A 144,179-nucleotide genomic window follows, 5' to 3' on the forward strand; every position below is an offset into this window, starting at 1 on the left:
TTATGATGGATTGATGGGTGAGTACCATCTACCATGAAATATGTATGCAAAATGCATTAGAGTACGTGACTATTAGTCAGGCTCCATTTGTTCCAACTTTGAAAATTTGGATTTAGACCCAAAATGATTAAGCAGTGATTAAATAATGTAACACATTATTTAACACAAATGGATAGTCCAAACCACAATTTTCAATTATCAAATCTAAAAATAATAATAATAAAAGCTATAAATTCAACGTATAGATTTTGGTGACGTAGTGAAAATCAAGTAAGTCTTTCCAAATAAAAAACAACCATGGGGATCCAAACCCACTTAAAATCCACTAAGAGAAGAAATAATTATAATCACTTATAATTACAAAACATTTTTTTGCAGTCCTAAAATATGTAAGCTCAATAAATGGACTTCTCTTACCAACCCAATGACTCGAGAACAAATGGATTCTTGTAAATGAACTTTCTCCCTGAACAAAGCTCATTCACAATGATCCTAGAACTTCGACACACCAAATAACTCTCTAGGTGTTTTCTATCAATGGACTTTCTAACAGAGGTTTAGAGTTTGAACGGTTTGGATGAACATTTACAATATTTTAATATCAGCTTAAGGCGAGAAAATCTCAGAGGAATTCTAAAAAATATCTCACAAGGAGCAACACTCAGAGGAGAAGAATTGAGAGATCTCTTTGGCTCAAGGGGATTTGGCTATTAGATCTACTCTTGTATGCGGCCTCTTATCGTCACTCTGTAGCAAGGATTTGTTCTCTATAGAGAACAGTATGTTGAAATTGAATAGCCATGGCTATTCAACAAATTGGTTTACAATTCATGTGATTTCAGTCAAGCAAATTGTGATTCAATCCATTGAAATTTCAGAGACTACAAAGTTGTACCAACTTCAAATGGACACATCTCACTCATTTCAATTAATTACAGATTGGGTTAAATTTCTATTTATTTTGAAAGCCCAAATATCTCTTTTTTGACAAAACAAGTTCATTTATAAATTTAATATAGTCTAAAAGATATGAACAAAATATTATTAACTCAAAACCTTGTCGCCTTTTAGTAGCTTATCCAAACACAATATTTTCAATATAGCCTAATTTTGACAAATTTTGGTACTACAATTTTCCTATAAACCTTAACCCATCCAAGGCTGTTTTCAAACAAATTATCCTCTAGTTTTAATGTATCAGTCGTATCACCTCGTTAAGATATGGTCTTTACGACATGAATTGGGTCAAACCACAGCCCTCTACGGCTGGTGAGTGGGTGGGCTAGGTATTTCATACCGATACGCATGGGCATCATATGACTTTTTTTTTTTTCCTGGTTTCTACCGGCCCAAGTGCAGAACATAAGCCCAATCTGATTGTTTTATTAATTAAAAGTTTTTAAAATGAGTGAATTTGACAGAGACGAGAACTTGCAAGTATGTTTGGTGACGCGTTATCAAACCGTACTTTTTTCAAGTACTACCTCTTAAATTTCAATTTTTTTTCCCTAAGTATTACTTTTTATACAATCCCATATTTAAAAATCTGAAAAATAAGTTGTACTAAACAAATCCTATACCTTGGTGTTTAACACTTTTGATTAATACCACTTCTACATAAAGTCATTATATTGGTATAAAATTCAAGGTACTACTCTTTCTTTGCCATTTTTTTTTTAATAAAAAATTTGCAATCTTTTATATATATTTGTCACATTTAGGGGTGTGCATGGATCGGGTTGGGTTGGGTTGAAGAGATTTTTTGACCCAACCCACTATGGTGGGTCAAAAAAAAATTCAACCCAACCTAACCCATCACATAAGTCCAACCCAACCCAACCCACATAGTCAGGTTGGGTTAGGTTAAACCTATGGGTTGGACAATTTTTTTTTTATTTTTTTTTAAATTGAGTAGAAAAAATATAAATATAAATATATTAAAAAACTCAAAGATTAGTATTAATGTAACTCCTTAAAGGCAAACAACACTAATGACTAAACAATAATAGTAATTTACTAGGGTTTGTGTGAACTAATTGGCTTTTATATAGGATAGAAATGATTAGTTATTTTGAAAATTTTATTAATTATATATATATATATATATATATATATATTAAATATATGGGTGGGTTGGGTTGGGTCTGGCGGATTTGAAATTTTATGACCCAAACCTAACCCAACCCGCTATCAAAATTTTTTTTGTAACCCAACCCAATCCACCAAGGCCTAAAAACCGACCCAACCCGGCGGGTTGGGTTAGATTGGATCGGTTTTATCGGATTGACGGGTTGACTGCACATGCCTAGTCACATTATTTTTTTAGGGTAAAATATCATTTTCATCCTTAAACTTTCATAAAGTTCAATTTTTATTCTTGAACTTTCAAAAATTCATTTTTCATCCTTAAACTTTTCAAAATGTTTTATTTTTCGTCCTTCCATATATGTTTATATGTGTTATTGTTAGTAATGGGGACAAGATATAGATATAGATTTTTATTTTGAATGCAGCTTCAGGACCAATATGTCCTGCTTGTGTATGTTGCACACCTGCATCACCTGGATCTTGTTGTCAGTGTTGCGCAACTCCTGTTGAAATTCAGTCTGAGAATGGGTCTCCATGAAACTATTTACATAAAAGTTGTTTATACAATGGTGACCAAGTTTCAATGTTTTATAATTTTACTACCAGATATATCAACGTTTTAATTATGAATTTCTGCAATTGAATATTGTTTATAAGTATTGTTCGTTTATTTGGGCTAGAAGAGATGGTTCTGTTGTGTCCATGCTCATGCAAAGTTTGCTACTGTGATTATGTCTAGTTCGTGTTGTAATAGATTCTCCCTCCGTCCTTTTTTGCAGGTGTGGTGGGGTTGAATGTTTCCTGTGTTTCTGTTTAATGAAGTTATGCTATATAAGAAAAAAAAGTGTCACCGTTTTATTTTGGTATAATTTCATAATTTGCTGCCAAATGTATCAATTTTTGTGAGACATTTCTTGTATTCTATTATGTATTTCACAAGTAGCTGAGAGCAAATTTTCAATAATAATAGGAACCGAATTAGGACTTGGAGTTAGGTGGGGTGGGTCTTCTATTAGTTGCGTGCGGTAGATTCAGCTTTTGGTTCTAATACTTAACCGACAAAGGTTTTTTTTATTATTAATTTTTTTGGTAAAATTCTTTTATTATTATTATTTTTATGTATGTGTAGAGTGAGTCCTTTGCGGGTAAAGACAAAATTATTTGGTTTAAAAAATTTTAAAGGGTCAAGTTGTTTGTTTTTGGTAAAACTAATTGATTGGTCTTAATTTCTTTTAGTTTTGTCATTGGTAATTTTTGTTGGTCTATTTTTTTGGGCTTATATATTTTGTTTTAAATTTTAGATATATAAACTTTTTTATGGCCTTTAAAAGGAGGAAAATACTAGATTTACAATTTTTTTTACAAAATGTTGTTATGATGAGTAGTTATTAGTAAGAAAAAAAATTATGAAAGTGGTGGGCCCATATGCAAATAGTACGAATTTGCTATCACAATAGTTGATAAAAATATTTATAGTTATAGAATTTTTCTTAAAATGATCAAGATATTATTAAGGGGGCAAAATTTAATTTTATTAAATGAAGTTACTAAAAGTAATACCTATATATATATACGCCTATTCTTAAAGAAAAAAAAAATACGGAGAGCCATTACCCCAAGTCCATGAATGGCTCCGTTTATGAGTCTCTATGTAATAATTACTAATTTGCACTTTGTTAGTTTGTTGTGATTCGGTCTTTCTCATCTTGGATCTATGTTGCTTTTCACCAAATGACCGTGTGTTTATTAAACATGGCAAAACAGGTCAGAATTTTCTGACCCGACTTGATCTGACCCTAAAAATACTCGAGCCAAACACAATTTTTTTGACTCGAAGTAAAAAGGGATTGACTTGTGACCCAACCTGTGTTTTTGCGGGTCAACCCGACCCAAACCATTTTTAAAGAAATTTTTTGGTAAAAAAATAAAATAAAATAAAGAAAATATTGGTTTAATTGTTTGTTGTGAACTTTAAGGAAACAATTGAGACATTTGCATAACTGCATGAAAATTAATTGCAAGATGAATGGTTGAGCATTCTGTAATGAATAAAGATTTTTAGATATCAAATAGCAAAGTATATGCCAAGATAATCTGGTTACAATAGGGTTAAAATATAGATTTAAAATTGTAGATATGTGTGAGAAACATTCACAAGTGTGAAAATAGCGAAGCCAAAGTATCAAGTTAGCATAAATTATGAATGCTTAAACCTATTTTTTAACAATTTATATTCAAAATAAACGGCTTTTCAAAATAAATTATGATATTTTTTAAAGCGTGTGTTGCTTAATAATGATATGATATTAATAAAAGAGACCACGTATAAATAAGTAAACAATCAAACTTTAATGTATAATAGATTATAAAATTAATTTTCAAAATTGTAAGTTTTGTATATGTTTTTATTCTTTGTCAAATAAGTTTTGGGATGTTAATATTGTGTAAAAATAAAATTTGTACATTTGTTTTGCTTATTTTTTGTGTTATTTTGTTTTAAATGGCAATGTTAGGATGTATAATTTTAAAATTATTGGATAAGCATTAATAAGTTTAACTAAGTTCATTCTTGATATAAGTGGTGAATTTAAAGTAATACATTTTACATCAAGTAATTTAATGCATGACTTTCCAAATGGCAAATACATATGATTTTATTTATTAAAAAAAATTGTGTGAAAAATATGGGTCAACTAGACCCGCCATCCGATTGACTCAAACTCGTTTTTAACCTACTTGAAATAACCGGTTTTGATCTGCAATCCGATTCACCTAGCCCGCCTATTTTGCCATGTCTAGAGAAGAGATTATAGTGTTTTGATTTTTTTTGAGTTTTGAGTCTTACAAATTGACTTTTTTTTTTTTTTTTTCCTGTGTCTTTACTCTGTCATTGTAATAGTGTTTGCGCTGTTTTGAAATAAAGTTTTGAGATATGAATTTGTATTTTGCACTTTACTATTTGACGGAATTTGTGACTTGAGTGTGGGAGTGCTTGTTGGCTATGTGAGTGGGCACTAAAGTCATGGGTGGCAACGAAGTTCAAGGGTAGAAGCCAAAAAATTAAGCGTTAGAGGTTAGACGACTTATCCTAATCACAATCGAATGAATAAGTGCACAATTCTTTTTTGATAGCCCATTGAATGCTTTTTTAAAGAGGAAAAAAAAAAAAAAAAAACTTTCCCATTAAATGTGTGGCTGTAGAGAAGTCTCTTAGCAACAAAGTCACCCGCCGCCTCTATAGTATCATTGATGAGTCGTCGTTCAACAAAACAACAGTCATTGCTGCTATGCAATTATATACAAGTACTACCCATCTTCCTACTGAGAAGGCATAATATGGCAAGAAAAATGAGCATGGATGCTGCTTTGGAATCAATTTTGGTTCTGAAAGCACGGCTTGTCGTTGTTTTGGTGATTGCTATTCTTGGCAACTGGGAGGTAGCTAAAGGAAATAATGAACATACTGGAAGGAAATTTGCTGTTGATAATAATCCCGGTACGTAATTAATCTTCAAAACTCCGCCAATCAATTTTGTTTTGTTTTTGCTTTTTCTTTTTCTTCCATCAGTGTTACTTGACTAATTCGTTATGCATGCTTTCTTGGAATATATTGCGAAGTTTTGAATATAATCATATAAAGACAGATGAAAAGTAGTAGAGAACATAAAATTGTGTGAATCTGCATAACCTCCGGCCAACTTGTATATGTTTTGTACATCTCAATATATAGAAGATGAGCAACATACATAGGGGTCTAAGAACAAAGGATCCCTAATTAAGACTAAAATCAAGGACAATATTGGTTCAAACAAGGATATGTGAAATAAATAAAGGTAATACATACAACTTAGGACTTGGATTAGGTGCAATAGCCACCATGCAAATTCCACTTGATTGTGAGATGTAAAAGTAATAATAAGTAAAAAATTCCACTTGTTGTGAGATGTCTGAAGTGGGCATGAAATAAGTCATCTTGAGTGTGGAGACAAGATCTTGGAGATGGCTCGATAGATGAGCTCTTATGAATACATCAGCAAGTTGTTTTTTAGAAGAGATTGTAAGAAATAGAAACTTATAGCGGAATATAATTAATCGAATTTTGGCATACCTCTTTTGGCCTAAACCAATGATCATACAGGAGCTTTGAAATTGTTCTATGCTATCTAGAGCCAGCCTCCACGCAGACCAACTATCCATGCACGTTTTGAATTCCAATTTTTGTAACCCACAAACCAAAAACGTTTCTCCGACGGTGTTGCACACTACTAGAATAATGTAAACATAACCCACAACCTAAGAGCCTCAAAATACTCTGCAAACACTATGAGAAATGCAAAATTCGTTCACACTGTTCAATGGGTACCATTCTTGGTGTTTATACACACACCACTCCATTAATATTGAGTGGGATAGTGGACTTAGTAGGTAGAGTAACGGTCCAATACCATTACTCTATAACTCCTGAATGTTACAATCATTTTGAGGCAAATAAAGGGACATGCTCACTTTGGGTGTCTGTACATATTCTTTTCAGTTTCTAACAGAGATGAACAACAAGTGAACACTAGCTTGCAGTAGGTGATGGTGAATGAAGTAATGGTAAATCTCAATCAATGATTTGAATATCATTTTAAACTTTGTGTTGATTTGTTTATTGGAACTGAATATTTCGATACTAGTTTGTTTTGACGAATTGGGTAATCCCACTATAAAATAATGAATTTAATATATTTAAAAAAATCTCAAATAAAGAGAGATTTTTATTTAAAAAACATTTATTATGGTTTTTTTTCCTTATGTGTAAATGAAACTGACATTATCGACAGTTGTAAACAAGGAATCTTCTTCAAAATTCCCACTAATTACTTTTCTCTATTTTCCAGATCCACTAGCGTAAAAGCACCAATATCCTCACCTACTCAACTTGTTAATTCCCTTTGTCTTTCTTCTTCTTCTTTTTTATTTTTTATTTATTTATTTTTTTGAATAAAAAGTGGGAAGGGGGTGACCATTATGACTCACCTCTCTGGGTGTAACTATCAGGACACCCCCCGCTAGAGAATATTGTATTAAGCCATAGCTACTGTGATCAGGGGTGACCACAGACCTCACCCTAGCACTACGAGAGAGCTGGCAGCTAGGAGCTAGCTGCAAAAGGATTCCTACATTCCTCCCCAGGTACCCACCCAGGCTTGAACTAGGGACCTCATAGCAGCAATTGCACACCCAAAGCACTAGGCCACCCCTCTCGGTGGTTATCTTTCTTCATTACTCCAGTCTTTCTTTTTCTCCCTCATCTCATTGTAAGTATCTATACTCACTTATCCTCATGTTCTTTTTATTTTATACTTGTGAAAGGTTATTATTGTTACTATTTGCATACCAGTATGTTGGGAAAATTAGACTTCGGTTGATAGAATTAACATGTTTTAAACCCAAGTTGTTAATTAAATCTATTATAAATAATTCTTTTTCAAACAAACAAACATTAATATCATGCACAACAAAATAGTAAATAAGACAAAATATGATAATCTAGGAAAACCAATAATATAAATTAGTTTTACATTAAAAAACCAGCGGGGAAACCTTCTAAAAAAGCAATCCACTATAATAAAGAGAAGTTTCAGATCTAGTACAAAACCTTTATCCCTACACTCTACAATCCCAATAGATGAACTTACAGTAAAAACCTCCTACCGCTTCAGAACCTTTGAACTCTTCAATATATGAACTTTTCACCCACAATCACAATTGGAACCTCCAACTGACTTCAAGAACCTCTTTAAGGTTTGCCTCACAGTAGCAAGTCTGTGGTGGTTGCTATAACTTCAACTTCTTCACCAATTGAATCTTCAGATATACTTTGAAACTCTTTAGTTCGGTGAAATAGAGAAAACTTGGTTACAAAACCCTAGCCACATAAACTGAGTGTTTCTCTCTCTTCAAAAAACCTTCCAATAGATGGCTTATGATGTCCTTTAAATACCAGTTCAAACGGATCTCAATTTAGGCTACAAACGAATAAGTTATGGGTTTTTCGCGTTGCTGATTTTTGTTGATCCACGAAGCTCAATCAATTGAGAGGTATCAAGACTTCTATTGAGGAGGTAGTAAGTTTCAAGTTTCTATCGAGAGGTATCAAGACTTCTATAGAGGTACATGCTAAAAATGTGCTAAAAATGTGTTTTTCTTGAACTTTTCTTGAGAAAACTTTGCATCTTCAATTTGGTCTTCAATTACAACTTTAAGACACATCAAAACTCAATAAAAGACACATAATTTGGCATTGTTAACAATACCAAAACACATGACCCTAACAATCTTCCCTTTTGTCAATCCATGACAAAACCTTAAGTACAAACATAAGCTCAATACAATAATAACCCAAATACAATGAATGAACCCATATTCAAATACACTAGCCTATCTAAAAACAACCAATCTTGAGAAACTATAGTACGAACTAGGATTGACTATTTTGATTGGCTTCATACTTGTTTTTCCTCAAAGCATTTAACAAACATGTTATGCGCATCATATGAAAAATAATGACAAATAATAAATTAGTGAATTGCGTTTTGTCATATGATATGCTAATTACATAAAAATATAAACCTAACACTGTACGTGTAATGCTGTCCATAACTTTGAACTTAATGTGCTAAGTTTTTCTTATGAAAAATTATTATGAACAATATGAATAGCACTATGCTTGTCACAATGAACGAGAGTATTAGTGGACAAAAGAACACCTATGTCAGCAAAAGCCAGTGAAGCTAGAAAAGCTCAGAATTGGCATCAAGAAGAGTATGGTATTCTACCTACTATAGTGAGCAACGATAGACTTCTCCTTGGTACACCAAGATATGAGAGAGGTTAGTAAGCAGTAAAAAGCAGTGGTGCAATGATTAGTAGGATCTCTAGCTCAATGTGCATTAAAGTAGCCATGCAGCCTAAGAAAGGACAAAATGGAAAAGCGGAGATTGTGGAAAAGAGTGCCTTTGAATGATTCAAAGGATAGAAGCAATGTGAATGGAATTAGGAGCACCCATGAAATGACCAGGTCAATGGTTTTAGCAATGTCCTAACAAGTGATTGTAAGGTAGATCAGAGTGTCAACCAATTGATGATAGTGTAGCATCGAGAAGAGGTTCACAATCAGTCATTGTAAGCTTCGCGTTGACCTCTAACAAACCAGAGACAATTTTGCTGTCAATGATTACAACCTTTAAGAGAATATTAGAAAAATATTTTGTGTAAGAGAGATAGTAACCATCAATGGCGGATGTGACCTCAAGGCAAAGGACGTATCTTAGGGTACCCATTTTTTTCATCTCAAAGTTTTGACTAAGAATGCTTTGAATGACACAGATTCCTCTAGTATCATCACTAGTAATAATTATATCATCAACACAGTTAAGAATGTGAGTGATGCTAATAGAGGTTCGACAGATGAAAGAAAGAGTTAAGTCATAAGAATTGTGAGTAAAACCCCACTTAAGACGCCTATTTGAGGCCAAATAGTGCATGATGTAGGTGGTAGACTTGATTTAGAGAATGTCCATATTTTGGATGTGGTTTAGTATAGACTTCTTTTCAAGATCACTAGGATTTTTTTTTTTTTTTTTTTTTTGCATCCACACGAAATAAAGACTAATAATATACAGCTATAACTATAAGTAAATATTTAACAAATGTTAGATAACAAACAGAAGCAAAAGTCTCCATTTTTTTTTTCAATCATATTCTAAAGGAAGACCTTGGCACCTATGCAAGCCTTATAGCATTTCAATAGATCCATTAGCCCAATTCTTAATCTCATAAAGCCACTTACACTCTATTGCAAGCCTATTGGGTTACAAATCTTTTTTTTTTTTTGATAATCTATTAGGTTACAAATCAACCATGTCTTTAGTACGAGTCTTGTTAGGGGATCATGTTTAGCGGACAAAGCTTTGATAGGCCAAGAATGTATTGACCATTTTGGTAAATTAATCAATTAATTAGCCAAGTGAAATTAATTAGATTCAATTACATGCAATATGCGTGACAGCACAAACAAATCACCAAGTAAGTTAAATGCAGCAGAAAATAAATTTGACACAAGTGATTTGTTTACGATTAGAAAAAACCACCAAGGCAAAACCCCACCGAGTGAATTTAAAGTTTACACTACTGAGAATCCACTACTATCAAAACAAGTGGTTATAAGTAAAAGGAATCCAAGTACTTAATACCAACCTACAATTGAACCATTACCCCAGTACTCAATTGGACTTGTAATGTAGTGACAATATCTCATTTTAATGCACGGCTCCCTGTACGTGACTAATCAATCGATGCATGAATCCAAGTACGTGACTAACACACTAACTTAAGGAAAATGTTGGCTACAAAGTTCTTCATTTCATCCAACCGATAAAGATCAAGAAACTAATTGGTTACAAAACCTTTCGCGCAAAGACACAGCAGTTTCTACAAGGAATATGATGAACTAGGGCATATTCTTTCTCTGGTCACAATTTACATGCACAATCAATTTGCATTGAGTTACGTCACTTTGTATCACCTTTGACGGCCTTTAAAATAATCCTTATATATATTTAGGGTTGTGAGAAAGGAAACCCTACACAAATACACCTGGATATGCATGAAATCAGATCTGGAAATCTAAATTTCGTAATTCTCTACAGATACAGCTTCTGTTGAGCAGTTGTCAAGCATTAGGCATTAAACCTTGATAGATTTGAATTTGTCGAGCTATCTATCGAGCTTTAATGAACATCACTTTTTCACTTGTTTCTTGGACAAATTTACATGGCTTAAATACTAGACTTGAACTCTTATTCCTTGAATTACTAAACCCATCCTAAATCTACCCAATTACGAGTAAAATGCGTTTTGTCAAAAGATTAGCCAATATATATAACATATGTCTCTAACAAGTCTCATAAATGTCCTAACAATCTCCCCCTTTAGCAATCCGTGACAAAACCACAACAAACAAATGAAGTATGAGAGAAGTTATAAATCACTAAACTCATAATCACTTGTTGAGTACAATAAAATCTAATCCTAATACAAACTCTTGAAAAACTTTGCAAGAAGAGAGTTCATGGCAAGATAGATTTTGACAACCTATCTTTCTGAAACACTTTAAATAAAACTCATCAAGGTATCTTACTTTAAAAAAGAAGTAAAAGATTGTATACATAAAGAAACATGTGTATAAAGGTAGAAAAGAAAAAACACATGGAGAGATAGGTGAATAATAATATACATCATCGTATATAAATAGGAAATAAGTACAAAGTATGTTATCAATAAATGGTCACAAGACCAATATACAAGAGGATAATGTAAACCACAAAGAAAGGAAATAAAAGTACATATAATCCTCACTACATCCCTAAAAAACAAAAGACACTCACCCTATAAAAAATGTCTTATGCTAACTCTCCCCCAAGATACATGACTACTCTCATCATCCCAAAACTACTCCCCCTTTTTGTCACGAATGACAAAGGGTAAATCACTGAGAGATCGTCATCTCCTCATCATTGGAAAAGCTAGCATCCTCATCCTCATCCTTATCATCATCATCACCACCATCAGTAGCATCCTCATCCTCAGAAGCCTCTAGAGAAGGTGAAAGAGATGGAGACGTGGTAAAGCCACCCTTGTGAGCCTGTCGTTGTGCTATGCGACTGACATGGGTGTTCACTTGATACAACTTAGTAGTAAGTGTATCAAGGCAATCATCCATGCACTGAAGCTGTGCCATGACCGCCTCATGAGTCACACCACCAGCAGAAGAAGAAGAAGGAGCAGAGGTGGATTGAATGGTAGGGGTTGGAGAATCTGTCATCTCGGTCCGCGATCGCTTCAGTCGAAGCTGGGCCTCACTCCGTTGAATAGAAGCTACACTAATGGCACCCATGACCGTGAAGAGAGAAGACTTAGGAATATGGATAAAAAGATGGCGAATGATCCGCGTGATAGCCGAAGGGAAAATGAGCTTATCACTAGTCATCGTATCCATATAGACAACGATGAGAAAGGGAATGAAGTGAGAAGGAAAGTCTATAAGAAAGTCTATAGAGAGGTCCTCTAAGACGGATAGTAAAAATTGAGCACGAGGCTTTGTAATGGAGTTATAATGAGACAATGGATGGAAAACAAAAGTCATCACCATATTTTAGGAATCTCGTACCTTTTGCAAAACCCGAGCATGAGGTGTTTTGGCGCTCACCCCATGTGGAAGGTGTCTCACAGAAGAGAAATAGAAGCTCGTCCTTGGACACAGTCCTCAGACGTGGACAAGCGGGGTAATCAGGATGTGATACTCGCAGAACATGTAGTATCTCGGATACAAGATTCGAAGTGACTACGATATGTATACCTCTAATATGCGTAGCAAACTGAGGTATAGAGGTATCGATACCGTGCATATTGGAGCTCTTGTATGATCACGATAAGACAATTCAAGGGTATCTCATAGAGAGATTCCCGTCCCTGAGCGTGAATGACATCGGGTAGAGCAATATCAGAAAAGTCTAATAGAACCACGTGGCGCTCTGGATGAACACCACATTTAGAGAAGTTATCCGAGAAGTCCTTATAGGTCTTCTTATCACAGAACCAAATGTGAGTAGGAGTAGGATCAAAAGAAGATGTCCCGGAACGAAGAGGGTTCCGAGACGGAGTGGATTTGCGCTTGGGTGCCATGCACAGTCTATGAGAGAGAGAGAGAGTGGAAACACAATCACAATCCAGAACAGATATAAAAAAAAGAAAGGGTACGTATGAATGAAAAATGCATGAACGTGTGACATGCTAAAAGAAATTGCATTATGGGTTCAACCTAATCCAAACCTAGTAGCACATAACTTTTTACAATCAAACACACATCTAAATGCATGAAACATTGTGAATATGCTAATGGAATGCAATGCATGGTCATATATCATCAAATAAACCACACCCAACCCAAACCTTAAAAAAAAACTCAAAGATTTTCAAAAACCCCAATAATTAAAAAAAAAAAATCGAAAACCTAGGTCTAAATGTGTGAAAGGCATGAAGAAAGAAGGATTAAAGACCCTTACTAGAGGAGAAAATCACAATCTAGGCCAAAATCCAAGTGGGTAAGATGATTGGAGTGAAAGAATGGTGTTTGGAAGAAGAGAGAAAGAAAATCTATCAAGAGAGAAATGAAATATGATTTCGCGCCGACCCTTAAATAGAAATTGCAGCTCGATGGATCGAAGTTTTGTCAAGCATTAAATCTCGACAGATTTGAATCTATCGAGGTGCTGTCGAGAATCGGTCGACGGTAAAATCACCTCGATGGATTGAGATTCTGTCGAGAATCTATCGGCCAGACAGAAACTTTCTCGATGGATCGAGAAGCTGTCAAGAAGCTATTGAGACAAATTCCAGATAGCTCGATGGATCGAAATTGCGATAAGATCTATCGAGAAGAGAAGTCCAAGGGTCTCGATAGATAGAAAGTAGTCGAGGATCTGTCGAGAAGCTGTCGAGCTTGATAAAAAGCAGTTTTTCAAAGAGAGAAAAAACACATAGAGATGAATGCAAGAAACAAGCTACTCAACCATAGATCCAACCAACATTTTAAGCTTTCAAAAACATCTCTCAACAAGAAAATGCAAAGCATTCATAGATCCAAAACACACACACACACATTAAACAAGTCTAACCAAATTTTATATTTCAACAACAAGACAGGACAATTTAGTGAGCATACATTAACACATATATCCTTTGTGATGGTCAAATCACATTATTCCTACACATGTATTAAAAGTAGCAAAAAAATTTTGCGTGTTGTGTGTGAAAACATCGTAAGAGTGTATAAGTGTCTTATATCATGACGATTTAAGATATGAGAAAATCAATTTAACTCACACATAATCATAACTGCTTGATGGAGACTATCACCTTTGAGGTACATCTCATAACTTCCACATCTCTTAGAAACAAACTTGTAACCATATTTAAAAGCATTTTTATTCTTTTTGCTTTTATTTTTCTTTGCATATATTTTTTTTAAACATATCATGCATGGACATATAAAAGAGAAAGAAGAAATATCCAATTATGTTACACTTAAAGATCACAATTTTACTATGCTGAAGCATACAGATGTTATTAATGATTGGTGTGCTTTAGTGGTGGGATGGTTATTTATGCATTTCTCTTAGGATTTTTTATTTATTCCCGTCAAAAAGAGTGATATGAGTGTTAAGTACAAGAGATTATTTAATCTTACTCATTACAAACACGAGTCATAAAGCTAACTTGCTTAGTTATGCATTGAGATGCTTATCTAAGTTACAAAACATACAAAGTTTAAAAAAATTTGTTTCAATGGCCATCCAAGGTACACAAGTATTAATGTACACAAAACACACATTGTTTTTGAATTTTTCTGATTTTTCAATTTTTTTATGAGAAACCAAATGAAGCAAAAACTGAAAACAAACAAACAAAAACATGTTAGATAAAGTAAAACATAAAACTAGACTAACTCAAAACTAGAAAACAAAACACACAAGTTATGCATAAACAAAAAGAAGGAAAGAGAGAAAAAGTGACTACATCACTTTGAGTCTTTTTCCTTCCAAATCTTGGAAGAATCTTTCCGTTGAGTGAACCTTTGATCCGGTGATGAAGGAGAAGAGTTGAAACCGTTCAAGTTCAAAAGGAACATAAGGGCCTTAAGAAGATCTCAAAGAGGAGTAAAAGGGGATGGAAATTGATTCTGGTTTCCAGAAGAGATCATATTGTTGCTCTGTTGAGTGGCTAACCACAATTTGGACGAGTATGCCCTAAAACTCCATAGTGATGACAGAGATGCTACTTCTTTCGGTTGAGACTTTTTGTTATTAACCTTTTTAGTCCTAAAGTTTCTTGTCTCTTTCTTATCACGCTTAGAGGGTGCACCGAAAATGGATTCGCCCTTATCTACGTTTTCACTAGCTATATCAGTTTTACATTCATTATTCTCAGAATTAAAATTATTAGCAGATAAGACAAACACAGTAGTACTAGAAGAAGCAATATTAGGATAAGAGAAATCATACCCCAAATCGGTTCTATCAGAAGCAAATTTCTGAAGGCTAAGCATCTCATCAAGCTTTGCACTGGAAGTTCTCTCCAATTGAGCTCTAACTTGAAACAGCTCTGCTTCAAGCTTCTTGGTCTTTTCAGCCAAGAAATTGTTCTCAAATTGCCGTGCTCCAATAGTCTGATTAGCTTCATAAAACTTTGTGGAGAGCTCTTCTTGATAAAGTTCCACTTCACTCAGCTTCTTGGTGGCCAGCCTATACAGTTTCTCATGCTTTTTGAAGACCTTATACAACTTTGCATAGGTTGTATGGATGTGATCCTACTCATCCATCTTCTCAAACTTAGACTCCACCAAGTCCTCTTCTTCATCTACCTCTTCAACAATCCCCTCGGTAGGATTTACTATGGTAGTGAAGGCATTCAAGATTCCCTCATCATCATTATCATCTAAATCATCCTCAGGCTCAGTGTCACACAACATAGTAGCAAGGGCCTTGCTTTTCCTAATAGTCTTGAGATAAGTTAGACATTCTTGTTTCATATGTCCAAAACCTTGACATCCAAAACACTTTGGTCTGAAGGGAACAGTGTACTGACCACCATTCTTAGCATCCTTCTTCACTCTATCTTGGCTCTTGAATTGTGAAGAACTGGATTGCTTTCGGTCCTTGTCGAATCCTTTTGCATTGCATTCTCCATAAACTTCTTGAATTGCTTGGTAATGTAGGATTTCATCTTGGAATCTTTATCATCAGGGGACTCATTTGTGTCATGGTTTTTGGCCTTCAGTGTCATGCTCTTACTCTTGCTTGATTTTCCAATCCTAGTCAAACCTAATTCATAGGCTTGTAATTGCCAACCAGCTTTGTCAAAGGAATTTTGTCAATGTCCTTTGATTCCTCAGTGGAGGTGATTTTAGCATGAAATCTCTCCGGTAGAGATTTGAGGACCTTTCTTACGACCTTGGGTTCGGGAATGGTTTTCCCAAGATTAAAGGTAGAGTTAACTATGTCCTTTAGCTTGGCATATAACTCATCAAACGACCCATCCTTCTCCATTTTAATCTCATCAAAACTTGTAGTAAGCTTTTGAAGTTTTGAATCCTTGACATCCTTAGTCCCTTTATAGGTTGTCTAGAGGATAGTCCATGATTCCTTAGCAGTTTCAATGGAGAATATCTTCTTGAACTCCTCATTGGTGACCGCTCTAAATAAAGCATTCAATGCTCTGCTATTGAAGTTTGCCTCTTGGATCTTGGGATCATCCTAATTAGCTGGCACTTCCTTTGGCTTGGTCCCGCCTGTCTCCACAACTTGCCACACTTTCTCATCTAAAAACTGCAAGAAAGCTCTCATGCGTACTTTCCAATGTGTATAGTTAGTGCTATCAAATAAAGGAGGGATAATTAAAGATTGTCCTTTTATCCATGACAAACAGGGGTCAACGGATCACACAACAAAGATTAACCTTAATCAGAATGTACCCACTTTGATACCACTTGATAGGCCAAGAATGTATTGACCCTTTTGGTAAATTAATCAATTAATTAGCCAAGTGAAATTAATTAGATTCAATTACATGTAATAAGTGTGGTAGCACAAACAAATCACCAACTAAGTTAAATGCAGCGAAAAATAAATTTAAAACAAGTGATTTGTTTACGAATGGGGGAAACAACTAAGGCGAAACCCCAACGGGTGAATTTAAGGTCACCACTCCTAAGAATCTACTATTATCAAAGCAAGCGATTACAAGTAAAAGGATCCTAGTACCTAAACCCAATCTACAGTTGAATCCTTACCCCAATACCCAATTGGACTTGTAATGTAGTGACAATCTCAACTTTCAATGCACGGTTTCTAGTATGTAACTAACCAATCGATGCACGGATCCAAGTATGTGACTAACACACTAACTTGAGGAAGATGTTAGCTGCAAAGTTCTTCAGTTCATCTAACCAATGAAGATCAAGAAGCTCCTTGGTTACAAAACCCTTGGCGCAAAGACGCAGCAGCTTTTACGAGAAATATGATGAATTAGGGCAAATTCTGTCTTTGGTCACAATATGTGTGTAACAACAATTGCAACAACCTTTGCATCACTTTGCAACAAGTGAGACGACCCTTAAAATAATCCTTATATATGTCTAGGGTTGTGAGAAAAGAAACCCTACACAAATACTCATGGATATACATGAAATCAGGTCTGAAAATTCTAATTTCTTGATTCTCGATAGATTCAGCTTCTGTCGAGCTTCAACATTATACCTCGATAGAAAGAATTCTGTTGAGATATCTGTCGAGCTTTAATGAACAACATTTCTTCACTTATTTCTTGGTTAGACTTGTATGACTTCAATAATAAAACTTGAACACTTGTTTCTTGAAGTACTAAACCCATCATAAATCTTCCCAATTACAAGTAAAGTACATTTTTTCAAAGGTTTAGCCAATTACATAAATATTTCCCTAACAAAAAGGAGATTTGTTATGAGTAGTAGGTGATATAATATGATTAATGGTGTGAAAACTATTGAGAGATGCTTCACCCCAAAGCTATTTAGGAAAAGAGGAAAATGTAAGAAATGTGCAAACAAAATAAGGATATGATGATATTTTTGTTCAGTATGACCATTTTGTTGGAATGTATAATAACATACCTACCATAGGTCCCATATATTAGCTGTGACAGGGAGAAAGTATGTTTGTCTTGTTTAGACCCATTTTAAATCAAATTATTTAACCTAATAAATTAGTCAAGTAGTTACTTAGATTAATTATTCAGATCTAAGTTGAACAATAATAAATCATATCATGCACAGTAGCAGAAAATAAAGAACACCACGAGATGATGGCTTAGGAAAACCAATGACACCAATAGTTTAAAGGTAAAAACCTGGGGAGGATTTAACCTAGCTATCATCAATGTAAAACAATTTAACTATAAGAGAATTGAAGATTTTACAAAAGATTTAACCCTAAATCTATCGCTACCTCCAGTAATAACTTACTAACACGATCTCGTGTAAGCTTCGAATCCATAGACTCCTTCTCTCTTGGATTTGCAGTACACAAGCACCCACGTTTGTGACTTTGAGATCCCACTCAAAGTTTTTAGATCATAGCTTGTTAATCTTTTCAGCAATTAGATTCCACCAGCACATGATTGTAGATCTTGTTCTGGTAGATGCTTGTAGAGTTAGAAGGTACGGAACCTCTCAGATCTCACAGGAGTAACTCACAAGTCTTCCAAGAGTCTTCAAAACATAGCTAGAGTTTTCTTTTTACACTTAGGAGTGTTGGACTGAAACCCTAAATATTTTCACGGGCTTGAGCCTATTTAAAATTTTGCAGAAATTCTTTTTCTACGATTTTCGATCGATCGAGCTTCACAATTTGATCGGTCGAGCTTCACAGAAAAATAGTTCTTTTTCTTGTTGTTTGTACATTCTTGAGTTTTGACATTTACAACTTTGAGCAATGTCTTACACTTATTCTAGATATGTTTTTGTTCTCAATTGCCAACACATACAAGCTGAAATTCTAAACATTTAATCCTAAATCTTTAGAACTTAACAATCTCCCCATTTGGCAATCTGTGACAAAACACACTTAAAAAGAATTGCTTAACTCAAGAATTAGCCCACCTTACACATTGTTGCCCAAATACAATTCCATCACAATCTACTAACTATTAGTTACTAGAATAGATGGCAGATGAGAAAGAATTAACTTGTAAGTTCCTAAAACACTTAAAACAAACCATAAACGCATGTGTGTAAATTACATTATAAATCTAAAATATAAAAATTGAACTTGAATTCACCAAACATAAGAGATAGACAGAATATCAAATGAATAAATATCAAATAAACTATCATAGTCAATAAACCAACAATTTTTGCGAAACAAGGACAATAAAAGAGAAAATACATCAAAATCAATGAGAATATGAATATACATCAAAATTTCACTCATCAACAACTAAACTACTCCCCCTAAATACAAAATCTCTCTCTACTCTCCCCCTAAGTACAAGAGTCTATCCTAAACCTACTCCCCTTTTTTGTTACGCATTGCCAAAGGCAACCATCAAGAATCGGAGAGTGGAGGAGGTGGAAAAGCACTCCTATTCTTAGCAAAATTTGTTCTCAAGACAACCACCTTAGTAAGTAGCTCATTAATGAGCTGTCCATGAGTTACTTGAGTGGTCATAGACATCTCCATCATGGCATAGAGTGAGAAAGGACGAGCAACAATAGGATCCACAACAGCAGTAAGATCCATAGGAATCTCCTTAGCAACAGGTTGATCACCAAAGGTAGGAGCAGCAGTAGAAGCTTCACTTCTTGGTCTCTTTGAAGTCCAGTGCTTAGTTTAGCACTCTTCATCTGAGCATGTCACTGTCTAAGAAAGGTGGCTCCTATAGGGGTAGTAATATGTACTAACTCAAGGGAAGGAAAACTGTCTAACCCTGGAAAGAGTAAAACCCCATAGATAAAATAGGAAAGAAAAACTTATGTGCCTTAGATTTACTTATATACACCTCAACAATGGTTTGAATAAAAAGAGAAGGAAAACACATAGACCCATTTGTGATAAAGGCATATAGAAAAACACATCTGTCTAAAGGGATGGTGTGAATGTGAGAAATAAGAAAGATGTAATGACTAAGTGTATGGGAAAGTAGGTCTACGAACTAGAGGGACACCTAGAGCTTCAGAAACTAAACGTTTAGTTATCCTATACTCTTTACCTCTAATCTAAGAAGTCAAATAATGACCACCTGTATCCACAAAATATATAAAGAGATTCGAGTAGAATTCTTTGCAGCAAAAGGGGGATGAGAAACATCACATAAAGAACCCCAGTTCCTAGACACTAGATTCCTATAGATGGAAGGATCTAACTCATCTAGAACTAACAGTCTTTCCTCCCAGATAGACCTATACTTAGTTAAGATCTCAAAAATTTGCTCAGTTTTGGCTATAGGAAACCTAACGCCATCAACCAGAGCAAGAGAGGACGAGGATGATGTGTTCCTATTGGCTTTGGTTTTATACTTTTTACCAAACTTAGGAGCCATGTCTAAGGGTTAAAGAAAGAGGAAAAACCAAAAAAAAAAAAGGGCAGACTGCATTAGATAGAGTTAGAACACAAAATAACATGAAATTTTAAAAAACTATATGATGAATGATGCAAGGACACATATGATGCATGATCTAATGCACAAATGCAGTTCAATTTTATCTCAATTATGAAAACTGACCAAGAAAATTAGAAATTTAGCAAATCCTCAATTTTGAAACCCTAATTTTCCATAAATCCTTGTGTTGATCAATTAAACAACATAACAGGCATAAAACATGTAATAATTACTCAATTAAACAATATCACAAGTCAATTTCACTCGATTTCATCCAATTGAACCAAATCCCCTAATTCCTCAAGAACACATAAACCCTAATTTTGAATTTTTGCATTAATCATGAAAATTTTGAAATTAAAGTAGAGGAAACATGTTTATATGATGCATGATCAAAAGCCCATTCAACAAATTTGATCAAAATATCTAGAATCACCTAAAACCCCCAAAATTTCTTTAGTTCGAAAATTTTGAAAAAGTTGATGAAAATGCATGAATGCATGTAATATAAACTAAAAGGAAGGATAAAAGAGTATAATCAGATGTTAAAGAAGAAAACCTTTGAAGCTTTGACTCAGAAAAGAAAAATTTTTGTTTTTACTGAAGCGAAATCGAGAGGAATTAAAGGAGAAGACAAAGTTTTGAAAAACATGTGATCTGATTCCTTTTTTTTTTTAAACAAAAACGATTTTCGATCAATTGGGAGGAATCAAAAATGTTTTAAAAATAGGTTTGACTAATCAGAACGAATCGAAGGACGAATCCAGTCAGGCCGAGAGTTTTAGCCTTAAAAACTGAATTTTTTGATCGGTCAAAAAATTGGTTTGATCGACCAAATCCTGAAAAATCAGAAAATTTTGAAAACTTGAAAATTTTCTGCAAAAACACTTTTAAACCAGTTTTTATGATATGAAATGCATGTCAATGATTCCAAATGTTTTCAACAAGATTTAACAAAAATATTTATATATTTTTTTTTTCATCAAGATTTAAAGTTTTGTCAACAATTTTTACCCCAAACCCCAAAAAGTATTAAACATTTCAAGAAGCACAATTTCGGATGACCACAAAAATTTACACACAATCACATGTATAGAGTCAAACAAAGATTTGCATGTGGTGTGTGCAACTAGTAAGTGTATGAGATAAATAAAAGGTGATACATATATAGAAATTAAACACAATTTCTACATTACCAATCACATAAGTTTGAAAGTAACTATTGCCTAAAGAGTTACATCATGTAACTATCATATCTCCTAGAAAACACGTTGCAATCATGTAAAAGCATTTTTTTTTATTCTTTTTCTTTTGATGCATATTTTTGGTTGCTTTTATTTTTATTTTTCTTTTGATTTTCACAACTAACACCTCGTTTAATCTTGTTGAACAAGTGCTACACTTTACCTAGCATGACTTTTATAATTTGCACACAGGTATTCATAATTGGCAAGTAACAGTGGTGAGATAGTTATTTATGCATTTCTTCTAGGATTTTTAGTCCTTACAATCAAAATAATGTGACTTTAAAATCAAGAGCATGTGTTTAAAAACCATAAGCAACTCGCACAATTTAAGCACTACATAGCACAAACTAGCAAAGTGCAGAACAAAAAATAGCTTATCTAAGCTAAAAGAAGGTACATAGTCATGAAATGCAAATGTCATAGGCTAACCTCAATTATACACTTGAAGATGTGTAACACACAAAAATCTTTTTTTTTTTTTCTATGTTTTAAAAAAAAAAAAATTAAAAACATCATAAACAAGCTTAGAATGAAATGCATGAATGTAATGCAAAATAAAATCCTAATGAAAAACATTTTGGTCACAAGAGATTGAAAGAATCAGCACAAGGACCAAAGGTATCCAAGGAGAAACTATGGATATGTGATAACATCAATCACTTGACAAAGAGACTTAAACTTGCTCCTATCAAGAGGTTTGGTAAAAATGTCTGCATTCTAACGGTCAGTAGAGATATAGTCAAGAGCAACAACTTTTCTTTCAACAAAATCCCTAATAAAGTAATAGCTAATCTCTATATGCTTGGTCCTAGAATGTTAAGCCAGGTTCTTAGAGATATCAATAACATTAGAGTTATCACAACACACAACTATAGTATCCTGTAACAAACCATAATCACCCAACAATTTTTTCATTCAAAGAAGCTGTGAACAACAACTTCCAACAACAATATATTCTACTTCCGTAGTTGACAGAGAGACAAATTTTGTTTTTTACTCATCCAAGAAACCAAGTTTGTTCCAACATAAAAACATTCACCAGTAGTACTTTTACTATCATCAACATTACCAGCCTAATCAGCATCAGAGTATCCAGCAAGAGAAACATTGGATTCTTTGCTAAAGAAAAAGCCAAAATCAATAGTCCCACTAACATATTTAATTATCCTTTTAACAACAATTAAATGTGAAATTTTGGATTAGCTTGAAATCTAGTACGTACACCAACACTAAAAGATATATCAGGACGACTATCAGTTAAATATAGTAAACCACCAATCATACTTCTATATAAGGTAATGTCAATAGTTTAACCTGATGGATCAATTCCCAGTTTTGTGTTGGTGGCCATTGGTGTTTTAGCATGAGCAGCATTCTCAAGTCCAAATCTCTTGACAAGATTCTTGCATACTTGGCTTGGTTGATGTAAATCCTTTTGTCAGTTTGCTTCATTTACAATCCCAAGAAGTAGGTAAGCTCACCCACTATGCTCATCTCAAAGATTTTCTTCATTTCATATGCAAAAGATTTAGCAAGAGTATCATTAGTAGAGCCAAAACTATATCATCAACATAGACTTGTGCCACAACTAAACCTTTTTTATCCCTTTGAATGAAAAAAGTACTATCAACATTTCCTCTTTTAAAGCCATTCTCTATAAGATAAGAAGTTAGCCTGTCATACCAAGCTCTTGGAGCTTGTTTAAGACCATACAGTACTCTCTTTAGTTTGTAGACATCATTTGGTCTATGTGGATCCATTGAACCCTTGGGTTGCTCTAGATATACTTCTTCTTGCAATATTCCATTTAAAAAGGCACTTTTCACATCCATCTAATAGAGCTTGAAGTTCAGGTGACATGCAATGGCCATGAGTATTTTGATAGACTTAAGTCTAGGGACAGGTGCAAAGGCCTCATCAAAGTCCACTCCTTCTACTTAAGTGTACCCATTAGCAACAAGTCTAGATTTCTTTTTAATCATTGTTCCATGTTCATTAGACTTGTTCTTGAAGATCTATTTTGTACCTATTACATTGACATCTTTTGGTCTGGGAACCATTCCCACACATCATTCCAAATAAATTGATGGAGTTATTCATGCATTGAATTTCTCCAATCAACATCTTCTAGAGCTTCATATACCTTCTTGGGCTCCACTTAAGACCGATAGCAGGAATATGTAATAACATTCAAAGCCTTTGACCTCAGACGCATTTTATCATTTAGGCTTCCCAAGATGTTGGTGACAAGGTGATTTAGCTTGACCCTTGTAGGTGGGCCTTTCACTAGTGAAGTTGATGTGCTTTGAGGTTTTGGAGTGGTACTGGTCTCAACTTGTTCTTGTATCCTCACACGAACTGGCGTGGTTGGTTCAAGCACAGCATCATTCAAAACTTGTAATTCTTGGTCATCAGGTCTACCAACATACTCCTTGGGTAGAACATCTTCCACTTTTGTGGGTTTATCCTTGATACTTTGAATCACTTTAGAATGATCCTCAATACATTGTTCATCATTGATCACCACATTTGCGGATTCCATTACTATTTTGGTTCTGAGATTGTACACCCTGTATGCTCTACTTGATGTGGAGTATCCAAGAAAGATCCCCTTATCACTCCTTGCATCAAACTTTTCAAGATTCTCACGATCTCGAAGAATGTAATAATCACTACCAAACATTCTTAATTACTTTCCAACTGGCTTTTTCTCTCTCCAAAGTTCATATGGAGACCCTTCTCCAAAAAAAAAAAAAAAAAAAAAGTTCATATGGAGTCTCTTAGTATTCGGTCTGAAATACACCCTGTTCAGTGTATGACATGCAGTGTTTACTACTTCACCCCAAAATGACTTTGCCATGCTTTTGTTATTCAGCATGACTTTGGCCATTTCTAGAATAAATCTGTTCTTTCTTTCCACAACTCCATTCTACTAAGGTGTCTTGGGTGCTGAGAACTCTTACTTGATTCCTTGATCATTACAAAAGGATGCAAGCTTGGAGTTTTCAAATTCTCTACCATGATCACTTCTAATGCAAAAAATCATAGCATTCTTCTCAGTTTGCAGCTTCTTGCATAAATGGATCATCTTGTCTAGAGCTTCGGATTTGTCTCTCAAAAGAACCACCCAAGTATATCGAGTGAAGTCATCTACAACAACTAGAATGTACTTTATCCCTCATAGAATTTGAACTCTGGCAGGACCCATTAGATTGATGTGCAACAACTCTAACAGTCTAGATGTCTAAACTTCCCTTATGGACAGATGTTTGGATTTCACTTGTTTACCAATCTAACATGGTCCACATATACTTTTCTCAATCTTCTCAAATTTTGATAAACCCAAAACAGCATCACATTTAGAGATTTTTTCAATTTGCTTGTGACTTGCATGTTCCAATCGTTGATGCCATAGGTCCACCTGATTTATTTTTACACTATAGCACTTATGACTAATGCTTGGAGTTATGCCATGGCAATTATCAGCAGTCCTTATTCCAACACAAATTCAATCACCTCCACCATCAAGTATTTCACATTCATACATGGTAAACAATACATTTAGTCCATTATCACAAATTTGACTGATACTCAGCAAACTAGCTTTTAATCCGTCTACGTACTAGACATCTTCAAACACTGGCAGTCCTAGAATGTCTACTGTTCCAATACCTCTAATGACTAATTTGCTTCAATCTCCAAATGTGACAGTTTCAATCTTTCCTTCAAAAAGAATCTTGAACAAGGTTTTGTTACTTATCATGTGCTTGGAACAACAACTATCCAAATGTAGTTATTGTACCTTGTACTTATACCAAGAAAATTAAGAATAAGGTTAGCACATTTAAAAATCCACCTAGTCCAAGATAAAGCACATTCAATTTTCAGTCTAAATGATTGTAAAGGAAAGACATAAGAATCCATGATAGTAGGGGTCAAGGATCAACTCAAGGTAAACTACCCAAACAAGAGTTAACCTGCTCTGATACCACTTGTTTGTTTTGTTTAAAACTCTTTTAAATCAGTTTATTTAGCCTAATAAATTAGGGTTTAGGGTAAAACTAATGAAACCAAAAGTTTCAAGGTAAAAACCTAGGGAGGATATGGTGAACACCACGATATGATGACCTAAGAAAACTAATGAAACCAGAAGTTTCACAGTAAAATCCTGGAGAAGATTTGACCTAGCTATCCTTAAGGTATAACAAATCAACTATAAGAGAATTGAAATTTTTACAAAAGATTTAACCCTGAATCTATTGCCAACTACAGTAGTAACTTACTGACAGGATCACGTGCAAGGTCTGAATCCACAAATTCCTTCTCTCTTGGATTTACACCACACAAGCACCTACACTTGTGACTTTAAGATCTCACTCAAAGGTTTTAGATCACGACTTGTTGATCTTAGCATCAACTAGATTCCACTAGCATTTGATTGTAGATCTTGTTTCGGTAGATGTTTGTTGAGTTAGAAGGTACAAAACCTCTTAGATTTCATAGAAGTAACTCAAAAGTCTTCCAACAGTCTTCAAAACATAGCTAGGGTTTTCTTTTTATACATAGGAGTGTTGGACTAAAACCCTAAATGTTTTCGTGGGCTTGGGCCTATTTAAAATTCTGCAAAAATTCTTTTTCAGCATTTTTTGATTGATCGAGCTTCATAATTCGATCGGTCAAGCTTCACAAAATAATAATTCTTTTTTCCTGTAGTTTGTACATTCTTGAGTTTTGACCTGTACAACTTTGAGCAATGTCTAACACCTAATCTAGACATGTTTTTGTTCTCGGTTTGCCAACACATACAAGTTAAAATTCTAAACAATTAGTCCTAAAACTTTAGAACCTAATAAAGCATACACTCAAAACATGGTGTATTTTTCCCATGGTGACACGTGATAGGTCGGGTGAAGGAGAGTGCATGATAGTATTTGAAATTTTATCAAAAAAATAAATTTTGGCACAAAATTTAGATGCAATTAAAATTTAATTAATATCATTTGTTGAGTTTCCATTTTAATATATTGTATAAATTCCTAACAATTGGAAAAAAAAATCCTAACAATTGAAGTTATAAGTTGAGTTCGGTAACAAATACATATTATTTGCTTGAAAAGAAGAGGAAATAATATGATCAAATTCAAGTTGATTGGGTTTTGAATTATAGAGTTTGGCTTTCTATTAATGATATTAGCTAAATTTTAACAAATAATTTCTTAATCTCCCAAAAGTTCTTAAATAGTTTTTTGGTTTTTTAATATAGATATGATAAAAATGAAAACATGTTTTTTTTTCTTCTTCCATATTGAATGTTCTTTATTATCAGGTCGAGATATCAATTAGTTTTTTTGTACAATCGAGTTTTGAAACATAGATATTTAAATAATATGAATCCCAAAATACTTTACTATTTGAATAGTTAATTAAAAGTAATGTTATGTCTATAACATTTTCACAATTAATCATAAGTGATAAATTGTTATTGTTTCTGATTTGGGCGTATTATTGAAATTATTTTTTTGCCTAATAATAACTACTATTAATAACTTATCATCTAAGATTTGTTATGAAATTGTTGTGAATGCGACATTTCTCTTTAATTAATCTCTACCCATTTTCTTTCAAGAAAGAAGAAAAAGACCTTGCCTTCAGTATATATATATATTAAAAGGAAACTAAATTCTACTTGAGTTTGTATTGATTGGGTATGTTTAACTCTATATTTCTTTCTTTCATTTTTCATAAAATTTACAGGATTCATAAGCATCGATTGCGGGGTAATGGAGGATTATATGGATAAAGAAACTAGTATTTTTTACAAGTCAGATGCAAGTTTTATAGATACTGGAGAAAATTACAATGTTACTCAAGAGTGCGGCACGCACAACTCTCGAAGACTTTTTAATGGGCGTCCAGTTAATAGTCTGAGAAGCTTTCCACAGGGAATAAAGAACTGCTACACCCTGAAACCTGAACAAGGCAAAAATAGTAGCTACCTCATAAGAGCTTTCTTTCAATATGGAAATTACGACAAAAATAATCAAGTTCCAAAGTTCGACCTGTACATCGGGGTTAATTATTGGACCACGGTGGAATTAAAAGATGCATGTGATGTAGATTTCCCTGAAATAATTCATGTTCCCAAATCTGATACCATAACTGTTTGTCTGATAAACACTAAGTCTGGAATACCTTTCATTTCGGCCTTGGAATTACGTCGTTTGGGCAAGTCCATTTACCAGACTGGCTATGGAGAAGCACTAAATAGAATAGTGCGGCAAGACCTGGGCAACTCAACTGGAAAACAAGAAAGGTGAGTCTATATTTTAGTGAAAATATATTTGGTGGTCTTTCCAAGTTTGATTTGTTATGGACGTGTCTTCTAGATTTCGAATTTAGTTAATATTATCTTAAAGTTTGCATTTGCTATCAATATAAAATTTCTGTCCAAATCTGTTTAATTTGCGCCATTAAATGTCATTTGAAATGCATGAGTTGAGGAAGACATGGTTTTAGTGAAAAAGTCCGTGAGAAAAGAACAAAATAAAAATATATATCAGAAAAAAAAAAAAAATGGTCAAATGGATAAACTAGAATCAGATGAGCAGTCTTTCTCATAATTTTTTTTTTTTTTCAAATTTTCGACTTGGTTGATGTCACTTGACAAATACAGACTATGATATCACATGTACCAAATTCAATCTTTTAGTGTGGCTGCAAATCTAACCCTTGAAGGGACCAAAATATAGTTTGGCTGTTTTTGTTTTTAAAACATTAGAACTAGATATACATATAACATAATCTCTCAAACATAGGAAAAAACATATCTTCTAACCAGTACAAGAAATAACCCTTAAGAGTAGGGGTACTAGTTCCTAAGGTCTTATAAGATCTATGAGATTTTGGATTTGAAAGGTCTGGCTAGCATCTTGAGGTAAGTGTTTCTCCTTATGTTTACCTTGTGTGTGTAGAATAGGACTACACATACTCGAGAAATAATTAGATACTTGAAGAACTCTATACATCATTGTTAGCAAAATAAAATAAAAACATATACACCAAATTACCCATGTAAGTACTCACCCACTAAATTCCACATGATTCAATATTATATATACGAAAGTATGTTATATGTAGCATAACTTACCTCATCGTCTTTTAAAATTTATCATGACATTTAAGTGATATTTGTGGTGTGTCTTTGCCTTAAAACCATATTAAGTCTTATGTTTGTATTTGTTTTAGTTTTTTTAATTATAGTCTTTTATTAGAAATTTTTTTCTTTTTAGATCTAAAATAGAAATTATACTTTAATTTAATGTAAATGTATATGTGTGAAGCTATCTAGAGACTTGAATATTGCCCCAATAAACTTTAATGACAATCAATTTTTCCTCTACTAGGATTTCGGGTGATGTTTTTGATCGCTTGTGGTATACCATTACATCTCCCCATTTTGAGAAGAATTGGGTTCCAATCAATACCTCCTCAGTTATTGACACTCAAGGCACCAATGATAGTTATCAACTACCGGCACAAGTATTGAGAACTGCCATCCAGCCTTTTAGTGCAACTTTTGAAGCCATTGTCTTTGACAGAAACAACACATACTCTTCCAAATTTTATGTTTGCTTTCACTTTGCCGAAATTAAACAACTTAAGGAACGAGAAATAAGAGAGTTCGTTATCGCAGTGAATGAGGGAGACTACATGTCAGAAAATATAACTCTTGAATACTTAAAGCCATTGTCTATCTGTCCCAATCAAACATTCGAAGGTCGTTTTCGTTTTTCAATTAAAGCAACACGGAAGTCTAACCTTCCCCCCATCCTTAATGCGTTTGAGATTTACGAAGTACTTTCGATCGGAGATATACCAACCGATCCCGGAGATGGTATGTTCTCATCTGTCCTTATTCATTATTTTATTAATTTGTTGCTCGTTATTTTTTTATTAGAAGAAATTACATTTTTCCACTCTTAATATCACCCTAATTATATTTCACCTCTTAAAATATCGAAATGCACGATCAACCCCTCAAATTAATAATAAATTAAAAAAAATTACATTAAATTTAACCCCCTTTAATTTTTTTTTTTGCTAACTCTTAGAAATTTAGTATTGAAAGACCAATTTACCCCTAGTCATCTATTTTGTAGAGAGGGGTAAATTGATTTTTTAATCCTAAACTTTGTCAAACTTAACACCAAAACAAATAGTAAAGGGGACATTGAAATAGAGTTATAGCTTAGGTGGTCAATCGTGCATTTGGAGGAGGTTTAGTGTAATTAAGATGATAGTTTATGGTGAAAAAGTGTTATTTGCTCATTTTATTATTAGTTGTATTGTCTTTTTTTCACTGCGATTGGAACAATCAATTTTAGCTCCAAACTAGTTTGGCATTATCTCATCAAACCCATTACATGATGATTTATAAGGTTATTCATGACTATTATTTAAACAAGACATATGACGCATTAAAAAATAATGTGACTAAAATTACATATGAATAGTCTCTTCAATCACCACATAGTGGGTTGGAGGAAGATAACTCCAAATTGGTTTTGGGGCCAAACCTTTTCTTTGGATAATATTGTTATGAGCTAAACAAAGGGCACATGAGCACAAATGATATAGTAGGTCAATAATAAACACTAGATTCAACAACCAAAAGGGAAAAAAAAAAAGTTACAAACATTTTTTAGTTCTAGAAGCTTAAGGTTCTATCATGTGACACATTTCTTTAATTTTATTTAGCCTTCCACCTCATCAATCTTGGCATTAATGTTATAATATTAATTCATTATCATATGTTAATGCGTAGATTCATTTAATTATATTTATTAATTATCAATAGGTGATCGATGAAAAATGCATTGTAATTTTTTTTGTTTTTGCTTTTATGAAAAACAAGAGGGAATTTGGTTCTAACGCAAAGACACATACCACACATTTCACTTAAAAGCCTTGGTAATTTTTAATGGAGGATGAAGCAATGTGATATTGGATCAACAATTAACATATATATTTCAAAACAATTTCTTATTAAACTTTTATGTTGTGTACACATATCGCATACGACATTGACTACCTTTATAATATAGAATCCTAAATTCTTGATTTAGAAGATGGATTTAAAAACCTATAAAGGCATAAAGCTAATAGCTAAATTTAAATTTGAAGAATAAAGAGTCCATTATATATGCACTTTGTTTCATGGAGGCATATGATGAGAAGACAAAAAATTAATCAATGAATTTTTGCTATTATTTTGAAAAAGGGTCTAGTTAATAGGTACACTTAGAGTATTTGTCATTAAACTATTTAAGAAAATCTTATATACTATTTTTATAAGAAATAAAAAAACTGTCAAAAATATTAGTTGTTTTTTTCTAATAAAAAGTTTTTAAAAATATTTTCTAAACCAGTATCCTTTGTAAAATGCACTCATATGTAGTGGCTATTGCTTCCAATGTTTTGACAATCAGTTTTTTCACGCTCCAAGTTGAAAGATCTTCTACGATGATCTGCATATGGCAGGGAAGTTTATCAGTTGGTACTTATTAAATTGCTTTGAACAAAGTGTTTAGACTGTTTGTGGTCTTTGGAAATTGCATTAATGCACCAAAAATAATGATGGCATTTAGTCCAAAAAATTGCAAATTTTGGATTACTTTTTTCCTTTTATCAATGTATTACGAATATTCTTATCTCTACTTTCACTCTTTGATTATGAACATAATGATTTCAAGTAATATTTGTTGTAAACAACAGTTACTGCAATCATGGACATCAAAAAAACTCTCAGGATATATAGAGATGACTGGACGGGCGATCCATGTGTCCCGCGGCGATATTTATGGAGTGGTTTGACTTGTAGTTTAGACGAGACTCCAAGGATCATTTCACTGTGAGTGCGCATATAACTTTTTGTGAACTTTAGAGGGATGATATCTGTTATATATCAAATGTTAGCATGTATAGCTCTTTGTATAAATTGGAAACCCTGTTTTAGATAGTGGAATCTTATTTGACAAATTAATATGAGCAGGAACTTAAGCTCGAGCTCATTGACAAGCAAGATTGCTGCTTCAGTTTCCAATCTTAAAGCACTACTGGTGTGTTTGGATGGCAGGATTTGGGCATGTGTGTATTTGGATTTGGATGATTAAAATCAATAAAGGTCAAGGATATAGATTTGAAACATTTAAAATTCTTAGATATAAAATGATATCTAAAATTAATGGATTTGAAGTTATAATATTTTAAATTTATTGATTTAGAATCCAAATCCAAATCCAAATTCAAGTTTCCAAACAAAACCTATAGTCTTTGTAGGCTTCAATTTACTGTAATAAGTTTTTAGTATTCAATTAATGCTAGTTTGATACCAATTCTTTACTGAGCAAATGAATCATTATTTCAGGGATTTGTCAAACGATAAATTATCTGGGCTAATCCCAGATTCTTTAGCACAATTGTCAAATTTGGAATTCCTGTAAGTTATTGAACTTTCTTCATAAACTTTCAGGCTATGATTCTCGGGTGATTTATTTTAAGTTTTTGCAGAAATTTTCGAGGAAATAGGGTTCCTTTTCCCAAACTCTTACGATCTTTTAAATTTCATTGTACTTGTTTAGTTTTGATGGAATGTTTATACACATGCCCTATTACTTACCTATTTTTTTGTCATTTATGGTGTGTTTGTTTGGAGGAGAAATAAGGTGGATGGAAAACTTTGGAAAGAAAATAGTAAGAAAAACTTTTAGGAGTGTGTTTAGTTAAGTGGGGAGGAAGGAAAATAAATTATGGGACCTAAGTGTTTTCTCATCGAGCCCACTAAAAAGTTTTCTCTCCAAAATGAAAAGAAAACTAAAGGGAGAAAATATGACTGCTTAATGGACAAAAATGCCCTTGTGCACTTGCACACGAGCTTTATTTATACATTGCTCTTCTTCACTATTTTTTTTTTCCCTTCGTTGCCTCTTTTTTCTTTTTTCATTTTATTTAAGTTTACGTTGCTCATATTCTTTTTTCTTTTTTTTTTTCTTTTGCTTTCTTTTGTTTTTTTTTTTTTTTTTTTTTTTTTGGAGAAAGTTTTGTGTTTTTTGTGTTTTTTTTCACTTTTTTGGTTTTAATTGTGTATCAATTTTAACAAGAGTACATGAGTATATTTATACAAACTCACTTTTTCTATCTTTCAACTTTTTCATTCCCAACCAAATAAAAAGAAGGGAAATTAATATCTTTTCTATCCTCCCACTTTTCTATCCTTCCACTATTTTCTATCCTTCTACTTTTTTACCCTTCCAACCAAACGAATCTTTTTCTGGGTTGAATTTGAAAATTATTGACCATGAGGCCAATAATACATTATTGATTATATTACTGAATAACACAAAATACTATATAAAGGGGATTTATATCTAGATGCGAGTTAACCTAGTAGTACCACAACCATTAATGGATAATTATCAGGGTCTCCTGTCCATTCTGCATCAGGGTAGGCTCTAAGCATAAGAGACAACTATGAGGAGATGTGTAGGCCATGATTAATAATGCCCCCTAAGGTAGCAAAGAATACGAAGCACAACAACAATCTTAATGTAGCATGGGGCAACCATGAACTGACTCACTTGATGGACAATATATGAGATATCAAGTTGAGTGACAATAAGATAGACAAGGCTGCCAATGAGCTGGCAACACAGGTGGGATCAAGTAGAAGTTCGTCATCATGAGCAGTGAGGTGGGCATTGGGTTTAACTGGCTTATTTGTCATTGATCTTCTTGTATGATTCTAGCTAGTGAGAGAGGATTAGAGCTAGGTGTGCTTGGTTTCAAATAATATCCATTGGCCATCGGTGGAGGAAGCTATCTCTAGACCAAGGAAGCTGAGAGTGTTAAGGTCCTTCTCAAAATGTTGACTAGGAAAGTAGTCGGAGATACGGGGCACTCTCAATGTTGGCTATGCCTTTAGTGTTGGCAGTAGAGCAATGGCACCAACGGTAATTATCAATGATGAGTCCCGGACGCCTACAATTATGATAATATTAATAGCTATTTTTACAAAATTGGGATAAAATCCTGACTAAAGCTTTTGGGTTTGAGTAGTACTGTGATTTTACATTAAAAAGTGTTATACTCTATTATAAGGTAGTCGAGAATAGAAGGCAACAGTTTAGCTTAAAATCAAGGATATCTTCACCAAAGTTATTGTCAAATGCTAACTCTTTTCTGTATTAGAGATTTATCACATAATGACTTCACTGGGAAGCTACCGGAATTTTTAGCACAAATGCCCAATTTGCACACCCTGTGAGTTATTGAACTTATTGAACTTTGACTGAGCTTGTTATTGCAAACGTAGATTTAGGTTCAGGAAATGAATTGTTTTATTTTACAATGTATTTGCAGTGGTTTAGGTGGGAACAAGCTAGAAGGTCCAGTTCCTGAGGCTCTTCTGCTAAAGTATAGGGATGGAACTTTGGTCTTAAGGTTAGCTTACAATTTTCTTGACTTCATCGTCGTACTAATTTCACGTTATCTTTCTGAACATGCCAAATGACTAGGAAAGGTCTTTGTTCATTTGTTTATCAGTTTTTGTGAATCATATTTTAATTGTATTTCCAAAGGAAATTCTGTATATCAAAATCATTCATCGTTCAATAACTTACTATAGCATCTTACCAAATATGCAAGTCTTGGCGAAAATTTGGATCTTTGTCAGTCACTTCCATGTCAGAAAAAGAAGAACAAGGAGCTTGTTATTCCACTCGTTGCAACGTCTGCAGTAGCGGTGGTCCTGTTAATTTTTATTGCCCTGTCTATCTATAAAAGGAAAAAACGAGGTATGTCTTTCTTTATTTTGGGTAAAATACTATTTAAGTATATAAATATTACCAAAATTTTGTTTTTGGTCCCAAAACTTTAAAAAGTTCATTTTTCAACCTTAAGTTATTGAAAATTTTGTTTTTTTCGTTTTTCATTCCTAAACTATTGAAATGTTTTACTTTCGGTTCTAAAACATTATCAAATTTTATTTTTTGTTCCTAAACTATCGAAAATATTTCTTCTTCTTTTTTTTCTATTTTTGTCTCTAAACTACTAAAAAAAAAATTTTTACAAAGTTTAAGGATAAAAAAAAGAAATTTTTAAAATTTATGGACGAAAAACAAAATTTTTAGTAAAGTTTATAGACCAAAATAATATTTTACCCTTTTATTTTCAAGTTCTATAATTTTTATTTGGATCCATAATAAATATACAAATCATCTACACCAATTTTTGTATTCCACTATATGTTCCACCAATTGTAGTATGCTATGTATATATTTTTTACCATTTCAAATATTAGTTATTTTATAAGGAGAGTAAACTAAATACATGACCATTTGAGATTGGTGAATATAAAGTGAAATGCAAAAAAATATACAAAGGGGCATAGCTAAGATTTTTAACTTATAGGAGTTGAGTTATAGAATTTATACAATAATAATAATTCCTAAATATATTGAATACAAAGTTACCTACTCTAACATATACATAAATTGTCTAGTTCATCGTAGACATACAAAATATCCAAAAAAAAAAAAAATTTGCATGAAAATAATATCCAACAAAAATCTTTCGTAGAATAAAATTAATCAATCATCATCAATTTTTTTTATAAGTATTATCATCAAATTAATAAATTCTAAATGTTTCTACAAGAGTCTTAAATTCATCCACTATCATCAAATCATTAAAGAAAGGACATTTTGCATTAAAAAAGAACATTTATTGTTACAAATGTCCTAAATATTTTGGGAAAATGTTAACGGATTCCCTTAGGGTAATGGTTAATAATCCATTTAAAGGAAATTTTATCGGAAAATGAAAAAAAATTAATATTTTGACAGTTTTTTTTTTTTTCCATAAGAGTGATGTCAAAATTTTCCTAAAATAAATTGTTAATTATTACCCTAAAAGTACTCGTTAACATGACCCAATATTTTGAATAACCAATATCTTTTTTCTTAAAGAATGCATCAATTGTTTTTGGCTTGCTCATAACTTTGATATGACTCAAGAATTAACCTAAATAAATATATTTTCTCAATTATAAAAATGTTAAACACAATCAAGAAAAACAAATTCCACTATTATTTTAAGCAACATCCACTGCATCATTCATATTATTAATTTTTTAAAATATATTTTAATGAATTAAATCCACCTAACACAACACCACATCCCGTGAAAAGTTGAAAACATTTTCTTCACATACATGCGTCATCTGGAAATTGTGATGATTTCCCTTGCTGTAGAAATGGTTACGGAATCCAACATCAATTTGAAGAATCACCAGTATAGCTACTCTGAGGTTGTAAGAGCAACTGATAACTTCAAAAATGCTATTGGAGAAGGAGGCTTTGGAAAAGTTTACCTTGGCATTATGAGAGATGAAACTCAAGTTGCTATTAAGTTGCTCTCTCAATCATCAAAGCAAGGATACAAGGAATTTAAAGCAGAGGTTAGATATAAGAGTCCAGTACACTACAATTCCTTGAAACTAGTTTGTAACTACATGGATATGCATATGATACATTTACAAATAAACATAATTAAATGCATATTATAATTTTACCAAGTTTATATATAATATATATAATGTTTGTATATTTGATAATGTAAGGTAACTACTAATAAAATAAATTTTATTTTATTTGAAAAAAATAAAAAAATCATTTAAATTATTATCCATGGAAATTTCAATTTTAGTATATGTATAATAATAATATTGGTGAGAGTTCATTCATAATAATAATAATTTTAGCCAGCATAATTTAATTTAGCTAAGATAAAGCACCATTCATAAATGCAGGCAGAAATCTTGGTGAGAGTTCATCATAGAAACTTGGTCTCTCTCATTGGATATTGTGATGAGGGTGAGAACAAAGGGCTTATTTATGAATACATAGCTAATGGCAACCTGCGCCAACATTTGTCAGGTATAAACAAATGTGTTGAAGACAATTACTTGATTTATTTTTATTATTATTATTATTATTATTATTATTATTATTATTATTTGTGAGAAACAAACACACACACGCATACTAGGGAGATGAAAGAGGTTCTAAAACAAAGGTATACTACAACTCCACTTAAAAAACTATTACTTGGTAACACAACATATGTTAACTTCTCTAAATTATATATAAAAAAAAAAACATATGTTAACTTATCAAATTAAAAGCATGATTAGTCTTGGGTAATACTCGGATACTCCATGTAGTTCCATATAATTAACTGCAGTTTGCTAGTTCTATATTTACATTAAGCCACCAAAAATAAGGGGCAGCTCACCAAGAATCTACATTCATGTTGGCAATATCAACATTTCCTGCTCTTTACATGAAACACAATAAACACCACCTATGAAAGTGTAATAAAGGCTTGTTTTAGTGAAGCACCTTTGAGGTTGGTACCTACAAATGTTACTACGTTTCCTTCTTGGGGTGAAAAAGCTTGAAAATTTACTGTAGGTGGGATGAGGAAAAAAAGAAAATGAACACTTTGGGTAGAGGGTGGGAGGAGGAGGAATAAATTAGTGCTCTAAACCTTATTTAAATCTTTGCTCCCCATTCCAACTAAGGAAAATGGTATGTGTAATGTGTTTGATGAACATGTCAATTATTATTTATTTTCTTGGGTTATTGCGAAATTGAGGCTATTTTTTTTATAATGACCTCTCACCTCAGCTGAATGTGATGAAATTTATATTTTTGGCAGTGACTAGGGGTGAGGGGGCCCCCGGGGGGGTTGGTGGGGGTTAAGCAGGCCATGGCCCTAGTTGACTTTTCAAAAATCCTCCCCCCTCTTGTATTTTTGGTTAAAAAAAATAGACATAATTTAAATTATTGCCCCCTAGATTTTTGCTAAATATATGCTATAAATTTATTATATAGTTGACTTAATGCAGTTCTGCTCTCTCTAATTACTTTTATATCCCACATAGGTCATCAAATCAAATGTATTTAATGTATACCATATGTAATTTAATTATATTCTATTTTTAGTAAATTGATTGAATATTTTTAAACATGTTAAGACATACTTTTTTTTAAGATAAAGAGACTTTATTTTTAAAAAGAGTTTCAACTTATAGCTTTCACTCCTAATAATAGCTCTTTATTATTAGACCAAGACACCAATCAGGTTTTAGGTGTAGACGAGAATTAAATCCCAGATCTGTTATTCAACCATTAAAAATTTTACCAGTTGAACTAACTGGAATCCACAAAATATAGAAACTTGATGTGAATATTTTTCTTTATATAAGAAAATATCTTATGTTAAATCAAAATTGCAAATATTCTTCATAAATAAGCAATAAATATAAATAAAAAATATGTGTATGTGTGTGCACGCACACACATGTTATTCTTTGGATTTAATTCTTATATAAATAGCTCGGCACCCCTTGCTAAAAATATGTTTCTGGCTTCTCCACTAGCAGTGACCAATGCAAATGTCTTAAAGTGGAACGAGAGACTTCAAATTGCAGTGGATGCAGCATATGGTTTGGAAACAGTTTAATGGCATGATTATTCCTCTTCAATATTTGTTTCTTTGTTTGCTTAATTAAAGTACCAATTGATGGCTTTCCGATTGACTTGCAGGATTGGAGTATTTACACAATGGTTGCAAGCCACCTATAATCCATAGAGATTTTAAGATCACAAACATCTTATTAAATGAAAACATGCAAGCAAAAATAGCTGATTTTGGGTTATCTAGAGCTTTTGTAGCTGAAAATGACACTCATGTGTCAACTCGTCCTGCCGGTACACTTGGATATCTTGATCCGAAGTAAGTGTCAAGACTTAATGAATCCCATATATATATATATATATATATATAGCTGCAATTAGAATATATCATAGTTTTGTGTACATAACATTAAAAAGAATTGGCAACATACTTAAATTATAGTCATGGTGCCCCTAGTTTTTTCCTTTGTATTACTTTTGTATTTTACAGAGCCCATCAAATCAAAAGGAATTCATGACATATTTTTCTAAAAATAGATAAGTTAAAATAAATAATTGTTGCACTATTTTTTTTTTCTCTTATTACTCTTATACCATGCGTAGTTCATTGAATCAAAGTATATTTAAAATATATGTTCCTATAAATATATTATAACATCTTTTTAATACGAACATTCTTTATTTATTTATTTTTTTATGCAAACATTCGTTATTTACATACACACACTCACAAGTTGTTTCATTTTGCATTTCAAGAATAAGAGATATAGACACTATTTTTTTTCTTCTAAAACCTTAGAAGAATTGTGGATCATGTGGTTAAGTATTAGATATCCATATTCTGATTTTCACCTATGAAAAATAATATTTTTATTTAGTTTTATCATTTTTATATTTGTTATATTGACTTGTATATGTTTAGGATGTAAGACAAATTTGTATTATTTAATTTTTTTATTATAATTTTTGTATGTTTAATCATTCTTAAAACTATTAGTATACTCTAAATAGTCGTCTCTAAATTATTGAATAAAAAATCTTAATTTAAGATTCTTAAAGGGTATTATCAATATGGCTTAAAAGATAATTAACTGTTTAGAAGCTGGTTGGACGTTAAAAAAAAAAAAGTTAAAAACTAATTTGATGTAAATATTTTTTATATATGAGAAAATAACATATATTAAGTCAGGTTACAAACATATTATATATATATATATATATATATATATATATATATATAATTTTTTGTACTTAAATATTCTTTTATACTTAGTTTGCCATCTAAAAAAATGACTCCGCCATTATGTGCAGATTTCAAGCAACTGGAAACTTGAATAGAAAAAGTGATGTTTATAGCTTTGGTATTGTTTTGTTTGAGTTAATCACTGGATGCCCAGCAATAATAAGAGGCCCCGAAGAAAACACTCACATACTTGATTGGGTTTATCCTATAATTGAATGTGGAGATATTCAAAAAATTGTTGATCCAAGGTTAAAAGGAGAATTTCATACTGATTCTGCCTGGAAAGCTACGGAGATAGCCTTGTCATGCGTAGCAAGGGCTTCAATCCAAAAGTCGGACATGAGTGAAGTATCTGTAGAATTAAAGGAATGTTTGGCCCTAGAGATGGCTCATGCAAGAAGCCAAAGGATGGCAACCGAGGGCAATAAGACAACTTCAAGCAATTCAGTATCCTTGGAGCTTCAATCAGATATTGTTGCCCTTGCTCGGTAGTTGCTCAACAAAGTATTTGTGGTCTGGAGTTCCTTCTATAATATATGTCAAATATGTAGTTTTACATTACTACTATTTCAAAAACTACCTTCTATGTTATATGTCAAATATGTAGTATTAAATTACTATTTTAAAAATTTCTTGTACACTTATTTCATGATTGTATCTCTTTTTCAATTAATTATGAGTGGCAAAGGACTTTTTAGCTTTTGATAGACGTAATAGATGAAATGATTCAATAATGTTTAGTGTGAATGTGTTTGAATATAAATCTTCTGTACTATTTTTTGTGTTCCACTTTATGTTTTACCAATTACAACTTGCTATGTATTTGTTTAACTTTTCTTATAAAATGATCAAAATTTAAAATGGAAAAAAATAAACACATGACAAGTTGTAATTGATGGAACATAAAGCGGAACATAAAAGGTGGTACAAAGGATTTATATTCATGTGTTTAGTGCATATTTTTCTTATTATTATCTTTTTTATTTATTTATAGAAATACGATTATTTGCTGATGGGTACCTCGACCATGAAATAATACAAATGCAAAATGCACTAGAGTGACAAGTACTATGGGCCAATGGCATTATTTTTTCCAATTTGGAGAATTGGATTTAGACCCCAAATGATTAAGCAGCAATTGACTAATAAAACAAAGGATGGTTCAAGTTCAAACACAATTATCAATTACCAAATATAAAAGGTGAAAATACATAATTGGTCCCTTTAAGTTTATTTAATGTGCGCTTTTAGTCCCCAAAGAATGAATTTTCAAATGAGTATTATTAATTCCTAAAATTTCAAAAACTAAGCCCTATTAGTTTTTCCTTTTCTTGCCGTTAGTTTCATTGCTAATGTGGCTAACAAAAAAAATTATGTAACAATGTTTAGGTAACGTGGGAATGTCTTTAATATATATATATATATATATATATATATATATATATATATATATAAATTTTTTTTTTAAATCCAATAGAACCAGAAGATGCTCTAGCTTGATATTCAAACCCCTTCAATGCTCTCTCACAAATAATCCACCCATTTGGCCTTCATCCTCAACCCCTTTGGAAGTTGGGTTGAGCATGAAGGCCGAATGGATGGATTGGTGGAGGAATACTTCTCCAATATTTTTGCTACGTCTTGTTTTGATGATATCTTTAGTGGTATACTGCCCACAGTGATTGAGGACATGAACACTGACTTGAACCGGGAGTACACAGTAGATGAGGTTGTCAAAGCCTTTTATTCGATGGCCCCACTCACTAGTACTACTCCTGGCCCTGATGGTATGTCCCTTATCTTTTATAAGTCCTTTTCGGCATATAGGTTGGTCATTGTGTGTCTGCTTCTTGTTTGTGAAACTCAGTCCACTCAGAGAGTCCAGTACCATAGCAATACGTGTATTGTGAAACACGTTTTTTCCCTTCCCTGACTTTACTGGATCACGTGGTGTAGCAAACTGCTTGGCTGTCTCACGTGACCCCTTAGCAGATACGTGCGTTTTGCTAGTCTTTACCTCCTTATCAGATATTGCTTCAGTTACGTAATCAATAGGGACACTAAAGAGCTCAATCCCTTGAATTCCAGACTCATTGATTTTGCTATTATTTTCCGTATCAATAGATTCTAAATTTATCGCTTCAGCAATAATTAGACTTTCTGTTTCGGTTCCCAGATTTTCGGGCTTGTCATGCTGCGGCAGACCCCTAGCCTGAGTTCTGTCCATTTTGGTTTCACGCCGTCGAGGTGGATTGGAAGGCTTCCTCCCTGAACTAGCGGGCTGCCTCCTGTTTCCTGCTCTCAGCCATTCCCCATAAGGGAGCTCGCCCTCATCATGCATTTTCTCCTTGGAGCAGTCCCGTACCTCGTGGCCCAACATACCATAGTTGTAACACAATCCTACGAGTCGCTCATATTTAAAGGCAACCATAATTTCTTCTCCCTCCGGACTGACAATAGGCGCCCCACGACAAATAGGTTTGTTCAATGGAATTTCGATTCGAATCCGTAATAAACATGCTTGGTGGGATGCAATGGCCTTACAATCCACCTCCACCACACAGCTAAACCACTCCCAATATCCTGGTCTGCTTCTTCATTTATGAGGTCAAAAGGTAGTCCCCAAACTTAAACCCAAATTGGTAGGACTGGAAAATACATTAACCTCGTTGTCATGCCTTTTTCCCATCTTCTAAGCACCAGAAGCTGGTTGTCGAAACTCCGCGGGCCATTATTCATGACCCATTTCAGTTGGCTTTCCATGGTAAACTTAAATTGGATTAAACCCTCTTCAATGTCCACCATCTTCAAGTCGTTCCCTATTTTCCACACCGGCCGCAACAAATCCTCTATTGCTCTTTGGTTGAGTTGTCGAGGGGTGAGAAACTTTCCAATAACACTAAGTGAATGTTCTTCAAGTGTCCTAGCTCGATGGTCTAGCCAGACAGTAATCACTTCCCCTTCTTCCGACGTGAGTTTTATTCTTTCCATACATGCAATAAAGTCTGAGTCCATTCCAAAAGCAAGTAAAAGATCCACCACCCGTAGTACTTCTTAGGAAGGAAAGAAGAGGAATGGTGGAAGAAAGTCTCACCCTTGATGAGAAATAGAGCTCCTACGTAGAGGAGAAAAAAATTAAGTGGTAAAAAGATCAATTGTTGGAACTACACTAAATTTTCACTCCCTTGGCATGTCAACCTCCACCGCAAGTAACAAGAGAAAAAGAAAAAAATTTCATAAGTTATTTTGTTTATGAAAGCTCAAATAAAACATTATAGCTTGTTTAGACCCTCAATTTTAAATATTCAGCTTAATTACTTCTATTATAACTTATCTAAGTGCTGAACAAGAGTAAATAATACAAGATAACAAATATAAAGCTTAACTACTCTATAAGCCATAACCAGAAGCAAGCAATAACAAATATAAAGCTTAAAGAGTAAAGGAAGAAAGATGCAAACACAAGATAATATCGAGACGAGTTATCGAAGAGGAAACCAAAGAACTCGGCGAAAAACCTCTTCACGACCCTCCAAATCAAAATGATCCACTAGTGAATAAGTTGAAGTACAAGGATATCAAAAAGACCCTCCAAGCCTAATCTACCCAAAGTACTTGAGCCCTTCAAGCTCCAACTACCAATGGACTTCTCGGAGTCTTGTTTTCAATAGTTATCTGAATCCCGCAATACCGCCCGATTGCATCCACCAAGCCTCATTGGCTTCTTTTAGCAAATCCCCAATGCTTCCCAAGTTCCAAGACACTCTCTACACTCTGAATAGGTGTAGGTTGTGTTTGTGTACAAATCTCCTCTCAAGGTATAAAAATTGGAGAGAGAACGAGAAGAGACTACAAGAATTTCTCACTTAAAGATGAGTAGCTCTCTCTAAGGTTTTCTTCCGAATAGCCTCCTTACAATTTTGTGGATAATGAAGGTATATATAGTATAGGTGAAGGATATAAGAGTCACACTTAAAATCATCCAGGTAGAGAGTTTTATAGGTCACTCGTGACTTGGCCAAGTCACGAAGTGACTCGCGAAATACAACCTAACACTTGACTCTTCAGTTTCTAACATGTGCTTCTCATGTGACTTTCGCGGGTTGCACCATTCGCTAGCCAAGTCATAGGATCAACTTCTTGAGCAATCTTCAGCAACTTAACTAAACCCATTACAATAAAATCTCACAAAATACAAGGAAATTATTGAACAAATACAATCAAATTTGACACAGAATTAAAGCCAATAATAACATAGTTCTAAATCATAACTTTTCAATTTATACCAAGATCTATAGGTTTTCATAACTTATTGTTTTGTTTCTCAAATGAAAAATAAACGATCATTATATTTACAATCAACAAATTGGATCGTTTGTATTACACTCTGTACGTTTTTAGACCCCTGTAAAACTAGATTGTTTAACCTAATTAATTAACCAAGTGAATACTTAGGTTTATTATTCAAATCTAGATTAAAACAATAACAATCATATCATGCAAAGCATCAGAAATATAAAGAACATAATGATATGATGATCTAGGAAAACCAAACGGGTAAAAAACCTGGGGAGGATTTAACTTAGCTATCATCAAGGTAAAACTGAATCCACTATGAAAGAATTGAAGTTTACACAATAGCGACTTAGACCACTAACATCCTATTGCTACCTCGAGTAGGAAACTTACTACCACGACCACGTGACAGCTCCGAGTCCACGGACTACTTCCTTCTTGAATTCCCAGCAAGCACAAGCACTCCTGCTTGTATATCTTTAAACTCTTAATACAGCAATTGAATGATCATCAAGTTCTTGACATAATCTTGATTCTTGATAACCCTAAGTATATGTGAAGGCAAACACCTCTAAATCTCACAAGAGATTTACATACACAGCAACAACAACAACAACAACAACAACAACAACAACAACAAAGACTCTAGAGCTTTTGGGTACAAACCCTAGATACAAAAAGAGACACTCTCTTCTCTCTCTTGGAAGCCATTAAAAACGTGCTTAGGGTTTCCTTTATATAGTGTGAGAAATAGATCTGAAACCCTAATCCTTAATGGGCTTGAACTGCTGTTTGGGCTTAATTAAAATTCTGTAGATACGACTTTCGATTGATCGAGCCTGTCTTTCGATCGATCGAATCAGGCAGATTCTGAAATCTTCTTTCTGCAGCTTGTATGTTCTTGTGTGTTCACGACTTGCCAATTGTTTTAAACTTTTAAAACCTAACACACTCAAAAGCCAGCCATTGGCTACCTAATACGTACCACCTTGCTTGGGGAACCATATCCATCTCATGGCCCAAAGGGTTCACATCAAATGTGTCGAATGATTTCATCATTGGACCACAATCTTGTTCATTAACCTTTTCTATCTCCAAGCACTCCTTCAATTCAATCACCACATGGCTCATGCTTGGCCTTTGGACGGAAATTAATGGCACACATGCTATTGCTGTCTCTATTGCCTTCCAAACCGAATTTGTGTCAAAATTTCCAAGCATTCTCGGATCAATGATATTTCTTATATCCCCCTCTAGCAAGAAGGAGAGAGCATTTTGACTGCAACTTGCATGCCATCACTTAGGCATCCATGGTATACCGTTCCAAATCCCCCTTTCCCAACAATTTTCTGAAAGTTATTGGTTATACTTACAACCTCAGAGTATGTGAATTGTCGATTGTCTGACTTCAGTGGCCTGCCTCCTTGGTGAGTTCTTGGAAGTTGCTTTGCGGCTAATAAGACCATCATAATCTCCAATTATGGTATGCTAAAGTAATTCAAGGGATTTTAAAGAAAATTTCATTTTTATTCTTCTAAATGTGATAGTATCTCAAAAATAATAATAAAGTGATTTCTGTATTGATAGTGTTTATTATTAAGTGATTTAGATCACAATAAAGAAACTTTGTACCACGTATACCTTGTTTTCTTTTGCAGCGTCAACAAACAACTAGCATAGTTAAGACAACTAGAGCTGAGACAGTGGCTGCAATTAACGGGACAACAAAATTCTTTTTCTCCTTTTTGCATGGAGCCATCACACAAAGGTCTGGATTTCCATCCACACTATGAAATTATAAAAGATGGAAGTTAAATCTTTAAGAAAATTAAATAAACAAAAGGGGTAATGAAAAGCATTGAAAATTATAGACATTACCAAATCACCAATCATATAAATTCATTATTTTTGGGTAAAAAAAAAACCTCAATGACAGAAAACCATTATTTGATCTTTCTAGGAGAGCAGAAGGAACTGAACCAGAGAGTTTGTTTCCTGACAAATTCCTGCAAATAAATTGTTTTGAGTTAGATGGTTTATTTCAAATTTTAAGTATGGGACATTGATTACATGGGCAAAACCACTTATAGGGTTGTTAAGTTTGGCATTTGTGACAAAAATTCAGGTAGTGGTCCTGTTAAGCTATTGTTTGATAAGTCCCCGAGAAATGATGCATTGGATTTGTTTGATTAGATATTTTGAACATTAAGTTAAGAAATGCTTTAGAAAACTTTATATCTATGAATGATTGAGAAGTATTGATTCCCATGGAGAGACATTGGGTTGACAAAATAGTTTGCTAATTGTGTCAAAAATGCTCAAATGGCAAATGCCATCATTTGTGTAAAGATTGAAAGTTGCCATTTAATAATACTCACGGGTACTCTAATGATTTAAACCTAGCCATTGAAGGAGATATCTTTCCTGTCAATCCACTTGAGCCTAGATTCCTGCAATTAAATTTAAAAGGCTCAATTAGGCTAGTAATGTATATCATCAGATATCTAGGTGACATATTAATTGGGTTTAACAGACACTCACAAGGAGATGATTATAGGGGGCTCATAACCATTGTCTTTGCAATTCAGGCCATCCCACGCAGGTCGTGGCAGACATGGATCTCCTTGCCAGATTTTAGTTACCCCATTGCTCACTTTAATGTCCATGATGGCTTTAACTAATATACACCGACATTATTCTCAAACTGAATCAAAATTTTATCTCATTCCAATAAAAATATAAGAATGACAAAAAGAGGAGACATAGTAAAGCTGCATCTCAGTTGATTGACAACAAATTTGGTGTAAGAACAACATACCATCTTCTTGGTCTGTTGGTGCCTGTAAGAAATCTTTAAATATATAAACCTCCATTGCATTGAGAATAGGAGGGAGGGTGGAAATTTCCTTCTTATAAATAGAAAACTCGAGCTTAGGTCCCCTCACTGGCGTGGTGCTATTTATAGTAGTTGAGGACAGGTAGAGAGGAACAACAGATTCCTTCCAGGAGTTACCATTTAGATTAATGTTGAATTCTTTTTTTTCTTTCTCTTGGATGATTTCAAGTTCGGCAAAGTGCAGGTATATGCAAACTTCTAAAGTGGGATCATTAGTATCCACTTCAAAATCAAGGGAGTCATTATTCATTGGTCTGACAGCCGTGTCCATGACCATTGATGGCAGTTTATATTCAGAATGATTCACACTATCAACAGCAGAGGAGGTATTGAATGGTATTGATTGAGGAAAGTTATAAGGAAACCACATTCGATCATAAGCATCATCTTTGTACCTGAGGCATTAAAAAATATATCATGTACTAGTGAAAGATGTTACTACAAAAGAACATATTATCTAATCATCCTTGCAAACAAAAACTTGGAACTCGCCCCAAACCAGAGCATCCAAAATGGATGGACAGAATATACTATGAATAAGAGTCTAAATTAATCAAAAGTACTTCAAGATTTCAAGTAATGGTACCAAATTATCCTATATCTTATCCATCCTGGCTTAATCACTATGATAGATCTGTTAGAAGTTAAACTTGTTTGTAATTAATCCTGCATAAATAAGTGAGTTTCATAAGTTAATGTAGTGAGAAGTTTATTGAAGTTATGTGTGAGATTTATGAATGTAAGAGTTAGAAAATAAATATAGTGAGAGTTAAAGGTTGGATGGTATACTATATAAACCCATTCATCCATCAAATTCTAAACCAGAGTTAAGAGAAATACAAAACCTTAAAGAGTTCTAACTCTTCCCTCTCTACTCTCTCTCTCTTTATTTAATTTGTGAGTGTGAGTCTCTTCTATACACTAAGTAGTGTGTGGATATTTGTGAGAGTAAGTAAGAAAAGGCCCATCAGTATTTTGTTTTATTTCCAACAAAGTGGTATTAGAGCCAATCGGTTCGTGGTGAGAATGGCTATTGCTAATGGGATGGTGTCATTCCAATTTCCTCGACTTACCAAACAAAACTTTGAAAATTGGAGTATCCGAATGAAGGCGTTGCTCGGATCCCAAGATGCGTGGGAGATTGTGGAAAAAGGTTATGTGGAGTCACAAGATGAAGAATCTTTAACCCCAAACCAAAAGGAAGCCTTGCAAAAAGCTCGAAAGAAAGATCAACAAGCACTTACGTTGATCTATCAAGGCTTGGATGAAACTATGTTCGAGAAAGTTGCAAATGCAACTTCATCCAAGCAAGCATGGGAGATTCTTAAAAACTCTCTAACGGGAGTTGATAAAGTGAAGAAAGTTCGCCTTCAAACATTGAGAGGTGAGTTTGAAGGTTTGCAAATGAAAGAATCTGAATCTATTTCAGATTATTTTTCAAGGGTGTTGGCAATTGTAAATCAATTGAAGAGATATGGTGAGAACTTGGATGATGTCCGTGTAGTAGAAAAAATTCTATGGTCATTAACTTCAAAGTTTGACTATATTGTTGTAGCAATTGAGGAATCAAAAGACTTAGAGTCAGTGACCATTGACCAACTCATGGGATCATTACAAGCCCATGAAAAAAGGCTCAATAAGAAGAAGCAAGAGCCTTTGGAGCAAGTCCTACAAGCAAAGCTCACCTTGAATGAGAAAGTTTGGCGTGAAAGTAACCAAAGAGGCCGAGGACATGGACGTGGTAGAGGGTGAGGATCTAGAGGAAGAAATGGTCAAAACTCTCCCAATTATGAAGAGAGGGGTCAAAGTTCAAAATCCACAAGAGATCATGGAAGAGGAAGTTTCTCAAGACCATATAAAAGAAGATATGATAAGTCTAATATCAAATGTTATAATTGTCAAAAGTATGGGCATTATGCTTCTAAATGTAAAAATGCCACTAACACTATTGAGGAGAAAGCTAACTATGTTGAAGATAAAAATGAAGAAGTGAAGCCGACTTTGTTGTTGGCATACAAAGGAGAAGGCAAAGAAGAAAATAGTGTGTGGTATCTTGACTCTGGTGCTAGCAACCATATGTGTGGGAATAAAAGGATGTTTATGGAAATTGATGAATCGGTGGTCGGGAGTGTTACCTTTGGTGACTCATCCAAAGTTTCAGTGAAGGGGATAGGTAAAATTCTTATCCGTTTAAAGAATGGAGATCATCAATTTATTTCTGATGTATATTATGTGCCAAGCATGAAAACTAATATTTTGAGCTTGGGACAACTTCTTGAGAAAGACTATGATATCCAGTTGAAAGATCGTAGTTGCTTAACAAGGGATCATCGAAATAATGTGATAGCTAATGTGCCTAAGACAAGAAATAGAATGTTCTTATTAAATATTCAAACTGATGCTATTAGATGTCTGAAGGCTTGTTTTAAAGATTTTTCTTGGCTTTGGCATCTAAGATTTGGGCACTTAAACTTTAGAGGACTACAGTTGTTGACAAAGATGAAGATGGTGAGAGGATTGCCTTCCATTGAGCATCCTAACCAGCTTTGTGAAGGATGTCTCCTTGGCAAGCAATTAAGGAAAAGCTTTCCAAAAGAAGCTAGTACAAGAGCAACCAAGCCATTGCAACTTATTCATACTGATGTGTGTGGACCTATCAAGCCATCATCACTTGGTAAAAGTAACTACTTTCTTCTCTTTATTGATGATTTTAGTAGAAAAACATGGGTTTATTTTTTGAAGCAGAAATCTGAAGCATTTGGTGCATTTAAGAAATTTAAGGCATTTGTAGAAAAGCAGAGTGGTCATGAAATTAAGGCCTTAAGATCTGATAGAGGAGGCGAATTCACATCAAATGAATTCAAAGAATTTTGTGAAGCAAATGGGATTCGCCGCCCTCTAACAGTTCCAAGGTCACCACAACAGAATGGTGTAGCAGAAAGAAAGAATCGCTCAATTCTTAATATGGCCAGAAGCATGTTGAAGAGCAAGAAAATGCCTAAAGAAGTTTGGGCTGAAGCTATAGATTGTGCAATCTATTTGTCCAATCGTTGCCCCACAAGAAGTGTACAAAGAAAAACCCCACAACAAGCTTGGAGTAGGAAGAAGCCTACAGTTTCCCATCTTCGTGTGTTTGGGAGCATTGCATATGCACATGTACCAGATCAAGAGAGATCCAAGCTAGATGATAAAAGCAAGAAGTATGTGTTCATTGGCTATGATCCAAGCTCTAAGGGCTATAAGCTCTATAATCCGAGCACTGGAAAAGTCATTGTTAGTTGAGATGTGGAATTCGACGAAGAAGGCACATGGGATTGGAGTACCCAAGAAGAGGAGAAGTATGATTTCTTTCCTCTATCTGAAGAGGAAGATCAAGGGAATGAAGTTCAGGAAGAGCCTACCACTCCACCTCCATTACCAGCAGCATCATCTCTCATTCATGAAAGTCCATCATCATCATCTTTACTAGAAGGAAGTTCTAGTGAAAGACCAAGAAAAATGAGAAGTATCCAGGATCTTTATGATTCAACAGAGATTACTGATGATGTAACACTTTTTTGTCTGTTTGCTGATTGTGAACCTACAGGATTTGAAGAAGCAGTGCGAGACCAAAATGGAGAAATGCTATGGATGAAGAGATCAAGGCAATAAAGAAGAATGATACATGGGAGCTTGCAACTCTTCCAACTGGAAAGAAGACAATTGGTGTAAAATGGTTGTACAAGTTGAAGAAGAATGCAAAAGGAGAGGTAGAGAGATACAAAGCAAGATTGGTGGTGAAAGGCTATAGTCAACAACAAGGTATTGATTATGATGAGGTATTTGCCCCAGTTGCTCGTTTGGAAACTATACGATTGCTAATTTCTTTAGCAGCTCAAAATCAATGGAGAATTTTTCAAATGGATGTAAAATCCGCATTTTTGAATGGCTACCTTGAGGAAGAACTTTATGTTGAGCAGCCTATAGGCTATGTTGTAAAGGGGCAAGAAGATAAAGTTTTGAAGTTAAAGAAAGCTCTATATGGCCTGAAACAGGCACCAAGAGCTTGGAATAGTAGAATTGACAAATACTTCCAGGTTAATGGGTTTTTTAAATGCCCATATGAACATGCGCTTTATTATAAGGTGCATGCAAATGGAGATATCTTAATTGTTTGTTTGTATGTAGATGATTTGATTTTTACAGGCAACAATCCAAGTATGTTTGAAGACTTCAAGAAAGCAATGACTAAGGAGTTTGAAATGACAGATATTGGACTTATGGTCTATTATCTTGGCATTGAAGTGAAGCAAATGGAGGATGGGATTTTTATTTCCCAAGAAGGTTATGCGAAGGATATTCTCGAGAAGTTTGAGATGTTAAATTCCAATCCAGTTAGCACCCCTGTAGAATGTGGAGTGAAGTTGTCAAAGCATGTTGATGAAGAGAAGGTTAATCCAACATTTTTCAAAAGTTTGATCGGAAGTCTGAGGTATCTAACATGCACAAGACCAGACATTCTTTTTGGCGTTGGACTAGTTAGTCGTTACATGGAAGCACCGAAGATGACTCATTTGAAGACTGCCAAGAGAATTCTTTGCTATTTGAAAGGTACACTGGATTATGGACTGTTGTATTCACCCTCTAAAGATTTTAAACTTGTTGGCTACAGTGATAGTGATTGGGCAGGAGATACAGATGATAGAAAGAGTACTACTGGTTTTGTATTCTATATGGGTAATACTGCATTTACAAGGACGTCCAAAAAGCAGCTAATCGTGACACTTTCCACTTGTGAAGTTGAGTACGTTGCTGCTACCTCCAGTGTTTGTCATGCAAAGTGGCTTAGAATTTTATTGAAAGAGTTGCAAATATTTCAAGAAGAAGCTACGAAGATATTTGTGGACAATAAGTCAGCACTAGCTCTTGCAAAGAATCCAGTCTTTCATGACCGAAGCAAGCACATCGACACAATGTATCATTTTATTCGAGAATGTATTGCAAGAAAAGAAGTTCATCTTGAGTTCGTGAAGTCACATGATCAGGTTGCAGATATACTCACTAAACCACTCAAGTATGACACATTCAACAAGCTGCGAGCCTTACTTGGAGTAATCAAGAAAACAAGTTTAAGGGGGGATGTTAGAAGTTAAACTTGTTTGTAATTAATCCTGCATAAATAAGTGAGTTTCATAAGTTAATGTAGTGGGAAGTTTATTGAAGTTATGTGTGAGATTTATGAATGTAAGAGTTAGAAAATAAATGTAGTGAGAGTTAAAGGTTGGATGGTGTACTATATAAACCCATTCATCCATCAAATTCTAAGCAAGAGTTGAGAGAAATACAAAACCTTAAAGAGTTCTAACTCTTCCCTCTCCACTCTCTCTCTCTCTTTATTTAATTTGTGAGTGTGAGTTTCTTCTATACACTAAGTAGTGTGTGGATATTTGTGAGAGTAAGTAAGGAAAGGTCCATCAGTATTTTATTTTATTTCCAACAAGATCCACTTCTCAAAATGATTTAAGAGTCAAATAAATTCTTCAACATTTATCAAAGCCCTGTGGAATAGTCTCCTATTATATCTTACTTTTCTTGCCTTGGTATAATTCTTATTTCACATGAAACACTGCTCTATGAATATAGTAATTTTATTTAGATAATTAGATTTGACTTGAATATTGTCATCAATGTCTGGCCTATTGATTGGGGTAGCTTGAGACAATAGAAAACTAATCTGAATAACCACAAGAAATAACTCACCGGATTATTTGACCAGTTGTTGAACCAACATCGAAACGCCTTTACAGAACCAAGGATTTTGTAGTGGGGTTCTATAATTTGAATTATGAAAATGCCTCAGCTCTAGTGCTGATATGAAGGGAGTTCCTGTGCCAGTATTTAAGAGACAAACATTTATGTGATCCATCAAAGAGAAATGTATACTCTCCTTGATGACAATATGAGATTTATTGTCAAACTTTACTTTGTCCCAAATATATCAAATTCTGGCAACTTGTCCTGCCCATCATAATTCCCATACATGAAGGTGGCTCTGATGAAGTAGGTAGTATCTTTGCCTTCGTGAGGTCTTATGGTGTAGCAACTCCTGTTTCCCTGAGGAAAACTTCTCACATTCCATAGATATTTTTGAAGGGTTTCATGATTGAACTTAGAAGATATGTTCTTATTCTCTCCAGAGTCGATGAAATCCTTGTCGGAAATGTATTCTATCTCAGTTTTGTCATCAGTGTATCCGAAATCATCCAGAATCCCACAATCAATGCTTAAGGAACCTATAAGCCAGCAAAAATTTTAGAATAACTTTCTCTGTGTGCGCATGCATGCGTGTGTATGTTAAGCAGATCAAATATATCAACTATGGCAAAGTTTGGAACTCAAAGTAGGTACAAGTATATAATCTGCTAGCTATAAAATTTTAAGGGCTATGATCAAATTTTTCGGTTTCAACAGAAATGCAAGCAGTACTATTCAGTTAGAAAAAAGACACTAAAATAGGCAGACCCATGTCTCAAAATCAAATATGTGGCTACTTCAATCAGTGGAAGAAGTGACTTACCTCCTATGTCATCTAGTTTCCTTCTACCATGTTTGTAATTACCAAACTCCCTCTCTGAAACCAAATTAGCTGAACTTACAGTAAATGCCCACAAGGCAAACACCGATGCAAAAGTTAACCACGTCATTGAATCCAGAGACCATTTGTTTACATTTACCCCACCCATCTACCGTGGAGAAATAGAATGAGATATTGTGTTAGTGAAGATATATGGAAAAGATGTATCCAGTAAATCAATGAGTCTTTTGCACTGGTTGTTGAGCAGCTAAAGAAGAACATGGAAGAGGCTATAAATCTATTGCTCCTGCTTCAAGCTTTGACATTTACACTGTATCCATCGTACCAGCCGTACGTTGCTTTGCGTTGAATCTTCCAAATTTATTGCATATGTATTATGGAAAAGTAGTTGAACTCATTCAAGCCAATATTGTTGTTCAATGAAATTTGTCATTCACACGTGAAAATGAAAATGGTCACCTTAAAACAGCGTGATATCATGGTTTTACAAGAATTCAGAGCCGGCTCCTTAATTGTCTTTGTTTTGTTTTTTTTGAAATGAGATCACTTACTTTTCTTAATGTTTACTTTGATGATTGTCTTATGTTTGATTTAAATTGTTTGCAGGGCCAGCCCTAGGCTTAGGCCACTTTGGCAATCGCCTAGGCCCCTATTGGAGAAAGGCCCCCAAATTTTGGGGCAAAAATTGAGATATATATTTAGTTTTACATTTTTCTTCTACTTTTAAGAAGTACTAAAAAATTGAGTAATGCTAAAGATATTACAATTTTAAATCCATAGGGCTTACAAATATGTGTCACTAATTACAAGAAATAATTTAGATAGGAAAATACTATAAATACTATAAATTTTACTTTAAAACCTTTATACAAATTGATATGACAATTAATATGATTTGTAGACGTCAACAACTTATTAAATGCATTTTTAAATTACTTAGTGATACATCTTTATAAGCATCATGTTATAAAACTTATAATAGCCCTAACATCATTCATTTAAATACTTGTTTATTATCTTCTTGAAGTGTCATTAATCACATTCCTTACTAGAACATTTGTACGTTTTTTAAAGTAAAATTTGTTATAGTTTTAGCATTTCTTCAACAAAAAAAAGAAAAAGAAAAAAAGAAAAACATATTACAAGATAAAAAGAATGCAGTTTTGTTATATAAAAATTATGATATTGAAAACTAGTTAAATATTATTTAATTAATAACAAAAATGCCTCATTTAAATATATCACTTTAGGCCTCAAAGTTTATTGGGTCACCCTGACCATTTTTCTTTGTACATATGTGTTGTAAGGTGGATCACTCTTTCATGATTTATTTGTCGGTCAAGTTTGTTTGGACGTTTGTCACATGGAGTGATGGACCCGGTACCCCACCCTAGTCCTTAAATATCTTTCTTTTTTTTTTTCTTTTTTCTTTTTTTGGGCAATGTTTTTAATGGGAGGGGAAGCATTCATACGTAAACATTCCCTCTAGAAACATAAAATATGTCGGTTGACATACAAAACTCTTTAACTTTTGCTTAAATGGTTTTTTTTTTTAGTTTTCTGTTTGTTCTTGGTTCACTAATATGTGAAACATTTTTTCTAGTTACTTTATGCCCTCAAATTAAGCTCTCCTTTATTCACTTATCTCTTTGTTTAATATATTTTAATCATAAATGAAAGAGATATTGTATTAATCATATTTTACATGGAAAAAGAAATATTTGCCGAATTTGAATAAAAATAATAATCAACAACTTTATATCACAAAATAACAAAAGGAATAGATTACAAATATATATAAGAAATCGATTAAGTGAGTATTATTTAAGAGATATTTAAATATAAGAAAAATGCTCCAACAAATTTATGTTAATTTTTATGTTTATGTTTATGTTTACTAAAAAAAAGTATATTTATGTTATACAGTTAACAAAAATACATTTTATATTTATTTTAAATTTGTATCACAATTAAAATTTTATTTAATCTTTTAATTAATTTCTTTTTTACTTATATTAACTAACATTTTTAGGAATAATTTTTTTTTTATAACTTTGTCTTTTAATTTTACTTTTGACCCCAAACTAAATCCTGGGCTAGTATTCACACACACACACACACACACACACACACACACACACACACACACACACACATATATATATATATCCAATAATTTGGGAGAAATACTCCTTCCACTCACGTCATTCTCATAGTCGGTCTCATTAATTAAATTTATAGAAAAAATATAAATTCTAATGTGATATGTCAAAAAATAAAAAGTATTATTATTATGACATTGAATTGTAAATGTTACATTATATTGGGCATTTGAGATCAAGAATGTTCTTGTGATTTGAAAATCACTCTTGTTGACCAAGTCTTTCTTTTTCTTTTCTTCTTTTTCCCTCAACATGGCATTGATTCTTTTCCTCTTAGTATTTGGGTGATGCGTTGTATGACTAGGCACTCACTTGACACTGAGAAAAGATGAACAAGAAAATCAATTTGAAAATGTAGTTAAATATGGAGGATCAAAATGAAACTTTTTAAATATATTTTATGGTCCATTTGGATTGAAAGGGAATGAGGGAGAGTAAAGTAGAATTGATTTAAAATTAGCTTACTTTCAACCAACTCTACTTTACTCTCCTCTACTCATCTTCCTCCCTCCCCCTCAGTCTAAAGCTCTTAGTTTGGTAAGAAAGAAATGTTAGTGTGCATTTGTTGACAAACTTTTTTTCTTTTTATTTTTTAATTTATTTATCTACGTATGACTTTTCAAAAAGGACTAAAAAAACTACTCCTATTGCGTCCACCTACAGTACAGCTTATTGACAGTTACGGGCCTCGTTAGTTATTATGGCCTTATCTCTACACTGACCTGGATCAGCGAGTAATGGTTCGCCTATGAAATAGACCCACAACCGCGTAGCTTCCAAGTAGGCCCAATTGACTTGCAATAATGAGCGTATGCAATTTAATTTGACCCACTGATGGTGCAGGTGTAGGTGGCAGCCTGCCAATGGCCAATGCTATAAAATCCAAATGGGGTTCAGAAGACCAATTTGCAAGTTGCAACAATGAGACTAAACTAAAAATAATTAAAAAGTTGCGACTATGAGATTGAGGAGATGGTATCTTATGCTTCCCGTACTATAAAGCGTGCCTCTCTTTAGAACAAATACATAAGATAACTTTTGGAGATGGAGACCTAGACAATAGCATGCAACCAACAAAGCTAGCAACAGGCAACATGTAAAATTTTCATGTTCTATGTTAAATTTTTTTTTTTTTTTTTTGGTTCAACATGTAAAGCTTTCCACACTTTTTAAAATTTTCATTTAATTGAAATTTATGAAACTTTATGAAACAAAATAGAAATTTTCCAAAACAAAAAATTTTGGACATTATTGACTAGGTCAAACCATATTTCCAATAAATTTGAAGAACGTGAGCTAAGAAATGCACTGCATGATACAAATCATTACTGTATGTAAGCTAGTTTTTGTTCCCGTTGCTGGGTAGTTATCAAACAAGTTGTGGCCTGGAGTTCCATTTTTGGTCTTAAGAATGTTGGATTTTAGAACAAGTGATTGCCCTTCTTCGACCCTTACTGCCTAACCTTCAATTTGTCAAATTCATGTATAGCATTACAATTGTATTTCAAAAAGTTAAGCGTGAGTGGTGTTATAATGTACTACTTCTATAGTTTTCGAAGGACAATGCATATATTTGTATTGTGAATGAGTTTGACTCTCATTATTATCATTGTCATTATTTATGTGGAAACAAGCATTTGCTGAGAAGTCATGAGTACAATCAACTATGTAATGTGCATGGAAAATGTGCTAGAATTACAAGTGCGGTGTTAGAATTATGGTCAAATAAATAAATTTTTATCATTTTTTAATAGTTTAAGTTTTGGGGACATTTAATAATTTTACATGATATCATTTAACCATAATTTTTGTAGTCTATATTTTTAGATTGGCAATCATAAACAAATATGTAACATTTTATAACTTAGTTTGTCTAATTAATCCTTGGAATAAGACAAATCAAGTTCAAACTAGATGAAGACTCAAGATTGCAAAAAAGAGATAGCTGGAATATTGCAATTCAATTGCAGCTCAACAGGTTGAAATCCACTTACTTCGACTAGTCAAACTGCATGTCTCAACCGATCGAGACTCAAGCAGAATTGATTCTCAAATTCTTTTATTAGCTGTTTGATTTAGGGTTTTAATGGATCTCAAATACATATAAATACAAGCCCTAGAGCATGTTTTTGAAGATACAATAAGTTAATGTTTAGTACAGTGTACACAGATTTAGAGTTTTTCCAAACCATTTTGAAGCTATAACTAGATCACTACTTGCAAACATCAGATCTGGTTATAAAGCAACGTTGTTGCAGTGAGTTAACTACAGTTGTTGATCAAATCTTTGAGTGGAGATCTCAGAGTAACGAATAGGAGAGATCATGTGCAACAGTCATGAATAAAAGAGCCCATGGATTCAGAGCCTATAGTACAAACATCAATTATATTAATGGATATATTGCCTTAAGGATTGTTTAAATTAAATCCTCCCTAGGTTTTTTTATTACAAAACGGATAGTTTTATTGATTTTCCAGCGAGGTCATCATTTTTGTTATCTATGTGATCTTTGCTTGTTTGATATGTTAATCATTTTAATCAAAAGCATGATTAAATAAGTAATTATTTATTTAAAAGTTGATTAATTTTGTGACCGCCAAAAACCCTAAAAATTCTAATATGCACTAAGTCACTAACTCCCTATATCCCAATGGAAGCCAATTTTGCAAAGAAACCACTTGTTTAAGTATCACCTCATTAAGCTATATGTTTTGAATTAAAAATGGCAATTTTAATTCCACGAGAATCATACTGTCATACTTTTTTAAAAATAGGTGGGAGTAAACTTTGTCCAAACTTTGCAACAACGCAGTGAGCAATTCTGACAACATGTCGATCAATGTGCAAGCAAGTTAGCATCAAGTTGTTGGCACCTCATCTTACAACCCACATTTAACCTCACATGAAGCGTAAGAGTAATTTCACCTTGAAAATAGGTATCTTAATTATTACCATTAGATCATTAATTTTGTTTTATCAAAATGATCTTAATGTCGCAACGATCAAATTGATTGGTCATAAGCCTTAAACGGGCCATCAGATTGAAAGTTATCATCAAATCAAGTTTTAAAGGCCGATATGCACTATCACAAATTGAGTTCGACTATATGTGATTATGAACAATTGATTCCAATCAGTTATAATTATAACCAATTTAAAATTAATGACATGTCATAATGATAGGCCAATTGTGATAAATTAACCAATTGATTTAGCCAAGTTAATTAATTAATTCAATTAACATGCAAAACGCGTGGTAGCACAAACAAATCACCAACTAAGTTAATATGCAGTGGAAAATAAAGTTGACACGGTGATTTGTTTACGAATGGGGAAAACCTCCAAGGCAAAAACCCCACCAGGTGATTTTAAGATCGCCACTCCCGAGAATTCTCTATTATCACAACAAGTGGTTACAAGTAAAGGAATCCCAATATCTTATACTAACCTACAGTTGAACCCTTACCCCAATACCCAATTAGACTTGTTCTGTAATGACAATCTCTCCTTTTCAATGCACGGCTCTCGGTCCGTGACTAACCAATCGATGCTCGGATCCCAGTATACGATTTACTCACCAACTTGAGAAAGATATTGGCTGCAAAGTTCTTCAGTTCATCAACACAATGAAAATCACGAAGCTCCTTGGTCACAAAACCCAATGGCGTACAAACGCAGCAACTTCTTCTAGAGAAAGATGAACTAGGACAAATTTTGCCTCCGGTCACAATTTGCATGAACAAAACTTTTCCTCAGATTTGCGTAACCTTTGACAACACTTAAGATAATCCTTATACATGTTTAGGGTTGTGAGTATACACGGATTAGTGTGAAATCAGAACTGAAAATCTAATTTTCATAAATCTCGATCGACAACTTATCTATCGAGCAGCTGTTGAGCATCAGGCTTACATAGCCTTTTAAACCTCGATAAATGCTATCTGTCAAGCTAGCTGTCGAGCTTTAAAATCCAGCACTTCTTCACTTGATTCTTAGACAGATTTGCATTGCTTTAACACTTAGACTTGAAATCTTGTTCCTTGAATTATTAAACACATCCTAGATCTACCCAATTACAAAGGATTAGCCAATTCTATATTGACATATGTTCCTAACATGATTCACATATGTCCTAACAATCTCCCCATTTTGCAATTCATGACAAAACCACAACAAACAAATGAACATATGAGAGAAGTCATAAATCACTCAACTCATATTCCCATGTTGAATACAATAAAATCTATCCTAACACAAACTCTTGAAAAACTTTGCAAGAAGAGAGTTCATGGTATGGAAGACTTTGACAACCTGTATTTTTGAAACACTTTTAAACAAAACTCATCACGGCATCTTAGTGTGAAACAGAAATTAAAAGATTGCATACAAATAATAAGAAGCATGTGCATAAAGAGAGAAAGAAACAACACATGTAGAGACAGGTGAAAGAATGTAATAACAACCTCAATATATATCAAGAAGAATACAAGGTTTGCTATTACAATGTAAGAAAAATGTATTCAAAAAGAAAAGAAATGAAAAGATACAAAAAGGCCTCACTACATCCCTCAAAAAGAAAAACACTCCCCCTAACAAAAATATCTCCTAAGTACAGGACTACTCTCATACCCAAACTACTCCCCATTTTTGTCACAAATGACAAAGGGTAAGTAACTTAAGTAGTCATCTTGTCATCGGAAGAGCTAGCATCCTCATCCTCAACATCCTCATCATCGTTGAAGTCACCATCATCGTCCTCGTCCTCTGAAGCCTCTGGAGAAGGAGAGGGAGATGCCACGAAGCCACCAAGGCGAGTCTGCAGTCATGCAATACGACTGACACAGGTGTTCACCTGACACAACTCATCACTAAGTGTGTCAAGGCGAGCATCCATGCACTGAAGTTGCGCCATGACCACCTCGAGGGTCACACCACTCGCAAAAGAAGGAGGAACGGATGTGGATAGAGCGAAAGAGGCCGGAGGAGCCGCCGTCTCAGTCCGTGGCTATTTCAGTCGAAGTTAGGCCTCGCTCAGTTTAACGGTCGTTGCGTCAATGACACTTATGATGAAGAAGTGATCTGACTCAAGATAAGAGACAGAAAAGTGGCAAATGATCCGCGTGATAGCCAAAGAAAAGATAAGTTTATCACGGGTCGTCGTATCCTTATAAACATCTATAAGGGAGAGTATGAAGTGAAAGGGAAAGTCTATGGTAATCCTCTCAATGAGGGACAACGAAAATCTAGCAAGAGACTCAGTAATGGAGTTATGGTGAGACAAGGGATAAAGAACAAATGTCATCACCATGTTAAGGAACCATAGACCTTTTGCAAAGCCCGTGCAAGGGGTGTTTTGACGGTCACCCCAAGATGATGGTGTCTCACAGAAGACAGATGAGAGTTCGTCTTTAGACATAGTCCTAAGATGATCACTGCCGGGGTAGTCAGGATGCGCTACCCTTGATACGTGTAGCACCTCGGATATAAGATCCAAAGTGACTACAATGCACGTACCCCGAACGCGAGTGAAGAAATGAGGTATAGAGTAATCAAATCTGTGCATGTTCGAGTAAAACTCCTATATGATCACTGAGGGACAAGTGACCGAGATGCCACACAGTGACTCCCAACCCCTACTGTAGATGACAGTGGGATGGTCAGTATCAGAAAAGTCCGATAGAATGACTTGGCATTCCGAATGAATGCCTCGTCGAGAAAAGTTCTTTGAAAAGTCCTTACGGGCTTTATCATCATAGAACCTGACCATGTGAGGGGGTAGGATCAACAAAAGTATATGCCCCAGAACGAAGAGGGTTCTGGGATGGAGTAGATTTTCGTTTAGGTGCCATAGAGCAACTAACCAAAAGAGAGAGGGAGAGAAAGAGAGACACGTAGGAAAACACCAAATAGTTTAATATCAATAAGATAGAAACAATATTGGTACGTATGCATGAAAGATGCATGAACATGTGACATGCAACATTAAAAACATCATGGGTTTAGCCCAATCCAATCCTACCAGCACACATGCTTTCAACATAATAAACACACATCTATAATGCATGAAACATTGTTAAAATGCAAATGTGATATAATGCATGATCATTTAAAATCATTTAAACAAAACCCATACTAAAAATTTCATAAAAACTTCATCAATTTTGAAAAGCCCCAAGATTTTTCCAAAACCCCCAAAAGTTAGGTCAAAAGAGATGAAATGCATGATAATATGAGACAAAAGAGATCTTACTAATGAAAGAAATCTCTCTTGAGGCCGAAAAAAGAATGGGGAAGAAGTTTAGAGTGAGAGAAAGGTGTTTGGGAAGGTGAGGAGTCTGAAAGAGTCGAGAGAGATTGAGAGAAATGAGAGAGAAAATGCGTTGACCCTTTATATAGAAATCTACAATTCTAGATGGATCAAGAGGTATCGAGAGGTGTCAAGATTTAAATTTCAACAGATAAAGCTATCGAGAAAAGAAGTTCAAGAGGCTTGATAGATAGCCTAGCTGTCGAGAGGTATCGAGAAACTGTCGAGATTGCTTAAAAACAGTTTTTCAAAGTAGAGAAAAATACATATATGAATGTAATCAAGCATGCTACTCAACCAAAGATCCAAACAACATTTTAAGCTCTCAAAAACATCTCTAAAAAAAAAATGTCAAGCATTTAGATCCAAAACACACACACACACTAAACAAGTCTAACCAATTTTATATTTAAAAAACAAGTCAAGACAGTTTAGTGAGCATACATTAACACATGTATTCCTTGTGATGACTAAATCACACTGTACCTGCACATGTATCAAAAGTAGCAAAGAATATTGCATGTTGTGTGTGAAAAACATCGCAAGATTGCATACGTGTCTACATATTATGACGATTTGAGATATGAGAAAACCACTTTAACTCACACACAATCATAACTGCTTGATGGGGACTATCACCTTTGAGGTACATCCTATAACTCCCACATCTCCTAGAAGACACGCTTGCAATCATATATAAAGTATTTTGATTCTTTTTACTTTTATTTTTCTTTGCATATTTCCTTTTGTAAAGCATATCATGCATGGGCATAAAAAAGAGAGGAAAGAAATACCCAATGATGTTAAGCTTTTGACATTGCACTTTTGCTATGCCGAAGCATATAGATGTCATTTCATGATTGACAGGAAACAGTGGTGAGATGGTTATTTATACCTTTCTCTTAGAATTTTTTAGTCCTTCCCATCAAAAAGAATGATACGAGTGTTAAGTACAAGTGACTACTTAATCTTACTCATCACAAACACGAGCCACAAAGCTCACTTGCTTAGTTGTGCATAAAGATACTTATCTAAGTTACAAAAGATATATAGTTTAGAAAACTTTATTTCAATGGCCATCCAAGGTACACAAGTACCAATGTACACAAAACACACTGTTTTTGTATTTTTCTGAATTTTTTCAATTTTTTTTTATGAAAAACAAAAATAAAGCAAAACAAACAAACAAGCAAAACAAACAAACAAACAAACAAAAACATGTTAAACAAAGCAAAGCATAAAGCTAGACTGACTCAAAACAAGAAAGCAAAACGCACAAGTAATGCAGGCAAAAATAGAGGGAGAGAGAGAAAAGTGACTAAATCACTTAGAGCCTTTTTCCTTCTAAACTTTTGAAGAACCTTTTCGTTTTACAAACTCTTGATCTGGCGATGAGGGGGAAGAATTGAAACCGTTCAAGTTCGAAAGGAACATGAGGGCTTTGAGTAAATCTCCAAGAAAAGCAAGAAAGGATCAAAACTGATTATGGTTTCCTGATGAGATCATATTGTTGCTCTGTTGAGTGGCTAGCCACTTATAGCAATTAGGTCGGGTATGTCCAGTTGCTCCACAGTGATGATAGAGATGTTACTTCTATTTTGACTTTTGAGTATTGCCCTTCTTAGCCCTAGGGTTTCTAGTCTCTTTCTTGTTAAGCTTAGGGGGTGCTCCTAAAATAAATTTACCATTATCTATGTTCTCACTAGCTAAAACAATTTTGACATCTGTGTTCTTAGATTTAACATTATTAGCAAGAGAAACAAAAACAGTAGTACTAGAGGAAGCAATATTAGGAGAAGAGAAATCATACTCTAAACTGGTTCGATCAGAAGCAGATTTTTCTTAAGGCTGAGCATCTCTTTAAGCTTTGCACTTGAAGTCCTCTCCAGCTGAGCTCTGACTTGAAACAACTCCGCTTCAAGCTTCTTGGTCTTCTTAGCCAAGAAATTATTTTTAAAATCCCAGTGCTCTAATGGTCTAATTGGCTTCATCAAACTTCATGGAGATTTCTTCTCGTTCGAGCTCCACATCACTGAGTTTTTTGGTGGCCAACCTATACAACTTCTTATGCTTTTTAGAGAGTTTGTATACTTTTGCATAGGTTGTGTGGATGTCATCTTACTCATCCATCTTTTCAAACTTAGACTTCACCAAGTCCTCTTCTTCATCCACATCTTCAACAATCCCCTCAATAGGATTTACAGTGGCAGTAAAGGCATTCAAGATTCCATCATCCTCATTTTTCAAATCATCCTCAGGTTCCGTGTCATGCAATGTAGCAGTAAGTGCCTTGCTTTTCGTAATGGTCTTGAGATATGTAGGGCGCTCTTATTTCATGTGTCCGAAACCTTAACACCCAAAGCACTTAGGTCCTGAGGGAATAGTGTACTAACCACCATCCCTAGCATCTTTCTTCCCTTTATCTTGGCTCTTGAACTAAGACAAACTAGTCTGCTTGCGGTCTTTGTCAAATCCTTTAGAATTGGAATTCTTCATAAACTTTTTAAACTGCCTTGTGATATAAGATTTCATCTTAGAATCTTCATTGTTAGAAGACTCATCCGTGTCACTGCTCTTGGCCTTCAGTGCCATGCCCTTTCCATTACTCGATTTCCCGATTCTTGTCAAACCCAACTCATAGGTCTGCAGATTGCCAACCAGCTATGTCAAAGGAATTTTGTCGATGTCCTTTGATTCCTCAATCACAGTGATCTTGGCATGAAATCGCTCAGGTAGAGATCTGAGCACCTTTCTAACAATCTTGGGTTCGGGAATGGTTTGGAATGGTTTCCCCAAGATTAAAGGCTGAGTTCACTATATCCTTGAGCTTGGCATAGAACTCATCAAACGACTCATCCTCCTCCATCTTGATCTCTTCAAAGTTTGTAGTAAGCCTATGAAGTTTCGAATCCTTGACAGCCTTAGTTCCCTTATAGGTTGTTTGGAGAATGGTCCATGCTTCCTTTGTAGTTTCGATAGAGGATATCTTCTTAAACTCCTCATTCGTTACCGCATTGAATAAAGCATTCAATGCCCTGTTGTTGAAGTTAGCCGTCTTGATCTTAGCATCATCTCAATCGGCCGGCGCTTCCTTTGGCATGGCCCAGCCTATCTCCATAGCTTGCCACACCTTTTCATCTAACGACTACAAGAAAGCTCTCAAGCGTACTTTCTAGTAAGCATAGTTAGTGCCATCAAATAAAGGAGGTATAATCAGCGATTGTTCTCTATCCATGACAACAGGGGTTAATGGATCACATAGAAAAGATTAACCCTAATTAGAGTGTGCCTGCTCTAATACCACTTGATAGGCCAAGAATGTATTGATCCTTTGTGATAAATTAACCAATTGATTTAGCCAAGTTAATTAATTAATTCAATTAACATGCAAAACGTGTGCTAGCACAAACAAATCACCAACTAAATTAATATGCAGCAGAAAATAAAGTTGACATGGTAATTTGTTTACGAATGGAGAAAACCTCCAAGGAAAAAACTCCACCGGGTGATTTTAAGGTCACCACTCTCGAGAATTCATTATTATCACAACAAGTGGTTACAAGTAAAGGAATCCCAGTACCTTATACTAACGTACAGTTGAACCCTTACCCCAATACCCAATTGGACTTATTCTGTAGTGATAATCTCTCTTTTTCAATGCACGGCTCCTAGTATGTGACTAACCAATCGATGCGCGAATTCCAATACTTGGCTTACTCACCAACTTGAGAAAGGTGTTGGCTGTAAAGTTCTTCAGTTCATCAACACGATGAAAATCACGAAGCTCCTTGGTCACAAAACCCAATGGCATACAAACGTGGCAACTTTTTCAAGAGAAAGATGAACTAGGACAAATTTTGCCTCCGGTCACAATTTGCATGAACAAAATTTTGCCTTACACTTGCGCAACCTTTGACGGCCGTTAAGATAATCCTTATATATGTTTAGGGTTGTGAGAAAAGAAAACTTAAACATGTATACACGGATTGGTGTGAAATCAGAACTGAAAATCTGATTTTCATAAATCTCAATAAATTGCTTATCTATCGAGCAGTTGTCGAGTATCGGGCTTACATAGCCTTTTAAACCTCGATAGATGCTATCTATCGAGCTAGTTGTTGAGCTTTAAAATCCAGCACTTCTTCACTTGATTCTTGGGCAGATTTGCATGGCTTCAACACTTGGACTTGAAATTTTGTTCCTTAAAGTATTAAACACATCCTAGATCAACCCAATTACAAGTAAAGTTCATTTTGTCAAAGGATTAGCCAATTCTATATTAACATATGTTCCTAACATGATTCACATATGTCCTAACACATAATTTGACTGGCTAGGACTACAGCTTATTGTAAGGTCACACACACTTGATTAATTAGATTAAACATTAATTATTCAATGGGCAATTTGTGTAATTATCTTTTTTAATTGGGATAAATTTGGAACTGATTGATTCTAAAATGGAAGTAATTAGAGCCTATTACTATTAATTGGAAACTAATTTAGGGCCTATTAATGTTAATTATGCTAAAACTATTTTCCTACAAATGACCTTTGCTCACCATTTCATTTATATCTCTCAAAATATTTTGAATTTTTGAGTGATGTTAATATTTCTAGAAATTAGACATCAGGGGCTTCAATTTGAGCACAAGAATGAGGTAATTCCGATTAGAATTGAGATAGATATGATTTTTTTGAAATTAGCTCTAAAAACTATTGCAGGAGCTACCAGAAAAACTAAGGTATTAGACATTGGGCTTGCTCATCACTCCCACCAACCTCCAAATTTAATGCACAAACTTTCTCTAAATACTGAAATAGGGTCTAGGTTCATGATTCTCTTTGATCATTTGTCAAGCCTCGTTAAATGCCCTTACATTCATATTTTCTCTACTACTACTATATAAACTCCCCTTCTCCTCCATTTTAAAGCACACAAAAACATCCTCTCTTCTCCACTCTTGAGTTCTAGAGAAGTAGAGTTAGTCTTGTCATATCTTGGTCTTCTTGAGACTCAAGGTATTGAGTGAGACTCACTCTCCCTTTCCTAGTCCTTCTTCTCTACTCTACCCTTAGGACTTCCACCAAGGTAAAGTTAGTCTTCTCTACTCCACCGTTTGGATCTTGCATGCAGGAATAATCTATTTCTCTAATTTGTTTTTTATATTGCTATGATAAGAATTTATGATTAAAGCATGCTAGTGATTATTTAAATTCTTTGAATATGTTCTTGATATTCTTAAATGTTCATATGCGATCTTTACATGTTCTTAGTTGTTCATCACACATTCATGCATGACACTAGCCTTAATCTTAAATCCACATCCAAAATATGAAAAACATGTTAGTTTCATAATTCTCTCAAATCCTTGAATCTAGGATATCACCATTCACACACACTCACTAAAATTTATTTTTCAATTGAAATGCAATGATTAATAAATGAAATTAGGGTTTATCACATGCACACACATTAAATTCAACATGCAAATTGATTGATAACATATTGGATGATATGATATGAATATTGGCCTAACATCTTCCCATCTTGTAACATATCCTCTAAGCTTAGATTAAGGGTTAGTAAATCAAATGCTTATCCATGTACTTTTCAATCTTTAGATTGTAGTTAGGCATTCCCCAACACCAGCTTGCCCATTGGATCCTTGCTAAGATTATAGCTTTGCATTTCAAAGCAAAAGCTGCATCGTATCAACCTTTGGTCAGCTGGGTGAAGGAGGCAGCCAATTTACAAGGGGGAGAGGTTGACAAGTTTCTATGCGAATAGTTTATGACATCTACACGGACTCACAGAGTTGTCCAAGGATTTGGATCATCATTATTTCTATTTTGATGTAGGACCAACTATAGGGTAGATTGTTAGGTACTAAGACTTCAGGAACTAATGTATTAGAACTTCAATTTGTAGATGTTGGCAAACCATGATCAAAACATTTAGTCTAGATTTATACTTGCTCAAAGTTTGGTTTAATGTAAGTTTGAAATTGAGTAATTGCAGGAAATTACTATTCAATTTCTGCAAAGCTTGATCGATCAAAAATTAGACTTGACTGATCAAGAATCTTGAATCGGCAATTTTCTGCAGAATCCTCAAACCAGCCCAAGCCCATATGACGTGTAGGGTTAAGTGTTTCACTCCCAATATAAAAGGAGACACTCTAGCTGCATTTTAGAAGTCTTTGTTGAGTTGTGTGTTGAATCTTTTGTGAGATTTAAGAGGTGTTTACCTTCAAACACACACATATAGAGCTATCAAGATCAAGATTTATATCAAGAACTTGATGGTTGTTTTAGTTACTGCATAAAGAACTTTCAAGAAGATCTAATACCTTTAAGTGGAGTCTCAAAGTCACAAGTAGGAGAACTTATGGTCACTGCAGATCAAAGAAAGAAGTAGTCCGTGGACTCGGAGCTGTCATGTGGTCGTGGTAGTAAGATTTCTACACAAGGTAGCAAGTTTGCTACACAAGGTAGCAATAGGATGTTAGTGATCTAAGTCTTATTGTAAAAACTTCAATTCTTTCATAGTGGATCTATTTCTACCTTGAGGATAGCTAGGTTAAATCCCCCTAGGTTTTTTACCGGTTTGGTTTTCCTAGGTCATCAGATCTGTGTGTTCTTTACTTTTCACATTATATTTGTTTTACACATATTTGTTTAACCTAGATTTAATTATCAATTTTGTTAATCAACTTGGCTTAGTATTAGGTTAAATATATTGTGCTAAGGGGTCTAAAACCTAACAAGTGGTATCAGAGCAAGTTAGCTCTTGTGTTAGATCTCTTGATCTAAGAGTTGATCCTTGACCCCTGTTGTCATGGAACACGGCCACTCTCTTGTGATTCCTCCACACTTTGATGGGAATAACTATGCCTATTGGAACGTTAAGATGAAAGCCTTCTTGAAATCTATAGATGAAAGAGTGTGGAACTCCGTTGAATACGGATGGGAGAAATCGACTACTCCTGTTAGTGAGTGGTCTACTTCCCAAAAAGAAGCAGCCGCTTTTAATAGCAAAGTCATGAATGCTATTTTTAATGTTGTTTCTATGGAAGAGTTCAAGAGAATCTCAAATGTTGAGGTTGCTCATATTGTTTGAAAAATTCTCCAAACTGTGCATGAAGGCACAAATGCAGTTAAAATACACAAGTTGCAGCAGTTAACAACTAGATTTGAAAGCATTAGGATGTCTAAAGATGAAAGTTTTAATGAATTCTATGCTAATTTTAATGATATTGTTAATTATACATATAATTTGGTTGAAATTTATGATCAAACTAAGATAGTTAGGAAGATTCTTAGATCCTTAACTGAGAACTTTAGACCCAAATTAATTGCCATTACTGAAAGCAAGGATGTGGACTCCATCCCTATTGATGAACTTATAAGATCTCTTCAGTCTTATGAGTTAAACCTACCCAAAAAAAACAAATCTAAATCAATGGCTCTTAAGTCGGTTGATGATGTTGATGACAATGGATTTGATGATGAACTCTCTTCTACAGAGATTGCATATCTTGCCAAGAACTTTAGAAACTTTCTCAGGAATAACAATAGAAGGGCAAGAGGTAGAAACAATAATGAACCTAAGAACTTTAAGAAAAATGAACCAAATAAAATCAATAATGTTGAAAAATCAAAAGAAAAAGTTGGTCAATCTTCTAGTAATTCTCTAGGTTAACAATGTTTTGTTGTCAAGAGTATGGTCATGTGAAATCTGAATATCCAACATTTTTGAGATCAAAGGGTAAAGCTATGGTTGTAACCCTTAGTGATGGTGAAGTTTCTGATCACGAGTCTGGAAGTGATGAAGATGGAAACTTCTTTGCTTTCACAACTACTATTGTAGTTAATGAAAGTGATTTGGTTAAAGAGAACCCTTCTGATGGGAAACTCTCTGAGTTTGCCGACTTGCAAGAAGCTTATAGCAAGCTATGCAAGAAGCTTATAACAAGCTATGCAAGGTTGCTGCAAATGATGCAATGAGTGTGGATTTAGGGCTAAAGAAGATAGCCACTCTTGAACATGATAAGAAAAACTTGTTGTTGAATTTGCTTGATGCTAATGAACTGGTTAATAAGGTGAAGACTGAAAATATTATGTTACTTGATAAGATTAAGAACCTAGAACTAGAGTTGTCTGTTGCTAAAGAACAAACAAATAGGTCCACTAGTTCTAAACTTGATCACATGTTGAGTATTCAAAAGTCTCCCTTAGACAAATTAGGTTTAGGTTTTGTTAATAGCATCTCTATATCTAAAACTCATTCCACAAACTTTGTTCCTTCTTCTGAACCATCAAAGATAGAGGTCATCAAACCAAAAGAAGATGTTCCTGCTCCTAGGAAGATTATGGTTAATCTTAAAGAGTCTGAGCCTAAGAGTCCTAACCTCCCTAAGGACAAGAAGCATGATAGACCTTTGTGGGTTTGTCATTTTTGTGGAAAAGCTAGGCATACTCGCCTAAACTGTTTCAAGTTGCAAGCTGCAAAGCAAGCAAATAAGCAAAAAGTACCTGTGCCTCAAGCAAAAGATCCTGTGATACTTATTGGTGAATTGGTAAAGGTTTTTAAACTTTTATACCAATGCTGGAGTTGCTCATCATTCTAATCTGATTAATAACTCCAACACCAAAGTTGCATCTAAAAGGTTATGGATGAAAAAGGCTTAATCAAAATAAGTCTTTCTGACATAGTCCTTGTGCTTCATCTCAAAATCCTTTATGACCATTTTTTATTTTTTGTTTTCTTTTGTTTCTAGGATTTGCATTGCATTACATTCATGCATTTCATATTAGGTTGTTTTTCGTTTGTTTTTCAAAATAATAAAAAATAAATAAAAAATAAAAAACAAAAAAAATGGAAAGAGGAAAGTGAAAGGATGTGTTTTGTATTACATATCATGGATGTGTAGTTAAGGCTGACCATATTATCTTTGCATAACATGCCTGTTTACCTTAGTTAGCTTGGATGAGCTTATTTTTCTGCACTTTGTTAGTTTGAGCTATGTAGAGCATGTTGTGTGCAAGTTGTTTATAGTTTTTGATCACATAATCTTGATTTTGAAGTCACATGCTTTTAATTGTAAGGACTAAAAAATCCTAAAAGAAAGGCATAAATAACCATCTCACTACTATTTACTAGCCAATCATGAACACCTTAGTGCATATCATAAGATTTTGTGCTTGAGAAAGTGTAGCACATGCACAAAAAAAAAAAAAGGTATAGCCTTAAAAAAAAAAAAGGTAAGAAATAAAATAAAATAAATGCATGTATAAAATAAGGCTAAATTAAAAAAATGCATGATTGCAAACTTGTTTTCTAGGAGATGTGGGAGTTATATGATGTAACTCTTTAGGTAATAGTCACTTTCAAATTTATGTGATGAATAATGTAGAAATTGTGATTAACTACTACCTACATATCACCTCACATGTATCTCATGCTATTACTAGTTGCATACACTTCACAAGTTATTATTTGCTAAACTTAGTACATGAAATTGTGTGTGAATTTGGTTTGGCCATCTAAGATTATATATTCTATAATTTTGATACGAAATATGTTCATGGATTGAAATTTTAGGGGTAAAAAGTGTGAAAATCTTGTTTTTTGAAATACTGGGTTGAAAACAAATGTTTTTGAAAAACTTTTAAACTCATTCTCATGCATTTCATTCATGAAATTATTTGGATTGAGTGTTTTATGCATAAACTTCTACTATTTTTCAAAAAATCCAATTTTCTAGATTTCAATCGATCGAATGTATTTTCGACCTATCAAAAATTCCTTAATTTTTAAGCCTGGTCTCGGGTTGGCTCGATTGATCCTCAATTGGTGCTGGATCAATCGAATCTGTTTTTCGATTGATTGAAACCAATTTTCGACCGATCAAAATTTTGAGTGTTTTTAATGAAAACCTTCTATCTAGTTCGATTGGTACCCGATTGATTCTCGACCTATCGAGTTTCGAAAAGAAAGAAATTAAAAGACTTTTTCTCAACACGTGTTCTTCACATTTTCAAATAGTTTTCTTTCCTTTTCTCATTTTTCTCTCTCGACTGATCCAATCCAAGATTTTTTGTCGTTTTCCTCCTCAAATATTCAAAGGTTTTTGTTCTTAAGTGTAGGTAAGACCTAAATACCCTTTCTCTTTCAATTTATTTACATTTTTCATGCATTTTCATCATTGTTTTCAAACTAAGAAAATTTGGGGTTTTTGATTTTTGAGTTGTTTTTGTTCAAATTTGATCATTGGGTGTTTGTTCTTAGATGATATATACATGATTCTCATGCATTAATTTGATCAATTTTGTGATTTGAGAAAGATTTGAAATTCTAGGGCTTGAAAGTTTGCAAAATCGGGGTTTTTGTTCAATTGAGCTTAAATTGATGAAATTGACTTGTGAAATTGATGGATTAAGTCATTATATGATGTGCTCCAACTAGTATAATGATTAATTGATCAATTTGATTTGGTTTTGAAAAGTGGGTTTTTCAAAATTTGGGGTTTTAGGTTAAAATTCTTTTGTTCAAGTCAATTGTTGGTAAATTTTGAAAAATTGAACAAGTTTTTGTGCATTAGAGCACGCAACATATGTGCATTCCTTACATGCATCATATAATTTGTTATTTGTGATATACATTGTGCTCTAACCCTTTCTAATGCAGTCTGCCCTTGGTTTTTGTGTGTGTGTGTGTTTTTTATTTCCTTCCTTTCTTAGAGTGATGGTTAGGAAAACTAGAGGTAAGAAAAACACTACTTCCTCCTCTTTTGACTTTGAAAGGTCTAGATTTCAGTTTAAATCTAATCAAGAAGCCTATGAGAAGTTGAATATCTTTATGTCTGTTTGGGTTGAGAGGAAAGTTATCATAGATAAGGTTAATCATGAGATTCGTAGGAATTTTGAGAGTCAAGGTTGGTTACCTCTTCTAGATGTTGAGTATCACCCTCTGGCTACTTTGATAAAAAAGTTTTATTCAAACCTCCCTATCCACTCCGATGATTCCAACATTCACTATGTGAAGACTTTGATAAGAGGTGAAGAGTCTGTCATTACCTATGAGGTAGTGGTTTCTGCTCTTGATGTACCTTTGGTACAGCAACTAGTGTATCCTTACATGGAGTTTCCTCCCATTGACGACATTATGTCTCTTCTTACTGGTACTACCATTAGTTAGGGTACTAATCCTAGGGTTACCACACATGAGCTGACTGAGCTCAATTATTTGTTTTTTAGGATTTCTTGTCATAGCATTTGGCCTATTTCTCACATATATACGGTTCCCATTGAGAGATGTGCGTTCTTGTACGCTTTCATCACTGATGCTCCTATTAGTTTTTCTACTCTTTTCATTTGTTCTCTTGTTGAGGTTCATAGGAGTAGTGCTAAGTCTCATGGTTTGTTTTTCCCGGTCTTTATACATAGGATTCTGTTAGATTTAGGTTTAGAGGGCTTCCTCGCGTTTGAGCCTGTTGATATCATAGCTCCTATAGGTGCCACCTTTCTTAGGCAAATGGCTGCTTAGTTAAAAGCTAGCTCTAAACGCCCTCGAGTCGAGTCTTCTACAGGTGATGCATCTAGAGCCCCTCTTTTTGGTGATCCTACTGTTGAGGATTTTGTGGACCCCACTACTGCCGTGGATCCTCCACCATCTACATCGTCATCTTTGTCCATGCGTACTATGCTGGAGACGTATCTCACCGTTTAGGCGGCACATGGACAGATTTTGTTGGATTTGCTCAAAGAGGTTGCGGCCTTACGAGCATATTTAGCTAATGCTAGAGGTGCTTCTCCATCGACTCCACCCTTTGATAAGTCTTGATTGCCCTTTGGCAATACGTCACAAAAAGGGGGAGTGCATAGTGATAGGGGGAGATGAGGAGATGAGATAGGGGAGATGAGAAGATGAGATTTTTTTTTGGTGTAGATTGTATTTTAGGGGGAGATATGAGTTATGTTTTGATGATGTGTTGTACGTGTTAGGGGGAGATATATATATATATATATATATATATATATATATATTATGTTCTTGTTTTATTTATGTTTATGTTCTTGTTTCACAAACTATGATACATTGGTTATGATTTTATATTATAAGGTTATTCATGGTATTTGTCTTTTATTTTATGTTTTGTGAAAATAAAATTTTATTTTGGTTTACTTGTATTTTTCCACACATGCGTTTATGGTTCATTGCGTGTTTCAGGAATTTACAGGTGGATTCATTCGAAGCTGCTGTCTTCTTTTGCAACTGATTGATAGTAGTTAGGTCGAATTGTATTTCGGGCAATAATGTGTAATTGGGTTGTATTTACTTTGAGCATTTTAATTCTTGTAATGTGTTATATCACGGATTGTCAAAGGGGGAGTTTGTTAGGTTCTAAGACTTTAGAAACTAATGTATTAGAACTTCAATTTGTATATGTTGGTAAACCATGATCAAAACATTTAGTCTAGGTTTAGACTTGCTCAAAGTTTGGTTTAATGTAAGGTTGGAATCGAGTAATTGCAAGAAATTACTATTCAATTTACGCAAGGCTCGACCGATCGAAAATTAGAGTAGATCGATCGAGAATCGTGAATCAGCAACTTTTAGCAGAATTCTCAAATCAGCCCAAACCCATACGACGTGCAGGGTTAACTGTTTCACTCCTAGTATAAAAGGCAAAACCCTAGCTACGTTTTAGAAGTCTTTGTTGAGTTGTGTGTTGAATCTTTTGTGAGATCTAAGAGGTGTTTACCTTCAAACACACACATAGAGCTATCAAGATCAAGATTTACTTCAAGAACTTGATGATTGTTTCAGTTGCTGCATAAAGAACTTTCAAGAAGATCTAAAACCTTTGAGTAGTGTCTTAAAGTCACAAGTAGGAGAACTTGTGGTTGCTGCAGATCAAGGAAAGAAGTAGTTTGCGGACTCGGAGCAGTCACGTGATCGTGGTAGTAAGTTTTCTACATGATGTAAAGAAAATGTCGTGGATGAGATGGTTGTTTTGATGATGTGGTGTCAATGACAATTGTCTTCAAAAAAACAAAATAAAAAAGACCACAGCATTAACTCTTTTTTTTTTGTCCATATCATCGTCTTCTTCCTCTTGTCTTTCTTTTTGGCACTATACTTTCAGGCCTCCACCATTCATAAAATTCTTATAGTTGGGTCAGAAAGTAGCCACAGAGCTTTTCTTTTGTTTATTCATCTGGTGTTACTAGGTAATTTCATAGTTGACGTTAAGGAGACCACATGTGCTTTAAAACTATTGCAGTGAAAACATATTTCTTAAATTTGAATTTCCATTACCACCATTAATAATAGTCTTGTATCTATAAAGGAGTTTTTAAGCAGATGACGCGTTTTCTGTTGAAGGAACCAGGAGAAGAACTTTCACATTAACCTTAAGAGAGCATCTTGACTAAAATATTTTGTTTATATATAGAGACGATATATTCAAAATTCTTTCAATAGCGAGCCTAGCAAGAAGAAAAGGACTTGAGAGTTATTTTTTAGAATTTTTTCCAACAACGAGTCTAAGAAGAAGAAAAGACTTGAGATATTATTTTCAAAATTATTCCAACCACCATTCATGATGGAGGCCTAAAAGTATAGTGCAAAAAGAAAGACAAGAGGAAGAAGATGATGATATGGACAAAAAAATAAAAAGAGTTAATGCTATGGTTTTTTTCTTTTTTTCTTTAATAAGAAGAGTTAATGCCTAAATCACTAATTTCTTGGGGGTAATAACGAAACTACGATTGAGTATTTTTTGACCCTTAGATCTAATAGTAATCAATGGTTCACAAAAGGTGTAACTCTTGTGAAGTTACACCTTTTGTGAACCATTGATTACTATTATATCTAAGGGTCAAAAAACACACATAGTAGTATCAATACTACTCCATAGAAATTAGTGATTTAGGCATTAACTCTTCTTATTAAAGGAAAAAAGAAAAAGAAAAAAACCATAGCATTAACTCTTTTTATTTTTTTGTCCATATCATCATCCTTTTCACCTTGTCTTTCTTTTTGCACTATACTTTCAGGCCTCCACCATTCATAAAATTCTTATAGTTGGGTTGGAAAGCAGCCACGAGCTTCTCTTTTGTTTATTCGTCTGGTGTTACTAGGTAATTTCATAGTTGACATTGAGGATACCACATGTGCTCTAAAACTATTTCAGTGAAAAGATATTTCTTATATTTGGATTTCCATTACCACCATTAATAATAGCCTTGTATCCATAAAGGAGTTTTTAAGCGGATGGCGTGTTTTCTATTGATGAAATTTCTTTGTGGAGGAACCATGAGAAGAAATTTCACATTAACCTCAAGAGAGATTCTTGACTAAAATATTTTGTTTATATATAGAGACGTAATAATCAGAATTCTTTCAACAGCGCCTAGCAAAAAGAAAAGGACTTGAGAGTTATTTTTAGAATTTTTTCCAACAACGAGTCTAAGAAGAAGAAAAGACTTGAGATGTTATTTTCAGAATTATTCCGACCACCATTCATGAGGGAGACCTGAAAGTATAGTGCAAAAATAAAGACAAGAGAAAGAAGATGATATGGACGAGAAAAAAAAGATAATGCGGTAGTTTTTTTTTTCCCCTTTAATAAGAATAGTTAATGCCTAAATCACTGATTTCTAGCAGGTAATAATGATACTACAATTGAGTGTTTTTTGACCCTTAGATCTAATAGTAATCAATGGTTCACCAAGGGTGTAAATCTTTTGAAGTTACACCTTTTGTAAACCATTGATTACTATTAAATCAAAGGGTCAAAAAACAGTAATAGTAGTATCAATATTACTCCCTAGAAATTAGTAATTTAGACATTAACTCTTCCTGTCAAAGGGAAAAAAAAAAAAACCACAGCATTAACTCTTTTCTTTCGTCCATATCATCATCTTCTTCCTCTTGTCTTTCTTTTTGCACTATACTTTCATGCCTCCACCATTCATAAAATTATTATAGTTGGGTCTGAAAGTAGCCACAGAGCTTCTCTTTTGTTTTATTCGTCTGGTGTTACTAGGTAATTTCATAGTTGACGTTGAGGAGACCGCATGTGCTCTAAAACTATTGCAGTGAAAAGATATTTCTTAAATTTGGATTTCCATTACCACCATTAATAATAGTCTTGTATCTATAGAGGAGTTTTTAAGCGGATGGCGCGTTTTCTATTGAATAAATTTCTTTGTGGAGGAACCATGACAAGAACTTTCACATTAACTTTAAGAGAAAATCTTGACTAAAATATTTTTTTATATATATATAGAGACGTTATATTCAGAATTCTTTCAACAGCGAGCCTAGCAAGAAGAAAAGGACTTGAGAGTTATTTTTAGAATTTTTTCCAACAACGAGTCTAAGAAGAAGAAAAGACTTGAGATGTTATTTTTAGAATTACTCCAACCACCAATCATGACAGAGGCCTAAAAGTATAGTGCAAAAAGAAAGACAAGAGGAAGAAGATGACGATATGGACGAAAAAAAGAGAGAGTTAATGTTGTAGTTTGTTTTGTCTTTAATAAGAAGAGTCAATGCCTAAATTAGTAATTTCAAGGGGGTAATAGAGATGGGTTCAAGTTACACCTGGTGTAACTTCACAAGAGTTACACATTTTGGGAACCATTGATTATTATTAGATTTAAGGGTCAAAACACACTCATAGTAGTATCATTATTACCACCTAGAAATTAGTCATTTAGGCATTCACTCTTCTTCTAAAAGGGGAAAAAAAACCCATAGCATAAACTCTTTTATTTTTTTTGTCCATATCATCATCCTCTTCCTCTTTTCTTTCTCTTTGCACTATACTTTCAGGCCTCCACCATTCATAAAATTCTTAAAGTTGGGTCAGAAAGCAACCACAGAGCTTCTCTTTTGTTTATTCGTCTGGTGTTACTTGGTAATTTCATAGTTGATGCTAAGGAGACCACTTGTGCTCTAAAACTATTGCAGTGAAATGATATTTCTTAAATTTGGATTTCCATTACCACCCTTAATAATAGTCTTGTACCTATAAAGGAGTTTTTAAGCGAATGACGCATTTTCTGTTGAAGAAATTTCTTTGTGGAGGAACCATGACAAGAACTTTCACATTAACTTTAAGAGAAAATCTTGACTAAAATATTTTTTTATATATATATAGAGACGTTATATTCAGAATTCTTTCAACAGCGAGCCTAGCAAGAAGAAAAGGACTTGAGAGTTATTTTTAGAATTTTTTCCAACAACAAGTCTAAGAAGAAGAAAAGACTTGAGATGTTATTTTCAGAATTACTCCAACCACCAATCATGACAGAGGCCTAAAAGTATAGTGCAAAAAGAAAGACAAGAGGAAGAAGATGACGATATGGACGAAAAAAAGAGAGAGTTAATGCTGTAGTTTGTTTTGTCTTTAATAAGAAGAGTCAATGCCTAAATTAGTAATTTCAAGGGGGTAATAGAGATGGGTTCAAGTTACACCTGGTGTAACTTCACAAGAGTTACACATTTTGGGAACCATTGATTATTATTATATTTAAGGGTCAAAACACACTCATAGTAGTATCATTATTACCACCTAGAAATTAGTCATTTAGGCATTCACTCTTCTTATAAAATGGGAAAAAAAACCCATAGCATAAACTCTTTTATTTTTTTTGTCCATATCATCATCCTCTTCCTCTTTTCTTTCTCTTTGCACTATACTTTCAGGCCTCCACCATTCATAAAATTCTTAAATTTGGGTCAGAAAGCAGCCACAGAGCTTCTCTTTTGTTTATTCGTCTGGTGTTACTTGGTAATTTCATAGTTGATGCTAAGGAGACCACTTGTGCTCTAAAACTATTGCAGTGAAATGATATTTCTTAAATTTGGATTTCCATTACCACCCTTAATAATAGTCTTGTACCTATAAAGGAGTTTTTAAGCGAATGACGCATTTTCTGTTGAAGAAATTTCTTTGTAGAGGAACCATGAGAAGAACATTCACATTAACTTTAAGAGAGAATCTTGACTAAAGTTTTTTTTTATATATATATAAAGACGTTATATTCAGAATTCTTTCAACAGCGAGCCTAGCAAGAAGAAAAGGACTTGAGAGTTATCTTTAGAATTTTTTCCAACAACGAGTCTAAGAAGAAGAAAAGACTTGAGATGTTATTTTTAGAATTATTCCAACCACCATTCATGATGGAGGCCTGAAAGTATAGTGCCAAAAGAAAGACAAGAGGAAGAAGATGATAATATGGTTGAAAAAAAGAAAAAAAGAAAAAAAAGAGTTAATGCTGTGGTTTCCCCCCCCCCCCCCCCCTTTAATAAGAAGAGCTAATGCCTAAATCAGTAATTTCGAGGGGGTAATAGAGATGATTTCAAGTTACACCCGGTGTAACTTCACAAAAGTAACACTTTTGTGAACCATTGATTATTATTAGATCTAAGGGTCAAAAATACACTCATAGTAGTATCATTATTACCCCCTAGAAATTTGTGATTTAAGCATTAACTCTTTTATTAAAGGGGGAAAAAAAAACACAGCGACTCTTTTTTTAATTTTTTTTTTGTCCATATCATCATCTTCTTTCTCTTGTCTTTCTTTTTGCACTATACTTTCAGGCCTCCACCATTCATAAAATTCTTAAAGTTGGGTCGGAAAGCAGCCACAGAGCTTCTCTTTTGTTTATTCATCTGGTGTTACTTGGTAATTTCATAGTTGATGCTGAGGAGACCACATGTGCTCTAAAACTATTGCAGTGAAATGATATTTCTTAAATTTGGATTTTCATTACCACCATTAATAATAGTCTTGTACCTATAAAGGAGTTTTTAAGCGAATGACGCATTTTCTGTTGAAGAAATTTCTTTGTGGAGGAACCATGAAAAGAACTTTTACATTAACTTTAAGAGAGAATCTTGACTAAAGTTTTATATATATATATATATATATATATATATATATATAAACGTTATATTCAGAATTCTTTCAACAGCGAGCCTAGCAAGAAGAAAAGGACTTGAGAGTTATTTTTAGAATTTTTTCCAACAACGAGTCTAAGAAGAAGAAAAGACTTGAGATGTTATTTTCAGAATTATTCCAACTACCATTCATGATGGAGGCCTGAAAGTATAGTGCAGAAAGAAAGACAAGAGGAAGAAGATGATGATATGGCTGAAAAAAAAGAAAAAAAAAAAAGAGTTAATGCTGTGGTTTTTTTCCCCCCTTTAATAAGAAGAGTTAATGCCTAAATCAGTAATTTCAAGGGGGTAATAGAGATGGTTTCAAGTTACACCTGGTGTAACTTCACAAAAGTAGCACTTTTGTGAACCATTGATTATTATTAAATCTAAGGGTCAAAAATACACTCATAGTAGTATCATTATTACCTCCTAGAAATTTGTGATTTAAGCATTAACTCTTTTATTAAAGAGGAAAAAAAACACAGCGACTCTTTTTTTAATTTTTTTGTCCATATCATCATCTTCTTTCTCTTGTCTTTCTTTTTGCACTATACTTTCAGGCCTCCACCATTCATAAAATTCTTAAAGTTGGGTCAGAAAGCAGCCACAGAGCTTCTCTTTAGTTTATTCGTCTTTAATGGTAATTTCATAGTTGACGTTGAGGAGACCACATGTGCTCTAAAACTATTGTAGTGAAAAGATATTTCTTAAATTTGGATTTCCATTTCCACCATTAATAATAGTCTTGTATCTAGAAAGGAGTTTTTTAGCGCATGGTGCGTTTTCTGTTGAAGAAATTTCTTTGTGGAGGAACCATAAGAAGAACTTTCACATTAACCTTAAGAGAGAATCTTGACTAAAATATTTTGTTTATATATAGAGACGTTATATTCAGAATTCTTTCAACAGCAAGCCTAGCAAGAAGAAACGGACTTGAGAGTTATTTTTAGAATTTTTTCCAACAACGAGTCTAAGAAGAAGAAAAGACTTGAGATGTTATTTTCAGAATTATTCCAACCACCATTCATGATGGAGGCCTGAAAGTATAGTGCAAAAAGAAAGACAAGAGGAAGAAGATGATGATATGGACGAAAAAAAAAAGAGCTATTGCTGTGGTTTTTTTTTTCCCCCTTTAATAGGAAGAGTTAATGCCTAAATCAGTAATTTCTAGGGAGTAATAGAGATGGGTTCAAGTTACACTTGGTGTAACTTTATAAGAGTCACACCTTTTGTGAACCATTGATTATTATTAGATTTAAGGGTTAAAAAACTCTCATAGTAGTATCATTATTACCCCTTAGAAATTAGTGATTTAAGCATTAACTTTTTTTATTAAAGGAAAAAAAACACAGCATTGAATACCTGTAGTCGATACTCTTCAATAAAGAAAGGAAAACATTGTCCTATACTCTTCAAAAAGCTCCCAAATCACGCTAAACCAATGTAGTCAATACCGTACCGGCCAATTTGTACCGTACCTGTACATATAATGTAAAACATTTAAAAACAACTTATTCCATTTTTATGGTCATGCTAAGCTGAAATGTCATTAATGATAGAAGACTAGCATTGAACACATGGCAAGATATTATTGGACTAGAGGACTATTGTTCATATTAATGAGTGCTCTTAAGGTATTATACGCACTGATTACCTTATAATATAATCAAAATTAAAAATAAAATCAAACACATGATATGTTATAATTAGCCGAGCATAAACTAGAATATAAAAAGTAGGATTGAGGATTCTTATTAAAATTTATTTTCCAATGAGTTGACAGTTGACACCCATTGTTATACAAAAAGAGTTGGGTAGAAAAACAAATAGCACTAACGAGTTGGCACCATTATTATACGAATTAATCAAAGAGACATGAGGTAGTGGGGGAGAAGAGACTAATTTTTGGGGTCGCCTATTAACAAAAATTTAATTTAAAAAGTTAATAAAAGTCTTCCACTTCCATTACAATTTTTTGATTGAAAGAAAAGAAGACTCATTATTAGTCCAAGTCTCCCACTCAAGCAATGAAAACTGAACGCAAATGGAGGGAAGAAAAAAAAAAAAAACTTTTTTGGTGCGTCAAACAAGTCCACATACAGTAGTAGACTGTTTTGTAAAGCACAAGTTTCCGAAAAAGTCAAGTTACCATGTCAAGCAATTCGATCTAGAAGAAGTGTTTAAGTCTTAACCATTAAATTGAGTGATTAATCCAAAATTCACATATATCAACTGATCTAATGAGACACTAAATAAGTGATAAAAAGAAAAATCTAATATTGTCAGGCGTCATCTAAAATTTTCTAAGCTTAAAATCATATAAGGGGATTAACTATTAAATTAAGAATTGTCATGTTATTGATATTTATTTCTAATAAAATGCAAAATTATAGATAATTATCAAGAAATGCATGAATTCTTTGAATTTTTAAATGGAGTACTTTTGAAACTTTTGATAATTGAGTTTTAGTTAGAGTGGTATTTTAATTTGTTTCTTAAAATGTTAGTAATAAAGTTTCACTTATAGTAATCGATATTAAAAATTTTATAATTTTAATGTACTGATAATTAATGAATCTCATAGTAAAATATGTCGTACAACCTATAATACTTACATTGAGTCAAATAGTGCAAGCCCAATGCGAATCACAACTTTTATTATTAAAAAAAATAATGGTAGATTAAATAGGAATATAAAGACAAGACTACTAAGAAAAAGGTCAGAGCAGTGGCTTTGATATTATGTTAGAAATACTGAATTCAATAGTATTGCATTTCTCAATTAAAGAATATACATGTGTGCCTTTGTATAGGAGGCATAGGAGTGTTGTACAAGTAAATGTGCAGTACAAGAATGTGTGTTATATAAGTAATTCAGTTGGGCCTAAAGCCCACAACACTATGCACATTAACACTTTAATTTTACACTTGTTTGAACAATGTAATTTAACTTGCAATTCATAGGAGACGCTTTATGTTCCCTTCAAAGTTCCAATAGCAAAGGACTTTGGAAACTGGAATGCTCTAGCATTTCATTTTTTCTATGTCAGTCCTGCAGTATATTAGTTTGCATAGGTTCACTTGGATCATGAGAAGCATGAGGCAACCCATGCAAGTCTATTTTGTGCTCTACTTTTTGTGTTGTATATTCTCCATCTTTGTAATCACAACAGCAGTAGACACCATTGTTGTAACTCAGTCAATAAGAGATGGTCAGACTTTAGTTTCATCGGGTGGGAATTTTGAGCTGGGATTCTTTAGCCCAGGTAATTCCCAAAGTTGGTATATAGGAATATGGTACAAGAAGATATCTACAGTGACAGTATTATGGGTTGCCAACAGAGATACCCCTCTTAACAATACAACAGGAGCTTTCAAACTTGTGGACCATGGAATTCTTGTCCTTATGGATGAAGCTGACAATGCCATTTGGTCTTCCAATTCATCAAGAGCAGCAAGCAACCCAGTTGCGCAGCTTCTGGACACAGGAAACTTTATAGTGAGAGATGGAAATAGTGATGCAAAAAATATAATTTGGCAGAGTTTTGATCATCCAACTGATACGTTTCTGCCAGGTATGAAGTACGGATTAAGTTTGGTAACTGGCTTGAATCTAGTGTTGACATCATGGAAGAGCCCTGACGACCCTTCAGGAGGTGATTATACTAATCAGCTTGATCCAAATGGATTACCACAGTTTCTTCTTAGGGAGGGACCAACAGTGTTATTCCGGTCAGGACCATGGAATGGTTTACATTTCAGTGGTATGCCTAATTTGCAACCCAACACAATTTATAAATATGAATATGTTTCCAATCCCGTGGAGACTTACTTTACTTATCAGCTTATTAACGACTCAGTTGTTTCAAGGATGGTTTTAACTCCCGATGGTAAATTTCAGCGGCTTATATGGATTGATAGAACACAGAGTTGGAGCCTCTACTTAACGGCACAAGTGGATGGCTGTGACAGGTACGCACTATGTGGTGCATATGGTAGTTGCAACATCAACAACTCCCCAGCTTGTGAGTGTTTGACAGGATTTGTGCCAAAATTTCCAAAAGATTGGAATGGGGCGGATTGGTCACATGGATGTGTACCAAAGACACCTTTAAATTGTGGGGCTGGTGAGGGCTTTCTAAAATACTCTGGAATTAAATTGCTAGACACAAGGCAGTCCTGGTATAACAGGACCATGGACCTTGATGAATGTAGGGATGTGTGCTTGAAGAACTGCACCTGTACAGCTTATTCTAGTTTGGACATCACTGGAGGAGGAAGTGGTTGCATATTTTGGTTTGGAGAACTGATTGATATAAGAGTGTACACTGAATATGGGCAAGAAATTTTCATTAGGATGGCTGCTTCTGAATTACGTAAGCTTCATTTTTCATAGTCTTAAATATATTTTGTTTTGAGTCAAAATTTGTAAATGAGGCCAATTGAAATATAAGCATATGGAAACAGAAAGAACAATTAGAAATAAATCCATATGTGAGAAAATGATAAAGTGATTTGAGAAAATTATTTTCCATAATGCTAATGCTAATTTCTTATATTGAATTTGTTAGAAATACTGAATTCAATAATATTGTATTTCACTCAGAAAGAATATACATGAGTGCCTTTATATAGGAGGCATATGAGTGCAGTACAAGTAATTATGAGTGTAGTACAAGTAAGAGTGCTATACAAGTAAGAGTGCTAAACAAGTAAACTAGTTGGGCCTAAAGCCCACAACACTATATATGTTAACAGCCCCCCTCAAACTCAAGATGGATGTGAGACCAACTTGAGGTTGTCAACCAAAGTACGAAGGCGTTTCTTAGGATGTGACTTGGTGAAGATATCTGCAAATTGATCTGTAGAGGAGACTGAGATTAGCTTGAGAGCACCATGGACAAGATGATAACGGATAAAATGACAATCGATCTCGATGTGTTTAGTCTGTTCATGGAAGACATCATTGTGAGCAATATGAATGGCACTTTTGTTGTCACAATAAAGAGGAGTAGCAGAGGATGTCGACACACCTAAGTCTTTGAGAAGCCATCGTAGCCAAAGAAGCTCAGATGTGGTATCAGCAAGGGCACGATATTCTGCTTCAGTACTAGAACGGGCCACATGAGTTTGTTTCTTGCTTCGCCAAGAAATCAGAGAAGAACCAAGAAGAAAGCAATAACCAGTGGTGGACCTGCGATCAGTGGGATCTCCTGCCCAATCAGCATCAGAAAATGCACGGAGAACAAGAGGAGACCGAGCAGAGTAGAAAAGACCATGGAAGAGAGTGCCCTTTAGGTACCGAAGAATGCGCAGAACAGCAGCATAGTGAGTCGATCGTGGAGCAGACAGATATTGGCTCACCTGGTGAACAGCATAGGAAATGTCTGGACGAGTAACAGTGAGATAAACTAGGCTGCCAACTAAGCGTCTGTAAAGAGAGGGATTAGACAATGGTTTCCCCCCTGAGGGAGTCAGATGCGCATTAAGCTCGACTGGAGTGTCAACAGTCTTGCTATCAGTGAGTCCAGCTCTAGACAAGAGTTCAGAGGCATACTTGGCTTGAGTAATGTAAAGTCCATCTGTAGAATGAGTGATTTCAAGACCCAAGAAGTAGCTGAGATGTCCAAGATCTTTCATCTCAAACTGCTGACTGAGAAAATCTTTGAGTTCTTGAATGCCACTGAGGTCATCACCAGTTATGATCATATCATTCACATACAGGAGAAGTAAAATAGTGCCTTTGTCAGTGCGACGAAGAAATAAGGCAGAATCATAATGACTGGCCATGTAACCCAAACGAGAGATGGTAGAGCTGAACTTGGCAAACCAAGCACGTGGAGCTTGTTTAAGACCATAAAGTGCACGTCGAAGGTGACAAACCTTGTTTGATTCAACAGAGAGACCAGGAGGAGGTTGCATATAAACTTCTTCACTCAAATCCCCATTAAGGAATGCATTTTTGACATCCATCTGGAAAAGATTCCATTTACTGGCAGCAGCAACAGCTAAGAGGGCACGAACAGATGAGATACGAGCAACCGGAGCAAAGGTCTCTTCATAATCAATCCCATACTCCTGTGTAAAACCTTTTGCAACAAGACGAGCTTTGTAGCGCTCAATGGACCCATCAGAGCGAGTCTTAATCTTGTAGATCCACTTACAACCAACCACAGATTTCCCAGGGGGGAGAGTGACCAAGTCCCAAGTATGGTTTTTAGATAATGCATCAAGTTCCTCTTTCATTGCAATCTGCCATAAAGGGTCAGTGGAAGCCTCACGATAGGTGTGAGGCTCGTGCAATGTAGCAAGGGCAGTGTAACAATGATAGTCAAGTAAATGTGCAGGAATGGACCTTACCCGAGTTGAGTGACGAGGTAGAATGTCTTGTACATGATCTTCAGGCGGAGCAGGAGCAGGGGAACCAGGATCAAGGTTGGGTAGCTCGTCTTCAACCTGTTCATTAAAAGGGGAACTAGGAAAGGGATCAAGGATTTCTGGTGGTTGGACAGAGAAGTTAATAGGAGAATCAGGAGCAGCTACAGAAGGATCAGGATCAGCTATAGGAGGGTCAGGAGCAGCTACAGAAGGAATTTGCGTCTCATCCGGAAATAGATCTAAGACAGAAGAGGAAGATAAAGAAGTACGGAAGTGAGAGAGCTCGACAAAGAGGCGATGTTCCCAAAAGACAACATTGCGGGAGACACGAAGACGATGAGAAATATGATCATAACACCGATACCCCTTTTGAGTTTCACCATAACCTAGAAAACAACAAAGTCTTGACCTAGGCTCGAGTTTGTTGTGCTCATGTGGCTGAAGAAGAACGAAACAAGCAGAGCCGAATGAGCGTAGGTGGTGATAGTCTGGAGGTGACCCAAAAAGGCGCTCATATGGAGTTTGATTTTGGATGACAGGACTGGGGATGCGATTAATAGTATGAACAGCATGAAGAGCAGCTTCGCCCCAAAAAGGAGCAGGAACTTTGGCAGAGAGAAGAAGAGCACGAACAGTGTCAAGAATATGACGAAGTTTTCGTTCGGCTCTACCATTTTGCTGAGAGGTACCTGGACAAGTTAGTTGATGAACAGTGCCATAAGAATGCAAAACAGCTTGGAAAGCATATTGAGTGTACTCAAGAGCATTATCAGATCGAAAAATTTTGATACGTTTAGAAAATTGAGTTTCAACCATTTTTGCAAAATTAGAATACACTTGCAATAATTCAGAACGATGTTTCATATTAAAGATCCAGCTATAGCGAGAGTAATCATCAACAAAGATAACAAAATATCGAGATCCACCAATACTAGAGACAGAAGAAGGTGCCCAAACATCTTAATGTATAAGGTCAAAGATATCAGTGGATATAGATTCACTAGAATTGAAAGGCAAAGCTGGTTGTTTTCCTAATTGGCATGAAACACAATCAAAATTTTCTGTAGACACTGAACCTAGCAAACCTCTAGAAGCCAATTGTTGTACACGGGAAGAAGATGCGTGACCAAGTCGAGCATGCCAAAGAGCAAGAGAAGGAATAGAGGAAACTGGCAAGCTCGCGGCAATAGAAACAGGAGCAACAAGGGGAAGACGAAGGTTGTCCACGGGATACTTACGCCCAAATCTGTGACCGGTCCCTAGCTCGTGTCCCTTCCGTGTATCCTGCACAATACACCCGGAATAATCAAATATGATTCGATAACCCAACTCAGCTAATTGTCCCACAGAAAACAAATTGTAAGAAAGGTCAGGAACATTAAAGACCCCAGAAACGGAGAAGTTGGAGGTTGAAACGGAACCTATATTATGACCAGACATTGTGGAACCATTTGCTGTGTGAATAGTAAGAGGGTGTGGTGCAGGTTTAAGTTCAGAAAATAAGGACGAGTGAGGTGTCATGTGATTGCAACAAGCAGAATCCATAAGCCAAGAGGAAGGAGACATACCGGACAAAGCTGAGACAGAAGAGGAATAAGATGCATTACCAACCATACGAATGACATTGGCGATGATGTTTTTAAGGTCATCTGTGGTCATGGTGAAAGTGCGACCTGAAGACTTAGACTGTGCAAAGACGGGAGCCATTGGTTGGACACTCTCAATGTTAGCAATAGTGGCAAAAGAACCTGAAACAGCTGATTTATTGCGCTGAAAGCAAGTCTTAATATTATGGCCAAAACGTTTGCAAAAATTGCAAAAGCGTTTACTAGATTGTCTGCGATGATTGTTGCAAAAGGAAGAAGACCTGTCCTTATTCTTCATTTAGAAGCAAAATATGCAAAAATGGATTGCAAAAATGAAATCTACGCGAAAAACTGAGTAAGGAGAACCTGGCCCGAAAAAGTCAACTCCAGAAAAGTCAACGGTCAAAGTCAACGGTCAACGGTCCAAGTCAACGGTCAACGGTCAAAGGTGACGTCAGTGATGACGTGGCAGGCTGACGTGGCAGCTGACGTGGCAGCTGACGTGTCTAGGGCTGACGTCAGCAGGACGGACCTGGCGCGTGACGGCGCGTGACGGCGCGTGGCAGCGCGTGGCGACTCAGATCGGCGCGTGGAGGCGCGTGGGCGCGTGACCTTTAGGGCAGAACCTTTGGGCGGCGCGTGAGGGCGCGTGGAGGCTCCGATGACTGTAAGGTTTTCACGAGCAGGCAGATCGGAGCAAGACGATCTTCGTGGTACCTTCAGAAAATTTTTCGGAGCAATATTCAAGGCGGTGCCGAAAAAGGGCAGTGGTCTTTGCAGTGTTCGGACTCCACAACGGCGGCTGCTGCAGGTCCGGAACCTGAGGACGATGTCTGGAAGACTCGAAGGTTCAACAGCGAAAGGCTGCGGCAGTTGTCGTGACAGCGGAAGCAATATTGAGAACGGAGTTACACCAATAAAGACAAGACTGCTAAGAAAAGGTCAGAGCAGTGGCTCTGATACCATGTTAGAAATACTGAATTCAATAATATTGTATTTCACTCAGAAAGAATATACATGAGTGCCTTTATATAGGAGGCATATGAGTGCAGTACAAGTAATTATGAGTGTAGTACAAGTAAGAGTGCTATACAAGTAAGAGTGCTAAACAAGTAAACTAGTTGGGCCTAAAGCCCACAACACTATATATGTTAACAGAATTGATGATTGCAGCGGCATATAGAAGCTCGAAAAGAAAGAAACAAGCGAGGATCATTGTTATTGCTTTATTATCATTTGTAATGGCTCTCCTTGGCCTATGCTTGATGCTATATGTCTTGAAGAAGAAGCCTAAAAGAGAAGGTAACACATTTAAAAAATACCAAAATCAGGTTTGAGCAGTGAAAAATTGTATTAAAAGGAAGGATGACTAATCTGACAACCACAATCCCAAATCAATACTATTTCATATTTTGATTTCTAATTTCTTGTCCAACCTCATCTTGGCAATCATTATAGGACGTTTTTGTTTTCTTTACCATGTCTTGGATCAATCAGTCATTGACTGGAATAATCTACCTCGTAAGTGTTCCACGGGTTTTTAAAATTTCAACATTTTTAAAATATATGTATTCCTTCCTTATTTCATATGTGCTCCATTCTTTGCAGGAATTATTTTATACAATCCGGGACCAATACAAGACTTCACCACTGGAAGTGAGAATGACGATTTAGAGCTACCATTATTCAGATTTGCCACAATAGCTTATGCCACAGATAACTTTTCAGTAAAAAATGTGCTTGGAAAAGGCGGCTTTGGACAGGTTTACAAGGTATCTAAATAGAAAGACTGCTATACAGTTCCATAAATATGGTTGGTACTATCCACTCTACATAAAACCAATTTCAGGCACCAAAATAGTATTTCTGCCCATGAACTTAGTTCCTCTTCAGTAGTTTTGTTGATAACTTCTCCTTAGTAAAGCAAACTATATTATTGAACTTACCTAATATTTCAGTAGCAGTTTGCTTTCTGAATGAAATATTAACTTATGAGTCTGTTAATGTGAAATTTACAAGAAATTCTGTGCATTTGGTGCATGTACGAGTATCAGTAATTAACTAAAAGGATGACTTCTTTTTCAGAAATATGAAATTAATGTCTACACAAACTATTTTTTTATTCTATTGTTCATAACGTCATCCAGGTGGGGGTTATAAATAGTCTTTTCTGCACATAGAACTTTTTTCAGACATTTATAAATATGAACGCATGCATACAAGCAATATATGTAAGTTTATAATATCCCCTATAGCTGAACGTTTGTGACTGATGCAAATTAATAATGATATACAGGGCATACTAACAGAGGGACAAGAAAATAAAGAAATAGCTGTTAAGAGGCTCTCAGCATATTCAAGACAAGGACTCCACGAATTCAAAAATGAAGTTTTGAGCATTTCCAAGCTTCAGCATCGTAACCCATGAAGATTTTAGGATGTTGCATTCAAGAAGAAGAAAGAATGTTGATATTTGAATACATGCCCAACAAAAGCTTGGACTCCTTCATTTTTGGTTTGGGTCCATCAAGATAGTAGCTTATTTAGACTATAAATTTATCTAGATTAGCTTTTAAGTTCTGCTACTTCTGGTTGAATTAATGTTTAGACCAGTCATAGTTTTGTAGATCTTCATGATGGAAATTGCACCAAATAGCAATTTTCCTTACTGTTTCACTTGAATCAATATTTCTATACAGATTGTGGTCGTAGATTTTGCTATGATTGTTACCTTTGCAGCCACTTGAAATTACTTGTACAGAATGTCCATGTTAGCAACGTTATTTGATTTTAGGTTGAATGAATATTTAAATAATTGACAGCCCCAGCTTGAATTAACTTTGATGTTAAACTTGCAAATCCAAATCGAAGCATATTAATAGATTGGTCTAAGCGCTTCCACATTATCAATGGGATTGCTCGGGGGCTACTTTATCTTCATCAAGATTCCAGATTGAGGATTATTCATAGAGATCTAAAAGCTAGTAATATTTTACTGGACTATGAGATGAATCCAAAGATTGCTGACTTTGGCATGGCTAGAATTTTTGGAGGAGACAAGACTGAAGCAAAAACGAGCAGAGTGGTTGGAACATAGTAAGAATCTCCATATATTGTAATTGCAACCGCTATCCATAAACATGTTCATTTAATGAATAATTTTCTGCAGTGGTTACATGCCTCCGGAGTACGCAATTGATGGACTCTTTTCAGTAAAATCTGATGTGTATAGCTTTGGTGTTTTGGTATTAGAGATAGTGAGTGGTAAGAGAAACAGGGGATTCTGTCATCCAGACCACGATCTTAACCTTCTTGGACATGTAAGTGATGTCAACCAATATAATCCCTTCTGGTTTTGTTTTGTTATTTTCTGTTTCAAATTTTCAGATGAGTGATTTTGGCCATATTTTGCTAACTTTTAGGGTTTCAATATAATCTCTTTTCCCCTTGAACTTACATTTACAAGTGATCTAAATTCTCAGGCATGGAGACTATACAAGGAGGACAGGCAATTGGAACTAATTGATAAATTATAAAATGAATCGTGCAACCCAAATGAAGTGTTACGATCAATTCATGTTGGTCTATTATGTGTACAACAATGTCCAGAATATAGACCAACCATGTCTACAGTGGTTTTGATGTTAAGTAGTGAGACTGCACAACCTGAGCCTAAAGAGCCTGGTTTTTACACTGGAAGGTATCTATCAGAAATGGATTCTTCACCAGTCAAGCAAGAAGAATCTTCAACAAATGGACTAACAATTACATTGCCAGTGGCTCGATAAAGTATTTGCCTATAAACATGTTTCAATGTATTTATGGAGATTTAAAGTGCACTATATACAATGGTATGTTATTCCAGTTTTCACAATTTGAGGATCAAACCAAAATTATGGCTTTAGTGACTTATACAATATTGTTCATACTAAATTATGTATGCGTTTAGCTGGTGAAAGTATTTTCAATGATTGGAACTTCTCTACCTGATTCCCAATTATCAAATTTTACATTTCGGATTATAAAAGAAAACGTTGTTTGCTATGCTTAGTTGGGAAAATGTTATTTTTCTAAATAAAAATCTGTACTTCAGAAACAACTTTGCATTTTCTTATGGAAAAATATCATGTCATTGATTCCCATTGAAGCTAAAGAAAAGCCTCGAGCCTAAAATATACCCACTAGACTCTGAGCACATGCTTACGCTCATGCTCAGAGACGCTTCTATTATAATTTGGGTAAAGGTTAATAATTTGCCTTTATTATAATTTAATAAATATTTTTTTCCAAACAAATAAAAATGATAAATTTTAGAGATAAGCCATAACTATAATTTTCTTTTTTAACCTGAAATGAAAAAAATCCTAAATTTTAGGAGTTCTCTTTTTAAATTCAAAATTAAATTTGTTATTTGTTATTTGACATTTATGACTCTATTTCTAAATGAAATTATCTTCATTAATAAGGGTATTTTTGAACCACATAAAAGTCCAGTTAAAAGAGGAGAATTTTCTTATATATAATTTATACTACTATTTAATAAACTTTCCCTGTTTGAGTTCCTCATTTTTTTGATTAAAAAATGTCATCCCATCCCTAGATTTAAGTAAAGAAAAAAACTAAAGAATAATTCTGTAAAAATACAATTCTAACTTTCACTAAAACATTACTTAAAAAATAGAGTCATCTTCTAAAAAAAAAAAAAAAAAGGTCTCATTGCCCCTATGAAGCACCTCAGACAAAGGTAGTATAAATAAATGGCATGCATTTAACAGTGAAACAAATACACTATGAAGGGGATAAAAATAGGAGATGGATATTCCCATAAAACTTGAAGGGACGGAGAGCATGAAGACGGATCGACACCGTAGGTGACACGACTATGACGGTTAAATTTTGCTAAGTATCCGTCATGTATGGATTAATTGTAAATTCCAGGTGGCATGTCATTTGATATGCTTTAAATGAACTTTTGCTTTATCCCCACGCAGACGTGCACACTTGGACTTCTTGCGACACACGTTTGAGAAGACCCCTATATGGAAAGGAACTTGAGAAGGAAGTTGTATCCTAAAAGAAAGGTAATTCCACCCAATATAAATACCCCAGAAACCCTAAATACGAAGGTACGCACAATATTCTTAACTCTGGCACTCTAGGGTTAAAGAAACAAGATTCTAACTTGACCTTCGGAGGGTTTTTGGCCGGCACCACACCAGTGCTCTCTTTTAGGTCCTTTATTTTCTTTTTGCAGGTGTTGCTTTAGTTTGAGGAGTGCTTGCAACTCACTGGTGATTTTTTCGGCATCATCAGTTGGCGCCGTCTGTGGGGACAAGAAGAAAATCTTCTGATTATTTTAGCCTCGCTCTATTCCTGAGACAAAGAGTTGTATGACACTCACCCGATCGATGGCAACGAACAACAATCAAGGCGATGAACCACGCGCCACCGCTCTAGAGAGGCAGGTCCAAACGCTCGCGGCGGCGGTTGAGCGCCTCACTAAGCAGAATCATGATTTGGAAGAACAGTTGCGGCAAAGGACCGCACACCCGAGTGCGCCACAGGAAGACCAGGAAGGCGCTAGTCCGGAAGGAAGGAACGCGGAAAGACCTGAGGGCAGTAATGCTCCAACTAGACCAGAGCGACAAGAAACCAATCAACCATCTGCCTTAGACGCTGTACCGACTCCCATAGCCGCCGAACTGCAGGAGATGGGGGAACGCATGGATGTGATGATGAGCGCCCTTAAAGGACGGGTATCCAGCAACCTGGACGACCTCGTCCATAGAACGGATTCACCATTCACAGCGTTGGTGAATTCATGCCCCGTTCCTCCAAAGTTTTGCATGCCCCATATGGAAAACTACGACGGATCCAAAGACCCGTTGGATCACCTGGAGTCTTTCAGAACCCTAATGCATCTTCAGGATGTACCAGATGAAATCATGTGCAGGGCTTTTCTCACCACCCTGAAAGGGCCTGCGAGGGATTAGTACAGTAGGTTGACGCCTAATTCCATCGGTACTTTTAAGAAACTAGGCGCACAGTTCGTATCACACTTCATTGGAAGTCATCGACACAAGAGGTCTATTGCATGTATACTGGGAATTAAACAACGAAAAGGCGAGACATTAAGGTCTTATATAGCCCGCTTTAACAAGGAATCCCTCTCGATAGACGAGGCAGATGACAAGATACTTGTGGCAGCATTCACAAACGGGTTACGAGAGGGTAAGTTCTTGTTATCTCTATGTAAGAATGACCCAAAGACTATGTCCGATGTATATTACAGGGCGACGAAGTACATGAACGCGGAAGATGCCTTGCTGGCCAGAGACGAATATAAACCAAGAAAAAGGGAAAGACAGGAAGATACGAAACCAGATAATGGACGAAAAATGGCAAGAACCAGAGATCGACGAGAAGACCGAAGATCCAAACCACCTTCGGGGAGGTTTACAAGTTTCACCCCCCTCACAGCCCCAATTGACCAGGTGTTAATGCAAATCAAAGATGAAGGAACCTTGACGTTCCCAGGCAAGTTAAAGGGAGATCCAAACAAGAGGCCACGAGATAGATACTGCCGTTTTCATCGTGACCACGGCCATGATACGACGGACTATTATGACCTGAAGCAATAGATCAAAGCCCTGATCAGGCAAGGAAGGTTGCAGAGGTTCGTGAGGAAGGAGAGAACGGATCAACCTCAGGAGCAGAATCCTAGACGGGAAAATGAACGTCCCAGACCACCGGTAGCAGACATACGGATGATAATAGGGGGCAGTACTTCAACGGGGTCGTCTAAAAAGGCCAGAAAGACCTATTTACGAATGGTACAAAGTGTCCAGTCGATGGGCTCTTCACTAGAAAGCATACGACGGAACGGCTCTAGTATCGAGTTTTCTGAAGAAGAGGCCCGACGCCTTCACCACCCCCATGACGACGCGCTTGTGGTTAGCATACAGGTAGGAGACTTCAATGTCCACCGAGTTCTAGTGGACAACGGGAGCTCAGCAGACATCCTCTACTACCCCGCGTTCCAGCAGATGGGGATTGCAAAAGAGCGCCTGATCCCGGCATGCACACCCCTCGTGGGCTTTGGGGGAACTCGGGTCCATCCTTAAGGATCCGTCACATTGGCAGTGACAGTAGGAGACTACCCGCAGCAAATAACCAAGGATGTTTCCTTTCTAGTGGTTGACTGCTCCTCAGCGTATAATGCCATACTCGGACGACCCACTCTCAACGCATGGAAGGCCGTCACTTCTACCTACCATCTGATGATTAAGTTTCCCACTGAACATGGAGTTGGAGAACTGCGCGGAAATTAGGTGGCTGCACGGGAATGTTATGTGGCCATGATGGAGATGGATGACCATGTACAGGCAATGAACATCGAAGAACAGAGAGCAGTGGCAGAACCCGTGGAGAAATTGGAAGAGGTACAACTGGACGATTCGAGGCTCGACCGGACCACCAGGATAGGAACCTCGATCGACCAAACGGTTCGACATGCGCTCCTATTGTTCCTCAAAGAGAACCAAGACGTGTTTGCATGGAGCCATGACGACATGCCAGGGATAGATCCATCAGTCATAGTCCATAAATTGAACGTGTCACCTTCATTCTCTCCAGTTCGACAAAAGAAGCGCGTGTTTGCCCCCGAAAGGGATCGAGCCGCAGCAGAGGAAGTGCAGAAGCTACGGGAAGCGAACTTCATACGTGAGGTGTACTACCCAGACAGGTTGGCAAATGTGGTAATGGTCAAAAAGTCAAATGGGAAGTGGAGAATGTGCGTTGACTTCACGGATCTGAATAGAGCGTGCCCTAAAGACAGTTACCCGCTCCCACGCATTGACGCCTTAGTGGACTCCACTTCAAGACATGAGTTGTTGAGCTTCATGGACGCCTTCTCAGGGTATAATCAGATTAAGTTGGAGAAAACAGATCAAGAGAAAACATCATTTGTGACAAGCCAAGGGCTTTTTTGCTATAAAGTGATGCCATTCGGGCTCAAGAATGCAGGAGCCACATACTAGCGATTAATGAACAAAATGTTCGCGCACCAATTGGCCGGAACGTCCAAGTCTACGTAGATGATATGTTGGTGAAAAGCGCAAAGGTGTCAGATCATCTGAGGGACCTCCAGGAAACTTTCAACACTCTTCGTACGTATAAAATGAAGCTGAATCCAAGCAAATGCGCATTTGGAGTGACCGCTGGAAAATTCCTAGGATTCATGGTATCCCAGCGGGGCATTGAGGTCAACCCTGAGAAAGTGAAAGCAATTATGGAGCTATCTCCTCCGAGGACGGTGAAGGAAGTGCAAAGCTTGACAGGAAAGATAGCAGCCCTAAACAGGTTCGTATCAAAAGCGACGGACAAGTGTCTACCTTTCTTCAGAACACTAAGGAAATCTTTCGAATGGACGGACGAATGCCAAAGGGCATTTGAAGAGTTAAAAACATATCTCTCTGCCCCGCCATTGCTTAGTCCGTCCACGCCGGGGGAGGAATTGTTCCTGTACCTTGGCGTCTCATCTGCAGCGGTAAGTGCAGCTCTCATCCAAGAGGAAGGGAAGATACAAAAGCCCGTGTACTTTGTAAGCCGGACGCTAAGAGGCGCAGAGGAGAGATACCCACGAATGGAGAAACTTGCCTTCGCACTCGTAACTGCAGCTCGAAAACTGAAGCCCTATTTTCAAGCACATACAATAATAGTCCTGACGGATCAGCCCTTGCGGAGAGCAATGAACAATCCTAAAACTGCCGGACGGATGGCTTTGTGGGCTATCGAGCTGAGTGAGTATGATATCCAATACCAGCCACGAACAGCTGTGAAAGGACAAATACTGGCGGACTTCATCGCGGAATTCACTACACCTGACGAGTAGGGGGCAGAAGAGACGCCCACATGGAGAATTCACATAGACGGATCCTCCAATAAGCATGCAGGAGGAGTCGGAGTTGTACTCCACTCCCCAGAAGGAGATAAGGTTGAATGCATGATCCGTCTGGAGTTCCCCACTACAAATAACGAAGCGGAGTATGAGGCCCTGGTGGCAGGATTGGAACTTGCGATAGCGGCTGGGGCTAGGAAGGCAGTAGTCTACTCCGATTCTCAAATCGTAGCCAGCCAAGTTAATGGGAGCTATGATTGCAGGAATGAGCGAATGAGAAGGTACCTTGGAGAAGTGAAGGGTCTAACGAGCGACCTCCAATTCACGATAGCTCAGATCCCAAGAGAAGAGAATCAAGAAGCGGACCGACTCGCCAAGGCTGCCTCGGCCGAACCCATGATCGCTCCAGAACAGGTATTGTCCTTCGTCCAACGTTCATCGCTACTAGATAACGTTCGTATGCAGGAAATAAGCACTAAGGACGATTGGACGGCTCCAATCGTGGCGTACCTCAAGGACGGCAAGCTGCCAGACAGCAAGGTAGACGCAAGGAAATTGAAGGTTAGGGCTGCCCGATTCATACTGATTAAAGGCATCCTCTACAAAAGAGGATTCTCCCGACCGTATCTAAGATGTCTTGGCCATGACAAAGTAGACTACGTAATGAGGGAAGTTCATGAAGGAATTGTGGAAACCACTCGGGGTCAAGGTCTCTGGTGCACAAGCTACTCCGAGTAGGGTACTACTGGCCGACAATGTAGAAGGATGCCCATATGTACGTTAGAGCCTGCGATAAGTGTCAACGGTTTGGCAATCTTATTAGACAGCCAACGGAGGAACTCACACCCATGACGGCCCCATGGCCGTTCGCACAATGGGGGTTAGACATCATGGGTCCGTTTCCAATAGCGGCAAGACAACTGAAGTTCTTGGTGGTTGGTATCGACTACTTCACCAAGTGGGTGGAAGCAGAAGCTCTTGCTACTATCACGGAGAAAAACATTCGCAACTTTGTATGGAGAAATATTATTTGCCGATATGGGATCCCGAGAGTACTCGTTTCAGACAATGGGAAGCAATTCGACAACGATGCATTCCGAGATTTTTGTTCTCAGCTGGGAATCAAGAATCACTACTCGTCACCCGCCCACCCACAGGCCAACGGACAAGTTGAAGTCACGAACCGGTCCTTGTTAAAGATTATCAAGACCCGGCTCGAGGGGGCAAAGGGCATATGGCCAGACGAACTACCAAGTGTACTATGGGCGTACAGAACAATGGCAAGAACGCCAACGGGAGAAACACCGTTTCGATTGGCGTTTGGTGCTGAGGCCCTCATACCGGCAGAAGTGGGATTGACGAGCTACCGCGTGGAAAGCTATGACGAGAGCAAGAATATTGAAGCATTACGTCTAGAGCTTGACCTCGTCGATGAAGTCAGGGTAGCTGCAGCCCAGAGACTGGCGCGGTACCAAGACATGATGGCAAAACACTACAACTCCAAGGTCCGGCATCGAGATTTCAAGGTTGGAGATCTAGTATTACGAAAAGTGCTTGGCGCTACAAAGGATGCATCCCTAGGAAAGCTGGGTCCTAACTGGGAAGGCCCGTACAGAATCATCTCATGGCACAGGAAAGGAACGACCTGGAGACATTAGACGGAAGGAAGTTGGGCCATCCCTGGAACACGGAGCACCTGAAGAAGTACTACCAGTAGTGCAGCAGTCATAAGACGATAGCTACTGCCTTATTTTCAGTTTTATTTTAGACAGTCGTAGCTTTTACTTTTTAACTTAAGTTTTCTCAAGTTTTCTTTTCCATTGACAATTTGGTTTGTTGAACTTATGAGAGGAATTTTTATTTAGAAAATACGAAATGCATGTTGTTGGAAATTTTACAAGTCCACAAAGTGGACGGATCATTCCAAAGGGCTGAGATATTCTACAAAGTCCACAAAGTGGACGGATCATCCAAAGGATGAAAAACCTACAAGTCCACAAAGTGGACGGATCATCCAAAGGGATGAGAACCTACAAGTCCACAAAGTGGACGGATCATCCAAAGGATGAAAAACCTACAAAGTCCACAAAGTGGACGGATCATCCAAAGGGATGAAAAACCTACAAGTCCACAAAGTGGACGGATCATCCAAAGGATGAAAAACCTACAAGTCCACAAAGTGGACGGGTTTCAAAAATACTTCTGAAAGTCCAGCTAGATAAAGGACGGATATCTAAAATTCTTTGCAGAAGACGAGTTATCTAAATGAAATAAACATGAACGAAATATGCGACGGATAAAAAGCAAATAAGCAAGCAATGATACGATAGAATTGTACAAATTATGGTTCAACATAGTTCACTTACAACGGTAAGAATTTACACCAAAAAAAAAAAAAAACTATTCATTCTTCGGAGAGTTCTCAACTATCTGGCCGTCGTTAAGCTGACTAGGAGGATGAGCTTGACCTTCGTCAGCTGGAGCAGTGACGGCAAACACTTCATCGATACTCTCTGACCTGACAGATTGTGCAAGTGTTTGCCCTTGAGCATCGATTGATATATGGGAAACGTCCAAATCAGGATACGACGACTTCACCTGACGGATGGCGTCGTCGAATCCGTCAGCAAAAGAACTCCCAAGCTCTGACAGAAGGAGGTCGGAGTCACGATACTCCTGGACGGCTATTTCTTTCGCGTTATTGAGTTTAGACTTTGTCTCCGTCAACTCCTTCTCTTTGTCCTTCAGAATCTCGCGCAAGTGTTCGTTCTCCTTTTCCACCTCCCCTCTGACCTGCTCCGAGTATTTGAGCTTTCTGTCTACATTGATCTTGTAGGTCTTCAGCTCGTGCAGCTCATCCTCCACCATCTGATTCTTCTTTCTCAGACGGTCCATGGTTGTCTCATGATTGAGACAACGGCCAAATAAGCCTTTCATCATCAACATGGCCTGGAAGCAAAATACAACGTTATAGTAATGACGGATGGAAAAGAGCTTATCAAAACTAGTAGACGGACTCAAAGTTACCTGTGCAAGGGTGAAAAGGCTCGTCTCACCCATTGCCTCCATTGTGTGGTTGCCGAGATCCGCGTAATCGTCAGCTGTCAACATGGACGATATCTTTTCAAGGGCATAGCTGGAGTCTTCCCGAAAGAGAACGGGTGGTTTCTCTCCAGTAGGGACGGGACCCTTCATCAAGCCTTTGCCCTTTCTATGCTTGACGGGTATTTTCTCAGCTCCCAATGCCACGACGGGCTCTGGTGTGGCCTTTTGTTTCTTTGGAGGACGGTCAATTTTTTCTGGTTGATTCCGCTTTGACGGAACAGTTGGGGCCATCTCCTTTGCTTGACCCCCCTCCTACTTTTTCTTCGCTGCCTGTTGTTTGATGAAGGCTCTCCTCTTGGCAGCGTCCATCTCTGTAAATCAAAGACGGATGTGAAAGGCAAAGATAAAAACATACTTCAAAAAGACGGAGATAGTGGCGACGGACTTACGTTTTCGAACTCTATTATTGTAGCGACGGGCGGAAGATGAAGGTTCGGGTCCGTCACAATACCAATGAAGCGTATCAACGGTGACGAGCTGCGCCCACGTCCTCTCTTGCAGCTTTGTCTTATTGAAAATTTTTTCCAGAAAACTCCACTGTTCTAAGTTAACTTGTGGACGGTCCCGAGCTGTGAAAAAGACGGTTACACCTTAAAACATAAAGTTTTCAATGATTAAGTTGACGGAAACAAAAGTAATGACATACCCGATGGAGGCATTATGCCCCATGTAGTGTCGACGGGCATATGTGTTCTATCCCCTGGACGACACATCCATTCGTCCCCCTCTAAAAAGAAATACCGACTCTTCCAGTCTCTATTTGAGTCCGGTGTATCACTGACGAGCCTCAACAATTTGCTTCTAGCAGCAAAACTGTACATACCTTTTGACTTGACGATCTCTGTTGGACGATAGCAGTGGAAGAATTCTTCCACCGTCAACCTTCGGGCACCGTCAGACATTGCTCCATATAGAACTTCTACCCCAATGAACACCCTCCAGGCGTTTGGGGAGATTTGGGTGACGGATAGGCCCAGGTACTGAAGAAGACAACGGTGGAGAGAACTTAAGGGAAATCTGAGCCCCGCCTTTAAGGCTTGCTCATAGATCCCAACACCGTTGACTCCCCTGTAGTAACATTTTTCGGACGGTTGGGGAAGACGTAGACGGATGTTGTCTGGAATTTGGTACTTGGTTCTAAGTGTTCTGAGGTGGGATTCAGTGATTGTGGACCTAAAGTCATTTACCGTCCAAAGGGGCAACATGACGAACTTTCTCAGACCGTCCGGTCCAATCGTAGATTGAACGGGGGGATCCACACCGTCTAAATCACTACTTGATGACTCTGAGCTATCCGTCTCCAGACCTTCGTCTTGGGAAGAAGAGGTACTGGACGGATTCCTTTCTTCACTTGAAGCGTCAGGATCTCTTGGACCTGACGGGAATCTTTCATCGTAGCCCGCCCCGTCGCGGACAAACGATTGATTACTTGACGCACTAGACATGACCTACATTTATGACGGTATAACCTAAGACACTGACAGGTCTAAAGTGCACATGTATATATAACAAAAACAATAAAATAAATGAAAATGACGAGAGAAGGGTTTGGAGTACATACCGGATTGAGATGGCTCCCGGTGCGAGACGACGGATGAGATTTGCTGGACGACAGCAATGCACAATAATAATGACGGTAGCGCTCTGCTCACAAATTTTTGATAAGAATAGAAAATGAAGGGAGAAATGGCAGGCTTTTATAGAGTGATGGGCACGGAGTACGAAGCGTCGCCTCGTTTTGGGGGAACTGCCAATCTGTAACAACCACGTGTCCTTCGTCAGAAGCACAGGCCACGTGTCTTCCGTCATGGTATCCTAAGACCGTCCCATTTCAATACATTGTTTTGAGTCATTCCATGAATCCGTCAGGTTTCAAAGACGGATCTAAGGACTGAAGGGGGCAACTGAAGGGGATAAAAATAGGAGATGGATATTCCCATAAAACTTGAAGGGACGGAGAGCATGAAGACGGATCGACACCGTAGGTGACACGACTATGACGGTTAAATTTTGCTGAGTATCCGTCATGTATGGATTAATTGTAAATTCCAGGTGGCATGTCATTTGATATGCTTTAAATGAACTTTTGCTTTATCCCCACGCAGACGTGCACACTTGGACTTCTTGCGACACACGTTTGAGAAGACCCCTATATGGAAAGGAACTTGAGAAGGAAGTTGTATCCTAAAAGAAAGGTAATTCCACCCAATATAAATACCCCAGAAACCCTAAATACGAAGGTACGCACAATATTCTTAACTCTGGCACTCTAGGGTTAAAGAAACAAGATTCTAACTTGACCTTCGGAGGGTTTTTGGCCGGCACCACACCAGTGCTCTCTTTTAGGTCCTTTATTTTCTTTTTGCAGGTGTTGCTTTAGTTTGAGGAGTGCTTGCAACTCACTGGTGATTTTTTCGGCATCATCACACTAGTTGGTCTTTTTTCTTTTTTTTTTTGGGTACGGTACCCACCCATTAACTTAGTGTTGTTATGATCTTGGCCGTTAATCTAATTTTAGTAGATACCGGGTACTGGTAAAGCAAGTCAGTGTACATAAACTAAAAAAAAGTGATTGTCTCTCTCAGTTTTTTTTTTTCTCACGCGTTCTCTGATTCTTCTTCCGCTCTCGCGTTCTTAAGAAGAGAAGAATTTGAATTTGACCCAAATCCATCGTGGAGGATTTCAAGTCTCAAAATCTATTGATTTCAACTCCCCTCACTAACCGTGGAATTTGGGAAATCCTCCCACAACGCTCGCGTCTTCTCTGCCTCAAGCTGCGACAACAACGTTAAAGCCGCAACCACCGTGGTGTTCAGGTTTGTCTCTTAGCCTATCTAAGTTCGCACTAACCCTCCCGTCCTCTCAGCCTGTCCATCTCTTTTCTCCTTATATTCCCAATTTGCATTAATAAAATATCAATGGAATTTTGGGTTTATACGTGGGTTTGTCTGCATTTCTGTTTTAATTTGTATTTGGGTTGTGTGGGTTTCGTTTGGATTTTTCTATGTGGGTCTGTATCTACTGGTAAGCATGGGTTGGTTTAGTTTTGTTAAGAAATTGTTGGAGTTTTTTTTTTTTTTTTTTTTTTTGAGTTTCAAGTTGGTCTAATATTTTTTTGAGTTTTTGTTGGGAACTAATTTTTTCATAGATCTGTTATGAAGTGACTTTCATGTCTTTGCTGTTTTCAATATTTATCTATATAGTCTGTGTTTGGATTAGCTTTTTGCTGAAGGATGGCAAAATTATACAGTTAAAACTAGAGTGAAGCTTTAGAATGCTTTACATAAGCAAATAAGCCTTAAAGCTAATCCAAAATCACATCTTGATGTCAAGTCACGACCTTTTTCTATTTGGCAATTGACTTTAGAGTGACTGATTTCAAACTTTAGGATGGTGATTGGCTTTAAAATTGTGTGCTCTTGTTTTGATCGTCAAATGGGTGATTGGTACGTAAAAGAGATTGGATGGATGTATTAGAAGGGTCAGATCAAAGGACTAACTTGAAGATGAACCAAGCACCTGGATTGAAGAATTGAATCGAGCATGAACAGAGAGTGGGAGCAATAAGACAGAGCATTGGAAGATCACTTGTTGTTCTGCACTCTGCATAAACGACAGTGCCTAATAGGCTAATCCTCTAGTTCATTATACTGCATGTAGTTTAGTATTAACTGTGATTGGTAGTTATATTTATAGACACGTGTAAGTGGTTGATTGGTAATAGGTTTTGGAGGGAAAGATCCTTATAATTTGGAGTTAGTTTAGGAAGTTAGTTTATTTTTGCTTGTATAAATACTAGTTCTACATTCATTTTTCAGTCATGCAATACAGAATTTTCTTCATCAAATTCTCACAGGATGATCGATTGGTTGTTTAATTCTGTTGGTGCATGTTTGTATTGGGATGACAGCTTCAACCGGGCCAAGTTTTTAACATTGAGTCAAGGAAGCAAGCTCTGAGGAACATAACTCTCTAAGTCTGTTTTGAAACATTGAGGTGAACCCACGGCCTGATGAGAAGAATTAGGGAGGCATAATTGTTGAGATAAAGCTTAAAGAACTTGAATAAAAGAGTGCTGAAGTTGCTACAGAATGGAGTATTGTTCCTGGACGTGGAGGACATCCCACTCTGGTATACTTGTCTGTCTGATTATATCTCTGCTCTCTGCAGTCTGCCCCCCACAAACTATCAAATTTTTGGGGTTAAAGTTTTGAAGGCCTCATCGTATTTCTTCTTTCTTGTATATGTCGCATTTTTAGGCTTCATTGCAGCCGGGTGGAACTATTACTTTTGAACACGGAATCTCAGTGGTACTGGCATTGACACGGAATGGCATTTTTACAGGCAAATATTACACGTGATGATACATAGTTCATAAATGGAGCTATAACTGCGTCAAGGAATGTATTTCAGGTGAGTTTAGCTTCTAGTAACATGTAGCTTGATTTTTATTTGCTTAATTGAACGCCTTCTACTTCTATTTTGGTTTGAAAGACCTTGGAAGGAAGAAAAACACATAGAAGATCTTTAGGAAGGAAGCCATATTAGCAGGATCATCTTATTTCCAGTCAATTTTCGTCAGGATCCTTCTTTTTCTTTTTGGCATTTTGACAGTTTCTGATGAGTCAAGAGGACTTCTGTCCTTGTTTCCAGCTATTTCACACGTATTCAATGGATATCATAGTTATTATGATGGTTGGAGTTGTGAAAATTTGAATTAGAAGTTTTTGCTCTGTATATATAAGCAACAATGCAAGAATTATTACACTTTGGGCTCTTTCTTAGGTCAACTAAGAGGAACTACGTGTGCTTAAACTTAGTTTACTTGCTTAACTTTGTGTTTTTATTCTTAATTGTATGCTCTCATTCCTTTTGTCATGTTTATCAGATACACCTCTACTATGTCATAGGTGTTGGCAATGACAAGCATGGGAGTTATCATGGCTTCGGGTTATTAGAGTGACATGAATATCTTAGCATCAACCATCAGAAGTGTGTTGTACTTGGAGATTTGAGAATTGTAACTCTTTTTAGGGATTGAATACCTTACTTTGTATGTTTTGATTTCATCAAATTGATGTGTAAATATGTCAATGTAGCAAAACATGTTGTACCTTTGGATCATTAATTAATTTCTAGCACATGATTACATTGATCAATATAATACAAATAAAATTATTATTTCAATGTAATACAAATATAATTTGTCCTCTCCATTGATAATGATTACAATGGATGCAGTTTCTAGATAAATGTTAATTGATATACCTAGACTAATCTCATGGATGCTATGATGATATGCAAGTTGCGTGTGTGAGTGACGATATGTTAATTTGCATTTTCAAAGGGATTGGTGGGTTTAAGGGTTTTTTGTGATGTAATAAATAAATAAAATCATTATAATGTGGATTGTAAGGACACAATTTGCACTCAGACCCAACCGTGTGTAGGGTGCAGGCTCAAAGAGCCTTATACAATGAAATTTGTAGAGCGTAGGCTTGAAACCTAAGTTTTATGGATATTGGATAACAAGTATGGTGGGTTAGATCGGCAATACATGCACAATGAAATGGTTTTATGGCAAAAACTCTCCTCGGAGGTGAGCTGAGGATGAATTCTTTCCCCCTCTGTTCTTTCCACAATAAATTGTATTTGAAGGTGGTGTGTACAGTGTTTTTTTCTTTCTTTTTTCGATCCCTCTCTTTGAATACCATTCTTTTCCTTTTATATCATTCTCTTTCTTCCCTCCATCTTCCATGTATGGATCATATCTATGACCAAGATACTTGTCTCATCTATCATCCTCTTGAAGTCTTCAAACAATAGCTGTAAGACTGATCACCACTGTTCAGAAGTCATTTCTCCATTAATGCGGCCAGAGAGGTAGGTGCAGAATCTTTAATGCGGTGGTAGCAGCTTTCTAAAAGATATTTCTTATTCACTCTTTCTTCCTGTACCCATGTGGAACGTATCCTCCCTCATCAGACCCTCTAGAATTCCCTTACATGGATCAAAGTGTATGGTACAACCTTTACTTCATAGAGCCGAGGAGATCACCCTCCTTGGACTATTTCCACCAAGTTCTCTCGTAATAATTTGCTGGTGGGCCTTTATACCCAGTGTAGTTTTTATCACCAAGACCTCCTCGGACAAGTTAATATCATTGGACCCAGTGTAGTTAGCAATTATTAAATATTTCAATGTTACAGTTATTAAAAATCAATGAAAATTAATATTTATTATATAAAGCAAAAATATACATATTTTGAAAAAAATAACCATATCGTATATTTTTTATAAGATGAAACAAAGGCACACTATTTATGGTTCTACCATGTTTAAATTTACATGAAACATGGAACAACAAAATACAAAAAATTAATGATAAAAGAAATTTTTATAAGTTCCACCAGATTTTTAGGGGGTAGTGAATAGAGTGGTTATATAAAATTTTTATTGTGATTTTGTTCTTGTAAGTTTACATTTTGATATTAGTGTTAGTTGTTTTGAATGTCTAACTTTTCTACCTTGAAGAAGCATTTAATATTCATGGTTCTTTCTTAACTTTTCTACCTTGATAACCAACATGTTCTTATGCCAAAAAAAAAAAAAATCTTTATAATTGTGGACTCATGGTTACAATTGCTATGACATATATAAAGAGCTCTAGAATTACTCCACATATTACAATTTTATAATAATAGAGTAGAGAATTAATAAACCAATAAGCTTTGCCATGAATAAATTCTTGTAAAATTCATGGAGGATTTTTTTGGCCATTTTGGAGATTTTGGGGGTATTCTGGTATTTTTGTTTTTTTTTTTTTTGGTAAGTTTTTAAAAGGACCTACCAAATGTAAAAAAAAGTACTATCAAATGTTATGTTGGTAATGCCAAGTGTGACAATGGAACCATTAAATGTGAGAAAAAAATAAAGGAATCACTGAATGTGACAATAGTATAGTCACAAGTGAAGTTAGTATTGCACAATGTAATGATGAAACCGTCAAATGTGAGGGGGAAAAAAAAGAACCACCAAATGTAACAAAATTACTATAAAATGTTATGTTGATACTGTTAAATGTGATAATAGAACCATCAAATGTTAGAAAAAATAAAGATAAGTTTATAATATTGATACTAAAAGGAAATTAAAAAAAAGGATGCACCCCTATGTCTAAGAAGAAGAAAACACTTGAGAGTTATTTTCAGAATTTTTTCCAACAACGAGTCCAAGAAGAAGAAAATACTTGAGATGTTATTTTCAAAATTATTCCAACCATTATTCATGATGGAGGCCTAAAAGTATAATGTAAAAAGAAAGACAAGAGGAAGAAGATGATATGGACGAAAAAAAGAGAGTTAATGCTATGGTTCCCCCCCCCCCTCCCCCAATTAATAAGAAGAGTTAATGCCTAAATTACTAATTTCTAGAGGGTAATAATGATACTACTATTGAATGTTTTTTTACCCTTAGATCTAATAGTAATCAATGGTTCACAAAAGGTGTAATTCTTATGAAATTATACTTTTTTGAACCATTGATTACGATTAGATCTAAGGGTAAAAAAAACACTCATAGTAGTATCTTTATTACTCCATAGAAATTAGTGATTTAAGCATTAACTCTTTTTATTAAAGGGGATAAAAAACCACAGAATTAACTCTTTTTATTTTTTTCGTCCATATCATCATCTTCTTCCTCTTGTCTTTCTTTTTGCACTATACTTTCAGGCCTCCACCATTCATAAAATTCTTATAGTTGGGTCGGAAAGCAGCCATTAATAATGATATTACTATGAGTGTTTTCTGACCTTTAGATCTAATAATAATCAATGGTTCACAAAAGGTGTAACTCTTGTGAAGTTACACCAGGTCTAACTTGAACCCAATTTTATAAATATTCTATGTATTATTTCAAACTGCCAAAATTTGGATTTAAATGATTGATTGATTACATGGCTATTGATCTTTTATCATCTTGAAATTTTACAAGTATGGAGAATATACAAAAATAATATAATCTAACATTGGATTTGTCAAAATTTTTCAGCCAATTAAAAACTATTAGTTGGTGTAATATTGCTTAGAGTTACACTAGGTGTAACTTGAACCTAACCCATATATATATATATATATATATATATATATATATATAACTCTTTTCTTTTGATGATATCATTTATGATTTTTGAATTGTGTACTTAAGAATTTATGTATTATTTTAACTTTTATTGTTGAGTATTTTGTAATTTATTCTCTTGTAATGAAAGGAAGGTAAAAATAATATGATCATGGGTGCATTTGGCCCCATGATCGTGTGGACTAAATGCCTGTTTTTAAAGAAAAACACAAAGTGACCTGTATTTGGCCCCACAACTTCTAACAAATTGCTTTTTGAAAATGCCAAAATTAAAATTGCATTTTCAAATAGAAGCTACTAACAGTTTTTTTTTTTGTTTTTTTTAAATTTTTTTGGTAAACCCCGTATTTTAAACAATGATCACATCTTCGCAATGCCTTTTTTTAGCATGTAAATTCCTAAAATATTCTCTACTTATTGACAATATCATCAAATTTCCTATTAAACCTTAAATCTCTTATTTAATTATCGAAAATTTTACCAATTTAATTAGTTGAAACTCACGTGTCATGCTTCAAGAAATGTCTTCAAGAAAGAAAATTGTTAGATCGCTAAAGGAATAGGCCTACTTGTGTGAGTTAGGGCCCACATGTTGGGGTATGTGTTATTGGCCCGACGTGTACGATACTTTCTCCCAAAATTCACGGTACACAAATCAATATTGAAAGTGAGCAAAAAGTTGTTTGTTAGGAACACAAGTCAATGGGGGTGCATTTGGCCCCGTAATTGTGCGGGCTAAAACCCTGTTTCAAAGAAAAGCACAGTGTCTTGTGCTTGGCCCTACAATTTCTAACAATTTGCAAAAACACCAAAAAACTGCATTTTCAAATTGAAGGTACCACAAGACTTTTTTTGTGTGTAAATGTTGTATTTTAAACAACCATCACGACTTCGCAATGCCTTTTTTTAGCGTTTAAATTCCTTAAATATCCTCTACCTACTTGCAATATGTATAGGCACAACCCATTTTTGACACTAATATAAATGGAATCCAACCTAATCCAACCTGTTTACTTGGTCTCTATATACCTAGATTTCCCTCAAGCACGTCAGGCTTCAAGAAATTTCTTTATGAAAGAAAATTGTTAAGTTACTGATGGACTTCGGGGACAATGACTTTGAACAAAATGTCTTCATTAAATACTTTGGGAGTAATGCTCATTTTTCTCTCATCATACTCATAGTAAGTCTACTTAATTAAATTTATCAAAAAAAATTAATTAATTTCAATGTGATTGTCAAAAAAATGTGTGGTAGTTATGACATTGAATTGTAAATGTCACGTTATATCAGATATACGAGACTGAGTATGCTCTTGTGATTTGAAAATCAATCTAGTCGACTATGTCTTTGTTTTTTGTTTTTTGCTCTTTTTATTTTCCTCTCTCTTAATATGGCATTCTTTCTTTTCCCCTTAGTATTTGGGTGATGTGTTGTATGACTAGGCATGCATCATCTGCTCACTTAACACTTAATAATCAGGTTACTCACAAAGATGAACAAGAGAATCGTCTTGCAAAATATACTCAAAAGCAGAGGATCAAAATGAAACTTTTAAAATATAATTTTTCTGTAAAGAAAGATATGTTACTTGTAAGGACACAATTCAAATTCCCAATCTACGACTGGAAGGAAATGGGCTTGAAAAGCCTTTTTTACAATAAATTTGTAGAGGATGGGCTTGTAATCTAGATTTCAAGAATGGTTTAGATAACAAGGAAAAGAACGGGCTTTGGGCCCAATGGCACGAAATAAAGAGTTATTTGCAAGAGTAAGACTGAAAGTTCCTCCTCGGACACAATCCGAGGATAGTTTATAATAGTATTTCCTAAGGTTGGATACAATTATTGATTATCATATACTATTGGCCCTTTTTCTTACTGAAAAAAACTCCCCCCTCTTCGTAGGTCTTCCCCTTTATTTATACTTCCTCTTCTTCTCTTCATCATCTTCCACCTCATGGTTGCAATGCTGGTTTAGGATACTTGTCCCATCAATTTTTCCCTAAAGTCCGCTGGGGTCAGGGACCAAGTTCCAAACCTCATGCTCAGGTCCCATCTTTCCATCTATGCAGTCAGTATATCAATTACAGAGCTTTTAATGTATGGGCGGTGGTAGCAGCTTTACCTTAGATATTCCACCGCTGTTTCTATTGTCCTCCACGTGTACTATGTATTCCCGTAGTCATAGGATTCTTTATGACATAGCCCGAGGACACTAAACCTCTCTTCCTATGTCCTCGGCTTAACAATTCGAGGACAAATCTACTCCTCGAACATAATTGGTCATTCGTTCATCATATCTTTACTTGGCATTTCTTTATGAGATACATTCAGATACTCCAAGATCATTTTGATGTCTTCGGATTTGGGTTTCTAGCCCAAAAGACTTCGTTGGGCCATCCTTGGTAAATTACTGGGCTCAATGCTCCTACAATAGCCCCTCGAGATTCTTTATTTCTTCACCTCGGGAGGAAAATAGGATCTCGACTTAAAACACCTTTTTATCTTGCGGAATTTTGGCAATATTGCTGACGGGGAAGTAACTTTTGAATTACCCGTCGCGTGTTCCCGATGCTTCGGTATGCGAAACGCCCCCGAATTAATTACTGGCGCCTCTATGTCCCCCATGTTTCAAAGATGTGACATATATCCAACGGTTGAGAGCGATTCCTGTGTTGAGGCGGGAATTCGCGTGCTTCATAACTCCTTTTGATATATAAGTACTAACTTCCTTCAAAATTCTTCACACTACAGTAACCTTATAACGTACCTACCACATTTGCCATCTTCCCGTACCTTCTCTTTTTATCAAATACCCTGTCCGAGATGACCGTGCCTTCTTCTTTTTTAAAGTAAGTTCTTCAATACTCTCTCCCCTCCTTATCAGCTCTTTGTTTCTTTCTCTCCCCATCTTTTTCTTGTTCTCTGTATCTTTCATCCTCGGCGTAGTTCTTTTTTAGTTTTCTTCACACCCCCCCTTTTTCAAAGATGGGTAGATTTGCGTCCCTGGTGGATTCAAACGAACAAATAGAGCAGTTCAAGGTTAAGTACAAAATCCCCTTGGACGTATCTATTAGGTACTGTAACGAGGAGGAATATTATGTAAAAAGAAAAACAGGGGAGGTTGTAATCCCGATGATTGCGTTCATCGAAGGGGGAATGAAAATCCCCATGGGAACCGTGACTAGGGACTATCTTAGGGCTTTTAGATTAGCTCCCACCCAGTGCGCCCCAAATGTCTTTAGGATCCTAGGTTCCATAGATGCCTTAAATGAGAAGATGAACCTAGGGCTTACTCACCACGATGTGAACTGGGTTTATAACCTCCATTACCTAAGCAAGAAAGACGAATATTACCTAAAATCTAGATACCCAGAAGTTAGGCTAATTCAGTGTCTGCCTGAATCTAATAAGGGCCTAAAAAACGACTTCCTGATCGTATCAGGAAATTGGCACGACGGCCTCCCCTGTCCGACAAGGGAAGGGACTCCAGGTGAAGTTTTTTGGCTTCTATATAGAACCCTTAAAACCAGTATATTATTATATACATACTAATTTTTTTTTTTTTTTTAATCTTTTTACTTATTCTTACCCTTTTCTGTTTGGATAACTCTATAGATCCACACGCAGCGGATCGTCATCCTAATCTTGTCGATTTCGGACGGTTGGACAGGATCCTACAAGCCGAGGTTTTTGTGCATACTGATGGCCAACTTCGAGCGGCTCATCTGATCCTCTGCTACACTCCGATTTCCAAAGCTTTTCAGGCGCCGAAGTTCGTGATCAAAGCCCACGACCCTCGCCTTCCTCGGATTAGCGTTGCCGTTGAAGGTTTCCTGCTACCGGAGGGGACTCCTATTCCTCAAGGTACTTTGGTCACCCAACCAATCCAACCACCACAACCTATTCCAGTTGGGATTCCCATAGTCCATTTTCCTACACAATCCATCCCTGGTGAAGTTACGTCTTTCCACCCTACCGTAAAGGAAGAAGAAAAAATAGTTGAGGTATCTGATTCCGAGGACGAGTTCGAGGTTTTTAATCAACCCCACTCTCCGGAAGATTCAATTCCCATCCTTGGCACCTCCACACAAGTTTTGCAAGCCACTACTCAATAGCCTGATAACATGGGCATTCAACGTAAGATCAAGCCCAGCCTAAAAGATGTACTTGAGGGCGCTGACAAAGGCCTTAGAGCCCAAGAACCAACTAAAGAGGTGCGCCCTCGGACCCAAGAAAAGGGTGCTGACAAAGGCCCTGAGACTAGGCTCCCTCCTCCTCCCCCTCCTTCCTAAACTCAACGCACCAACACAGCTGACCTTAAAAGGAAAAGGGATCAGCTGAAAGGAAAGGAAGTGATGGAGGCAGGAAAGGGCTCTCTTCCTAAGGAGCCCGAGATTGAAAAGGGTGGTAAGCAGGCCCGCACCGTGCAGACCAAGTCGGAAAAAAGAACCGAACAGCAGGTGGTCGTGCGCGCCCCTTTATGGCTTCTTGACATGTCCATGGACGACTAGGCTATCACCGTGGACGCGTCCATTAGAAACTCCGATGAGGGGACAGCTGCATGCGTAGCAGATGCATTGGAGCAGGCGCTGTTACTCCCTGAGGACATGGGTGAGCTTAGAAAGAAAAGGGACCATAACGTTTTTATGATTTTGAAGAAGGAGCTTGCAATGGTGAGTTTTTTCTTTTAAACTTTGGCTATTATTATTATTATTTTTTTTTTTTTTGCTTTTAAATATATATATGTATAAGTTTTATATTTTTCGTTCACAGGCCGTTCAATCTGCCCATAGGGCAGAAGAGATTGCCATCAGCTCTTATAAATCTCTGAGGGCCGAGGAATCAAGGCGTGAAACCACCCAAAATATTTCGGACCTTCAGAAGAAGAAGCTGCAGGAGGTTTCAGCCAAGTTGGCTAAGGCAGAGAGTGATAAGGCAGGCTTAGAGGCTGATCTGAAAACAACGACTAAATAGGCCGAGGATCAGCGCCTAATGCTCCGACAAGCCGACGATAACCTCTCTGCAGCACGAAGGCTTATTGAGGATCTCAAGAAAGATCTAAACGAGTCTGAGAGGGTCAAAGAGGAGGCCATCAAGGGCAAAGAGGAAGCCCTTGAAGAGAAGAAAAGAGCTGAAAAAGCAAAAGAAGAGGCCGAGATCTCAAGGGATCAAGCTGAACAAGAAGGTTACGATATAGGTGTGAAGGAGATCACGGAAACCTTCAAGGCTCAGGTTCCCGAGGTATGTAGGCATTACTGCCTCTGAGTGTGGAATGAGGCACTTTCCCAAGCTGGGGTTGATGCCTCTTCCATTCTTTGGAAAGCAGAGAGTGTCTACTATCCTCCTGTAATTCGAGCTTCTACCATTCCTGAAACTGCCCATGAAGCTGCCCAGGTATCATCTGAGGATAAGAGAGGCGATTTGGCTGAAGACTTAACTCTTCCTGAAGATACCCTCAAACAAGTTGATCCAGTACAAAAAAAGGCACTAGAAGACATACAGCCTTTAAGTGACCTTCAGGAATCTTCAAAGGATGAGCTGGGTGATCAAGCTAATCCAATAACTTTGAAGGATGATCCCAAAGGCAAAGGAATTGCCAATGAGTCCTTGGTGCAGCTTCCACCTCCTCAAGACCCTAAAGGCCCTCTGAAGATTAAGCTGAAACAGTGACTGCTTCTCCATAGTTTTTGTTGTTGCTCTTTTTTTTTTTTTTTTTTTGAAGTGTAATTTCGCAAGTTTTTTGTAATTGCAAAAGTACTATTTGAATCTAATATAAGCGCGAATGCTATTTTCCTTGTTAGATGGCCCTCACTTTTTGTTTTGTTTTGATCATATCGCTCCAAAAGTACTATCTTTTTGCTCTTACTAAAGTTAAAGCCATAACCTGGATCGAAATTGATACTCTAGGCGGGCTTAATATGCCAGGAACTGCATTAAGTGATGCTCATGGATTTCTTATCCGTTTATCATTATGTCAGAGAGACTTTAAGTAATTGATTCTTCATTTTGGACTTCTAGTTGAACTATGTCAAATATATGAAATAAGGCATATGGTCTATTGACCTAGGCATGCAAAGCTTTGATACTTTAACAAAAAGAAAAGAAATGTTAATTTTCCCAAAGTAAATGATTCGAGGACCAGGCATAACTAAGGTTCTGTTTAACACTTAGTAAAGAATATCAATTTAGACGAGGTATGTGGTCCGAGGATCCAGGCACACCAAGCTTCAGTTTGATACTTAAATGAAACAATTGAAATGTTAATTTTCCCAAAGTAGATGATCCGAGGACCAGACATAACTAAGGTTCTGTTTAACACTTGGTAAAGAATATCAATTTAGACGAGGTATGTGGTCCGAGGATCCAGGCATACCAAGCTTCAGTTTGATACTTAAATGAAACAATTGAAATGTTAATTTTTCCAAAGTAGATGATCTGAGGACCAGACATAACTAAGGTTCTGTTTAACACTTGGTAAAAAATATCAATTTAGACAAGGTATGTGGTCCGAGGATCCAGGCATACCAAGCTTCAGTTTGATACTTAAATGAAACAATTGAAATGTTAATTTTCCCAAAGTAGATGATCTGAGGACCAGACATAACTAAGGTTCTGTTTAACACTTGGTAAAAAATATCAATTTAGACGAGGTATGTGCTCCGAGGATCCAGGCATACCAAGCTTCAGTTTGATACTTAAATGAAACAATTGAAATGTTAATTTTCCCAAAGTAGATGATCCGAGGACCAGACATAACTAAGGTTCTGTTTAACACTTGGTAAAAAATATCAATTTAGACGAGGTATGTGGTCCGAGGATCCAGGCATACCAAGCTTCAGTTTGATACTTAAATGAACGAAGACAATGAACGCAATGTAGTTTTAACAAAAAACGGCCGAAGTGCCTTTTATTTAATAATAGTACATTCGTAGATTATTTACATTCCAGGGACGTTGTACAACACGTTCGTCCAAATCTTCCAGATTGTAAGCCCTTATTCCTGCGACCGAAGTAATACGATAAGGTCCTTCCCATTTGGGCCCCAATTTTCCCCACGCAGGGTTCTTCGTTGTGCCCAAAACTTTCCTTAATACCAAGTCGCCAGGTCCAAGAGGTCAAGTTTTACATGAGAATCCTACCCCTGCTTGAGCTTATGTTGATAATAAGCTAGTTGAACCATGGTGTTCTATCGTCGTTCCTCAACTAAGTCTAAATTTCTCCTCAATAGATCATCATTGCTATCTGGAACGAATGAGCTTTTCTTCAGGGTTGGGAACCCAGTTTCTAAGGGTATTACTGCCTCGGCTCCATAAGTCATGGAGAAGGGTGTTTCACCTGTGGATCTTCGTGGTGTAGTTTGATACGTCCACAAGACATGTGGCAGTTCTTCCACCCACCTCCCCTTAGCGTCACCCAACCTTTTTTTGAGTCCACTCACTATTACTTTGTTGACAACCTCGGCTTGCCCATTTCCTTGGGGATAAGCCGGAGTGGAATATCTATTCGTGATGCCCAGATCACAACAGTATTTCCGAAAGGCTTTGCTATCAAATTGTAAATCATTATCTAAAATGAGAGTATGAGGGATGTCGAACCTGGTAACGATATTTTTCCATACAAACCTTTTTGCTTCCATGTCTCTGATATTTGATAATGGTTCGGCTTCAACCCATTTGGTGAAATAATCCGTTTCGACGAGGAGCCATCGCTTGTTTCCTGTTGCTTTGGGGAAGGGTCCAACAATGTCTAAGCCCCATTGAGCAAAAGGCCAAGGGCTAGATAGAGGATTAAGGACTCCCCCTGGTTTATGTATATTTGGAGCGAATCTTTGACATTGGTCACACTTCTTCGCATAATCTGCGCCTCCCTCTGCATATTTGGCCACCAATAGCCCTGAGTAAGGGCTCTGTGAGCTAAAGACCTTCACCCTGTGTGACTTCCGTAAATCCTTTCGTGTAACTCTTCCAAAAGTAGCTCCGTTGCCTCGGGGTGCATACATAACAAATATGGTCCAAAAAAGGAGCGTTTGTACAATTTCTGGTCCTCGGATAACCAGAAACGAGTGGCCTTTCTGCGAACTTTGTCTGCTTCGGCTTTTTCTCCAGGCAGGATGTCATTTCTGAGAAATGTTACTATCTGATCCATCCAACTAGGCCCTGTCCTAATTTGAAGAATTCGAGTGGAGTTACCATCCGTCCCAGTGGGTTTCAACAGATCTTCAACAAGGATAACTCGTGGTAGACTTTGTGCCGAGGACGTTGCGAGTGTGGCTAATGAGTCGACGTGGGTATTGCCACATCTGGATACATGTAATAGTGAAAAAGACTCAAATTTAGATTGCATACACCTGACCTGGGTAAGGTATCCTTGCATTCTGGAATCTCTTGCTTCTAGCTTCCCTTCTACTTGGCCTACCACCAATAGTGAATCTGAGAACATTTGCACCGTCTTCCCTCCCATTCTATGAACCATGTTCATCCCTGCGAGGACGGCCTCATACTCTGCTTCGTTGTTGGTGGCCGAGAATCCCAATCTCAAAGATTTCTCAAAAATAATTCCCTCCGGGGATATCAAAACTAGCCCTATACCAGATCCCCTCTGATTTGCTACTCCATCAACATGCACTTTCCATAATGGAGGCTCTTTGCATGAAAGCATGCCTACTGATTTTTTACCCATGCCTAATCCTTCATCATAGTCTTCTAACGAAGGCTCAGCAAATTCCGCCACAACATCTGCGATGACCTGCCCCTTTATAGAGGTGCGAGGCATATATTTGATGTCGAAAGCTCTTAGGACAGTTCCCCATTTGGCAATTCTTCCTATATAATCTGCACTTCGCAGAATCGATTTAAGAGGGAGTTATGTAAGGACAACAACCGTATGAGATTGGAAGTAATGGGGAAGTCTTCGTGTAGCATGTACCACAGCCAAGATAGCTTTCTCCAGTGGCAAATAACTCAGCTCGGCCTTATGCAGAGACTTGCTTACATAATAAACCGGTCTCTGGATATTATTATCATCTCGGATAAGAACCAAACTAACTGCATGGTTAGCCACTGCAATATATGCAAACAGAATTTCATCAACTTCTGGTCGAGACATAACGGGCGGTCGCGAGAGATACTCTTTAAGCTGTTGGAAAGCCACCGCGCACTCCTCGGTCCATTCAAAGCCCTTCCATTTATTCAACAATTGAAAGAAAGGTCTGCATCTGTCCGCAGACCGAGATATAAATCGGTTGAGAGCAGCGGTCATACCTGTTAGCTTCTGCACTTCTTTAGGATTCCGAGGTGGGTGTAAGCTGTTTATTGCCTTAACCTAAGCAGGATTCACTTCAATTCCCCGGTGAGTCACCATATAACCTAGAAACTTGCCCGATCCCACACCAAAAGAGCATTTAGAGGCATTGAGCCGCAATTTATACTCTCTTAGCTTTTGAAAAGTGTTGCCCAAATCTTTCAGATGCGCAGAAACTTCTTTACTCTTTACCACCATATCGTCCACATATACCTCAATAGTTTTTCCCAGTTGTGCCTCGAACATTCTCGTCATCATCCTTTGGTAGGTAGCCCCTGCATTTTTCAAACCAAAGGGCATTACCTTATAATGATAATTTCCTGTAGGAGTAACGAATGCAGTCTTCTCCTGGTCCTCTACGGCCAAAGGTATCTGGTGATAACCCTGGAAAGCGTCAAGAAAACTCATCCGAGGATGTCCAACAGTAGCATCAACCAATTGATCAATCCGAGGCATTGGGAATGAGTCCTTCGGGCAAGCCTTGTTTAAATCTGTGAAGTCCACACAAACTCTCCACTTCCCATTCTTCTTTTTCACCACCACCGTATGGGCTAACCATTCAGGATAAAACACTTCTTTGATAGCACCTGCCTTTTTGAGTTTGAGCACTTCCTCTTTTACAGCTTCGGAATGTTCCTTAGAGGACCTCCGAGGTGGTTGCCTCCTCGGTACTACAGCTGGATTGACCTTTAAATGATGACATATGAAGCTCGGATCAACACCAGGGGCTTCATACGCATTCCACGCAAATACATCCATATTTTTCCTTAAAAATAAAATCAGCTCCGCTTTCTCTTCCTGTGGCAATTGAACTCCTACCTGAAAGAACTTCTTAGGGTCATCGTCTATGAGAATTTTCTCCAATTCTTCACATGCCGCTTCATCTATCTTGGCTGCGGCAGAAGACTTTGATTGCTATGCTTCTCCGTCAGCCGAGGCCGAGGACTCTGGCTCAGGTCGACGCAGAATTGCAGCCGTGACACACTGTCGAGCCACAGATTGACTCCCAAGTAACTCCACCACCTGGTCTCCAGAATGAAATTTAACCTTGACATGCAAGGTTGAGGAAACAGCTCCTAACGCATGCAGCCAAGGTCTCGCTACAATAGCCGTATAGGGAGAATAGGCATCGACCACGATGAAATCTACGTCTACCACCTCTGGGCCTGATTGTACAGGCAGTCTAATTTGTCCCTTTGGAACGACAGCTCTTCCTTCGAAGCTTATCAAGGGTGAGTCATATGCCGTAAGATCTTCAACTCTTAATTTCAAGCCTCTAAATAGGTCAGGGTACATGATATCTGCGCCACTGCCTTGATCAACCATTACCCTCTTTACATCGTAGTCCCCTATTCTCAGGGTTACCACCAAGGCATCATCATGAGGCTGGATAGTCCCCATCTTGTCCTCTTCAGAGAAACTTAGAACTGGTAGGATGCTCGCCTTAATTCTCTTCGGCTGATCCCGTGACTCTTCGGCCAATGTTCGAGCCACAGACATTACCCTGAAAGGAGCTAAGCCAGTCCTTCTAGGTGCCGCAAAAATCACATTGATTGTACCTAGAGGAGGTCTCGACGAAGGGCCGTCGTGGTTTGCCACTCCTAATTGGTTTCCTCGCCCATTAGGCTGGTACAGGAACTGCTTCAGCTTTCCCTCCTTAACCAATTGTTCCAAATGATTCCACAAAGTGCGACAATCCTCGGTGGTATGACCCCTCTCCTGGTGATAATGGCAATGGAGATTTTGGTTGCGCCTCAAAGGGTCCCCTGCCATTTTATTTGGCCATTTGAAGAAAGGCTCATGCTCTATTTTTTCCAACAGCTGCTGCACTGGTTCTCTGAAGACGGTGTTGACCACCTGTGGGGGTATGTGACCAGCCTGCCTGGAAAAATCCCTTGCAGGCTTATTGTTGTTGTATCTGTCTGACCTGAAATCCCTCATTTCTTGTAGGATAACCTTCGCTTTGCCTTTTCCCTGCTGCTGATCTTCCTCAACCCTTTTGTACTCGTCGATGTGATCCATCAGTCGACGCACGCTTCTGACAGGTTTCTTCGTCAAGGACTTCCTCAAGTCATTCTCCGTCGGTAGGCAGACCTTGAAGGTCCTTATTGCTACATCATCGAAGTCTCCGTCTATCTCGTTGAACATTTCCCAATACCTGTCCGAATACGTTCTCAGGGTTTCCACTTCCCTCATGGCCATGGATAATAAAGAATTCAATGGCCGAGGAACTCTACTGCACGTGATAAAGCGAGAACCAAATGCTCTAGTAAGCTCTTTGAAAGAACTAATGGAGCCTGCCCTCAAGCCATCAAACCATTTCATGGCCACGGGCCCCAGGCTAGAGGGGAAGATCTTGCATATCAAGGTCTCATTCTTGGAATGCACTGCCATTCTTTGGCTGAAATGGCTCACGTGCTCCACAGGATCCGTCCGACCATTGTAAATAGTGAAGGCCGGTTGTGTGAAGCGCCGAGGTAACCTCCCTTCCTCCAACCTGCGCGTGAAGGGTGACTTGGAGATTTGGTGCAACGCCCTACCCATTGCGTCATTTCCCAAGCCCCTAGAGGAGTAGTCTCTGCCACGCCTCCCATGCAGATTGTCCTCTTTGGAAGAAAAAGATTCACCCGAGGGAGTCCTGGATCTCTGCCCGTAATTGTCATCCTCGGATCCTTCCGAAGAGGGGTCAGAGACCGAAGGAGTTCGCCTTCGCCTTTCGTGACGCAATTTTCTTTTTAGGCCGTTGATCTCCTTCTGCATGGCCCTGGCATTCCTCTCATAAGGAACTCTGCTTCCTCCTTGTGAATGGCTCACACTTCTGATGGTGTGCGTAGTATGTACACTACCTTCCCGGTTCTCTCCGTGATCAGGATGCAAGGAGTGATCCTCACGCTGGGAGCCTACGGACTCCGCGCTGCGTTGTGGTCCTGATCCTACCATGATGTTCTAAACTTCCTTAAAGACTAAATTCTCATAGACGGCGCCAATTGTAAAGACACAATTCAAATTCCCAATCTACGACTGGAAGGAAATGGGCTTGAAAAGCCTTTTTTACAATAAATTTGTAGAGGATGGGTTTGTAATCTAGATTTCAAGGATGATTTAGATAACAAGGAAAAGAACGGGCTTTGGGCCCAATGGCACGAAATAAAGAGTTATTTGCAAGAGTAAGACTGAAAGTTCCTCTTCGGACACAATTCGAGGATAATTTATAATAGTATTTCCTAAGGTTGGATACAATTATTGATTATCATATACTATTGGCCCTTTTTCTTACTGAAAAAGCCTCCCCCCTCTTCGTAGGTCTTCCCCTTTATTTATACTTCCTCTTCTTCTCTTCATCATCTTCCACCTCATGGTTGCAATGCTGGTTTAGGATACTTGTCCCATCAATTTTTCCCTAAAGTCCGCTGGGGTCAGGGACCAAGTTCCAAACCCCATGCTCAGGTCCTATCTTTCCATTTATGCAGTCAGTATATCAATTACAGAGCTTTTAATGTATGGGCGGTGGTAGCAGCTTTACCTTAGATATTCCACCGCTCTTTCTATTGTCCTCCACGTGTACTGTGTATTCCCGTAGTCATAGGATTCTTTATGACATAGCCCGGGGACACTAAACCTCTCTTCCTATATCCTCGGCTTAACAATCCGAGGACAAATCTACTCCTCGGACGTAATTGGTCATTCGTTCATCATATCTTTACTTGGCATTTCTTTATGAGATACATTCAGATACTCTAAGATCATTTTGATGTCTTCGGATTTGGGTTTCTAGCCCAAAAGACTTCGTTGGGCCATTCTTGGTAAATTACTGGACCCAATGCCCCTACATTACTATATATGCATTTGTGGGAAAAAAAAAATTCTTTTAATTTATTTATTTATATACAAATTTTCAAATAAAGAAGTGTTACGTCCATAACATTTTTCACAATATTTTCATAACAAATCATATGAGGTAAGTTGTTATTGATTCTAATTTTACTCCACAATTTAAATTACTTTTTTGCCCACTCATAACCAGTGGCGGAGCTAGGATTTTAGTCTAGAGGTGGCAAAATTAAAAGACGATATTAAAAGTGAAATTTATCTAAAAAATATTAATCAATAATAATAACAAAATAAATAAACAATTGTTAGCAAATACGAATATATTTCATATTATTAAAATAAATAAACAAAAACAACTTATTCATAGCTACTAAAAAATTTACAAGCTGATAGAGTAAAAATATGATTAGTGTTACTTAAAAAATATAATGAATAAATGTTTGAAATTATTTTTTGTGATTGGTGACATGCAAATTTGTAAGACATAAGTAGTAAAATTTGTAATATCTCTAGCATCATTCAAAGATAAAATGATGTGAAAAGTATCATAAATAGTAAAATTGGTGTAAATAATGATATAAAAAAAATAGTGAAATAGGTGATTTGGTCACTTTAACAAGTATAAGTTTTTTTTTTTTCCTCCTCCATGTGACTAATAATAAAAAAAAAAAAAAAAATTGGAGCCAGGGGGGGCAAGTGCCCCCCTCTGGCTCCGCCAGTGCTCATAACAACCAATTATAACATGTCATTTAAGATATTTTTTTCTTTTAAAAAAAAACACTCACCTTTTCCGATACAACTATGAAAAGTGAAAACTACACATTGCGTCTGTCAACAGCTTATTACGGCCTTATCACTATACTGATCTGGATCAATGAGCCAAGAGGGACTTAATGGTTTGCCAATGAACTATTTAATTGTTCAATGGCCCATGCAATAAAATCCAAATGTGAGCTCCATGAAATCAATTTGCAAGTTGCAACCTTGAATGGCACTTTTTTTTTTTTTTTTTTTAAGTTGCAACCATGAGACCGGAGACCTAGCCAATAACATGCAAATTAAGTCTACATGCATCAACCAACCAAGCTAGACAACAGGTAAAATTTTCATATGTTCGATGTTAAAATCATTTTTTTTTTCAGGTGGATTTTGGGGCTCATACGTAGAAGGCTTTCCACACTTTTTGAATTTTTTTCGATATCCAATTGAAATTAATGAAACTTTAAAGGAACAAAATAGAAGTTTACCAAAACCAAAAAGTTTGGACATTATTGACTATAGGATGAGTCCTATTGTCTCAGACAGTGGCTCTTCACATTTAGTTGTAGAAGTTGAAGCTGTTGTAGTGGTGAAAGCTTTGGAATTTTCTTTGGAAATAGGTACTACAGAGATTCTGAGGGAGACTAAAAGCCTTTTTTTTATGTAATGGTTCATTGTTCACAATCTTGTTTTGCTCTCAACTCCAAGCACTTAAAATATTTTAAAAGTAAACTAAAATGATGTGCTCTCTCATGACACTATCATTTTTCCTTTTACACTTTGCTTTCAATTTTGCTAGGTAAAAATATGTAATATTTTTGTTACTATTAGCACATTTATTAAGCTTGATATATGGGTTTATACATCTATCAATTTATAAAATACTTCTTTGCATGTTGAACACGTTAATAATTTTTTTACAAAATTATATAACATAACATAATATATAGCATGTAAAATAAATTTGAGACTCAGACCTCTCCTTCTCATTTGTAGTCCCTACTCATCGTCAAATTTCAAACTTCTAACCACACCCTAGACCCAATGACCCGGTAAAGTTAAATATAAGGGCCCCACAACAATTTCAACTTGAATGCGTAACTGTCAGGCCTAAACGTGGGCCTGGGGCCTAAAGTCAAGAATTCATGTTTGCTTCGTATGACTTTTATCCTACTCTTGGACTCGGACTCGGACTCGGCATTCAAAATCCAAAAGAAAAAAAAAACAAAAAAAAAAAAAAACAAAATGAAAGCAAAACATTGTCCTATGCTATACTGTTCAAAAAGTTCCCAAATCACGCGAAACCCCTAGCGTTTGGGATTTATCCTCAACATTGTGATATGGGAATCTTGAATTTAGAACACAAATAGACAGTTCAGCTAAAATAAAATAAAATAAACCATATTAAGAAATTTAAAATTGGAAGTCCCTATTTAAAATTGACCGGCTTTCCAAAAAATATTGACCGCAATCCGTAATACTAACACAAATATACAGTTCAGCTAAATAAAATAAAATAACACAAATAAATAATTATTTTTTAAGAGTCATGTTAACGAGTATCATGTGGGTTCAAATTAGCTCAACTGATAAAATCTTTGATGGTTGTATAAGAAATCTGAGGTTCAATTCTCATCTTGGTCTGATGATAAAGAGCTATCATCAGGAGCGGACGTCATAAGTTGAAACTCTCTCTAAAAAAAAAATGTTAACGAGTATTCTTATTTTTAAATAAAAAAAACTACTATATATTAAGAGGAACGTATCATGTAACGAATTCAAAATATTAAAACTCGTAGAATGAAATTATAAAACTTTAATGTATTTGCATGCATATTTTGTTACGTGGATATATTTTGTTAAATTTTTTTACAAAATTATATAACATAACATAATATATAGCATGTAAAATAAATTTGAGACTCAGACCTCTCCTTCTCATTTGTAGTCCCTACTCAACGTCAAATTTCAAACTTCTAACCACACCCTAGACCCAATGACCCGGTAATGTTAAATATAAGGGGCCCCACAACAATTTCAACTTGAATGCGTAACTGTCAGGCTGAAACGTACTCTTTGGGCCTGGGGCCTAAAGTCAAGAATTCATGTTTGCTTCGTATGACTTTTTTCCTACTCTTGGACTCGGACTCGGCATTCAAAATCCAAAAGAAAAAAAAAAAACAAAAAAAAACAAAATGAAAGCAAAACATTGTCCTATGCTATACTGTTCAAAAAGTTCCCAAATCACGCGAAACCCCTAGCGTTTGGGATATATTCTCAACATTGTGATATGGGAATCTTGAATTTAGAACACAAATAGACAGTTCAGCTAAAATAAAATAAAATAAACCATATTAAGAAATTTAAAATTGGAAGTCCCTATTTAAAATTGACCGGCTTTCCAAAAAAAAATTGACCGCAATCCGTAATCCTAACACAAATATACAGTTCAGCTAAATAAAATAAAATAACACAAATAAATAATTATTTTTTAAGAGTCATGTTAACGAGTATCATGTGGGTTCAAATTAGCTCAACTGATAAAGTCTTTGATGGTTGTATAAGAAATCTAAGGTTCAATTCTCATTTTGGTCTGATAATAAAGAGCTATCATCAGGAGTGGACGTCATAGGTTGAAACTCTCTCTAAAAAAAAAAATGTTAACGAGTATTCTTATTTTTAAATAAAAAAAACTACTATATATTAAAAGGAACGTATCATGTAACGAATTCAAAATATTAAAACTCGTAGAATGAAATTATAAAACTTTAATGTATTTGCATGCATATTTTGTTATGTGGATATATTCAATTCTTTTCTTAAATTTTTTATAATTTAAGTTTTTTTAATGATCACTCTAAATAAATTTCTTAGAGACACCACGGAAATTAGAGAAATATATGGGTGGGGTGAGGGGTCATCCTCTATCTCTTTCATTGAATAAAAGCAGGCAATTAATTGACAATGACTAGAAGTCGTTTGTTAGTAACACAAGTAATCGATGTAGCTAAGAATTTGGGCCTTAAATAGCATACATCTTCCTTCTGAGCAGAGCATAATATGCCAATAAAGATCATCATGGATTACTCCCTAGAATTAATTCTTGTTTTCAAAGCATGGCGTGTGGTTGTTTTCGTGATTGGTATTCTTGGCAATTGGAAACTAGCTAAAGGATACAATGAGCATGCTGGAAGAAAACTTGTTGATCATGTTCCAGGTATGTCATTCATCTTGAAACCTCGTTCAGTTCTCTATCTCTCTCTTCAAAAACTAGCTTTTAGACATGCTTGCTTGAACATATTCCTGTAAATAGCCATAAATATTTTATTTTATTTTTTCTTCTAATAGAATGGAAGAAAGTATACACCCATGAGATTTTTTAAGATTTTTTTTTTCAAATTTTATAATTCAATATTACAATGGATCAGGGAAGGTTTAAATTCTGATTCTTTTAATAAAAGAGGGTAGGTTATATATGTGTTAAATGGCTCTTCCAAAAGCTTAAACTATTAAAAAATGAAAATTTTAATTATTTAACCATATAATTCTAACAATATGCCACTAACTTACAACGTTGTTGACAACTATTCAAGAATCTTACCATCTTAATGATAGAGATATCACATATTAACACAAGTTTGTTAAAATTGGAATCCTATGTCAAATCATTGGGGATCGTACTGGATTGGATCATGAAATGTAAAATTCTACTATTTTTTCATTTTTTGAAAAAAAAACACCAAAAAAAAAAACACACACACACACGCACACACACATTGGTAACTTTGTATGTTGACTAATTACTAAATTTATAAATTTATCTAAAAATATTAATAATAAAGTTATGTATCAAGGGTTTAGCTTACTTTCAGTACTTTTTTTTAACTAGACATCTCCTTTTATTTTAAATATACAATGACAAGTGGTAGTTTGTTTAATCTCTACATTTTATTTAGTTAGTGGATGATGTGACAGAGAGGTTCCATTACATAGCAGAATATGAGTAGTTTCTTATCATGTACTTTCCTTCAAATTTTTCAAAAATTAGAAAGCTTTATTATATATACATTGAATTTTTCACTAAAATAAAAAAAATAAAAATAAATTACTAACTTTCTATCACCCACTCACTTCATTGGAAACAGCCACAACACAAAAGTGCACTCACTTTGAGGGCGTTTGGATTGGCGTCCATGTCCACGTCTGAGTTTTGTTTTGTTTTTGTTTTTTTCACGCGCGTCTGTCACTGTTCATTGGCCATGAACAGTAATTTTTGGCATGAACAATATTTTTTACACATTTAAAAATTATTTTGCTACAATATTTTCAGTTTTCAATTTTTAGCAATAAGTTCTATCCAAACAGACCCTTTATGTGCCCACAGACTTTTTATTTACTTTATAGCTCCCCTCCCCCGTTCCTTGATGATCAAAATATGTGCCAACATGTTACGTACGGTCTTGTTTTTGTCTTTGGACCTCTGTAATACGTATTCAAGAAGAACATTGTTGTGGGTTTAATTAACTTAATTGGTAAAGTTTCTGATGGTTGTATAAAAGATCTGGAATTCAATCTCTGTCTATACAAAAAAGTGATTAGTGTCTTGATTTGATGATAAAGAGTTATAATCAGAAGCGGATATCATAGATTAAAACTCTCTTAAAAAAAAAAAAAAAATTGTTGCTAGTTTCTTTTCTTATCTATCTGAACATGTGTAGCAGAAACCAAAATACAAATGACAACCCGAAAATCACTTTATCATTTTAAGAAAATAAAGTGGCCCTAGAAAATGATGTTAAGTCTAACTATGATACTATGTAACCATGGTTACATGGCCGAAAAAAATATCCATCAAAATATTATAGTTTTTTAAATTAAGTGCTTAAAACTGCCCAAGTTCCTCGAAATTTGAAAACCACAAAACTCTCAACTCTGCTAAGGTTGGGCACTTTTGTCATTTACTCATTCGTGCTTAAAACTTGAAAGGGATAGCAAATATTCGCAAAAAAAATATGGAAGGGTAGGTGCATAATCTACCGCAATTTTTTTTTTTTAATTTAATTATTTTGAATTTCAAACTCAAATTCTTCTTGACTTTTCAATGTTGATTGGTATGTTCTAAATTTATATATCTCTCTCTTCTTTGGCATTAATATATCAGGATTCATAAGCATTGATTGTGGGGCCACCGAAGATTACTCGGATGATGTCACTGGTATATTCTACATGTCAGATACGGGTTTTATAGATACTGGGACAAATTCCAACATATCCCCCGAGAATTACGATACAAATCTGGATTATGGGCGGCAAACAAGAAACCTGAGAAGCTTTCCACAAGGAAAAAAGAATTGTTACACTTTGAAGCCTGAACAAGGCAAAAATAGTAATTATCTCATTAATTTTTTCTTTTATTATGGAAATTATGACAACAAGAATAAATTTCCAAAGTTTGACGTGTATATCGGGGTTAATTATATCTACACATTGGATCTCGGTCTCGATGAGGTATATACTGTAAGTCTTTTCGATGTGATTCATGTTCCCACGTCTGATATCATATATGTATGTTTGATAAACACCGGGTTTGGAATACCTTTTATTTCTGCCTTGGAGTTACGTCCTTTGGACAAGTCCCTTTATCCATTCGACCTTGGAGCGTTAACAAGAGGCTGGCGATTCGACTTGGGCACCACCACAGGTCGACAAAAGTTCTATATCAGGTAAATCAGTTACAGTTTTGTTCTTTGAATTTCTTTTTATTTAAAACGTCAAAGTACAAAATCTATACCTAATATTTTGCTCAAAGCTAACTATATCAAAACTTCTAAAAATATTCAAATGGCTCTCTACCCACAAAAGTCACTTAACACTATCTGAAAATTCTTCTGCTTTTCCTTCTTTATCTTTGGCTTCTATTTATTTATTGTTGGCTAAAACACTCCCTCACAAAGTGGTGGAGTTAGAAAATTTTTCTAGGAGACAAGTTTTTTTATGTCACTCTAATATGCCTAAACCTATGCAATGTAATATAAGAGAAATATTATAATAATAAAAATTAAAAGAAAAAAAAAAAAATATATATATATATATATATATTAATGAATGATAAAGATAGAATATTTCCCAAATATTTTACCATAAAATTCATAGCATTTTTTCTGGAAAAAAAATGCATTCATATATTCCTAAATAAAAAACTCTACATGCAAAAATGAAAATGAGTTGTAAAGTTTTTTTGGAAATAAAAATAAATTTTCTAAAGAGATTTACTTAAATATTTTCATGAACATATGCTCTAATTACTCCTAAAATGAATGAGTTATATTTTGCAAAAAACAACTTGAATATTAGGAAAAAAAAAAAAGATAGTGATACTTTAAATTGATTAAGAAATTATACCATTGCATGATTTGCTCTTGTATGACTTCAATTTGTGTCGCAATTTGATGAAGAAGTCATTATTTGAACGTGTAATAGCGTACAAAAAATTTGCCAGAAAGTTTTAGATACTACAAAAGAATAATTCAAAAATTCAGATATTAAAACTTCTGAAATACCAAAAAATATTAAAGAATATAGATATAAGAGAAAAATGAGTTACATTCTAAAGAATAATCCATAGCTGTAATTATTGGAAGGAATCAAAAGATTTAGAGCTTACAAATTATAGATAATATATATATATGTGTGTGTGTGTGTGTGTGTGTGTGTGTGTGTGTGTGTGTGTGTGTGTGTGTGTGACTACACAACAAAGAAATATAAAAGAAAAATGTGTTACCCTCAAAAGAATAATTCAGATTTTAAAACTTTGAAAGGCCAAAAAATATTAAAGAATCATAAGATTTACTTCCTATAAATTTTTGAAAAAAAAAAAAACAAAATGTATATGATTACACAATAGAGAAATATAAAAGAAAAATTGATTACCTTCAAAAGAATAATACACAGTAAAGTCATTGAAATTTGCTAAACATATTTAAATATTGCAAAAACTAACACAAATTCATATGTTAAAAATTTCAAAATGCCAAAAAATATATATAATTAAAGAATAAGTTATTGAAACAATTCAAAAAATATATGACTATTCAAAAAAGAAATATAAGAAAAAGAAAAAAGTACACAAAGTTTTAAATTTTAACGGGTGTAAACTTAAAATGATGAAATAAAACCATATACAGTCACACGCATAGGGTTTGGTGGTTCTTTTACGAAAATCACTTTTTAAAAAATACATGAAAAACATATATATATATATATATATATATTTTTTTTTTTTAAAGTAGAGGAGAAGAAAATAATTAACAGAAGAAAAATTCATACCTCTACTCGGTTTTAGAAAAAAAATATATTGGGGTTTGTACTATTTTTATGGTGTTTATGATTAACCTAACAAATTTGGAGATAAATTTTCAACATTTGAATTTAAATTTAAGTTGGACTTGTCAGAGAGATAGAATTTCACTCTTTATTAAGTTTGGACTTTGGCTGTTGATGTCAAAGATTAGTCTTCCTTGGGTTGAAGTTGATATTGTTAATTAATAAAGGTTAAATAATTTTGTTTTAAAAAAATGATAATGATGTGGCAAGCTCTAGATATATATGAGTGTTATTATAATACTTTTTAATATAAAGTGAGTCATTAATACTTAGATTAATATACACCAAAAACAGATTGATGTCTTAGTCTGATGATAAAGAGCTATCATTAGAAGCAGACACCATAGGTTGTGAAACTCTCTAAAAAATAAAGATTAGTATAAGTGTTTGTGAGGTGTGAGGGTAATGTTCGGGGTTTAAATTTCCAATAGGGAGTTTCACACACATTGACACTTAGGGTAGGCTATAGTAGAATTCTATTTCAAATTAAAAGAATAAATAAATAAATAACAAATAAAGAGAGTCATTAATACTTATATGTTCTTAAATACTCCTAAAATTAAAGAATTATATAAGGTAAAAAAGTAAATAATAGATGCACAGAGTGCTTAGGAGTCTTGGTAAGGAAAAGGTTCGAGTTACAAGGTTAATTGTATATTGTAACTATCTTTAAAAATAGAAGCTTTCCTATATAATACACACACACACACACACACACATATATATATATATATATATATACTATTATTTAAAAGGCTTCTTCTATTTGGATTACTCAATTTTGATGCCCAAAATACCCTCAAATTTACCAGTTTGTAAAACTTAGATGATAGAGTTAGACATGTAAAAAAAAAAAAACCCACATTCAAAACTACGTTCAAATGTTTCTCAAAAAAAAAAAAAATCCACGTTCAATTCTTTTTTTTAAACCACTTTCAATTCTATAACAAAATTTTTGGATAACTCCCATAAAAAAAAAAAAAAAAAGGTTTCGTATAAAAAATAAAAACCACGTCCAAATTTTCCCTAAAAAACCCCACGTTCAATTTTTTTTTTTTTTTTTTAAAAAAAAAAACCTCTTTCAATTCAATGACAAAAGCTTCGGATAGCTACTCTACTAAAAAAACTAAAAATTAAAAACAAATTCAAAAAACTTCAAATACCACGTCCAAACCCATTTAGATTCTTAAAAATAAACTAGCTTTTAAGCACACGCGTGCTCTTCTATTTTTTTTTTTAAATATTAATAATTTGAATCTATTATAATTTGGGATTATAACATTTTTTAATCACAAAAATACATAAGAATATGATGAAAAAATTATTTCACCCACAAAAGCATAAGTCATAACACTCATCATACCCCTAAGTATTTTTGTGATTGAAAAATGTAGTAATCATAAATTATAACGGATTTAAATTATTAATATTTATTAAAAAAAAAAGAGCCTCACGCGCATGCTCAAAGGCTAGCATGTGTATATATATATATATATATATATAGGGGCCAATTGTGTAAAATTTAAACAAAATTATAAATTATACATAGGTGAGATTAAATAATAATAATAATAATATGGAGGCCATGGTCCCCCCTACCTCCATCATCCCTCTCACATATTTAATGTTTCTAATATTTTACCATATATATATATATATATATATATATATATATATATATTGTTCTTAATATGTCAAATTTGAACACTGCTTTTTAGAATGTGGGATTTTCGTCTCTCAAATTTTAACGTGACAATCAACTTTTCCCTGTCCTATCCTAGGTACAAGAACGATGTTTATGATCGCTTCTGGTATACTTTTAGTACGTTATCAAACTCAGTTCCGATCAATATCTCCTCAAATATTGACATACAAAATAGCAATGACAGTTATCAACCACCATCAGAAGTGTTGAGAACTGCCGTCCAACCATCTAGTGGTTACCGTTCCTTAAGTTATTCTAATCCAAATCGCACCGGAAAAAATTATGTTTGCTTTCACTTTGCTGAAATTGAAAAACTCACGCAAGGAAAGAAAAGAGAATTCATTATTGATGTGAATGGGGGAAGCTATACCTCAGAACCTATAACTCTTGACTACTTAAAGCCATTGTCCATATGTCTCAATCGAATATTCCAAGGGGGGCAGTTTAATTTTGTTATTAACGCAACAACAGGGTCTGACCTTCCTCCCATCCTTAACGCATTTGAGCTTTATAACGTAATTCCTCAGTTTGATCTACACAAACCAACCAACTCAAGAGATGGTATGTACCTTTATCTAATTATTCTCTTTCTTTTTTCATTTTTAAAGTATTTAAAAGTTTGAGGTTAACAAAAATATATTCTGATTTGAGCTAAACAAAACAAAAGCTTAATGGAAACATTATTGAGGGATACATGAGCGAACAAATGATAGGTTTGTCATAAATGAGAATATTTAAAACTACTATAAAGTTTGTCATAAAGACAAAAAAAAAGTATAATTTTATTTTTCTTTTTAGTATAAAAAGAAGTCTTTAAACTCTCGTTGTATGACAATTTCTCCTATTGTGTTTTATACAATCTTTTTATGAAAGAATAGTATCTGATTAAATTCATAATGTTAAGAAATAAAATTCATAATGTTGAGTTATTCCTTTCTCATAAAATGTTCATATGTATTGAATTATTCCTTTCTCTTAAAATATGATTTTTTTTTTGTTAACATTTAAACAAAAATGTACATACTATTGACACAAAATTTGACATGCATGTTAAAAATATAGTAGTTTGATCCATAAACTTATTTTTTATGTATAATTTTATGCTAAAAAAAATTAAAATTTAAACATTTAATTGATGATATAATTTGTAACTAAACTTTGTCAGAAAAAAAGAAAAAGAAAAAGAGTTATAGCGAAAATTGTAACATAAAAGTTATGGTAGTAGAAGACAAAAATAGAAAAAGAAAAAGACAATGTATAACAAATATTCTAATCCCTCCTTTCAATTTTTATCCTGAATGATCATAATTTATTAATCTTAAGTACTATTTCTTATAAACTACAGTTGCTGCTATCATGGACATCAAACAAACATTAAGGATCTCTAGAGAAGACTGGCAAGCAGACCCATGTGTCCCAATTGAACTAACATGGAGTGGTTTGACTTGCAATTCAGATGCTACTCCAATGATAATTTCACTGTGAGTGCATTTCCAACATGTGAAACCAATGGAATTTCTTTTTTTATTATTATTTTTTTTTAGAAGAAAGGCATTGCATTTCAATTAAGGGAGGCTGATAAAATCAGCCTAAAGTACAGTAGTGATATCTAGTGGAAGTTAAATTAATGTATTTATTTTCTATATTTTGAAACAAATATATTTATTTTCAAAAAAAAAAAAAAAAAACCATGAGTTGGAATCCATTAAAATAGGAAAAAAAATTTGGTCCAAAAACAATTTAGAGTCATCTTTCTCCAACTTATCATATGGCAATTGAAGAGATTATTCATGTGAAATTTTGGTTACATGACTTTTTTAATGAGTCATGTTACTCATTTAAATGTATAAAATGCAAATGGGGTCTAAGTTTGACTAAAATTCATTTTAATCATCAAACTTTATTTTTGTTCAATTGAATCCTTTGAATTTCAAAATTATTTACTTCAAGTCCTTTATCCAATTACGTTAAAAATTTCCATTTATTATGCAATTAACTAATGAAAAAAAAAATTTGAAAAAAAATTCTCACATAAAATATTTTTATTAGTTTTATACATTTTTTTTTCACGTGTGAAAAATATTTGTTTTAATGGCAGTTTTTAAAGGAATGTCTGAATTAAAAAAACTTGAAAGTTAAAAGATTCAATTTAACAAAAGTAAAGTTAGAAGTTAGAGTATTGAAATGAACTTTAATCAAACTTAAATGGTGCAATTTGTATTTTAGCCTATTTAATTAATACACATTTATAGTTTTATAATTTGCTACTAATGGATTGAAAAAGAAAACACCAAACCAATTTAAAGTTAAACTTTGTAATTAACGGAAATACTTAGCAATGGTGGTTAATGGAAGGACTTGAATTAAAGTTTATATAACCATCAGGTATATATCTAAACTTTAAAATTTTAAGGGATAAAATTAAAATAATCCCAAACTTAAATGATATAATTTGCAAAATTTTCTTTTTGGCAATGGCATCAACTCTTTCTTCTATGATAAATTACTTGCAGGAATTTGAGCTCAAGCAAACTGACAGGGGAGATACCATTTTCACTCTCTAACCTCACAGCGTTGCAGAACTTGTAAGTAAAAATTGGAATGGGAAATGTCGGAAAAAGTAGTGATACCCTACATGTATATGAAATATGAATAGAGTCATTAAGTGGATTCTTTCTAGGAATCTCCCTCCACTGCAATAAATGTGATCAGTGTTGTGGATGACAAAATATGTAATGCTATGTGTAAGTCCTGTAACTAAATGTATCGTTGTTGATTCTCCAAAACAAAACAAAACAAAAAAATACAAAAATAAAACAAAACGTATTGTTGTCGAGAATGCATCATATGAGAGGCTATCTCATGAGACCACTTTCTCTTAACATACGTTGGATTCACATGTATGTGATCAACAAATATGAAAGGCATGTCTCTTAAGACCATCTTGCAACATGATTTTGATTGAGGAGAAACTGAGAAAGCTTTAAGCTTTAGCACTATAGTTAAATGTGAGGTTGTCATCTAGGACAAAAGCAAATAGTTTAGCTTCACATCCAATGATATATTTACCCAAAGTTATTTTTGAATGTTAAAATCTTTCTTTTTCTTTGGTCAATTACAGGGATCTATCATACAATAGATTGACTGGGAACGTACCAAATTTTTTAGCACAATTGCCAAATTTGAAGACCCTGTAAGTTATTGAGCTCTAAGCTTGACATTATAAAACTCAATTTAGGGGTAGGAAATGAAATTTTATTGTACAATATATTTGCAGTAATTTAAGTGGAAACCAGCTCAATGGTTCAGTTCCAGAGGATCTTATACAAAAGTCTAGGAATGGATCGTTGGTCTTCATGTTAGTTTTTCATCCTACTTATATTAGTTCATTTTTCTTTATTTTTTAGTTCTAATTTCAAGTTGTCCTGTCCCCCCCTCCCCCCCCCCCCCCCTTTTTTTTTTCCATGCAAAAACACTACAGAGGTTCTATGTTTATTTGTTTCATAAATCCAATTTCATTTATATTTCCAATTTAATTCAATATATGAAAGTATCACTGATCTTTCAAAAATATAATTACCATGGCATGTTTCGAATATGCAAGTTTTGTCGAAAACCCAGATCTTTGTCTCTCAGTTCCATGTACGAAGGAGAAGAAGAAACCGAAAAGGGAGCTTATTGTTGCACTTGTTGCAACGTCGATGGTAGTTTTGGTCCTTTTGCTGTTGATTTTTTGTGCCCTGGCTATCTATAAAAGAAAAAGACGAGGTATGTCTTTCTTTTGTTTGGTTCTATATATATTTTTCTTTGGATATAATATAAAGGATAGGAAATAGAGTGAATTACCTATTTGGGCATTACCATAATAAAATTCTACTCATTGGGTTTGGGCCGGTATGCATCGGAACTAGTGAGGCATAGTTGTTATCTCATCACCACAAGTGAGTATTGAGCTAGGGGTGTGAGGTTTTTCCCAAACACTCCCCATTGTGAGATTCAAAATGGGACATCTACCTCCCATACCATTTGGGAGTATGTCCAATGTCCACTAAATTAAACACTACCCTCCTTGGTTGGTTCTATATTTTATCACATCACATAGTGTTGAGATCAGGGATGAAGCTAGGAGTTGGTGTTAAGGGGAGTGGCTCTACTCTTCACTGTGTGTAACGACTCCGACCTCTGACTCTACTGCTTAACCACTAAGGATTTTTGTTTAAAACTTTTTAAAGGGCTAAGTTGTTTGTTTTAAGTAAAATAGGTTAATTGGGCTTAATTTTTTTTAGCTTCATTATTGGTAATTTTTGTTGTTGGCCTTATTTTTTTGGACTTGTATATTTTGTTTTAGATTTAACATATTATTTTTTTATAGCCTTTAAAAGGTAGAAAATGCTAAAACTACAAAATTTTTACAAATTGCTAATGTAGTGAGTGATTATTGGTAAGTAAAAAATTATGCAAGTGTGTAAACCAAAAAGAATTTGCTACCTCAACAGATTGTAAAAATATTGTAGAAAAGTTTGTGGCCATAACATTACTCTTAAAAGAATTGATGGCATTGTTAAGGGGAGAAAATGTAATTTTATTGACCAAATTTGCTAGAAATAGGTACCTATTAATTTTTTTTTTTTTATTGTTGGGGGGGGGGGGGGGGGGGGAGAGGGGTCATTGCCCCCAAAGCCCATATATAGGTTCGTCCCTGGTTGAGATTGTTTATTAAAGATCCTGAAGCCTAATATAAATTCTTTTTTTTTCTAGGATAAACCAAAACCTCCTAACTTATAGAAACAAAAAATCATTGAAAAAAATTTAACACCAGGTTAGTGTCCAAAGAACACTTGTTAGGTATACAAGTGTGAGTGAAATCTCATATTGAATATTAATGATAAAAGTAAGTGATTAATATAATATAATTGAGCAATAATATTTTAACTACTAAACTGAGTTTCTCAAAGGTTTTCTCTCCCCAATATATCTTATTAGAAACCCAGGACGACATGCGGCAAAACATTACACAACCCTAATCAAGTGATATTATCACTAACCCAAAAATCCACAATTTTATTATTTTATCTGCTTCTAACTAGTAGGAGACTAGGAGTATGGTTCTTTTTTTTTTTTTTATGAACTAACCGTAGTAGGAGACTAGGAGTATGGTTCTTATTGTAAACACAATAGAGATTTAACTAACCGTGGTTAAACATGCGATAAGTCAATAATAACTGCTAATTTTACATGGGTGATATCTATTTTGAAAAGGACAATGTACTAGAACCCCAATTTAAGAGAAAATCCTTTTGAATTAAACTGGAAAAACCATAGATCACCTCGCCCATGTGATTGGGTATAATTTCCCACATGGACCTTTCAATTTTATATTAAAAAGTGTTCAAAAATTATTAGGCCATGCATGGCCTAATGGTATAAAAATGTTCAAAAATTTAATTAAAATATTTAAATAGTCTGTTTTTCAAAACCATGCAAAAATTCCTTTTTTGGGAGGTGCTACATATGACGTGATTTCCCTTACTGTAGAGAGAGCTTCAAGATCCAACTTCAAAATAAAGAATCGGCAATATAACTACTCTGAGGTTGTGCGAATAACTGATAACTTTAAGACCATTATTGGAGAAGGAGGATTTGGAAAAGTATACTTGGGCATTCTGAAAGATGAAACTCAAGTTGCTGTTAAGTTGCTTTCTGCATCATCAAAGCAAGGCTATAAGGAATTTCGAGCAGAGGTTAGATATATATAAGAGTGCAAGATTCACTTTATAATTATGTGAAATTTCATATTGTATTAGAAGTATGATAGCATAAAATATGCAAATACAATATTTTCATTAAGCTAAAATGGAGAACTATATATAAATGCAGGCACAACTCTTAATGATAGTTCACCACAAAAACTTGGTCTCTATCGTTGGGTACTGTGATGAGGGTGAAAACAAAGCGCTCATTTATGATTACATGGCCAATGGCAACCTACAACAATATTTATCAGGTATAAATAATGCCATTGTATTTGAGGTAATTCATTTATTACTCAATGTATGTTAACTTATCAAATTAAAAAGTATATGATAAAACTTAAGTACAATATCTTAGGTCCATTAAATTAAATTCTTCCATTAAAGTTAAATACATGGTTGCAGTGTCCAATAAAGTAAAATATAACCAAATATTTGGATTTTATTGGAAAAAAAGTATATTGTAAAATTTAAGTACAATATATTGTGTGTGTGTGTGTGTTTCTCAAAAAAAAAAAAAAAAAAAAAAAAAAAGATACTCAGTGTTGTTGAGTCGTCCTACATTGGTAAGATGTGATATTGAAAATGGATTTATCATTTGCTCTGCGACACTAACTGCCGCATGTAATTTTGGTGTTGGCGTGTAAGTGTATTCTCTTATCTCATCTTCATTCCCTTATATATATGTGTGTGTATGTGTGTGTTTCTCAAAAAAAGAAGAAGTTAAATACATGGTTGCATTGACCAATAAAATACAATATAACCAAATATCTAAATTCAATTGGAAACTTAATATATTGCATCTTAAATACTATACTTAAATTTTAACAAAGCATATTAGTCTAGGGAAAGACTTCCACATTTCAAGTTCATTGATGGTGTCCACCAATAAATTATATCTAGCTAAACCCTGCAGGTAGTGTCCACACTCCACATTAGACATTGCTTGCTCATAACTTGAAAGACAATGACAACACCCAATAAAAATCTGTGAAAGTCTTGTCTTTGGTGGTCAAGAGTATTGCGGTGCAATGACAATACCCGGTTCTCCCGTGATGGAGAATTTGAGTATAAATCACCTAGTTGTAAGCAAATGAAAAAAAAAAATCTTGTTTTTTGCAATGCACCAATGTTAAAACCTAATTCTTTTTCTTTTCTTTTAAAAATTATTATTATTATTATTATTATTTACGATTCATTTATTCTAAACTCTTTGATTTTTATACTTAATAACTTACTTTGATGATTATTTATGATGTGGTCTCACATTTGATTATAAAATTAAGAAATAAAACTCTTTACAATTAAATAATTTAGGACAAATGGTGCAAAATTGGATTCTAATTTGGAATTCTAATTTGAGTTTCTCTCAGTTTTACCTATTATTATATACATAGATTTAACAGAAATCCTAATAGAAGGGGGGAATAGTTCTCAATACCAATTGTTAAAGTATGACACAATTCATTTTTAAATGCGAAATTACACTTTCTTACCCTAAACTATACCACAGATTACACTTTACACCATAAACTTTTCGAATGCACATTTTGCACTAAACTATTACTCTTATTACACTTTGCACCCCGACATTAAGTTTATCGATTACTTGAATGGAAAAGTATGACATCATGTGAAATGACTCAATTGCCCCTCTTCTCAATTCACTAAACTATTACCCTTATTACATTTTGCACCCTGACATTAAGTTTATCGATTACTTGGATGGAAAAGTATGACATCATGTGAAATGACTCAATTGCCCCTCTTCTCAATCCATTAAAAATGAAGAAGAATTACACTTTACTACTCTAAACAATAATTTTGATTACACTTTATACCCTAAACTTTATATTTCCATCCAAGTTAACAGCAAACTTAATGTCAGGGTGAAAAGTGTGACAAGAGTCATAGTTTAGAATGCAAAATATGCACTCAAAAAATTTAGAGTGCAAAGTGTAATATAAAGTATAGTTTAGGATAATAAAGTATAATTTTCCTCATTTTTAATGTATAGGAGTCACTACAACTACACCATATTTTAGGGAGAAGTGCAATTTCCCCCCTTTTTTTTGGCGGGGGAGGAGTTTGAAAAGATTGAAATTCATCAAAGGACTACAAGATCCTTCCACGATACCCTGATTTGATTTGAGACGTAAGACTAATTGATGGAATAAAGAAAAGAGGAAGTGGGATGAGGAATAAATAATGTAATAAAAGTGAAAATAAGCCTAAGGACACAATATTTTTCTTCTATATATTAAAAATGCCAGTACTAGTGCATATATTAAATATGCTGTTGATAATGGCCTAGGTAAAAGTTATTTTATTCCAATCACAACAAGCCAAGTTAACTGTGAGAAATAAGGTTGTGAAAAAATATTATGTTGTTAATATTACTAAAAGCAAAAGGTAGAAAAAGAATAATAAAATATATGTTTTTTGATAATTTTATAATTATAATTATATTCTCGTGTGATCACAAAACCGGGTTGTCTTCTATTACAACCTCTGCCGAAGAAATAATTTATACGTTTTGGCCGCAGTGACCAATACAAATGTCTTGAATTGGAATCAGAGACTTCAGATTGCGGTGGATGCAGCACATGGTTAGAAATAGATCAATCACATCATTATTCCTTTTCAATATTTGTTTCTTTGATAGGAAAAGTTAATGGGTGCCTTATGGGAAAAGAAAAAAAAAATTGAGCTTTTGACAACTTTTTATATTTCTCATGATATTGGTATTAAAACTTTCATAAAAATGTCCATTAACAAATGTATTCAGGGCACCCATTAACCAAAACCTTCATTGTTTGCATAGAAATTGCTCACTACTGAAGTTGTAGGGTTGGAGTATCTACATAATGGTTGCAAGCCATCTATAGTTCATAGAGATTTGAAGACTTCCAACATCTTATTAAATGAAAACATGCAAGCAAAGATAGCTGATTTTGGGTTGTCTAGGGCTTTTGCAAATGAAAACGACTCTCATGTCTCCACCACTCCTGCTGGTACTCTTGGGTATCTTGATCCTGAGTAAGTTTCAAAACTTAATGAATTTTATGTGCTTTTAGCACAATTAATTATAATATATTTAGGCATTGTGTACATAGTTTCTAATAGACAACACAATAAACCTTATTATATTGAAATTTGCCACTGCTTCCATATCTTTTACCCTTAATGCAAAAACAGGAAAAAAAAATAGGGTTAACTATACTTTGCTCTCTTAACTTTGTTGTAGTTGTAATTTCTTCCTAAATTCAAAATTGAGCAATGTTTCCCCTAATTATTAGTAATAAACACTCCTAGCAATTATGATTTTCGTAAAATTTAAAAAATAATAATAAAGTTTAAACTTTTCGAAAGATCTATTTGAAAAGAAATATTATACTCTTTAACACTTAATCCCAAAATATTTGGATTGGTTATGAATTTGTAACAAATTAGAGTCAATCATCTGTACTCATATTTTTTGTTCTTTCTTATCCAAAATCAATTTGTCAACTCCTTACTTAACATGTCATTTTATACTATCTTTATTAAGTATCAAAGTTATTTTAAGTTTTCTTCTCTCTTTGTATTCTCTTTGTTTGAATCAAATCACCATATGTTGGTGCATTAATTGCTTTTCCACAAACATAACTGAACCAACTCAAGTAACTTTACCTCATCTTTTAATTAATAGGAGCCACCCCATCTTCAAACAAATTTCTTCAGTTTATATAAAAAATTATCTTGGATTTTCACTTATTTACTTTAAAATTCTCATTTCAACCGTATTCATTTTATGAACATGTTGCTTTTGAAGGCACATTCAAAACCATATAGTTGGTCTTATAATGGTTATAAATATTTTCTCTTTAACTTAATAGGCACTCTACAACCATGCAATATTTCTTATGCACTTTCCAGTTTCTCCACCATGCTCTTATTCTATGATTTATGTCTTCTCTAATTCCAATTATTATGAATTGTTGATCCAGTATATCAAAAATATTCATTTTTTGGTATTTCTAGACCATCAAATTTTACAACCTCTTCATCTTTATTTTTATTTCTACAACACTTACACTCCATTTACTATGTTTTATTTCTTCTTAACCTAAATCTTTTAGAGTCCAAACCATTTATCCAAATTTCCAACTTGGCATTGACTACACGTCTTGCTAGTTTCATCTAATAAAACTATATTGCATGTTTTTAATGTTTTTATCCTCCACTATGGATTATTTACGTTTTCCATAAGAATTCATCAAACAAACTTATAGTTTTTATCCTCCATTAATTTACACAGTCTATTTAATTTTTATGGTTCCCATTAAAAAAGGTTATGAAAATAACTTTTTCATTTCTCTTTAATTTCCTCATCCTTTATTAACTCTCTTTGGTCTTCATCTTTATACACTTGGTACAATTCAAGTAAATTTTAAAGATGCTATTATGTATCTATCTTTCATCCCCAACTTACTATATAATTCATTGAAAACCTTAATTCTAGCATCTTATGCCACAATTTTAGCTCTTTTATTCCCCTTTTTATAATTTATATAAGCAATATTGTCACTACAATTACATAGGCTTCTCTCTCTCTCTCTCTCTCTCTCTCTCTCTCTCTCTGTTGTTTGAACATCCTTATTTAACCACCAAGTCCCCTTAGTCTTTTTTTTTTTTTTTTTTTTAGCGAGTTTCAAACTATGGTGTCGTTCTTGATGATAGCTCTTTATTATCAATCTAAAATACCAATAAGTTTTTTGTGTAGACAATTATTGAACTCTAGATTTCTTATTTAACTATCAGAAACTTTACCAGTTAAGTTAACTAAAACCCACAAGTCCCCTTAGTTGGTAGTCAATATCGTTTAGATTCTCCAAGTACTTCTTTAAAAACTTTTTTAGTTCAACTAGTTATTTCATTTCGTAGCTTATCAACATCTTTGTATATGAAGTACTTGCTTTATTTGATTATTCTATCTTTAACCACAACAAAAGCCACTTGTTTTTTACATACAGATCTCAAACATCAGGAAACTTAAACAAAAAAAGTGATGTTTATAGTTTTGGTATCGTTTTATTTGAACTAATCACTGGTCGCCCAGCAATAATGAGAGGGCGTGAAAAAAACACTCACATACTTGATTGGGTTTATCCTATAATTGAAAGAGGGGATATTGGAAGCATAGTTGATCCAAGGTTACAAGGAGAATTCTACACCAATTCTGCCTGGAAAGTTGTGGAGATAGCTATGTCATGCATACCATCACCTGCAATCCAAAGGCCAGACATGAGTCAAGTATTAGTAGAATTAAAGGAATGTTTGGATTTGGAGATAGCTCATGGAAGAAGCCAAACACTGGCAATTAAGGCTAATGAGACAACTTCAAGCACTCCATTCATAGTGTCCTCTATGGAGCTTCAATCAGATATTGCTGCCCTAGCTAGGTAGTTATACTAAACAAAAGGTTTGTGGTAAGTAGTTCCATCTATGCAAATATGACAAATTACATAATAATACATTTGTATTTCAGAACTTCTCATGTACTTATTTCATGTTTCTCACTCCTTTTTAGTTAAGTTCAAGTGATGTATTATAATATAATTACATTGCACTTGATGGACATTTATATTAGATACAATGATGGACAATTTTTATGCTGAATGAATTTATCATTATAATCTTTATATGCAAAACATAAATTTTTTTTTTCTTAATTATGCAAAATACATTACTGTTGATACGTTGGTACCATCAACCATGGAATATGTTTGCAAAATGCATTAAAGTGACTAATCCACTGGCTCTATATAAGTGTGCGCGTGCGTGCGCCGTTGAGCTTTGTAGCTCAATTAGTTGACATTTCTTGATATATCAAATGAAGAAATACAAGGTTCAAATTTCCCTTTCCCAACATTGCCAAATGAAGCAATTTGCTTCATTTTGTTGCGAAGACATCATTTTTATTGGAAAAAATTACATTAACTATACCTCATATTACAATTTGCACCCTACAGTTTTTGAATGCATGTTTTACACTGTAAACTATGACCCCTTGTTATACTTTATACATCAACATCATTTTTGTTATTAACTTGGATAGAAATCCAATGTTTAGGGTGCAAAATGTAATTGAAAATATAGTTTAGGATGCAAAAGTGTAGTTTCTTTTTGTTTTTAAGGGATTGAGAAGAGGCACAATTGAGTCTTTTCATGAGATGTCATAATTTTCATCCAAGTACAACAAACTTAATGTCAAGGTGCAAAGTGTACCAATGGTCATAATTTAGGGTGCAAAACGTGCATTCGAAAAGTTTAGGGTATAAAATGTAATCAAAGGTACAGTTTAGGGTGGTGAAATATAATTTTCCCTTTTTATTGTGAATGAATTTAGCCCATTTTGTTGCCCCTAGCTCTATAAGTTGATTTGGAACTATAATTTTATTTGGAAATGTTGTAAAATTATTAACTTGAGAGTATTAAGGATGATATCCATTACTCCTAGTGAGGCACTCCCTCATCATACATGAATTATGGGTTCCATTAATTAAATTTATGGTGAAATTTTTTATTCATGTGAGAAGGAGCCAAAATTTTACTTGCGAAAATGTGAAATTTTTTATAACATATATAACCTCATACACTTGCAGGCATACATCCCTACGCATGCTTTTTATTTTTCCAGATAATTCGATAATTACAATAGAGATAAGAGATTTGAACCTTGAATATCTTAGAAATACTAGAAGGTGTCAATCAGTTGAGTTACAAGGTTTTGTACTTCTAAATCTTCTTGATTTTGCTTGTGGTGTGGATGCCTTCCTTAACGTCTTGGTGTCTAGAAATGCATAGGGCTTCTGTTTATAGGAGTTTGGGGGTGGTTAAGCGACACACGATAGAATCTAATTGGTGACACTTGTCACAACCTGAAGGGAGGAGTTTGAAGACTTTTTCTCCAAGACACATGGCATTATTTGATTGGCCAAAATGTCTTAATTTTCAAGATGACACATGTCAGCACTCAATTGGATTGTTTATGTCATTGCTAAATGTGTCAATGTGTGATTGGCTCATGCATGCTTTTTTTTTTTTTTTTTTCTTTTTTAATGTTTTTGCTTCAATGACATTTGGCAAATTTCTTTTGGTTTCTGAATAGTGACAGTAGAACTTGATAGCAGTACGTGACACTTTGTAATTAGATGTACTTTATGGACATGGTAGTATAATGTGTCAGCTTGTGATAGGTCGGGAATTTTCTCTTTCTACAATTGGCATTACAGTAATAGGTGTGAAACAAGAATTTTTTTTTTTTTTTTAAATTAGGACATAGATAGGGTGGGAATATATATTATTAATTATATATATATTTAAAGTTTACAAAAAATTTATTTTATTTTATATAATTGTTAAAATTATTTTAAAATCATATTAAAGATTAGCCAATGATAACATATACATTCGTCCACTGTCTACTAGATGGTGAAAAAAGAATTGTAAAATTTGACTACCTCTCTTAATAGGTGGTGGACTTTAACTCATAACAGACAAAATTTTGAAAAGAAGCAATTATTTACCCATCTATTGTTCATAACAGATAAAATAGAATATATACATACATATATATATATATATATATATATATATATATATATATAAAAATAAAATTTACCCATCTATTGTTCATTAAAAGAGATCTTCATGTGTGACAGTGTGTGGCACTAGAAAGCATTAAAGAGGCACATACGGATAAAATTAGGAAAAAGCGCAGAGGGGTAAAAC

The 144,179-nt window shown here is 35.2% G+C and overlaps 2 protein-coding genes, 1 long non-coding RNA gene and 2 pseudogenes across 6 annotated transcripts; 4 read left to right on the top strand and 1 right to left on the bottom strand.

The window, feature by feature from the left end:
• Nucleotides 1-5,325: 5,325 nt before the first annotated feature.
• LOC142634201 (putative leucine-rich repeat receptor-like serine/threonine-protein kinase At2g19230) lies at nt 5,326-40,025 on the top strand. Of its 4 annotated transcripts, none has more exons than XM_075808492.1 (13): nt 5,326-5,584; nt 27,330-27,888; nt 28,979-29,469; nt 31,350-31,485; nt 32,002-32,073; nt 33,822-33,893; nt 33,993-34,073; nt 34,278-34,426; nt 35,885-36,090; nt 36,442-36,568; nt 38,077-38,142; nt 38,243-38,432; nt 39,425-40,025. In XM_075808492.1, exons 1-13 carry the CDS (start codon nt 5,338-5,340, stop codon nt 39,846-39,848), a joined length of 2,820 nt encoding a protein of 939 aa, XP_075664607.1. In that variant the 5' UTR covers nt 5,326-5,337; the 3' UTR covers nt 39,849-40,025. The 4 variants fall into 4 exon arrangements, with proteins under 4 accessions (XP_075664607.1, XP_075664608.1, XP_075664609.1 ...); XM_075808493.1 differs by having other exon boundaries at nt 38,080-38,142; XM_075808494.1 differs by lacking the exon at nt 33,822-33,893.
• Nucleotides 40,026-44,588: 4,563 nt separating this feature from the next.
• Nucleotides 44,589-53,270, bottom strand: LOC142634788 (putative leucine-rich repeat receptor-like protein kinase At2g19210; annotated as a pseudogene).
• Nucleotides 53,271-82,648: 29,378 nt separating this feature from the next.
• LOC142633311 (G-type lectin S-receptor-like serine/threonine-protein kinase At4g27290) lies at nt 82,649-91,312 on the top strand (annotated as a pseudogene).
• Nucleotides 91,313-102,105: 10,793 nt separating this feature from the next.
• LOC142633312 (uncharacterized) lies at nt 102,106-104,737 on the top strand. Its single transcript, XR_012843869.1, has 4 exons — nt 102,106-102,344; nt 103,439-103,659; nt 103,788-103,941; nt 104,417-104,737. It is a non-coding gene; the product is annotated as an uncharacterized LOC142633312 (long non-coding RNA).
• A 19,888-nt stretch (nt 104,738-124,625) lies between these two features.
• Nucleotides 124,626-142,037, top strand: LOC142633310 (senescence-induced receptor-like serine/threonine-protein kinase). The gene is made up of 13 exons (XM_075807524.1): nt 124,626-124,782; nt 126,727-127,288; nt 130,730-131,214; nt 131,999-132,134; nt 133,167-133,238; nt 133,775-133,846; nt 133,931-134,011; nt 134,258-134,421; nt 136,189-136,394; nt 136,531-136,657; nt 138,950-139,012; nt 139,253-139,442; nt 141,419-142,037. The coding sequence occupies exons 1-13, from the start codon at nt 124,626-124,628 to the stop codon at nt 141,849-141,851; spliced, it is 2,748 nt and encodes a 915-aa protein (XP_075663639.1). The 3' UTR covers nt 141,852-142,037.
• Nucleotides 142,038-144,179: the final 2,142 nt, after the last annotated feature.

This window comes from Castanea sativa, chromosome 5 (assembly GCF_040712315.1).
Source record: "Castanea sativa cultivar Marrone di Chiusa Pesio chromosome 5, ASM4071231v1".
In the NCBI taxonomy this organism is placed as follows: Eukaryota; Viridiplantae; Streptophyta; class Magnoliopsida; order Fagales; family Fagaceae; genus Castanea; species Castanea sativa.

Excerpts from the sequence above, each read along its gene's own strand:
- LOC142634201 (XM_075808492.1), top strand. The coding sequence starts at position 5,338 with ATGAGTCGTCGTTCAACAAAACAACAGTCATTGCTGCTATGCAATTAT. Across the intron at positions 5,585-27,329 it reads TGCTGTTGATAATAATCCCG|GATTCATAAGCATCGATTGC; the intron begins GTACGTAATTAA and ends TAAAATTTACAG. Across the intron at positions 38,143-38,242 it reads TGCAGTGGATGCAGCATATG|GATTGGAGTATTTACACAAT; the intron begins GTTTGGAAACAG and ends ATTGACTTGCAG.
- LOC142633310 (XM_075807524.1), top strand. The coding sequence starts at position 124,626 with ATGCCAATAAAGATCATCATGGATTACTCCCTAGAATTAATTCTTGTT. Across the intron at positions 131,215-131,998 it reads ACCAACCAACTCAAGAGATG|TTGCTGCTATCATGGACATC; the intron begins GTATGTACCTTT and ends TATAAACTACAG. Across the intron at positions 134,422-136,188 it reads CTATAAAAGAAAAAGACGAG|AGAGAGCTTCAAGATCCAAC; the intron begins GTATGTCTTTCT and ends CCCTTACTGTAG.